The 144,179-nt window shown below is 36.5% G+C and overlaps 9 protein-coding genes and 4 long non-coding RNA genes across 23 annotated transcripts; 5 read left to right on the top strand and 8 right to left on the bottom strand.

The window, feature by feature from the left end:
• The first annotated feature begins 4,635 nt into the window (after positions 1-4,635).
• Positions 4,636-5,945, top strand: LOC110876922. The gene is made up of 4 exons (XM_022125079.1): positions 4,636-5,196; positions 5,303-5,475; positions 5,585-5,782; positions 5,849-5,945. The coding sequence occupies exons 1-4, from the start codon at positions 4,636-4,638 to the stop codon at positions 5,943-5,945; spliced, it is 1,029 nt and encodes a 342-aa protein (XP_021980771.1).
• Positions 5,946-11,079: 5,134 nt separating this feature from the next.
• On the bottom strand, positions 11,080-11,952 carry LOC110875092. The gene is made up of 2 exons (XR_002556505.2): positions 11,803-11,952; positions 11,080-11,239 (listed from the first exon to the last, which is right to left on the bottom strand). It is a non-coding gene; the product is annotated as an uncharacterized LOC110875092 (long non-coding RNA).
• Positions 11,953-16,292: 4,340 nt separating this feature from the next.
• LOC110880007 (AP2-like ethylene-responsive transcription factor At1g16060) lies at positions 16,293-21,360 on the top strand. Its single transcript, XM_022128559.2, has 8 exons — positions 16,293-16,674; positions 16,771-16,853; positions 17,001-17,009; positions 17,166-17,254; positions 17,375-17,448; positions 17,855-17,905; positions 18,014-18,090; positions 20,635-21,360. The coding sequence occupies exons 1-8, from the start codon at positions 16,547-16,549 to the stop codon at positions 21,117-21,119; spliced, it is 996 nt and encodes a 331-aa protein (XP_021984251.1). The 5' UTR covers positions 16,293-16,546; the 3' UTR covers positions 21,120-21,360.
• A 1,213-nt stretch (positions 21,361-22,573) lies between these two features.
• LOC110880008 (tubby-like protein 8) lies at positions 22,574-25,218 on the bottom strand. Its single transcript, XM_022128560.2, has 9 exons — positions 24,699-25,218; positions 24,502-24,616; positions 24,038-24,214; positions 23,894-23,946; positions 23,716-23,812; positions 23,239-23,328; positions 23,062-23,154; positions 22,878-22,945; positions 22,574-22,788 (listed from the first exon to the last, which is right to left on the bottom strand). The coding sequence occupies exons 1-9, from the start codon at positions 25,097-25,099 to the stop codon at positions 22,713-22,715; spliced, it is 1,170 nt and encodes a 389-aa protein (XP_021984252.1). The 5' UTR covers positions 25,100-25,218; the 3' UTR covers positions 22,574-22,712.
• A 1,854-nt stretch (positions 25,219-27,072) lies between these two features.
• Positions 27,073-28,111, bottom strand: LOC110876923. Its single transcript, XM_022125080.1, has 2 exons — positions 28,066-28,111; positions 27,073-27,950 (listed from the first exon to the last, which is right to left on the bottom strand). The coding sequence occupies exons 1-2, from the start codon at positions 28,109-28,111 to the stop codon at positions 27,073-27,075; spliced, it is 924 nt and encodes a 307-aa protein (XP_021980772.1).
• A 4,482-nt stretch (positions 28,112-32,593) lies between these two features.
• Positions 32,594-36,768, bottom strand: LOC110880009. Of its 4 annotated transcripts, none has more exons than XR_002559143.2 (5): positions 36,483-36,768; positions 36,269-36,342; positions 35,922-35,982; positions 34,063-35,842; positions 32,594-32,825 (listed from the first exon to the last, which is right to left on the bottom strand). It is a non-coding gene; the product is annotated as an uncharacterized LOC110880009 (long non-coding RNA). The 4 variants fall into 4 exon arrangements; XR_002559147.2 differs by having other exon boundaries at positions 32,594-35,842; positions 36,483-36,540; positions 36,627-36,766; XR_002559146.2 differs by having other exon boundaries at positions 34,435-35,842; positions 36,483-36,762.
• Positions 36,769-41,968: 5,200 nt separating this feature from the next.
• Positions 41,969-46,237, bottom strand: LOC110880011. 4 transcript variants are annotated; one of them, XR_002559149.2, is made up of 5 exons: positions 45,859-46,237; positions 45,645-45,718; positions 45,298-45,358; positions 43,438-45,218; positions 41,969-42,200 (listed from the first exon to the last, which is right to left on the bottom strand). It is a non-coding gene; the product is annotated as an uncharacterized LOC110880011 (long non-coding RNA). The 4 variants fall into 4 exon arrangements; XR_002559153.2 differs by having other exon boundaries at positions 41,969-45,218; positions 45,859-45,916; positions 46,003-46,233; XR_002559152.2 differs by having other exon boundaries at positions 43,811-45,218; positions 45,859-46,214.
• A 17,437-nt stretch (positions 46,238-63,674) lies between these two features.
• LOC110880013 lies at positions 63,675-65,796 on the top strand. 3 transcript variants are annotated; one of them, XR_004868154.1, is made up of 3 exons: positions 63,675-63,940; positions 64,676-64,708; positions 64,788-65,796. It is a non-coding gene; the product is annotated as an uncharacterized LOC110880013 (long non-coding RNA). The 3 variants fall into 3 exon arrangements; XR_004868155.1 differs by having other exon boundaries at positions 63,675-64,708; positions 64,788-65,080; positions 65,438-65,796; XR_004868153.1 differs by having other exon boundaries at positions 63,675-64,708.
• On the bottom strand, positions 65,727-66,490 carry LOC110880012. Its single transcript, XM_035977963.1, has 2 exons — positions 66,330-66,490; positions 65,727-66,227 (listed from the first exon to the last, which is right to left on the bottom strand). The coding sequence occupies exon 2, from the start codon at positions 66,225-66,227 to the stop codon at positions 65,931-65,933; it is 297 nt and encodes a 98-aa protein (XP_035833856.1). The 5' UTR covers positions 66,330-66,490; the 3' UTR covers positions 65,727-65,930.
• A 2,055-nt stretch (positions 66,491-68,545) lies between these two features.
• On the bottom strand, positions 68,546-73,124 carry LOC110880014 (ubiquitin receptor RAD23b). 3 transcript variants are annotated; one of them, XM_022128562.2, is made up of 13 exons: positions 72,947-73,123; positions 72,512-72,673; positions 72,392-72,430; positions 71,890-71,954; positions 71,725-71,787; positions 71,446-71,623; positions 71,246-71,371; positions 71,094-71,159; positions 70,652-70,699; positions 70,031-70,140; positions 69,858-69,936; positions 69,593-69,736; positions 68,546-68,839 (listed from the first exon to the last, which is right to left on the bottom strand). In XM_022128562.2, exons 1-12 carry the CDS (start codon positions 73,010-73,012, stop codon positions 69,620-69,622), a joined length of 1,119 nt encoding a protein of 372 aa, XP_021984254.1. In that variant the 5' UTR covers positions 73,013-73,123; the 3' UTR covers positions 68,546-68,839; positions 69,593-69,619. The 3 variants fall into 3 exon arrangements, with proteins under 3 accessions (XP_021984254.1, XP_035833855.1, XP_021984255.1); XM_035977962.1 differs by lacking the exon at positions 68,546-68,839 and adding an exon at positions 68,866-68,975 and having other exon boundaries at positions 72,947-73,124; XM_022128563.2 differs by lacking the exon at positions 68,546-68,839 and having other exon boundaries at positions 69,376-69,736; positions 72,947-73,124.
• Positions 73,125-79,369: 6,245 nt separating this feature from the next.
• LOC110876924 (mitogen-activated protein kinase kinase kinase 17) lies at positions 79,370-80,503 on the top strand. Its single transcript, XM_022125081.1, has one exon. It carries the CDS (start codon positions 79,370-79,372, stop codon positions 80,501-80,503), a length of 1,134 nt encoding a protein of 377 aa, XP_021980773.1.
• A 3,722-nt stretch (positions 80,504-84,225) lies between these two features.
• LOC110876925 lies at positions 84,226-85,071 on the top strand. The gene has a single exon (XM_022125083.1). The coding sequence runs from the start codon at positions 84,226-84,228 to the stop codon at positions 85,069-85,071; it is 846 nt and encodes a 281-aa protein (XP_021980775.1).
• Positions 85,072-89,003: 3,932 nt separating this feature from the next.
• LOC110880015 (4-coumarate--CoA ligase 2) lies at positions 89,004-96,100 on the bottom strand. Its single transcript, XM_022128564.2, has 5 exons — positions 95,008-96,100; positions 91,429-91,627; positions 91,092-91,305; positions 89,618-89,720; positions 89,004-89,317 (listed from the first exon to the last, which is right to left on the bottom strand). Exons 1-5 carry the CDS (start codon positions 95,992-95,994, stop codon positions 89,198-89,200), a joined length of 1,623 nt encoding a protein of 540 aa, XP_021984256.1. The 5' UTR covers positions 95,995-96,100; the 3' UTR covers positions 89,004-89,197.
• Between the last annotated feature and the right edge of the window lie 48,079 nt (positions 96,101-144,179).

Raw genomic sequence — 144,179 nt, 5'->3', positions numbered from 1 at the left:
GGACTGGAAGGAATGACCGAATTCGATATACATAACTTAGATAAACCTTTAATTTGTTTAGGGGTTTATCGCCGCAGTCTCAAGGCTTGGATGTATGAATAGTTTACAATACCGCATAGATGTTATTATCAATTGAGCATGCATTTCCGCAGAACATAACGTTGATTTAAACCACGTTTTACTTCAACGGCTTGTTTTGTGCATATGGTTTAAGTTGATACATTTCGCTTACCATACATGATACATTTTGGGGTTACACATTACATGACTTACATTGAACATAAACACGTCGACATTGACATATACATTTGGTGGTTTACACTTGAACATAAACATTTGACATGGTTTACAATAACACTTGACATTTGGTTTACACATGAACAATTTACATGGTGGATTGGTTTGGGTAAATGATTTAAGTAACGTGGCGTATGTAATATGATACAAACATGGTGGATACGCCGCTGGTACTTCCTATATATAAATGTTTGTATAATATTACATATCGTGGCGTTATCTAAGTCATTTCAGATTATACACATTACATTTTACATAGATAACATATTCTTCACAAGACATTATTTTCACAAACAACTTATCTTATTCAACTCATTTTACTTGGTTATTCGTTTAACCTTGCACTTATCTATACATATCGTTTGATGTTATCGTTTTTCAAATGGTTTACAAAGCTAAACAAATTACAAGGTTCATGACTGACTGTTATTAAACATTTCTTTAAACACAAGTCATGGATCCCATTTTCACAAAACCTATGTATCTCACAGGCATTTTTATGCTGACGTACCTACTTTCACATGTGTTTTCAGGAGCTATTCCATAGGACGATGATCATGATTCTAGGGCGGACCTGTGCCTTAGAGCCTAAAAATGAAGTTTGAACTAGCTTAATTATGTTTTGATTTCCGTACTCTCTTTCCAAGACAATGTAACATCTTTGTTTATAAATAAAATACAACTTGTATGCCATGGTTATGAAACAATTTAATTCTGTCCACGACACTCCCCGGCGTTTCCGCCGCGGTTGCATGTTATACGCGGCCGGGGTGTGACACATAACATAAAGTAAACATGCACAAGTAACACATAAGGCACACACACACGTATACTAACACCAGAATTCGCGTAATTCGAGTTTCGAGTTCGATGATGATTCGATTAGCTTGATTATTGATTGATTGACTTTATCGCATTGTTACTTCCTACTATTCACAGGCGTAAAGCGTTTCGCGTCGATAAACATTCGATCACTTTGATTAATAACACTTTCTCCACATAATACAACTAACAGAAATACCAACATAGAATTGACTAACTATAGTCAAAGAATTCAATCTTGATTTTGACTTTGACTTTGACATTCGCTAACACGGGGTGTTACATGACATGACCAGGATCGAGCCACCAATCATATTGAACAACGTAAATAAGTAAATAAAAACCAACCATCATACAATTGGTGACCATAAAACAGTAACCAACTTTAGGTTAACAGCGGAAGCATAAAACGTAAGATCAAACATAAGATCCATAGTTCATAAGTTTAAAGTCTAAAACGTAGGTTTAATAAGTTCATAAGGATTAATGTTTAACACGAGACATAACAACCCATATTCCACAACGACCTCCTCCTCGTGCAAGCTCCTTAAGCATCTAGTGACATGTAAGGCATGTAACAACGAGTCAACAACAAAGTTAAGTGAGTTCACGGTTGGTTGTTTTAGTTTTAAGTTATTTCCGAAAACATGGTTTGTCTTTCGTTGGCGTAATTGCCGTGGGGGTTACCCCATAGTTGAAAGTATGATTAACCAGTTCCTTCTTTATTACCCAAACCATTTCCATGATCAGTGGGGGCTTCCCCATGTGAACTACTAGACCGTTACCATATCGACTACTAATGAAAATAAGTTGTGCCCTACATCAGTGTCTATCATCACTGACAGTTTTCCATAGTCCATTAGTACACTCCCGTCCGACTGGCACGGTGTGAGGTTTGTTAAACCTATAGCGCTATTAACTAATGACCCGCTCGCTATTGGCCTCGGCGATTAAGTCGATATAAAGTGAAGGAGTTAATGATAGAGTTTTGTCTAGTAAGTTTTAAGGTTGTTGTCCTACCCAAGGAGGACGAACGTACGTATTCTACCCAAGGAGAATACGCATGATTAATTTTGGCATCCTACCCAAGGAGGATGGCCGTACATATCCTACCCAAGGAGGATATGCAGATTCCGTTTTTAATTCTTTAACCCATTCCCAATCCACCGGGAATCCCATGCCTTAGAAAGTGTGTGAACTCACCTTGGTTTGCTCGGTTAGATTAACTACTCAAATAATCAAGAAATCAAGCACATCCTAATAAGGTACAGATAACAATCAGTTTCTCATGCATAACACGTATCTACGTACGGTTCATCTACTCATTACTTCTACCATGTACCACATAATTCTAATGTCAGTGTACTTTGTTAAGTTATATTATTTTACCCTAAAATAATATAACTATCTCACAGAATAAACAAGTATCCACACAAGTGTTCTAGTATAAGATATATATATATATATATATATTCTAAATATATATTTACCCATTTTTATTTACAAGAACCAACCTCCGACACTTTGTATTTTGTTACAAAAATTATGGCGAAGTTTATATTCAAAACACATGTTATAAAATATACTTGTAACGCTTGTCTAGAATAATATTTTCTAAGTGTTGAAATTTTTAGAAAATTTCGCCAGAGTTTCCTTTGTAAATGGAGGTGTCCATGCTATTAAGCATATCATTTTCTTTTCCAAAAATTATTCAACAATCACCAATCAACAATATACAATTTTTACTTACCAATCTTGTTAAAACAAGCATAAATTACTATTTCATGAACTTGAAAATTTATAAAAATGTGTAGTAACTTACTAGTGTATTTAGTAAGTCTTGTTACCCCTTAAAGTGTGATTGCTTCTTTAAAAACTCCATTTTTAAAGAATATGATTCTTTACAACTTATGTTCATATTTTCTAAAAATGCTTCTTCATGTATTTTTCTTGTTACACACGTGTTTCTTTACTTTGTTAACCACCCAAAAATGATGTATATTTATGTAAGAACCAAGATTTAGTAAGACTTGTATTTTAACTTGGTTTCTTGGTAAATCATACTTGAAATATTTAGATTTACAAGACTTTCAACTTACTTTGTTCATCATTTTACAAGAAACATTATGTTCATTCAAGTACATGACTTTAGTGAGGATGATCCATAACCTTTAACATGTTCATCCTCTCATCTTGCTAGATTATGTTTTTAATCATGACCTAGCAAGACTACATGATGATCAATATCATTTCCACAAACAAACAAGAATCAACAAGCATATCAACACTAAAACAACATGATTTCTTCGTAACTTTAGCTTAGTGTTCTTTAAGTTTATCATCATGTAACCTACTTTAACCACTTAAATAAGATGAAATATGAAGTGTAGGATGTTCTTACCACTAGCTCAAGGCTAGGGATGTTCAAGAGAAGAAATGAGGTGGTTAATAGCAAATAGAGAAGGTCCTTGCACTTCCGAAAGCTCCTAGCTTCTTTATATGGCCTTCAACACCTTTGTATGCAAGTAAAATGGAAGAAGGAGATTGAATGATGATGATGGTGGGGTGCCTTGGGTTCAGCCGAAAGTTCACAAGGGAGAAGAGAGGAGAGTTTGTGTGAAGTGTGTGTTGAAATGAATGTTATGATCTCATGTGCTCTTTTATAAATCATTTTCTCTAATTAACTCTTGGATATTATGTTTCAAAAGGACCAACAAGATCACATAAACAATTCCAACAAATCACAAGTGGGGCCCTAATGTTGTGACGGTTTTGAGAGGGGGGGTATTGGTTTGGTTTCAATTACTACTTAGTTGATTTGGTTAGAAAGTTAAGTGATTTAGTTAGTGCTTTATATGTTATGTAATAATATAGTGTGTTATGATGTTCGGGACCATAACTAGTTCAGAAAAATAAAAACAATGCTTCTAGCATTATTTTGGTGTTCCGGGTAATGTCCGGTTGTTCGTTTTGACACCGGTTCGTTAAAGTGCTAAGTTATGTCGTAAAGTGTTCTTTATATATCTTTTTGTAACATTTTTAATTCTCAACACTTGGGAAAGCATACAGGGCTATTCAGTAACTTTTCTGCACAAGACTAGTATGTTAACAAGCACATGTAAGTATGACACAGTAATCAGAAAATAGTTAAGTAATTCAACACAGACATCAAGCACTTTAATTAACATTAATGAATCGTACGGATACATGTAATTTTGAGGGTTGTCACAAAGGAGGGATGTGTTTATTCTAAAAAACGAATTGTTAAGGTATAGGGTAGTATGTTTTGGAAGTAATCCACCACTACTTGGTCCTGTAAAAAAGAAGGGGGATGAAGGGCAAAATAGTAAATGCACCAAAGTAGGGCAAAAATACAAACACCTTAAAAGGCATACCAAGCCCACTTGTCCTTTGGCAGTTCACATCTCAAGAAATACAGACAAGGATAAGTAGTGTGTGAAGACCATTCATAATCAACATAATTGTTTGACAACAAGGGTCGTTTCTTTGTACACAATGAGTTCGATTGCCAAAGAGATCCAACCTATGATTGAAAGCAATCCAGACATGCCAATTCATGCAATCCAAAGTCAACTGCTTTGGAAGCATCAACTAGAAATATCACTACATAAGGTCTTCAGAGCCAAGAGGATAACAACTACGAGGATTTATGGTGATTACCAAGAACAGTATGGTCTGCTAAGGTTATACTGTGATGAACTTCTAAAAGCCAACCCAGGTAGTACAATTAAAATTGATGTGGAGCCATGTGGGAACTCAGGTAGTCCTACAAGGCAATTTCGAAGGGTTTATGTTTGTTTTGCCTCTATGATGAGAGGATTTAAGATGATTGGAAGACCATTGTTGGGTGTGGATGGTTGTTTCATGAAAGGTCCATTTCCTGGAAAGATCTTGAGTGTTGTTGGTATAGATGGGAACAATAGCATATATCTAGTTTGTTATGCCCTTGTTAAGGCAGAAACAACCCAAAGCTGGAAATGGTTCTTGCAACTGTTGAGAGTTGACCTAGGGTGTACGGCTAAGTCTTGTTTCACCTTCATCAGTGACAGACAAAAGGTAATGACTTCTTAAGTGTTAATTAGTAACTTGCAAATAACTTTGGTTGCAAAATATTAGGATTAATTGCATTTTGTATCACAGGGTCTGATTCCAGCTATGCTAGCTGTTTTTTCCTAATGGTGAGCACAGATTTTGTTTGAGGCACATCCATGAGAACATGAAATCCAAGTGGCGTGGAGATCTTTACAAGAATTTGCTTTGGTCAGCCGGAAGGAAAACATCTATTCCATATTTTAACAAAGATATGGAAGAAATTAATACAACAGAACGAGCTATGTATGACAGGCTGAATGAGATCCCATACACAGCTTGGTCAAGAGCATATTTTTTCTGGAAGAGCTAAATGTGATATGTTGCTGAACAACATATGTGAGGTTTTTAACAGACAAATCATAGGAGCAAGGGACAAGCCGATTATCACATGCCTAGAATTCATTAGGGAGTACATGACCAAGAGGATAGTGAATGTCAAGAAATTACAAGCAAAGTGTATGGGGCCACTGACACCTCATGCCACTGAGGTCTTCAATGAGATCAAGAAACAGGCTGCTAAAATGTCTGTTTTAATGGTTGATTCAGACAAGTATCAAGTAACAGGTCCAAGATCACAGTGTGTTGTGAATGTTAAACATAAAACTTGTGCATGTAGGAAGTGGGATTTGACAGGGATGCCTTGCAAACATGCAGTTGCAGCCATACGGGATATGTCAAGGAATAGCATTGATGCTGGCATACCAGAAGAGTAGGTTTCTGATGTGTATTGGCTGTCAACATGGAAGAAAGTTTATGACAATGTGATAGAGCCAATCAACGGGCCGGACATGTGGACTCCTTCACAGTGTCCAACAACACTCATCCCACCAAAGCATCATACACAAGTTGGAAGGCCAAATAAGAAACGAAGGAAGGCATTTGGTGAAAAAGAGCTTGAGCAGGAGTTCGACAAAGGAGGTAAAATGACCAGAAAGGGAACCATCATCAAGTGTGGTAAATGTGGGAACATGGGTCACAATGTTAGGAGCTGCAAAGGACAAGGGGTGAACAATCCACTGCTTCATAGGAATCACACACTGCCACTCAAGGTGCACCAGTTTACAATCTTTAGACTATGTTTGTTTGTTTGTCAAGTTTGTTCAAGACAATGTTAGGTTTGTAACTTTAGAGTATGTTTGTTTGTTTGTTCAAGACAATGTTTGGTTTGGAATCTTTATGAGTGACGGATGGTTATGTTGTCATGGCTGCTTTATTTTGGTTTACAATGTTTGGTTTGTATATGGCTACTTTAGTACAAATAATGTGTTCAAACAGAATTTTGGCGGAAAGTGATTCGATTACATTGCAACATTTAGTACAAATAAGAGGTCCAAAATACAAACATACAACCAAACAAATCTAGCCTATTTCCAGTGACAATCATCCAAACAAGACCAATCCGAATCAGAACCATGCTCCCCTTCATAGGGGTCAAAGTACCAATCATCCTCTTCATCCCAATATGTGTAATCCCATGCATGTTCCAGCACTTCAGGCTCATAATCCTTTGTCGGATCTCCGAATATCTTTTCATAATCAGTTTCTTGCTCCATGTAAGGTCTGAGTATCTCAGAGTCTTGATCCTCAAAGTATACATAACTGTCTGGTTCTTCGGCTGCAACGACGTCTTCATCCTTAGCAATATCTTTCTCATTCTCAACTATATCATTCTCTTTGTCAGCAATACCTACACAAATACAAGCAGGCTACCAAAACAAACATATAAGAACTTGAAAAGGACCATTGCATAAACTTGAAAACTCATAACTCAAATACAGATAGAGTCAAAATACACAAACTAATCCAATTTCTCCACACTTAACTACTTAAGCAAAAAAAGTAGAACAATCAAGACCCAAGTAATCCCTAAGTACATCTTCAGTTTGAATACATCGCCATTCTTGTACCGAGCCAACTGGTCTTTGCACTTAGCCAGCTCATCCTTATCTTTAATGTTTTGAATTAAAGCAGGCATTACCTCTCGACAAATCGGACATCCCTGTTCTTCACCAACATCAGCCCATCTGAGGAATCCACATCATTCAACCTATTATCGGACATCATAAGCAAGAGTTTCAAACAAACTTGAGTTTCAATAAGCATAAAATAGAAGAAACTTACACATCGAAGATACCATCGACCAGGATTAGCTTTGGATTCTGATGGTTTCACCACTGTTTTCCCACCACAAGGACAGATGATGTCTGAATCTTGAGTTTTGCCCTTAAATCGAAGCACAGAGGAAGAAGATGAAGACATGTTCAGGGCAGTGAATTGAGGGATTCAAGCTTGAATTGGGGGTCGATTGAAGAAGAACAGCGTTTAGGGCAGTCAATTGAGGGTTCAAGCTTTTAATGGGGAAGATGAAGGGTACTTTGGACATTTCAATACAGACTACCGGTAATATTAACGTTGAAATGGTCCGGGGGTAAAGTTGTGACATAACCCCAAACTGGGGGGGGGGTAAAATTGCATTTATTTCCTTGGGGGGGGGGGAGACATGCCAATTACCCTAAACCCCAGGGGGTAAAACTGCAGTTTACTCTTTATATAAAGTTAATCTATAAGATATTTTATGTTTTGTTAGTTATCTCTTCCCGTTTGTAACTTCGTTGCATGTCGTTTTTGGTCAGTGATGATGACTATAGCGTAATTGCAGACCTTTTTGTTTCTGGTTTTACGTTTTTGTTGTTGTTTGTTACATTATATTTGTATGTTTAGCTTTTGTTTCGGTGATGATAACTGTAGTGTTATTGTAGAAAGTTTGTGGTTTTGTTGCATGAATTTTGGCTAAAATTTTTGTTATTGTTTTTCGGTTGTTTACCTTTTGGGTCGGTGATGATGACTATAACGTCATTAGAGAATGTTTGATTTATAGTTTGTGTTTATGGTCTATGATGATTTTCTTTAGCTTTGTTCTTGGAGGCTTTATTGTTTTGAGTTTATTATCTTTTTTTTGTCTATCATGCTTTGTTTACACAAAAATCAATTCGTTTAAAACTTAAATTTGGTATGTAATTTTTAAAAAACAATTAAAATGAATTACAATAGCATAAATTCATTTAAATACAAATTATTTGCTTTATACTAGTTGTATCAATTTTTAAAAACTTAAATATAATAGTTATAAAGTAAACAAAAATGTATGCTCTAAAAGTTTGGATATTTTATCGGGTATTAAAAGAAACCGACATCGGGTATATGGTATAACTGAGTTCGGGTGGAGGGTACGAACGGTTCTTGGTATTTTTTTAGCATAGATCGGGTACGATTTCGAATATGAATATGGAGCTTAAAATGCACATCCTATTCTGGGTTTTTTCAAGTTCGGTTCCAGATACGGGTCCTTTATTCTTTATGCACCTCTATTCTAAATTTTGAGAGTCAGGAGTTCAACTCACATAAATGACGGGACTTAAAAAATTCATCGTTCATAAAGTTCAAGAAAAATGACACCTGTTTTGTTATGGTCTTTAATAGAAAATTGAAAACATATCATGGGCCAACATTTCGAGACAGCCCATAAGTCCATTTGTCAAAACAAAACTAATTGGGCGTCTCTTTTACTGTAAGTCTTATTAGGGGTGCACACGTCAATTTTTTTTTTCAAAACCTTTTCTAGCCTCCAGGTTTGGAACCGGTTTTAGGTGTTTTCAAGAGGTCCAAAATCGGGTACGGTACTAACTGGTTCGGGTGCTAAACCAGGTTTTATAGAGAAAGTGATCAGGTTTTTTGGTTTCGGTTTCGGGGATTGATTGGTTCAGTTCGGGTATAACTGGTCTGGAACCTATTTCAAAGCATAGGGTATGGAACCGATTAATACCCTACCAGTATGGAACTAGGTATGAGAAACCGGTATCAAGTTTTTTGGTCAGGTACAGGTCCAAACCCGATTCTTTGTGCACCACTACTTAATAGAGGTGCACATTTCGGGAATGGGAGAAACCAGGTTGAGTTCGAGTGTTGCATAAAAAAAACCTAACAATGTGTAACCGGGTAGGGTAAGGTGTGGAACCTGGTTTGATTATAACCGGTTCTTAATACCCAGTAAAAAACACCTTTTTAACTTTAATTTTCACAAACTAAACTTGTATTAATTTACCCATGTATTATTTTATTTATTCTCATAATCCGGGTTAAATTAATCGGAATTCAAATCCAAATCCAAATCAATTTTTTCGTATTCGATATCAATACGATTCAAATTCAGTTTTAAATTGTTAAATTTCAATCAATAAACCACAAACGACCCAATAAACACCCTAATTAACACATAAGACAAATTAAAGTAATAACTTAGTTAACTTTTTATCAACTTTAATAAAATCACTTGCTTCATTAGTTTTATATTAATTTATTACGGTTATTTTGTGCCACCTTCCACTTTCGATCATGCATTTCACATAATTTTCTTTATGACGATCGAGATAAGGCGGATCTGTTGTTACATCGATCCTTTAGGTGTCATTTAACCACTAAAGTAGGAAAGTCTCAGTCACCTAACAGTTTTTTTTCAACTATTATCATGCATATCCCCTCAATTTAGTGTGGACTGATTTTGTAACTTAGGGTTTTTTTTTACAACTAGTGCTAACCAATAAGATATCTGAACCAGTAAGAGATCTGAACTATTAAGAGTCATATTATATTATGTTTAACCGTTCAGGGGCAAATGTCTGACCAATTCAAATTAGAGATTTTAATCATTTAGACTCATTATAATGCTTAACCATTCAGAGGCAAATGTCTGATTCAGACATTTGCTCGCGAAACAATCAGTTTGAACCATTAAGCGCAGAACCAGTAAGAGTTTTGAACCATTAAGAGCCCCATTGAAAGCTGTTTAAACACCCCCTTAGCTTTCTAAATAGAAAATGTTAAAAACCTAGGGTTAACGGTCAAGGGAATTATGAGTTCGAACTTAGAAGTCCAGAACCTAACAAAGTACATGAATGATATTAGGTAAAAAAAACATATCGTTAAGTGTGACTTCACTTCATACAAATTTATCAGATATGGATTAGAATTTTCAACTAAAATGTCATGAAATAACAGGGTTTTTCTATATATATATATATATATATATATATATAGGGTTGGGTTCTTTACAGAACCTCATTTTCTTTGAGAACTTACAGAACTAATGTAGACCATTCATTGTTTTTCTATATTATAAATTTAAAAATAAACAGAAAGGGTATAATAGTAATTTATTAAATAATGTATTTCTTTCAATTAAATTGTTAATTAATTCTATATCCTCAGCATCTTTTCTCTCTCATCTCTATGTATATTAAATTAAATTAAAGATCAAACTAAATTTGAATATGGTCGTTCTTTTCTTCAGACTAATTTTGGATCAAACTAAATAACTATTTTCTATATACGTATGTAAATCGTCAATGTACTACTTACATATAATGTAATTTTTCGAACTTATAGTCAGTTTATGAGATATTATGTTTGTTTGCGTATATGTAATTTTCATGTTAATCATTTTTTAAACCATCATTTATATGCATATATGTAAATAGTCTAGCTAGTCGTCAATTCCTTTATTAACTTATATATAAAAGTTCTACGTATGTGTAAGCATATTATTTACATATATGTAAATATTCATATTGGTTATCAATTTATTGTAACTAATTCTATTTACATATATGTATATCTTCACATTTGATCGTATTCATACTAATTAGCCAATTTTCATTTGATCATCTATATACATATATGTTAATGTTCTATTTATATATATGTAAATCTTCGTACGAATCATCAAGTTTTTTTAACTGAAAGTCTATTTAGATACATGTAAATCTTCTTAAATCAAATAAAGAGGCAAAATTTCTTTCAAAACAAAATTATAAGTGTTGTTTAGATGTATGTAATCAAATACCTATGTGTAAATATACCATTATGTAAATATACTATTTATATATGTAAATCTTCAAGTTCAATAATAAAAATCCAAGTCTTCATTTAAGCAAATCATCAAATATGTGACCTGCAGAAAAAATGTCATTAAAGGCTATTAGTATTATTTGGTAATTTATCCGTGAAATACAAAGCACAAACCAAACAAAAAATGATTCAAGATCTCCAAACATTTGTAGCTTGAGAAACCAGATCCACAACCATATATACATAAGAAATTACACACATAAAATATTTATAAATTTATGCATTGAACAAAAAATGAAAATTAGAAAGTAAAAATTTTCAATTTTTTTCAATCACACTAGGTCAAAAGCCTGAAAGTTCTCTATCACGGTCGATCCAAAAAAAACAGAATCCAAAATTTTCAGTTTACGTCTTTATCAGTTTGGGTGGGGAATGAACTTAGAAAAGCTTTGGGTGGGGAATGAACTTAGAAAAGCTCATGAAACTGGTGTAAAATGCTAACTTTATAGTTAACAAGATCAAATGAAATCATACAATCCATATATATATATATATATATATATATATATATATATATTCATCGTGTATGAATAAAAAACCCATCGTGAAATCATATTTAATTTCCCATGAACTCATACAATCAACTAACAAGGAATTCAAGATTACCTTACTATGAATGACATTAAAAAACTGGAACAAAACCCATAAACTTATTCCCATCATCTCCGATGCAATCCTCGCAAACTCATCTCCGGCGTAATGTGTAGATGCAATCCTGGATGTTATTAATGGCTGAGAGAGATATGTATGGAGATAAATTAGGAACTAATTTCTTTGTTATCCCTAAAATGCCCTTTTCTAATTCTTAAAATATCTCTCAAATGTATCTTTAATTACCATAATGCCATTAATGTTTGGAACCATATGATCTAAGGGTTATTATGAGTTCTGTAAGTTCTGAAAAATATATTAGTTCTGAAATGATCCTCACCCTATATATATATATATATATATATATATATATATATATATATATATATATATATATAGGAAAAGGATCATGTGAGAAGTGATAGGCTAGTTGAGAAACTTGAGAAGCATTCTGGACCACACATTTTTCTAAGCCTTTCGTAATATACACATATGTATAGTTTAAAATTGACTATATACATATGTGTATAACTCAATATACATATATGTATATAGTCAATTTTAAACTATACATATGTGTATATTACGAAAGGCTTAGAAAAATGTGTGGTCCAGAATGCTTCTCAAGTTTCTCATATAGGGTGGACTTCTCTTAGGATCCCTACCCTATATATAAACTTGAGAAGCATTCTGGACCACACATTTTTCTAAGCCTTTCGTAATATACACATATGTATAGTTTAAAATTGACTATATACATATATGTATATTGAGTTATACACATATGTATATAGTCAATTTTAAACTATACATATGTGTATATTACGAAAGGCTTAGAAAAATGTGTGGTCCAGAATGCTTCTCAAGTTTCTCAACTAGCCTATCACTTCTCACATGATCCTTTTCCTATATATATATATATATATATATATATATATATATATATTTCCTTCAACTACTATACAAACGGCAATTTGATTTCAAGCTATAAGAACGGTATCGTTATTAATAGAATAGTCTATTTTCAATCATGCATGTTGACACCTAGATATACATTCTTATCTTAATAATCAACGAATGTTATATAAACCTTTATTGCCACAAATACAATATATTTGTGAAGTTAGTGTATATATAAAGAGTTTGATTAATCTTGTTGTGCATAGAGGGAGCCAAGAGGCATTGCCATGGCCATACACAGAGAATAGTGGACCCGCGGCGATAGATGGTCTTAAAAGGGAGCCGAAAATGCGGTGCACCTAATATATAAGGCAATCAATCCAACGATAACTTGGGCCGTGCATCGAGTATGACATAAACAATAATTGAAGTAGGTCTATTAAATTGTCATATTTTTTTCAATGCATGTAAGAGGAATATATAATCTTTCGTAGGTATTTAACTTTTTATAATGAAGACCTTAATAATATACAAACACTAGTTTGTAGGCCACATCTTAAGGCTCCCATTAGCTAGTGATGTTATGGGACAACTTTTAACAAGAGAAGTTGTCCCAACTTTATAGTGGGTTTGAAAGGCTATGAAAAGAAGGATAAGTGTACAAACATATGATACATACAATCCTTTTTTGCACTCATAAGATACCATGTAGTACAATATCCTAACCGAGGTAAAGGCTCAAGTCAATCTTGTAAATACCAACATCTCACTCAAAAGGAATGTATATATTTGTTTTGTACTTTTGTTACATTATCTAGTCATACATACGATATTCATTTTTTTGTTCTCTTCCCTTGCACTTATACTTAAATAGCATGTATTATGCTTTAACTCATTAGTGAATGCACAATCTGATGAAATCCACTTGGAACAATATCACCCACAGGGCCGTCCCGAGAATGATAAAATACTTTTGGGCCCTGTGCGAAACAAAAAAATTTGGGCCCCTCCCTATAATAACTCACCAATCATATATCGAAAAACCACAATACGACTATATTTTTTATAAAATAAACAAAACAAAAGTAGCGTAGCAAAAAGAACTGAATATATGTAAACACCCAAATTAGTTTGGCAACACGAACCTTTTCATATAAAAAAAAATAGAACTAGATACTAAGTTCTTTTAAGTTTATATTGTAAATGGTTAAATGAGAAATGAAAAACCTACAAGAAAACATGTAAAGTTTGTTACGTAAATGATTAAATGAGAAGAAAAAATGAACTTGCAAATTTGTGGAGGCCCAAATTTAGATGTGAAAAATCAGAAATAAAACTAAAAAATAAGCTTGCAAAGTTACAATTGGTGTGAGCACATGAGACTTTTTCCCCCTAAACAAGCTGAATCAGCCCCTCGAGGCCCAAACCAAAAACAAAACATCAATTAGAAATGAAAAACAAAAAAAATGAAAAAAAAAAAAAAACATCAGTTGGAAATGAAAAACAAAAAATGAAAAAAGCAAGAGGGGGAATCGAACCCGGAAGGGCAGCTTTAGCATTAATTGCTGTATCCACTAAGCCAAAGGAGTTATATGTACAAAACTTCCTACAACAAGTTTATATATAGAATATATATTAACTTCTAAACAATTTTGAGCCCCTAAATATTTTGGGCCCTGTGCGATGACATCTCTTGCACAGGCCCAAAACCGGCCCTAATCACCCATAACCTTAAGCAGTGACTGACTAGGGAGTTGCTGTAGTAGAGATGGTTTTTCTTCGTTTCCGCTTTCACCTTATGGCCGGCATCCCAATTATATCAACGGGAAGATCCCATTGAAGGTTTTGAAACACATCACCATCTAAGTATGCCCACCAAAGAGCTTGTAGCCTAGCGGTATCAAAGAATGCAATAAAAGTATTGTTCCTCAAATAGTTTGAGGTTCTAGTCTTATCGTGGACATATATGTATATTAATGGGTAGAATTAACGGGTGTGTAACTATGTAAGTCCGTTCATAATCATCACTAATAATGAAAATTAAATAAAAGACCCTAAGCACGGGTCTCGATGTTACCATAAAATATTTAAGGAGACAGATAATATTGGTGAGATATATGTTTAAGTTAGCAACTTCACATATTTATATAGTTTTTTTTAAATATTTTGACATGTCTTAATTCAATATTAATATAAATATAATATATTCGTATTAAGATGTGTGGTCTTTAAAACAATTTAAATGCCTAATAATTAAGTGAACAGATACAAATATAATATTAACTTATGTCAGGTGCTTGATTTTTATAAGTTAACAAATTTAATCATGTAAACTGGATTCAACAGAAATGAACAAGTATTTTTTACAATGTCACTTTTGTACATTATATTATATTATTTGCAAAATGCGTCATCTAGATAAGTTCAATGTCAATATCCTTAGAGCAAATCGTTTAGCACAGTCGACATGTTGTCATAATCACGTGAGCACGTGATCTCCAAATGGTGCAAATCAATCCCTACATCTTACTTTAACAGTCACGATTATGTTTTTTTAATCACAAATATTATTTATTTAACAACAATAATATAAGTAACTCTGGAACAGTTATTAATTCTTAAAATTTTGCGACGAACGACAAATGTTTCATTAAGAAACGATGACAATATTTTATCATCAAGTATGATTTAATAATACTGGCCTAGTTTGTTGCCACAAATATGTAAATCATATATATTTTTTTTTCGTTTTAAAAATTGTAGTAACCACCAATTCACCAAATAACTGTTTATATCATATAAAAGGAAATAAATCACTTGATAGTAATTAACTTTTGTTATACCTCTGTTAAAATCACTTTAAAATTTTGAATTTAAAAAAACCAATTAATTTTCAGCATTGTCCAACCAAAGGGCACTGTTTTAGTGGTATCTAGATGACTTTCTTCATGGGAGGTCGCGATTGGAGTGATAAAACGTGATGTACGTGCCAAAGGTTTTATCACAGTGAGTATTCATGCAATGAGTTTCCCCTGGAATTGGTGACAAGTGGGGTCATCAGCGCTAACTACGATCACGAGCGTGGGTAACCTTTTTGCCTATGAATGTACCCGGGTGGCCGAGCTTGTTGTATGTTCAAGTTCTATTTTTTTTTTAATATTGTCCCATCCTATTTTTTTAATATTGTCCCATTGCTGTGAAGTTTGTCTAAATATTAACAACAAATGGCGTAAATGGAACATATATAAAACTTGGTTACTAGTTATTATTGTCTTAAATATTAATATTAATATTAAAATATAAATATTTAATTTTCCAGTTTTCTGAATCATATCATATATCCTATATAAAATATATAAAAAGCTAAAAAGCTTAACTTGCTTTTAGGAGTTGATCCCCAAAGTCCAGGATTAGATTTGATTTGGGCCTAAAAAAACTAAGAAAAGTAAAAATTAGGGCACCAATATCAATTAGTAACCAAATCCAAATGAAGTGAAAACAACACAAAACACAAAACAGATCACCAATCTGAAGACACAAGACAAACTCACTTGAAGCCAGCCGCTTACAGACGGCCATCTTCTCTCCCCTCACCCACCCACCCACCCACCCACCCACCCACACCCCCAACACACACACACACTATAACAATAACGACCCTCATTTCTTTTTCTTTCATCCCTCCATTAATCTCTCTGCCGGCTCCACCCATCTCTCGTTTTATATTTTATTACTTTTTTTTCCATTTGCTTGCTTTATATGTCCACTTTCATGACCCAGTCCCATTTCCTTGTAATCTGACGTCTCTCTTGTTTGTTTAACGGTTGTTGCTCCATTTATTCCATTCATTCCCAGTTTAATGGCGAAGAAGAAGAATGCGTCATTAAGTGAAACTAAACCGGTTATTGTTAAACCTAAGAGAACACGTAAAACGGTTCAGAGAGATTCGCCCCCACAACGCAGCTCCATCTACAGGGGCGTCACCAGGTACGCTTTTTTTTTTTTTTTAATCTGGACGTAATTTGAATTTGAATGCTTAATTTACTGATTTGTGAGAGAGTGTTGATTTGGTTAAATGTGAAGGCATCGATGGACCGGTCGATATGAAGCTCATTTATGGGATAAGAATTGCTGGAATGAATCACAAAACAAAAAAGGACGACAAGGTTTTTGATTTTTCTTCACTTTGGTTTGAGATTAATGGTTAACTTTTACTTATTTTATTTATTTGATTTTGTTGATTACTAATTTGAATTTTGTTTTTATTGCTTGCTTATGGAAATGAAATGGTGGTGATTTATTGATGCATACAGTATATTTAGGTAAGCTGGATGTATATCCAATTATCCATTTTATTTAATGAATAATAATAATAATAAATTAATTAATAATATGTAAATATATATTCTTATATAAAGTGGGAAAAAGTAGTTTGAATTCAAAGTGGAGATGAACTTATCCAAATTGGTGATATTCAGGGGCTTACGACGATGAGAAAGCCGCTGCACATGCATATGACTTGGCAGCATTGAAGTATTGGGGACAAGACACCATACTCAATTTTCCTGTAATTTTTTTTATTTAATTTACAAGAAAATATGTATAAAGTATATATCTTGAATTTAAACTCCTAGTTATTATTATGATTTAATATTTTTTTTTATATTTATTTTGCGATACATTGCAGCTTGGAACATACAAAGACAAGCTTCAAGAAATGGAAAGTTTGTCAAAAGAGGAGTATATCGGATCTCTAAGAAGGTAAAGATCGTTAGGCAATATTTTGAAAACGAACCATTTTGTCATTTAATAGTTTGTAATGTAATGTTCCTTTATTTTCTACAAATCACCCCTCTGTCTATATTTTTAGGTGTATGCATAAGTCATTGTCCATGTCAACATTCTTTTATCTCTTTAGCTATAAAATACGTTAACAAATTTCGTGTTCTGTTTTATATTTGTAACTCGACAAACTCTCTTAAAAATTTCGTGTCCATGTCAACACACGGCCCACTTTTTCCCTCAGCATGTTATTAACTATTTGTCAAGAACTTGATTTTTAAGAAATATAAAGCGCGCTTTCAGAACATTTCTTATTATTCATGAATATAACACATTTAAGATTTTTGTTTCGTACCTAATTATCTTAAACGAATTGTGATGATAGAAAAAGTAGCGGATTTTCGCGAGGAGTTTCGAAATATAGAGGTGTAGCAAGGTATTCGATGGTGGTACTTGTATATTTGTCTTTTGATTTTTGGGAGGACGATAACGATAGTTTTGTGCTATAATTGATAGTGGTTTATTGTTGCTATTTATTGTGCAGGCATCATCATAATGGTAGGTGGGAGGCTCGTATAGGACGTGTTTTCGGCAATAAATATCTTTATCTTGGAACATTCGGTAAATTCTCATTTTACTTTACTTGTGTTTTATTTCGTACTAGTTTTATTGCCGTGTGCGTTGCGGGGCGTTAGGTCAAATATTTCTCAACTAGTAAAAAAAACACAATCATAGTTTTGCTAGAAAAAAAAAACTAAAACGATAGCAAGACTGTAATTTTAAGCTGAGGGTAAAACTGGGTTTGTCAGGACCAATGAGCGAGTGCTAGGTAGCCGCTGACACGAATAAAAATTACATCAACTCAACCACTTAAAACAAAACACTTCCATAGTTTTGCTAAAACACAAACGATGGCAAGATTGTAATTTGAATTGGGGGCGAAAACGTAATTTTGAACTGTGGGTAAAATCGTAACTGGTCAAAAGCTAAAATGATGGCAATATTGTAACTTTAAACAAGATGGCAAATTCGTAATTTTAAAGTAGAGGTAAAATCGTGTTTTGTCGGGGCTAATAGGGAAGTGCCAGGAAGCTGGCACTATTCCCTGGCATGAAAATTGTATTGTATTATATATAAATATAAATATAAATATAAATAGATTTGTTATTTAAATCCAATCAAATCAAATGTTGGTTACCTACAAATGAAAAATACAAAACCCAAAAGAATACGATACTATTTATAATTTAAAAGTATGCCGTAAGACGTCTATATTTGTTACAAGACTTTAAACATCTCTTTCAAAAGAGATGGACTTATTGAATAAACAATCAACTAAAGAAATCGATCAAATAAACGGGACAAAGAGGTTTGGTTAGTTTTTTTATACGTCATGCAACTATAAGTTATAACTCATTCATCAAGAAACCGATTGATTTGAGTGGTTCATTTAGTGTTTTAAAACCTTATAAAAATCTTTGCCCCTACTAAATAAGTAAGTGGTAGTATCACATGTCACAAATATATGAGCTCAAGGGTTTTTTTTGTTTCTCTTAGTTTTTAAACAACTAATTAAAAAACAATAGTAATGAAGCATAATATTTCCTAAATCTTCGTTACTGACTACTTGATATTTTCTTATACGTAATTTCGATAATACTTATCAAAAGCGCACGCTTTTGGAGCCTAGGCGATTTTTTTGAGCGATGCACTAAAAGTGCGCTCCTACTTCCCAGGTAATTATAGAGCACAAGTAATACTAATTAATTTTTTTAATTCGTAAGTTCCTCATATTCTGCAGTATTTATAGGGATGTTTCAGTCTCACTAATAGTCCAGATTTCAATTCGAATTTTTTAAAATCCAGATTAGTATATTTGTCATTTAATTCTACATATTATTTCTGATAAATAGGGATATTATTATTTTTTTAAATTGGTAAATTCCTCTGCATTATATTTCTTATTTAATTTTGTTCCTATTCTCTACTAGCTTATTATTTCTGATTTAGTTCTGCTTTTGCATACACAATGTAGTGTTTTTATTCTTTGATTTAATTTTGCATTTAAAGTATTTCTGATCGAACTTGGTATTTCTCTATTAATTTCCTTACATGAGATAACTATGTTGATCTTTAGTTCTTTGTTTTACCAACTTTATAAAGTTTGGGTTTTTGATTGATTGAAATCTGAATTCTCTCATACATTCGATTTGGTACTTTATGTTATGTTGAAGATTATGGTATTGGAATATTTTGGTATTTGAAGAAAGTGTTATTTTCCATTACATAATATATATTCCACTTTTTTTATGTAACTGTGTTTATTTTTCCTCAGGCCCACACTTTTTTTTGTGCCTTTTGCTAGGCCCTAGGCGTCTTGAGGGCGCCTCGCGCCTTTAGTAACTATGATTATATATGTATATCAAAATATCAATTATAATACCTAAAATTTCATTGCTAACTGTTTAATAAATTTTTTCTTTTTTATTGAACACATATCAAAACATCAAAAATAGTTAAAAGAAATAAATGAAGATGTAGTTGGTATTATAGATTACCAACCTTCAACTGCTAACTCCTTAGTGACGTTATGAAAATTAAAATCTGGTTTTGACATGAATTTGTCAACACCATGGTCCCAACCTTCTACCAAATATTTCATGCACGTAATAATTCAATTATTTTTACTTCAAAAGTAAAATGCATTAAAATCCAAAGTTAAAACTGAACTAAATTTCTTTTAGGCTCTCACTATTCTCACATTCCTAAAATCTTATTTTCACACCCCTACAACTATAAAGCCCGTATGGCCGTATAGAGTTATACAAGCCCGTATAATTTGTACGACCTGTATACAATGTTATACTACCCATATAATGTTATACAACCCAAACCTCATATAATGTTATACGACTCGTATAATGTCATACAACTCATATAGAATGTTATACGACCTAATATTTTCTTCATCTATGCGAGTCGTATAACATTATACAACCCAATATTTGTCATATCAGATTATTCTATACGGGCCGTATAACTCTATACGACTTGTATATAGGGTGTAAAAATAAGATTTTGGGGGTAGCTTTATTAAAACACTTTTTTATTGATGTTTAACTTTTACTTAATACACCCCTCAACTTTTATCATATTCTCACTCAGCTACTCAAGAAGAAGCTGCCACAGCATATGACCTGGCAGCAATACAGTACCGAGGAATTAACGCCGTTACAAACTTTGACCTCAGCCGTTATATCAACAACCACAAAACAGATTCCAACAACAATTCAAATTCAAACGGTATTCAAACCAACTTTGGCGCCAACGTTAGTCAAGATCCAGAATTAAGCTCCTGTTACAACAACGAAAGTTCAAGCTCCGGCGAAACAACCACCAGCGTACTACGCGGTTCTTCCGCCTTAGGGTTACTATTGCAGTCAACAAAATATAAGGAAATGCTTGAGAGGAACTCGCCGAATGATTCATCGTCGCCAACGATGGAGTCAGATCTGCCGCGGCGGAGCTTTCCTGATGACATACAGACGTATTTCGACTGTCATGAATCGAGTAGCTATGCGGAGGGCGAAGATAGTATTTTTGCTGATTTAACGGCGCCTATGTTGTTCCAGTCTGAGCTTGATGCTTAAGAGTGATAACCGTTTTTTGAATAGTGGCCGGAGTAGCTTCGATGACTATTACTATTAGAGTTGGATGGTATGACATCTTTACTAGATTAGAGTTTTGTTATTCATTTTTCTTCTCATATTAAGAGTTATTAGTAATTGTAGATATACTCTTATGGCATAGACATTCATTTATTTCTATATTTGTTTCCTTCTTTTTCTTGAAAAGGAGTATTAATAAAAATGTTAGAAAGATTACTGATTATGAGTGGATTGTAATTTCTTTTTCATAACTTTAATTTCATGCAACTCTTAAAATGAGAAAAGATGGTAAAACAGCTCAGTTGTCTCTAAACATTAATTTCTGACTAGCAGTTTCAATACTGTAAATAATGAAAACTTGCAAGAAGTAGGGGTGCAAATGAGCCGAGCTGAGTCCAAGCTTGACTAGGCTCGAGCTCGAGCACAATTAACTTATGAGAGCTCGGCTTGATTCGAGCTTTGTTTTGCTCGTTTGTATTTTGTCAAGCTCGAGCTCGGCTCGTTTATTATCTATTAATTAATATATTAAATAAAAATAACATAAATAATAGACTTTTTAGGTGCAAGCTCGATAAGTGAAGCTTGGGCTCGGTTACTAAATAAGCATATTTTTAGGTACGAGGTCGGCTTGTAAACAAGTTTGAATAAACTCGGCTCGACTCGGCTCGTTTACCCTAAGGCTCGGTGAGCCTAACGAGCTTCACATGCGAGGCTCGGGCTCGATAAACAAACGAGCTTTATTTTAGGGTCAAACTTAGCTTGGGCTCAATAAGGCTCGGCTCGTTTCGAGTTTTTTCTCGAGCCGATCTCGAGTAGCTCGCGAGCCGCTCGGCTCGTTTGCACCCCTACTTGCAAGTGTTCTTTATATTTGAGGAACACTATTCATCTGTATATTTGAGTGACACTGTTCAACCTCTATAATTTTCTTAATATATTTTGGAAGTGTTATGAGTGGAGAAGAGAGCAAGGTAATAATGATAAAAGTATAAAAAATATATAATTAAAAGGAGAGAAAAGATGTAGTGTTTTTTAGTGTAATTATAGAGTATGTGGAGAAGACCAGGTTTAATTACAAAAGAAATATCATTAGATCATATACAAGTATGTGGAGATAGTTACATTTTATCTAATAAAACCTTCCAAAATGTTAACCAGAATCTTATTGGGGTCGCGTTTTAAAAGCCACATTTGGTAGCCTGTTAGTAGCTAGCGGTTGGACACGGCGGACAGTTTGTTGTTGATTAGAGCTTCATTAACTGATTTATTTGAACCGAACTTTGACTTAAAACAGCTCAGCTGTCTATACATTAATGCCAATTGGAGCACCTAAATTTATTTGACTCTTTTTTATTCAAAAAATGTGTTCTCTTTCTAGTTCCAATTGTCATAACAAGAAATTAGATACAACCGATATTAATAAATGCATTGCACAGATAGAAAGCAAATAGTTAATTATAGCTTCTTAGAACTTTTAATAAAAATGGAGATACCATATCATAAGGAATGATAGAGAATTCAAAGATAAATTTCACAAAAAAAAAAAAAAAAAAAAAACACTTTAATTTCAATTTTTGGTCACATTGTGCAGCAAAGCTTTGAATCCATTGAAGCCAGACATATGCTGAAGGCTTGATAACCAGTTAGCGGATATCTGAAAAGCATTAACAATTTATAGAAACAAGTTATAATTTCTTAACAATTTATAGAAACAAGTTTTATATAATCTTGTTGTTCTTTTACCTGTAGTCCATCACATATTTTGCTTTCGCCACCCTCCCAAGTTGCAAAATTGTTTGTCTTCCATCTTTCTGAACAAACAATAAAACATGAACTTATTATATAGAAGTTTCATCCATTCTACATATTAGAGGCAACTTTTGACCGATTTACTTATGAATGACCGATTTACAAAGTCATTTTTTACCTCCATGGTCAACTGGAAATTCTTGACCGAACTCTGGATTTTAAGTCCGGCTTTTCCCCTATTTCTGAAATCCAACTCATATTGCTTTGTAATCTGGACAGAAGAGAGTATTTATTTAGATAAAAAAAAATATCATTTTTATTAAATTATTTAGATGTTGATAAATTTGAAGTTTACATTGTTGTAGTGTGGAACTTTTGAGAACAGCTGATGTACTCTGTCCATTCTCTCCTCCCAGTTTTTAGGTAGCCCATTTATATGTTGTGCCTGAACAAAAGTATCTAGTATTAGACATATATTTTCTATTTAACAGGTAATTTTTTTATTAATACTTTTTGTCATTAAATATTTCAGTATCCAAGTGGAAATTACATCGAAATAGAAGGTAAAACATAAAAAAAACCCAACCCAATAGTATGACAAAACATAAAATCCGCTAAATTAATTTATTAAAAAGATAGGATTATTGTTGGATAATTTAGTTTTAGCAATCATTATTGGCAGACTAAGTATTTATAGAAACTAGAAAGAATTTGGACCCAACACAGTCTGAAGCGGGCCCGTTTTACCCGTGCCCATTCGGCCCAAATCATAAAAAGATCAGATTATTGTTGCGATAAAACAAGTAGGCCAGCTCGGCCCACCCATATTAACCTGAGTTGTATTCTTCAATTGCATAGATTGGTGTTTGGGAAGCCATGCCTTCATGCTCCTATAACTTCCGGTCCATGTTGCTATTGTGGGCACAAACCTATAAAAAAGAGGTTTAACATCACTAAATAAGTTTCGAAGAGCATCATAATTTTGGCATGTAAAGAGATATCGGGCTTACGAAACCAATGCTAAAAGTTTGGACTGTTTGGTGACTGAATTAAGTCGCCTTCCCTGCAAACACAGCCCAAAATTAACTCATTATTATTAATCAAACAAGTTGAGATTGAAGAACAATGATTGCAAAGAAGTTGAGAAAATGTACCTGATCCCATATTTGGTATTTGGAACCCATGAGATTGGCAGTGACACTCCCTACATAACTGTCATCTGCACAACATAATATGCCTTTTGTATTCTGAGCAATTATGAATTCTGATCTTCCGTTGTGCCTTCTATGATAAGCTACAGCAAGTTTCCTATTTTGTCTTCCTTGACCCTCCTACAACCCAATTCATTTAAATTTAAATTTAAATACTATAAATTAGCAACTTATTCGTGCTTCTACCTAATGCTCTTATGATTGGTGAGTTTTTCAAAAAAAAAAAAAAAATTACTTTCAACTTTGGTGCCCTGTACTATGTCTTACGTTGTTTCATGTTTCAGTCTAATTTCTTCACATTAACACGGCGCAACCTCAACACGTGGTCACTGGCAGTGGTGTGGCATTGTTAAAAGCTCAAAAGATCAACACTATAAAAATAAATACAGCATACTTTAGAAGCTTACATTGGTGTAGAGTGTGTAAAGACTTCCACCACTAAGCCCATCAACCGATTTCTCCTTCACAATAATGCAACTACATCGTCCGATGTCAACCGGCAAAGGTCTACACAACAAAGACCTAAAAACAAACAAACAAACACACACACTTCATTTACTATTTTCTTAAAATAAAATGATAAGAAGTTTTGAATAACTAAAACCTGTTGGGAATTGTAGACCATGAGGAAGCAGGAGCAGATTCCGAATCCGAATAATCCCAAATATTCCCAGAATTATTTTTACTTGAATCAAGTGGCTCATAGAACTGTGAACCAAAGTTGGGATTATCATTCAACTGCATACACAGCTGCAACGAAGATGGTTTCCATGCCTTGTCTTTCACCCGAGACTTGGCGATAGGCGGCGTTTGTTTGTTGATATTGGAATCCACATTCTCCTTGTCTATTACAGGGTCTGAGCTCTTTTTCACCTTGTTGGGTTCCGAGTTCTCTTTATCCTTCACGGTGTTTTGGCCGTTATTGACCGCCAAAACACCGTTAGCAGCACTACGATTGCGCTTGAGCTCTGAAAGAGGGGTGGTGTCATTTTCGGATTTTGACATTTTGGGATAAATAGGAAGATTGATTGAAGTGTTTAAGTAGTGTTAGTTTGATGAAGTTTGAATTTGAAAAATGTTGGGAAGTGGGTTGGAGTTATGTGTGTGTAGTTTGGTTGCAAATAACGGTAACCATGAGGATTTGTAAATTGGGAATGTGTGCGGACAGAAGCGGGAATAACATTTGAACAGGTAAATGGGGTTGGTGTGTGTGTAATTAGTGCTAGTGGGGTCACAACTTATTATATCTATTAAAGGAATTTAATTATTGATCTCATTTTGACTCAAGTTGTATTACAACACTCTATTTGTGGGTCTTTTTTAAACTTAAAATGTATAAGTTTTTTTTTTTTTTTTTTTTTTTGAGTAAATTACAGTTTTGTTCTTTATGTATGTCTCAAATTGCAGGTGTTGTCTTTTGTCTTTAAAATTGATGCGCTTTGTCCTTAATGTTTGCAAATCTTGCACGTTATGTTCTTTAGGCCAAACCCAGTTAGATTTTTTGGTTAAATCTGGTCACCCAGGGGTATTTAGTCTTTTTACCCTATTTACTTAGTATTATTAAAAAATAAAACAAAATAATTTTATTATTATTATTATTATTATTATTATTATTATTATTATTATTATTATAAGTGGACTGATGAAGAACATAACCCTTCACCGCCATCTCCACCACCCTTCACCGCCATATCCACCACCACCCTTCACCGCCATATCCACCACCACCCTCAATCGCCACCGGCACTACAGCCACCATCACCACCACCCTCCACCCTTCACCGACATCATCACCACCCTCCACCAAACACCCTTGTCAAAACCCCTCAGTCAATAACGGCCGCCACCTGCCACCACCACCACCACCATCCCGCATCGATTCTCTCTCTCTTCTTCACCCACCACCGTCTCCACCATCACCACCCCCACTAGAACCCTAACCCCAACCTGCAACAACCTAAACCAGTAACAAACACCATTAAACCCACAACCATTCGCTTACCACCATCCACAACCATTCGCCGACCACCGCCTGCGTGAACCTACCACCAAATCGAACCCCACCACTTGCCGACCACCATCCATAGCCATCCACAACCATTCACTGACCACCATCCACAACCATTCGCCGACCACCACCAGCATGAACCCAACCCCAAATGGAAATCCACACCCAAATCGAATGATAGACAAATACCCAAACCTAGATCGAAACACAAACCCAGATCGAAAAACAGACAAACACAACCCTAAATCGAAACCCGCCTCTAGTGAAACCCTACCACCGGAGAAGCTAGTGAAACCCTACCACCGGAGAAGACGGATGAACCTACCACCGGAGAAGACGGATGAGCACAGCGACGGTGATGAGCCGGAGAAGACGGATGAGATTATTATATAGATACATCTCCTGCATCTCCGGCGGCCTGCATCTCCGTCACATGCATCTCCGGCGGCCAGCATCTCCGTTGCCTGCATCTCCGTCACATGCATCTCCGTCACCAGCATCTCCGTCAGCTGCATCTCAGGTGGTCGGCGATGTCGATGTTCAGTAGGTTAGAGAGAGAGACAAGGGTTAGAGAGAGAGAGAGAAGGCAGAGTTTTATGTTGTTTTTATATATATTTTTTATTTTAAATATCTTTTTTATACTTACCCAATAGTCCCTAAAGATAAGTTCTTTTACACAATAGTCCCTATAATGGTGAAAAGACAAATGTACCCTCACATGCCTTGCACATGACCAATTTTAACAAAAAAAAAAATTAACTGGGTTTGGCCTAAAGGACATAACGTGCAAGATTTGCAAACATTAAGGACAAAACTCATCAATTTTAAAGACAAAGGACAGCGCCTGCAATTTGGGATATACATAAAGGACAAAACTTGTAATTTACTCTCTTTTTTTTTTTGAAAGGAGAAATTCATTAACAACAAAACAGCACACCTCAAACCAAGGCGGCCACCCAAAACATCCCTGTTACATAATTACAAATTTACACCAATCCTGCCACGAAATCGAAAAGCCTTTTAGCCTACTGTTACTCCACAAGAAACCTAAAGCTTTAACATTACTGATAATGTCTTCAATCTTAATCTCCTTGTTATTAAAAGTAGCTTCGTTTCTAGCCTTCCAAATGCACCAACAGCCGATTCTGATAAGACCCCTTAGAATATCCTTTTTGAGACCAGAAAAGCCGACGTGTTCGTGGACATACAGCAGGTCCTTGAACTCGAAAAAAAACAATGGAGCTATCTTACACCAGCGACTGAGGTGATTCCAAACCAGGTTTGCCACAAAACAGTTCGTGAAGATGTGTTCCACAGTTTCAAGGCCTTCGCTGCATAACTTACAATTCTCATCGTCGAGCGAAATGTTCTGTATCTTTAACGCTTCTGCTGTGGCAATACTATTTAGGCTGGCCCGCCACATAAAAATGTTGCATTTGGCAGGTAGCCATTTGCAGCTATAATCGTCAACAATCATGTCACTAATCCGGTTACAATCCAGCAATCGTTTAACCGCCCCCGTGCTGAAATTCCCACCACTGCCATCAGACCAAATCCAAGAATCTTGAGTGGATGAAGGCACAAAGTTGTACAAAAGACTGCACAGACCCACTAATTCATCAACTTCACGTCCGCATTGAATCGGTCTCCTCCAAGCCCACACATAATTACTCCCACTTCCATCAACAATTAACCGATCAGCAATCTTGCATTTTTTATCAGTTTCCAACTTGAAAATTTCAGGGAATTTATCTTTTAACGGCTCATTACTAAGCCATGGGTCCAACCAAAAGGTGGTTTTCTCCCCATTTCCGACCTTACTATTGAAAAAATTCCTTAACGGAGTACCTTCGATTTTTGTTTTAGAGAGCACATTGACAATATTATTCCAAACACCTCACATAGACTTTCTATTCGGAATAAAATCCCAGCACAACCTTGTATTATAAATAGCTTCAATGACTTTCTTCCAGAGCGACTCTGAACCCGATTTGAATCTCCAACCCCATTTCGCAAGGAGAGCGACATTTTTCTTGATAACATGTTTTCGTGTGTAGATTATAAATATAGGGTGAGGATATACTAGGAAGTTTATTTTGCTAGGAAGGCTAGGAAGTAATCTTGACCATCAATTTAATTAATCAATGGCTGAGATTAAAATGGGTGAAAGTGAACAAAAAAAAGAGGTGCGTGAGTTAGTTTGAGGGTATTCTAGTCCATTCAAGTCAATAGTTTCTCTCTCCTCCAATTCCCCATCGTTTTTAAAACGTTAATAACTTTTTCATACGACAATATTTTTTTATAAAAATTACACCATAAAAACGAGCGTTTTTTTATCTTTAAAACGAGCACACTATTGCTATACTTTTGAAAAAAAATTTGAAAACCCAGATGCGTAAAATGCAATGGATAGAACAACACACTATAACCCAGGTTCTAAAACGCAATAGGTTTTAACATGGTCATGTTTATGTTTTAACATGGTCATGTCTTTGTTCCAGCATGATCATGCTTCCCTTTTAACATGATCATGTTCTTTGATATTATTTTACACTCCAGTTCTAAAACGCAATGAAACCCAAAATCAAGATTTTGCACTACATATTCTAAAAAGCAATGAAGCTTTAACATGGCCATGTTCATGTTTTAACATGTTAATGCTTTTGTTCCAACATGACCATGCTTCTATTGGCATGATCATGTTCTTTGCACCCCAGGTTGTAAAACGCAATGAAACCAAAAACCAATATTTTGCACAATGGAGTTTTAACATAGCCATGTTTAAGTTTTAACATGGTCATACTTTTGTTCCAACATGACCATGCTTCTATTCTAGCATGATCATGTTCTTTGCTTGTAAAACGCAATGAAACCAAAAATCAATATTTTGCACTGTAGTTCTAAAAAGCAATGAAGTTTTAACATGGCCATGTTTATGTTTTAACATGGTCATGCTTTTGTTCCAACATGACCATGCTTCTGTTTTGGCATGATCATGTTTTATGCACCTTAGGTTGTAAAACGCAATGAAAACAAAAATCAATATTTTGCGCTGTAGGTTCTAAAAAGTAATAGAGTTTTAACATGGCCATGTTTATGCTTTAACATGGTCATGCTTTTGTTCCAACATGACCATGTTTCTATTTTAGCATGATCATGTTATTTGCTTGTAAAACGCAATAAAACTAAAAATCAATATCAATGAAGTTTTAACATGGTCATGCTTTTGTTCCAACATGACCATGTTTCTACATGTTCTTTACACTCCAGGTTGTAAGACACAATGAAACAAAAATCAATATTTTGCACTACAGGTTCTAAAAAGTAATGGAGTTTTAACATAGGTTCTAAAAAGCAATGTAGTTTTAACATGGGTATGCCTTAGTTCCATCATGATCATGCCTCTGTCCAACCATGATCATGTTCTTTGCACTGCAGGTTCTAAAACGCAATGAGTTTTAACGTGGTCGTACATTTGTTCCAACATGATCATGCTTCTATTTTAGCATGGCCATGTCTCTGTTTTAACATCCAGAAGAACAAAAATGAAAAGAACTCTAACTAAAACATAATGAGGTGAAAAACGCAATTGAGGTTTGATAACTAAAACGCAATGAAAATAAAATATAACATAACTTACAAAAGAACTCTGATTAACGACGGTGGACGGAAAAAGGACTCTAATACATCGTGGGGAAACTGGTGGCGGTGGAGCGGTGGCGGTGGATGGTGGAATGATGGTGTCAGATCTGAAAAACCCAACAGGTGGTTGAAGGTGGTGGTTTCAGGTCTAGTTTCCGGCAAGATGGTGGCGATCATAGGTCGTGGTGGTGGTGGTTGAGGTGGAGGTGGTGGTGTTGGTTGGGATGTGGTAGTTTATAGTTTTGAAAATGGTGGATTTGAGTATGCGGGTAAGAGAAATGAATTGCAGATGCTGGTTTTTTTTTTTAAGATGGTGAGTTTTGACCAAAATACCCCTCCTTATGTCTTTCATCTTTGCCACATGTCATCCTCTTATTGCTTCCGATCCTTCCTAGCGAAATTAATCTTCCTATTTGATCTTTTCCCAGTAATATAAGTTTCTTGATACCATGTTTTTGTTTTTTTTTAACGGCAAAACTTCTATAGATATAGAGCCCAACAAGAAATAGAAATAAAAAGTTTAAAAACCAGAACAAAAAACAAAACAGAAAACGAAATTACAACGAATAAAAAACATCGAAATCCATCCATTTATCCACGAAGGAGAGAGAATCTTCGCTCAATGGCATATCCAAACGAAAACATCCTCTTTTATTTACATCCACTGTTTTCTGTACTGAAATGAAATTGTCCTCGAACACCTTTTTATTTCGAGCAAACATATTCTCCATATTGTAGCAAGAACAATGGTGTCCCCGAACACCTTTTTATTTCGAGCAAACGAAATTAATGTTTTTTTAAAAATATTTTGTTTCTCGTAAAAAGTAGTTACATGTTTCACGTTTGTTTGTATATGTTTACGTGTGTTTATGCGTATGTGTTTGCGATCTTGTAGTTATGCTTTTATTAGTTGGTTTTTTTATGATACTTAACAATTATTATGTTGAAATGGAATATAAATTTATGTTTATTGTTCTGAAAACAATTTATTTTATATATTAAATAAGATATATGATTTGAACTCAGGTTTTGGTTTTAATTCGTAATTGTTTCATTGTAAGACCATGTGTAGTGGGTAACACCTCACCCTTGGGTGTTTTGCGTCATGTGGCAGCCAAGTAACTAATGGGGCGTTATGAGACGTTTTCTAAAATGGGTGTAGTTGGGATGTGGGCATTGTGGGACATTATGTATGTAATAAAATTAAATAAAAAAAATCAAAAAAATCTGATTGGTTTTTCAAAAAGGAAAATGAAGGTGATTGGACACAAGAAAAGGGGCAAGGCGTGGAAAATACAACACCAAATGCCAATTTAGGTTGAAAAACGCCCTTAGGGGCCGAGCTTGGGCGTGGATTGGGCGTTTTAGGGGTTAAAAACGCCTCATTTCAAATGATTACGCACGGTCTAAGTTTGTTTTTAGATGGGGTATCTTATTTATGGATCCATATTTTGTAAGTTCAAGATTCCCAAATCTAAATCTCACAAAATGAATTTGGTTTTATAATTTTGGAAATGAGTGTGTAAGTTATTTTTTCAAATTTAAGAAAAAATGAGTGAAGTGTTTGTGTTCCTGTCTTTTACCAAATCAAAACTTTCACTGTTTTTAAGGTCTAAATAAAATATTATGTTTATTAATTTTTTTATACAATTTGTATGCTGCTCAACGGCGAACAAAGTTTATTATACTCAGATTGATGATCTCTAGGTCACAGTATAAGATCAAAATTGCTTGAACCAATGATTTGAAATGATACATCTCTTTTTACATTTAAATATACTAGTAGGGTGCCCGCGCGATGCGGCGGGGACAACATCTTACACAGTTTTAATTTCCATCTCGTTTAAACGTCATAAAACCCTACAATATCATCGTTTTTAAATTACATTATCATTGTGTTTCGACCTTGTTTGTTTCTTAACCAATTTCCTCAATGGTAATTCTAACCAATCGGACACCATAATTTGATCTTAAAACTGAAAAATCACACTTGTGCTTAGAAAACCAATTTAAAAGAACACTCTTATTTTGATTTCTTAAAACAAAAAAGTTTGGTTGACGATTTTGAGCATATATATTAACTTTTGTTTTTGTAACTTGAAAACATTTCTACGTATAACAATATTAACTTAGTATCCCTAAATAATTTATCTTTAACCAACATTAAAATAAAGAATTTGACCCATTTACCTAAAAACAAGACAATTAAAGTTTTTTTTAATCTCAAACGGGTTGACCCGTTATAAATTAAAAACCTATTTAAAAATAACACAGGTCAAAAGGGCTTAGCAATCCACCTGATACTTAAAAATATTAGTTATTCAAATAAGCAAACGTATCAAGTAAAATATCACTCATAATTAAAATTAAGGCAACAAAAGTGTTGGCGTATAGGCTAACTAACTGTTAAGATCTGTATTTAAATATCACCAATTACACAACATGCACGATCTGACCCGCTTTGACGAAAAAAATTTAATTGTTTCAGGGAAACCCATCTTCAACTTACCTACTGACTCGCTTAGCGGCACGAACATTATAGATAAACTGACAATTTGTATCCAATTAGCAAATTTCAACAATATAACCATACTTGCATAAAGAACAATCAGGCAAAGCAAGAATTTTTCTACAAATACATAATTTCAACATTTTATATCAAAAGAATGCCTTGAACACCTATGTGAACTACCTCTAAACACTATCAGTTATTATATAAACCCCCCAAAAAAGTAAAATATATGATTCATAGCATTCAAGTATATTATTTTCCTCTAAAAATAATAACGAAATCAGTAACAAATATGAGGAGTTATGAAATGCAAATCCAATGAGAGAAAATTGTCTTAAAAAGCAAATCCAAGGAGAGAAAATTGTCATAAAAACCAAATCAACCCGCTGTGAAACTCATTCAGGCCACAAAACCCAATAAACATACAACAATCAAAATCAAATTAACAATAAAAGGGATATGATGATTACAAAGTTTTTGTAAGAATAGGAAAAGTAACAAGTCACATACATGCTTCTGTAAAGTTGCTATCCTTTTAGACTGCACCACCAGGAACATCCCCATCAAGCCTTTAAAAATCATGAAAAAACCACAAATTACAAACATTCCATATGATACTTATACAATTGCTACTAAAAATTTGTGCAGTAAATGATAATCATTTTACTCCCATAAACCTAAGTTGTTAAAGGTTCAAGGTGCACTTAAGGCGCAAAGGGCGTACCGCGCGCCTAATGCTTTAGCGCAAAGAAAAAAACGCATGCCCGGAACTTGCGAGGCGCGCATCCGTCCAGAATGGTGCAACCCTGCTTTAGTCCGGTCCATGCCATTTTTGGTTGGTTTAGATTGGTTTTTTGCTGGGTTGGATCATTTGAAACAAGATTCGGATATATTAGCTGAAACTCGATTTTCTTCTCTTTATCTTATTCATGTTAGATCCGAAGAAAAAGGCATATTGTATTAACAAAAATAATTGACAATAAATATAGAAATAATCTGTTGACAAAAAAATATGAACTGCCATGGTAATGGACTGCTAGAAGAAAGATGGAGACGAAGTTTGCTGGAATTTTCAGTGTTCCCTCACTCCATCACACGGCTAAAGAACATATCAAGTGGTCAGTATACAAACTATGTTGGGGCAGGTCAGGCTCAAGGAGACCTGCGACACTTGGAGTTGGAAAACCAACTGGGGCAAAGAGCTGACCTGGAGAGCACGTTGGAAACTAATGAGGATCCGAACAGGTTTGTTTGGAGAAAAACTGTGGTTCCGAAAGTTAATTGTTTTGGGAGGAGGGCGGTTAAAGTAAGGATTCCGGCGGCTGTGGCTTTAGCTGCTAGAAACGTGTCGTTTGGCAATGGCTTATGCCCGGCATGTGGAACCCATAATGAAACAGCAGACCATTTGCTAGTCAAATGCACCTTTGATAAGTCGGTGTAACGATTAGTGTGTGGATGGATGCAGGTGTCAGTCCCGAGTATTTTTGGCTCGGTGCAACACATGCTTGATCACTGGAGTGGAGCTGGGAAGTAGGAAGAAAACAGGTCGTCTACGTGATATTCCTGCTAACGCTTTGGATAATCTAGTCCAACCGCAACAAAAAAGTTTTTAACAAGAAACACAACTCGGCTCACTCGCTTTTGGAGGATATTAAAGTCACGTCCTTTTGGTGGATGGTGAAGAGACGCCGCAGAAGCAGCCTCACACCGGAGGACTGGAACATTTTTTCTAGTATGAATTTTGGCTAAGTGCATTCTGGTTGTTTGGTGTCTTGTTTGAGTTAGTCTCTTTGAGTTCTAATGTACCTGCTCCTCTTAGCTGCTTGCTAGGAGTGAAGCTTTGTGTTTGAATAAAAGTGTTTCCTTTGTCGGCTAAAAAATGCAACAAGATAGGATATATGAACTTTAACATGAGATCCAGCGCACAACAAACGATATAATAACACGATCTGAGAAAACATTGATGATCAGTCATAAAATTGGTCTAATTAAGAAAAAAACATAGCCACTAACAGGCAAGAAATATAGCGGAAAGTGTAAACAGATCTTGCAGAGTGAAATGAACCGATATCATAACAACTTTTACAATCACAACATATATTCAAACTAACACGACAAAAATGAAAATGAAACATTAATTGTATACGGATAAATTAGGGTTTAGAACCGAAAACTTACCTCAAGCAAAAGTATATTCATCGTTAGCAGCGCTAGCCTGCTTAGCTTGACACTCGATGCCAAATTGGATCAAAAGTTAAAACACATAAGGCTAATTGGATCAAAAGTCAAAACACATAAGGCTACATTCAACGACAAAATCAATATTTAGTTAAACATATCAATAGGAGAAAGTTTTGCACTTCCATATTACATTGTTCACATTCAACTTTCTTAGCATTAAAAAGTTTCACAAGCATATTATCAATATACAAGTAACCAGAAGCATTCAAATTTGTGCAGATCTTTCAATTTATTCCTTCTAAAACTAAGGCCACAAAATGAATTTACTGCATACATACACATGAATTTGCAGTAAGATAATAACGGGGAACCACTATGATTTGAAGGCAAGAATTATAAACATTTTGCAGCCATTGCCACAAATATAGCAAAGGTAACGAAATCTTTCATTTACCATCTTAAAATGATGATAAGTTATAGATATCCGTTTTGCGAGCATGATCTTAAGTGCCGTCTTCTAGAACTAAGTATAGATCAAGAAGCATCTTTTTTTTGAAAGTAAACTTTTATAAACAACACTACCCTAACACATGGGCAGCAACAAAACACAACAGCAGCACAGGCCTTTAAAACATTTGAAAAGAGCACCAGTTAGCCCAAGACAATTCTCTATTTTTAGATCTACTCCTATACCAAAAAAAACCAAGCACCATAACATCTTGAAAGATTTTACCAATATAGACGCTAATGCCAGAAAACCTGATGTTGTTCCTCCTTTTCCATAAGATCCAGCAGCCGACCATAATAATACCATGCATGATATCTTCCTCATGCTTCTTCAAACCTGCGTACTTGTAAATTTCCAGAAAGTCTTTAACCAAAAAAGCGTAGATGGGACTTATCTTGCACCAGAGACTGACCCGATTCCATAACACAGCAGCCACGTAACAGCTACAGAAGAGATGATCAGCTGTCTTCACATAAAACACACATGTCTTCTCCGTTGTAGCAGTTTCGTTTTAAAAGCACGTCAACTGTCGGGATCCTCCCCATCTCAGCACACCACACCAATATACTGCATTTCTTTGGCACCTGTTTCGACCACTTGAGAACAAAGTTGTTACTGCAATCTCTCTCACTTCTCAAGAACCTTTTGACCACTCCAACTGAAAAATCGCTATCTTTTCCGCCAATCCAGACCCATTGATCTTTATCACCGTAGAGGTTTATAGAATCCAGCTTTTTAACTCGATTCCCGTACTCAGAACACGGAACCACTACCATAAACCCAACTATCTAGAGGTATACATAGAGATCAAAACCAACTATCCAGAGGTATACATAGAGATCAAAACCTTGATAGAACTCTTCTTTGTATCATCACACTATCACAGAACTCTTCTATCTGCAGGGTATTATAAAGTTCCGATGAATGCAAATATATAAATATTTGATTTTGCAGTCTTTTAGTTCGAAAATTATACCTGCGTATCGAGTGCATACATTGGTAGGGTGCTATAACTACATAAGAACTGTCCCACAAACCTATATGATGGAAATCAAGCATAACAACATTGAATGAGATTAATCCCTATTAGGGTATTTATCGCTAAGTTTTGCAGCCGCTCTGAACTAAACAGAAAACACAACTCACAAAATGAATGAGATTAATATCAAAGCGCATCATTCCCTTGCATTGGTGCAAAGAAAGTGTTTCGTTAATATAAAGTTATAATCGTAAATCGATAATACCCAATAAACAAACCAAAGATACTCTGTAACCAATATTAAATTAACTCAAAATCCAAATTAGAAAGAAACAGTGGAATACCATTTCAGATCGCTTAAGAAGAAGACTGTGCAAGAGATTTCGACCCAACCCAGATGCCAACGAACCTTCTCCACCTGAAATTAAATGATAAATTACATCAATATATGATAAGAACATACAACTTATGGAAAAGTGATAACACATATACATGGAATCCAAATTTAGGGTTTTAGTAGGTTGAGGATGAATCGAATTGAAAAAGGTCGGAACTCACCAACAAAGGCGTTCAATTGCCGAGTAATAAGGGGGTGGGTCTGGAAACGAAGGGGTTGCTTCAATTCAAGTTTAAAATCAGTTTCAATTGATCAATTCACCAGTAAACATGATGATTTCATTGATTGTTGATGAGAAAACGAACCGGTGGTGATGAAGAGCGCATTCAATTGGCATTCAATTACTATGGCAATTAAAGTGAAAGGAGTTTGAATTGTCAATTGTGCCCTTCCAGCGTCTTAAAATACCAAATACTTTCCAATTTTCTTTGCTTACACAATGTTGTATATGCTGCTTTCAATGTTGTACTTGTAGTAAAATTACAATTTGGTACATCACTTCTCCTTTTTAAAACTACATTGCTTTTTAGAACCTATGTTAAAACTCCATTACTTTTTAGAACCTGTAGTGCAAAATATTGATTTTTGTTTCATTGTGTCTTACAACCTGGAGTGTAAAGAACATGTAGAAACATGGTCATGTTGGAACAAAAGCATGACCATGTTAAAACTTCATTGATATTGATTTTTAGTTTTATTGCGTTTTACAAGCAAATAACATGATCATGCTAAAATAGAAACATGGTCATGTTGGAACAAAAGCATGACCATGTTAAAGCATAAACATGGCCATGTTAAAACTCTATTACTTTTTAGAACCTACAGCGCAAAATATTGATTTTTGTTTTCATTGCGTTTTACAACCTAAGGTGCATAAAACATGATCATGCCAAAACAGAAGCATGGTCATGTTGGAACAAAAGCATGACCATGTTAAAACATAAACATGGCCATGTTAAAACTTCATTGCTTTTTAGAACTACAGTGCAAAATATTGATTTTTGGTTTCATTGCGTTTTACAAGCAAAGAACATGATCATGCTAGAATAGAAGCATGGTCATGTTGGAACAAAAGTATGACCATGTTAAAACTTAAACATGGCTATGTTAAAACTCCATTGTGCAAAATATTGGTTTTTGGTTTCATTGCGTTTTACAACCTGGGGTGCAAAGAACATGATCATGCCAATAGAAGCATGGTCATGTTGGAACAAAAGCATTAACATGTTAAAACATGAACATGGCCATGTTAAAGCTTCATTGCTTTTTAGAATATGTAGTGCAAAATCTTGATTTTGGGTTTCATTGCGTTTTAGAACTGGAGTGTAAAATAATATCAAAGAACATGATCATGTTAAAAGGGAAGCATGATCATGCTGGAACAAAGACATGACCATGTTAAAACATAAACATGACCATGTTAAAACCTATTGCGTTTTAGAACCTGGGTTATAGTGTGTTGTTCTATCCATTGCATTTTACGCATCTGGGTTTTCAAATTTTTTTTCAAAAGTATAGCAATAGTGTGCTCGTTTTAAAGATAAAAAAACGCTCGTTTTTATGGTGTAATTTTTATAAAAAAATATTGTCGTATGAAAAAGTTATTAACGTTTTAAAAACGATGGGGAATTGGAGGAGAGAGAAACTATTGACTTGAATGGACTAGAATACCCTCAAACTAACTCACGCACCTCTTTTTTTTGTTCACTTTCACCCATTTTAATCTCAGCCATTGATTAATTAAATTGATGGTCAAGATTACTTCCTAGCCTTCCTAGCAAAATAAACTTCCTAGTATATCCTCACCCTATATTTATAATCTACACACGAAAACATGTTATCAAGAAAAATGTCGCTCTCCTTGCGAAATGGGGTTGGAGATTCAAATCGGGTTCAGAGTCGCTCTGGAAGAAAGTCATTGAAGCTATTTATAATACAAGGTTGTGCTGGGATTTTATTCCGAATAGAAAGTCTATGTGAGGTGTTTGGAATAATATTGTCAATGTGCTCTCTAAAACAAAAATCGAAGGTACTCCGTTAAGGAATTTTTTCAATAGTAAGGTCGGAAATGGGGAGAAAACCACCTTTTGGTTGGACCCATGGCTTAGTAATGAGCCGTTAAAAGATAAATTCCCTGAAATTTTCAAGTTGGAAACTGATAAAAAATGCAAGATTGCTGATCGGTTAATTGTTGATGGAAGTGGGAGTAATTATGTGTGGGCTTGGAGGAGACCGATTCAATGCGGACGTGAAGTTGATGAATTAGTGGGTCTGTGCAGTCTTTTGTACAACTTTGTGCCTTCATCCACTCAAGATTCTTGGATTTGGTCTGATGGCAGTGGTGGGAATTTCAGCACGGGGGCGGTTAAACGATTGCTGGATTGTAACCGGATTAGTGACATGATTGTTGACGATTATAGCTGCAAATGGCTACCTGCCAAATGCAACATTTTTATGTGGCGGGCCACATTGAAAGCAGCATATACAACATTGTGTAAGCAAAGAAAATTGGAATGTAGTTTTAACATGGGTATGCCTTAGTTCCATCATGATCATGCCTCTGTCCAACCATGATCATGTTCTTTGCACTGCAGGTTCTAAAACGCAATGAGTTTTAACGTGGTCGTACATTTGTTCCAACATGATCATGCTTCTATTTTAGCATGGCCATGTCTCTGTTTTAACATCCAGAAGAACAAAAATGAAAAGAACTCTAACTAAAACATAATGAGGTGAAAAACGCAATTGAGGTTTGATAACTAAAACGCAATGAAAATAAAATATAACATAACTTACAAAAGAACTCTGATTAACGACGGTGGACGGAAAAAGGACTCTAATACATCGTGGGGAAACTGGTGGCGGTGGAGCGGTGGCGGTGGATGGTGGAATGATGGTGTCAGATCTGAAAAACCCAACAGGTGGTTGAAGGTGGTGGTTTCAGGTCTAGTTTCCGGCAAGATGGTGGCGATCATAGGTCGTGGTGGTGGTGGTTGAGGTGGAGGTGGTGGTGTTGGTTGGGATGTGGTAGTTTATAGTTTTGAAAATGGTGGATTTGAGTATGCGGGTAAGAGAAATGAATTGCAGATGCTGGTTTTTTTTTTTAAGATGGTGAGTTTTGACCAAAATACCCCTCCTTATGTCTTTCATCTTTGCCACATGTCATCCTCTTATTGCTTCCGATCCTTCCTAGCGAAATTAATCTTCCTATTTGATCTTTTCCCAGTAATATAAGTTTCTTGATACCATGTTTTTGTTTTTTTTTAACGGCAAAACTTCTATAGATATAGAGCCCAACAAGAAATAGAAATAAAAAGTTTAAAAACCAGAACAAAAAACAAAACAGAAAACGAAATTACAACGAATAAAAAACATCGAAATCCATCCATTTATCCACGAAGGAGAGAGAATCTTCGCTCAATGGCATATCCAAACGAAAACATCCTCTTTTATTTACATCCACTGTTTTCTGTACTGAAATGAAATTGTCCTCGAACACCTTTTTATTTCGAGCAAACATATTCTCCATATTGTAGCAAGAACAATGGTGTCCCCGAACACCTTTTTATTTCGAGCAAACGAAATTAATGTTTTTTTAAAAATATTTTGTTTCTCGTAAAAAGTAGTTACATGTTTCACGTTTGTTTGTATATGTTTACGTGTGTTTATGCGTATGTGTTTGCGATCTTGTAGTTATGCTTTTATTAGTTGGTTTTTTTATGATACTTAACAATTATTATGTTGAAATGGAATATAAATTTATGTTTATTGTTCTGAAAACAATTTATTTTATATATTAAATAAGATATATGATTTGAACTCAGGTTTTGGTTTTAATTCGTAATTGTTTCATTGTAAGACCATGTGTAGTGGGTAACACCTCACCCTTGGGTGTTTTGCGTCATGTGGCAGCCAAGTAACTAATGGGGCGTTATGAGACGTTTTCTAAAATGGGTGTAGTTGGGATGTGGGCATTGTGGGACATTATGTATGTAATAAAATTAAATAAAAAAAATCAAAAAAATCTGATTGGTTTTTCAAAAAGGAAAATGAAGGTGATTGGACACAAGAAAAGGGGCAAGGCGTGGAAAATACAACACCAAATGCCAATTTAGGTTGAAAAACGCCCTTAGGGGCCGAGCTTGGGCGTGGATTGGGCGTTTTAGGGGTTAAAAACGCCTCATTTCAAATGATTACGCACGGTCTAAGTTTGTTTTTAGATGGGGTATCTTATTTATGGATCCATATTTTGTAAGTTCAAGATTCCCAAATCTAAATCTCACAAAATGAATTTGGTTTTATAATTTTGGAAATGAGTGTGTAAGTTATTTTTTCAAATTTAAGAAAAAATGAGTGAAGTGTTTGTGTTCCTGTCTTTTACCAAATCAAAACTTTCACTGTTTTTAAGGTCTAAATAAAATATTATGTTTATTAATTTTTTTATACAATTTGTATGCTGCTCAACGGCGAACAAAGTTTATTATACTCAGATTGATGATCTCTAGGTCACAGTATAAGATCAAAATTGCTTGAACCAATGATTTGAAATGATACATCTCTTTTTACATTTAAATATACTAGTAGGGTGCCCGCGCGATGCGGCGGGGACAACATCTTACACAGTTTTAATTTCCATCTCGTTTAAACGTCATAAAACCCTACAATATCATCGTTTTTAAATTACATTATCATTGTGTTTCGACCTTGTTTGTTTCTTAACCAATTTCCTCAATGGTAATTCTAACCAATCGGACACCATAATTTGATCTTAAAACTGAAAAATCACACTTGTGCTTAGAAAACCAATTTAAAAGAACACTCTTATTTTGATTTCTTAAAACAAAAAAGTTTGGTTGACGATTTTGAGCATATATATTAACTTTTGTTTTTGTAACTTGAAAACATTTCTACGTATAACAATATTAACTTAGTATCCCTAAATAATTTATCTTTAACCAACATTAAAATAAAGAATTTGACCCATTTACCTAAAAACAAGACAATTAAAGTTTTTTTTAATCTCAAACGGGTTGACCCGTTATAAATTAAAAACCTATTTAAAAATAACACAGGTCAAAAGGGCTTAGCAATCCACCTGATACTTAAAAATATTAGTTATTCAAATAAGCAAACGTATCAAGTAAAATATCACTCATAATTAAAATTAAGGCAACAAAAGTGTTGGCGTATAGGCTAACTAACTGTTAAGATCTGTATTTAAATATCACCAATTACACAACATGCACGATCTGACCCGCTTTGACGAAAAAAATTTAATTGTTTCAGGGAAACCCATCTTCAACTTACCTACTGACTCGCTTAGCGGCACGAACATTATAGATAAACTGACAATTTGTATCCAATTAGCAAATTTCAACAATATAACCATACTTGCATAAAGAACAATCAGGCAAAGCAAGAATTTTTCTACAAATACATAATTTCAACATTTTATATCAAAAGAATGCCTTGAACACCTATGTGAACTACCTCTAAACACTATCAGTTATTATATAAACCCCCCAAAAAAGTAAAATATATGATTCATAGCATTCAAGTATATTATTTTCCTCTAAAAATAATAACGAAATCAGTAACAAATATGAGGAGTTATGAAATGCAAATCCAATGAGAGAAAATTGTCTTAAAAAGCAAATCCAAGGAGAGAAAATTGTCATAAAAACCAAATCAACCCGCTGTGAAACTCATTCAGGCCACAAAACCCAATAAACATACAACAATCAAAATCAAATTAACAATAAAAGGGATATGATGATTACAAAGTTTTTGTAAGAATAGGAAAAGTAACAAGTCACATACATGCTTCTGTAAAGTTGCTATCCTTTTAGACTGCACCACCAGGAACATCCCCATCAAGCCTTTAAAAATCATGAAAAAACCACAAATTACAAACATTCCATATGATACTTATACAATTGCTACTAAAAATTTGTGCAGTAAATGATAATCATTTTACTCCCATAAACCTAAGTTGTTAAAGGTTCAAGGTGCACTTAAGGCGCAAAGGGCGTACCGCGCGCCTAATGCTTTAGCGCAAAGAAAAAAACGCATGCCCGGAACTTGCGAGGCGCGCATCCGTCCAGAATGGTGCAACCCTGCTTTAGTCCGGTCCATGCCATTTTTGGTTGGTTTAGATTGGTTTTTTGCTGGGTTGGATCATTTGAAACAAGATTCGGATATATTAGCTGAAACTCGATTTTCTTCTCTTTATCTTATTCATGTTAGATCCGAAGAAAAAGGCATATTGTATTAACAAAAATAATTGACAATAAATATAGAAATAATCTGTTGACAAAAAAATATGAACTGCCATGGTAATGGACTGCTAGAAGAAAGATGGAGACGAAGTTTGCTGGAATTTTCAGTGTTCCCTCACTCCATCACACGGCTAAAGAACATATCAAGTGGTCAGTATACAAACTATGTTGGGGCAGGTCAGGCTCAAGGAGACCTGCGACACTTGGAGTTGGAAAACCAACTGGGGCAAAGAGCTGACCTGGAGAGCACGTTGGAAACTAATGAGGATCCGAACAGGTTTGTTTGGAGAAAAACTGTGGTTCCGAAAGTTAATTGTTTTGGGAGGAGGGCGGTTAAAGTAAGGATTCCGGCGGCTGTGGCTTTAGCTGCTAGAAACGTGTCGTTTGGCAATGGCTTATGCCCGGCATGTGGAACCCATAATGAAACAGCAGACCATTTGCTAGTCAAATGCACCTTTGATAAGTCGGTGTAACGATTAGTGTGTGGATGGATGCAGGTGTCAGTCCCGAGTATTTTTGGCTCGGTGCAACACATGCTTGATCACTGGAGTGGAGCTGGGAAGTAGGAAGAAAACAGGTCGTCTACGTGATATTCCTGCTAACGCTTTGGATAATCTAGTCCAACCGCAACAAAAAAGTTTTTAACAAGAAACACAACTCGGCTCACTCGCTTTTGGAGGATATTAAAGTCACGTCCTTTTGGTGGATGGTGAAGAGACGCCGCAGAAGCAGCCTCACACCGGAGGACTGGAACATTTTTTCTAGTATGAATTTTGGCTAAGTGCATTCTGGTTGTTTGGTGTCTTGTTTGAGTTAGTCTCTTTGAGTTCTAATGTACCTGCTCCTCTTAGCTGCTTGCTAGGAGTGAAGCTTTGTGTTTGAATAAAAGTGTTTCCTTTGTCGGCTAAAAAATGCAACAAGATAGGATATATGAACTTTAACATGAGATCCAGCGCACAACAAACGATATAATAACACGATCTGAGAAAACATTGATGATCAGTCATAAAATTGGTCTAATTAAGAAAAAAAACATAGCCACTAACAGGCAAGAAATATAGCGGAAAGTGTAAACAGATCTTGCAGAGTGAAATGAACCGATATCATAACAACTTTTACAATCACAACATATATTCAAACTAACACGACAAAAATGAAAATGAAACATTAATTGTATACGGATAAATTAGGGTTTAGAACCGAAAACTTACCTCAAGCAAAAGTATATTCATCGTTAGCAGCGCTAGCCTGCTTAGCTTGACACTCGATGCCAAATTGGATCAAAAGTTAAAACACATAAGGCTAATTGGATCAAAAGTCAAAACACATAAGGCTACATTCAACGACAAAATCAATATTTAGTTAAACATATCAATAGGAGAAAGTTTTGCACTTCCATATTACATTGTTCACATTCAACTTTCTTAGCATTAAAAAGTTTCACAAGCATATTATCAATATACAAGTAACCAGAAGCATTCAAATTTGTGCAGATCTTTCAATTTATTCCTTCTAAAACTAAGGCCACAAAATGAATTTACTGCATACATACACATGAATTTGCAGTAAGATAATAACGGGGAACCACTATGATTTGAAGGCAAGAATTATAAACATTTTGCAGCCATTGCCACAAATATAGCAAAGGTAACGAAATCTTTCATTTACCATCTTAAAATGATGATAAGTTATAGATATCCGTTTTGCGAGCATGATCTTAAGTGCCGTCTTCTAGAACTAAGTATAGATCAAGAAGCATCTTTTTTTTGAAAGTAAACTTTTATAAACAACACTACCCTAACACATGGGCAGCAACAAAACACAACAGCAGCACAGGCCTTTAAAACATTTGAAAAGAGCACCAGTTAGCCCAAGACAATTCTCTATTTTTAGATCTACTCCTATACCAAAAAAAACCAAGCACCATAACATCTTGAAAGATTTTACCAATATAGACGCTAATGCCAGAAAACCTGATGTTGTTCCTCCTTTTCCATAAGATCCAGCAGCCGACCATAATAATACCATGCATGATATCTTCCTCATGCTTCTTCAAACCTGCGTACTTGTAAATTTCCAGAAAGTCTTTAACCAAAAAAGCGTAGATGGGACTTATCTTGCACCAGAGACTGACCCGATTCCATAACACAGCAGCCACGTAACAGCTACAGAAGAGATGATCAGCTGTCTTCACATAAAACACACATGTCTTCTCCGTTGTAGCAGTTTCGTTTTAAAAGCACGTCAACTGTCGGGATCCTCCCCATCTCAGCACACCACACCAATATACTGCATTTCTTTGGCACCTGTTTCGACCACTTGAGAACAAAGTTGTTACTGCAATCTCTCTCACTTCTCAAGAACCTTTTGACCACTCCAACTGAAAAATCGCTATCTTTTCCGCCAATCCAGACCCATTGATCTTTATCACCGTAGAGGTTTATAGAATCCAGCTTTTTAACTCGATTCCCGTACTCAGAACACGGAACCACTACCATAAACCCAACTATCTAGAGGTATACATAGAGATCAAAACCAACTATCCAGAGGTATACATAGAGATCAAAACCTTGATAGAACTCTTCTTTGTATCATCACACTATCACAGAACTCTTCTATCTGCAGGGTATTATAAAGTTCCGATGAATGCAAATATATAAATATTTGATTTTGCAGTCTTTTAGTTCGAAAATTATACCTGCGTATCGAGTGCATACATTGGTAGGGTGCTATAACTACATAAGAACTGTCCCACAAACCTATATGATGGAAATCAAGCATAACAACATTGAATGAGATTAATCCCTATTAGGGTATTTATCGCTAAGTTTTGCAGCCGCTCTGAACTAAACAGAAAACACAACTCACAAAATGAATGAGATTAATATCAAAGCGCATCATTCCCTTGCATTGGTGCAAAGAAAGTGTTTCGTTAATATAAAGTTATAATCGTAAATCGATAATACCCAATAAACAAACCAAAGATACTCTGTAACCAATATTAAATTAACTCAAAATCCAAATTAGAAAGAAACAGTGGAATACCATTTCAGATCGCTTAAGAAGAAGACTGTGCAAGAGATTTCGACCCAACCCAGATGCCAACGAACCTTCTCCACCTGAAATTAAATGATAAATTACATCAATATATGATAAGAACATACAACTTATGGAAAAGTGATAACACATATACATGGAATCCAAATTTAGGGTTTTAGTAGGTTGAGGATGAATCGAATTGAAAAAGGTCGGAACTCACCAACAAAGGCGTTCAATTGCCGAGTAATAAGGGGGTGGGTCTGGAAACGAAGGGGTTGCTTCAATTCAAGTTTAAAATCAGTTTCAATTGATCAATTCACCAGTAAACATGATGATTTCATTGATTGTTGATGAGAAAACGAACCGGTGGTGATGAAGAGCGCATTCAATTGGCATTCAATTACTATGGCAATTAAAGTGAAAGGAGTTTGAATTGTCAATTGTGCCCTTCCAGCGTCTTAAAATACCAAATACTTTCCAATTTTCTTTGCTTACACAATGTTGTATATGCTGCTTTCAATGTTGTACTTGTAGTAAAATTACAATTTGGTACATCACTTCTCCTTTTTAATATATTATAGATAATAATCAACTCTATGATCCAACAAGAGACCAGGTGGTACATACCAAGTCATTAACCCATTTATAAAGCATTTCATCCTCCACTTTATTAGAATGAAGTTGAATCACAAAGAAGATCATAAGCTATATTAACTTCACCAATCACAAACTAATAAGGTGGATTGAACAACAGGAGTGTATCAAAAAGTTCTTAACCTCTGAGCTCGGCCTTTTCTTCTCTTCATCAAGTTCTACACCCCTTTTCTGCAACTCTTGTAGTTATGATACGAATCAACTAATATCACTCTGAAACAAATAATCCAAACAAGATTATAAGCATCTGCACCATCTTTTGACCGAGATCAAGGTGATAGAAACATAAAAATGAAATTCTGAACAATTTTGCATATTGTTAACAAAACAAAATAACATATTCATAATCAATCAAGAAGAAACCTCAGAGGTTCCGCTTCCACCAGATGATTTTTTGATCCCTAAAACTTTTGATTCAGATAAAGAAAGCATGGATCCAATAAATGTGTGTACTTTATGCAAACAGATCATGGTGGCTGAACAAAAAGACAAAAGGTTGAGAAAATACCTGAAACTTGTGCCTAAAACCATCAACATGGAAGAAAATCGTGATTATAGATGACAGAGTTGTATTATTTGTGATTCCAGATTAAGAAGGGAGGATGAGAGAGAAAGGTTACAAAGAGAAAATCAAAACTCACAGAGAAATTGATTCTTGTATGTGGTTGATTATGTGTTCCCGGATCTTAGAATTGAGTTTCAGGTAGAGAGAAAAGAGAGGTTGAGAGAGAAAGGTTTCTAGGTTTGAAATTTGAATGAATATGTAGTCTGGTGCTATGGTTGTCAAAAGAAGGGTGTGCAGTTTATGAGTTGTAACTCATGCATTATAATGTGTATTTTTTTTAAACTCCCATAAATATAGATAATTTTGTTGAGAAGGGAAAATGTAACTAACATGTGTATTTTTTTTTTAAAACTCCCATCAATATAGTTTTAAGATTCCATAAATATAGATAATTTTGTTGAGGAGGAAAAATGTAAATAATAACTAATTATTCATAAATTTAATTAAATATTTATGATAAAATGTAATTTGTATCATTTCTGGGTCCAATGGAATTCATAGTGTAGGAAGAACCCCTATCAAATAGTGATTGAAAGACTAATTTACCCTCAATTTAGATTGTACCTTATGTATTAATGCAAAAAAAAATTCTTATTTTTTGGGTATCTTAAAATGCTAATCTCTATAACAAATTAGCTATTAAACATTTTGTGGCAGTATTCAATCATTTGACATTTGGTAGCTATTAAACATTATGTTATAATGACCAACTACGTTGGACTTTAATAACTTGTACACTAAGACATCATCTACTTGTACCTTTTAATCTGTACATTAAAACTGACCAAGACAACTATCGAAACGTCGAAAAAAATGAGTAGGTCGTCATGCTATCTTTGGATTTTTTTTAAACATAATAGTTTATAAGATATGTTAAGAATAAGTAAAAAAAAAATATAAGTTTGTTATGGAGGGGTGAATTCTAACTAATTATCTACAATTTTGTTAAAACCTTAGGGATTTAAGTGTAATAAGTTTAGGGGCTAAAAAATAAATAGTGTTTAAAAGACCAAACTACCCTCATTTTTGGGGTCTTTCTATAAATAAAAGGGGGGAAAAGTTCTTATTTTTTGGGTATCTTAAAATGCCCTTGCCTCATGCATTATAATATAGTATAGATTAACGTTAACCTGTTTATTATTATTATATTTTCCAATGATTAAAAGAACTTGTTTGATATCTTTTACACTTTGCATGATTATATGTACTTCATGTTGGAGCACGATGATCTTCATTTGGGTCACGCCCTACTCACTTTAAGGGTGAAGGGGGTGCTCACCTAATAGGTGAGTCCCCTCTCTTACGCCAAACCAATTCCCGTGTGCCACGTCAACTCCCCTCTTAAACTCCCCTAACACCCCAATTTGATGGCGCCACACCCCTCTTAGGTGAATTGGTTTTTTTTTTTTTTTAAAAAAAAAAAAGAAAAAGAAACTCATTGATTGGTGAGTCCCTCTCTCTCTCCTCCCTCTCTCTTCGGTGAGCCGCCACCGGTGCCCCTCCATCTCTCCTCCCCGTTTTCCTTTACCGAGTTGTTGGCGTCGCCCCCCTAATCGGTGAAACCCTTCCCCGAAACCCTCCCCGAATTACGCCCCTTACACCCTAACAATCTTTAAAAACTAATCTATGTCCTTTATTTTAATTGCAAATTAACCTTGTATTTGAACGAACTTTTGCAAACTTAACATTTCTACTTTCATATACATTGTTAAGTGATCTCGAATTCTTTAATGCACTTTTTTATATTGAAAGATACATGTGATAATAATACTATGTGTAGTGGGGCATTATGGGAAATTATAGGGAAAAAAAACGCCCCCTTCTCCATTACATAAGGCATTATAGGGCAAAGAAAAATGGCTTTGGCGTTTTAATGAAAACGCCTAAACGAATTGTGGAAGGTTTGAATGGGTTTGACTAGCCAATGAGAAAATAGTTTTTTTTTTTGTTTAATGATTGGTAGAGCATTATTCCCACTACACCACTTTTGTTATAATGCCCAAGTGTGACTAGGATGCCACATGTCATATAATGCCCCATGGTGGGGGCATTATAAATTGCTACCACTACACATGGTCTAAGAAGCAGGGGAAAGATCCATTACAAAGTGGATTTTACCTTTTTGTTTTCCCTCCATACAACACAAAAATATCTAGCACAAAAACATCTAGTATAAAAAATAAAATACAAAAAATTTAGCATAAAAATCTAGCACAAAAATGTTACAACCTATAAATATAACACAACTTTTTGGATTTTTTAGTTGTCAGATTTTATGTAGCAATTTGGTACTAAAATAAAAAAAAAATAACGTCGTATAAAAAATTATGAATGTTTAAAAAATGAGAAAAAATATGCATATGCCTAGTAGCATATGAAGAGAAAAAGTCAACAAATACCATATTTCAAAACACCCCTCTATTTTCTACATTTTCATCTTAGTGATTGATTTAAATAATAAAAGGTTAAAATGTCTACTTCTAACTTGTCTACTTCTAACTTTTTACTTGGTCACGTCCATAAGAAGTAGTGTTTGTGTGACATATTATAGTTTTTACTAAGCGCCTTTTGTTAATGGATAGGGTTGATGATAAGATGGGTTTGGAACAATTATTGTCAAACTCAGTTAGGGCCGGCCCTGAGAATTCGTATACCCTGTTCGAACTCGAAAAAATGTGTCCTTAGGCCTTAACAAAATTGGGTATTTGGCTTATTAAAGGTCTAAACCTAATGCTAAAGGGGTTAATAACTAATCTAAACCATAAGAATAGTTTTGTAAGGGGGCCAGTGTTGGTGTTTGTATGGATGTACCCGATTAAAAAAATATTTTACATATACATATTAGGTTTTTTTTCATAAAAGACGTGGCTCTCGAAATATTGGGCCCTGACCGGTGGTCCTCCCCGCCTACCCCAGGGCCGGCCAAAAGTCTTATAATAGCTTGTAAAACCATATCTCATACCCGTCGATACAGGTGTACTCATTTACTACCTTAGTTTATTAGAAGTTATCTAGTGACATACTCTATTGCACAAGGACAAGAAAAAGATAAATATTGTTTTGGTCACTGAATGTGTCTATTTCAGATAATCTAATGAGCTATTACCTATGAGCAGAATGTTTGTGCCAACTGCAGGTTCTTCATCCTTGGCCACCACTCAAACCACCATGCACTTGAATTCGAAACTAGGAGCTCATTGCTGGTTTTTAAAACCTCTTGCGACACTTGGAGTGATCTCTGGAGCTCCCTAAACACTTGGCTTGATCCAAGATGATCCCACTTCACTATAAATAGAGGTGTTCATCCACCATTTTCCTTTTTACCTCTCAAAATCACTTCTATTCACTTCTTCTTGCTTTCTTGGAGATTCCTGCTGATAGGAGACTCCACCTCAGTCAAGTTTCCGAGCTAGGACCCTTTGTAAGTGTCCCTAGCCTCTGCTTTTCGTTTTATAGGCTTTTAAAAGCCGAAAGTCAAAGTTTTTCGATAAACACTTTGACTTTCGGCTTAGACCATTATGGTCCAGCCATTGTTCGAGGCGAACATGGCTACGTGATCTCTTGCGACACTTGGAGTGATCTCTGGAGCTCCCTAAACACTTGGCTTGATCCAAGATGATCCCACTTCACTATAAATAGAGGTGTTCATCCACCATTTTCCTTTCCACCTCTCAAAATCATTTCTATTCACTTCTTCTTGCTTTCTTGGAGATTCCTGCTGATAGGAGACTCCACCTCAGTCAAGTTTTCGAGCTAGGACCCTTTGTAAGTGTCCCTAGCCTCTGCTTTTCATTTTATAGGCTTTTAAAAGCCGAAAGTCCCAAAGTATTTCGATAAACACTTTGACTTTCGGCTTAGACCATTATGGTCCATCCATTGTTCAAGGCGAACATGGCTACGTGATCATAATTAGGTAGGTGTTAATCCTCAAAAGAGCACCTCCTAATAATCACGTTTGCTTGGTCAATTGTCGGGTCAAAGTTATTAAAATTAAAAGTCAAACGGGTCAGTTTTTAAGATAATTCAAATCTGATAATGTAGGTGTTATAAACCATGTTTTATCACTTTAATAACTTGGTAATAATTATTAGAACATGTGTAAACATGTTCAGCCCGTCAATTCCAGGTTTAGGGTCGGTTCGCAACCGAAAGTCGCGAAATTTGACTTCTGCTTTGACTTTCAGCTCTGACCCGAATTAGATTAGTTTCATTATGTTTTAAGGTTATATTATGACCATATTATATTGTAGTATAACCCTCTGAGGTTATATTACATGGTCATATAGTAATCTGAGTTTATATTGCAAGTTCCGTTATTATGTTCAATGTTGACTAAAATGCCCTTTTATTTAAAAATGAGTTATGTAATCTGAGCATGCAAATGAGTTATGTAATGATAAGTAAACATATTTAGCATATTTTGATGTTAACATTCTGGTCATAAACTGAGTTTACTTATATAATCGTAAATCATGCTTTTAAAAGGACTAAAATGCCCTTTTACATGTAAAATGAGTTTTAAACATAATTTCTTGGCAAGACTCATTACATACTGATATAATATCATATTTAGGATTATTTGGGATGTTAAGTCAGTTTATATTCTGAGTTTAACTTCTAGTTGTTGTTCTTAAATGACGACAATACCCTTATGGCACTTAATATGGGTTTTAAACATGATATGCATACAAAAACTTTTACTTGCTGATATATTAAGACAAATAACATATTTTAACTATTCAAAGCTGGTCATAACATCATATTTACTAAAACATCGTAATTTATCATCATTTAACGACTTTTACGTCGTTTAGGCGCATAGTATGGTTTTAAACCATACTTATCACCCAAGACTTGTTACCTACTGATTTTATAAATCATTTTAAATATTTTTACAGTAGGTATAAGTCATGAACTTAGAATCCCAAATTAAGTTCTCGAAACTATGTGTGAAATGACCAAAATGCCCATACGGTGCATAGTTTGGTCTTAAAACATAAACCACACATATATTTGATATCTTAATGATATTATATCTAAAAAATTACCTATTTTTCCAGAATGTTTATGACCATTTAAACATAAACCACACATATATTTGATATCTTAATGATATTATATCATAAATTAACTATTTTTCCAGAATGTTTATGACCATAACATCAGTTTACTTGCAAACTTCTTTTATAAGTTGCAAAATTACCAAAAACACCCTTATGAGGCTTAATTTGATTTTAAAACCTTAAAGGGCATATATGTTGATATCTTACTGAAATTATAACATGTTTTAAGTATAATAACATATGGAACTTGTATATGACTCATCCGGTTACCCGTTAATGCCTATACGCGTTCGGTTCGACTTATGTAACTAGTTTACATAAGTTTACCGAAACGGGCTTAATCTTGTCATTATAATTTCAAAATCCAGAATGTAATTAGTTTACCCATATTATACAAGTCTTCATACTTGTTGGGTTTAAACTAAATTCTATTCCGGTCATCACTTAATCTAGCACATTGTACCGTATTTCATTCTTTAAGCTAGTCGGTCTAAGTCTATGACTTAAATAGGACCCGTTAGCATTCTAATTGATTAATATTACCATCATTCCAGACTAGATCCTTCCAGTAAAAGCTATCTACACTTGTCTAGTGAATTATACGACTGAGTTATTTAAATCTTGCATTGAAACGAGTTATAGCTCAGGTAAATACTTTTAACTTATTTTCCCTATACGGGCTTAGGATACGGTAAATTATTACCGCTTGGTCGGCTATGGGATCACTTAACCGGATTGTGGCTATTAAATCTGCATAACCCATTTTAACCTATTTTGTTTGATAACTTAAACATTGGTGGTTAACGCGACCGTGTCCTGGATATCCTCGGCTCATTTAAGTTACTAATGGCCACGACCTAAGCACGGGGTGTAGGCATACACCTGACAGATGCAAATGCTAAAATATATTTTTTACCCACAAGTTGGGGATAACTCCTTCGTGGGTTTTATAAGTGGCGTGTCGGTTAATCATGTCTCGGTTTCTATACTGGGCCCCATATGTATTGACAAACATGTAAAACTGTGTACAAGATTAAAATTCTTAATTGTCCCAAGTTATAAAAGATTTTCATGTGCCTTGTGCACTTAAATCAATTTTGGAAATGTTTTCAAAATGTGTCGGTTAATTGTATTTACTAGTGTAAACTGACGTATCTTCAAAAGACTAAGTGACATGTACTATACGAAATAGACTGGATGTTGCTCGGTATTGATAAAAGGATCTTGCAATTCCTTAGAATGCCTAAAGTTTGTTAAGCATCATTTTGTACATTTATATGATCCGCCTGTGGATCTATTACAACCGTCTGTAATTATTACTTCGGATTTTGAACACTTGGTTTGTAATAGTAATTTTATTTCAAGACTTCCGTTGTGCTATTCTGTGTTTAATTGTCTATGATGATATCAACTATGTCACAATACTCCCCACCGGGCCCATCGGGTTATCTTGGAAATACCGGGGTGTGACAATTGTAACATTTTATTTGCTAATATGAAAACACAGAGATGTGTTCGAATGGACAGTCAACATTATAAATAATACATAGGTATTTTGAGAGTCAACATTGTGATAAGTGAGATTGAGTCTATTTTTCATAGAAGGAAAATGAGGAAAAAGATATGTTTAAAGAGGATTTGGAATTGGAGTTAGTTATCGAAGATAGAGATCTAACGGAGGAGGAGGAGGAGTGGGTTTGAATGGAGTGCAAGCATAGTATTCGAGAGTTCGAGTATCTTAGAGCTAAGGACAACAGGCAAAGGTCTAGGGTTAGGTGGGCTTTTGCAGGATGATGACAATACGTGATAATTTCATGTAATCATTAATATTAGGAGGTTTAGGAATTCGATATCGGGTTTGATGGTTGATCGGTCATGGTGTGACAAACCGAAATTGGTTAAGAAGGAGTATTAAGGTGGCGGATTAAGGTATTTCACTTCTTAGGTATTTCTCTTTTCCTGAAGCGGCTTCGCTGGTTGTTCCATTTTCGAAAGAAGAGATCAAGGTGGTGGTTTTTGGGTGTGGTGGGGATCGCACTCTAGGCCCTGATGGCTTCAACTTCAGGTTTGTGAAGTATTTTTGGGACATATTTGAGCCTGATTTCTTTAATGTTATGTCATACTTTCATAAGTCGGGTGTCTTAAATAGAGGTAGTAGTTCCTCATTCATTAAAGTTATCCCGAAGGTGACAAACTCGTTATGTCTTAATGGTTACCACTCAATCAATTTGGTTAGGATGATCAACAAAGGCATTTCAAGAATCTTAGCCAACTAGTTAAAAAAGGTGATTGCTTTATTTATGAAACATAATCTACTTTTCTTCAAGATAGGTTGATTCTTGATGGTCCTTTGATGGTGAACGAGATTTTGTCATGTATTAAGAAGACTAAAGAAAAGGCCTTTTTCCTAAAATTAGATTTTGAGAAGACGTGTGATAATGTTAATTGGAACTTCATTATTTCCATGTTGTCTCAAATGGGGTTTTCGGAGTTATGGGGCAAATGGGATTTGGGGCATTCTTAAGTCAGCTAGATCTTCGGTGTTAGTGAATGGCTCGCCTAAGTTTAAACTTCAACGTGATAATGGTATGAGGCAATGTGACCTTTATTTTCCTTATTTTTATGGAATTTGTTTCTAGTATCATCGATAAAGCGTGTGAGGTGGGTGCCTTCATTGGTCTCTGATTGCCAAACGGAGGGCCCTCCTTCTCTTACTTATTGTACGCAGATGATGCATGTTTTTTTGTGAATGGTTGCAAGTTAATCTTTTGAACATGGCTAGAATTTTAAGATGTTTCCATTTACGCTCGAGCCTAAAAATTAACGTCCATAAATCCAATCTTTTTGGGTGTGGGGTGGAGATGAGTAAAGTGAATGCCTTGGCATTGGTTTTGGGATGTAAGGCAGGAATCGTTCCTTTCAATTATCTTGGTCTTTTGGTTGGGGAAAATATGAATAGATTCAACAATTGGAGGCATGTTATTGATATCCTTGAGGCTCGATTATCCCTATGGAAAGCCTCTACTTTGTCCATAGGAGGGAGAGTCACTCTTAATAGATTGGTGCTTGAAAGCCTACCAACTTATTATTTCTCTTTATATAAAACGTCAGTCAAAGTAGTGGAGGTGTTGGATGGAATTATGAAGAGATTTTTATAGGGATGTTCTAATAATGGGGAAAGATAGCTTGGGATCATGTGTCGTGTGGCTCTTCCTAAGCATATGGGAAGGTTAGGCATCAATAGGCTTAAAATCTCAAACCAAGAACAAGAAATTCAATCGTTAGAAGAGACTTGTAAATGCTTTGTATCTTAAGAGAGCGACTTGCTCTATGTTTCAGGTTAATAACAGTGTTTGGGGTGTGCAAAAACAATATGGGCATGATGAACAAATTGAGAGCGTCTGGGACTAAACCTTTAACATGTTTAAAGGTGTGGTCACTGATGGCTTCGACATTAGTTTGTGGACCGATGTTTGGTCCGGGGATGATGCTTTCTTTATGGTGTTCAAAATTTGTTAAGAATAGAAGTCAAGAAGCAGTGTGAAGTCAAAGATCATGTCTATTGGCAAGATAACAGTATTGTTTGGAAGTGGGATTGGTATCAACACCCGTCTTCAGATGAAGAGATGACGGGGTGGGAGTCATGTTTTAGAGCGATTATCAAGACAGGTTAGACTGGGAATGCCGACGTTCGGGTTTGGCTGGGGGATTCAGGTGGGGAGTTCTTGGTGAAATCTGTTAAAAGGTGGCTGTTGTCTAGTTTGGATGTTAGTCACTTCTATGTTGTAAGTTGATGTAAGTGGGTTCCTAGCAAGTGTGATATCTTTGCTTGGAAAGCTGGTTTGAATAGGCTCTCTACTCGTGAGGCTCTTAGTAAATGGGGTGTGAGTGTTAATTCTCTTTGCTGTGTTTTGCGTGGGGAGGGCGTTGAGTCTTCGGATATTAGATGACGAATTGTACAACCCATTGTTAACACTTTGTTGGTTTATGTTCAACTTTTACATCTCCCCGTAGCAAATGGAAGAACTACTAGTGACCATATAGACATTCGGGTGAGAAAGTAGATACTTTATTATTAGCTATCATAAAGTAGGTCCACCTATGTAAGAAGAGAGATACTTCACTTAATCATTTTCAATGCTTTTATTAACTAAAACATCTACAACCAATTAGAGGTAATTGTTGAATCCACCAGAAGATAAAGTATGATGTAACATTTAGTGGGTTCAGGATATATTAAAAGATTATATTATGTTATAGGTAGAGGATCATGTAAAAAAGGCTTAAAGTGTGAAAAGGGTAAGAAAAAATCTCGGCCATTAGATCTTTTGATCTAATGGTTTAGATCAATAGGGACCAAATTGTAAAATATTTTCATTAATTTGGACTGATTTGAAATATTTAAGGGCAATATAGTCTTTTAAACCCACTAGAAATTAGTTAATGCACATGTAACTTCCCCCCGTCTTTTTTAAACGTCAATAACTTTTTATACGTAACTTTTTTTTAAAAAAAATTACACCATAATAACGAGCGTTTTTTTATCTTTAATATGAATACCATATTGCTATACTTATATAGAGAAAAAAAATATGTTTCGATCAGATGTTTAGTCAATGAATGGTGTTATATATTTGTTGAATGGTGTTATATACTTGTTGAATGGTTTATATGCTTACTAAATGGTGTTATATACTTGCTGAATGGTGTTATATATACTTACTGAATGGTGTTATATACTTGCTGAATGCTGAATGGTATTATATACTTGCTGAATGATTTATATACTTGCTGAATGGTGTTATATACTTACTAAATGGTGTTATATACTTGCTGAATGCTGAATGGTGTTATATACTTGCTGAATGGTGTTATATACTTATTAAATGGTGTTATATACTTGCTGAATGGTGTTATATACTTCCTATGGTGGCGGTTATGGGAAGTTTTTAATTAATTGAATTAATGATAAAATTACATGTTTACCCTTTTCAATTAATTTAGATCTAATGACTGAGATTTTTTCTTACCTTTCTCACACTTTTGGTCTTTTTTACAATAACCTTACCCGTATGTTATATTAATAATTAATATACATATAATATAATTTAAATGAAGATGGATTTGTGGACAACGAAATTGAATAGATAGGTAGGGTAATGGATTTGTGGCATCTAAGTGGTTATCAGATTATGTGATAATCCACTATCTCAAAGTTGGATGGATATACATGTAAATATATATTTTGTAATCATATACAATCACATGGAAATATATTGTTGGTGATAAGCGGTTGTTGATTTATCTTTATGGTCGTTATTGGATAATTGCCCGTTTAACAATAGTAGAATATAAATTAATGAAAGAACAAACATTTTATATATTCAGAAAACATTCTCTACATATACATTTACAATTCTCTACATATACATTTACAATTCTCTACATACACATTTACAAGTGAAAAGGAATAGTGCCAGGCAGCTTTCCTGGTACTTTTCTATTGGACCAACCTATTTTTAATTTAATTTTATTCCCAGTTTAAAATTACGCTTTCGTCCTTCGTTTAAAATTACGATTTTGCCCAAGCTAAAAAATAAACTTATAATTTTGCCCCTAGCTAAAATTACGTTTTCGCCCCCAGCTCAAAATAAAATTATAATTTTGCCCCTTGGCTCAAAATTACGCTTTTACCCTCGATTCAAAAAAACTAATTTTTAATTTTGTTCCCAGTTTAAAAATACGGTTTCGCCCTCCGTTTAAAATTACGCTTTTGCCCCCCAGTTCAAAATAAAATGTTGTTTTTCCCTCTAGCTCAAAATTACGATTCTGCCCTCAGCTCAAAATTATGTTTTTGCCTCCATTTCAAAATAAAATTATGTTTTCCCCTAGCTCAAAATTATTAGCTGTGTGTCACTTCCCTATTGGACCAACTCTTTTTTTTTAATTTTATTCCCAGTTTAAAATTACGCTTTCGTCTTTCGTTTAAAATTACGTTTTTACCCCCAGCTCAAAATAAAATTATAATTTTGCCCTAGCTCAAAATACGCTTTTGCCCTCGGTTTAAAAACTCTTTTTTAATTTTGTTCCCAGTTTAAAATTACGGTTTCGCCCTCCATTTAAAATTACGTTTTTGCCTCCAGTTAACAATAAAATGTTGTTTTTTTCCTCTAGTTCAAAATTACGATTCTGCCCTCAGCTCAAAATTACGTTTTTTTCCACAGTTAAAAATAAAATTATGTTTTCCTCCTTGCTCAATATTATATTTTGCTCTCACTTTAAAATCATGATTTCGCCTCCTGTTCAAAATATAATTCCGATTTTGCCCTCTGTACACACATACATGTTATGAGAGAGAAATATTTGCCTTATTGCCCCGCAACACGGGCGGAGCAAAAACTAGTTTTGCTACATATGTGCAATAAAATATCAAATAAAACTTGGTTTCTTCTTAAAAAACCAAGTTATATTAAAAGTAGTAATGATTTTCTTTATAAACCATGTTATATTAATCGTAAAAACTATGATATATTAGTTTATTATGTAAGGGACTCGATTACAATCCTAGTTGTACATAACCTATCTAATCGGACTCATGGAAATATAATTCAGTTAGCATAAAAACCACCTACAAAGTACAAACACACAATTATTCTTCCATATATTAATAAGCAACTTATATGTGTATCATTAATTGTACCTTGTGCTTAGGGAGTGTTTCAAAAAAAATTTAATTTTTTTACTTTTAACCAAAACCTTTCATATTTTACATTTTAACCCCTTTTCATTTTTTTACTTTTAACCCAAAGTTTTTCATCTTTTATAATTTAACACAACACTTTATTATTTACAACTTGCGTATCCCATGCTTTTTATCTTTCGCAAGTTTTTCGTTTTACGTTTCATTCTAAATTTTGCGAGTTAACATATCGTAGCGTTCATGTGAGGTTCAACGTTTTTAGTAAGCAACTTATATGTGCATCATTAGTTGTACCTTGTGCTTAGGGAGTGTTTCAAAAAAAAATTTGATTTTTTTACTTTTAACCCAAACCTTTCATATTTTACATTTTAACCCCTTTTCATTTTTTTACTTTTAACCCAAAGTTTTCCATCTTTTATAATTTAACACAATACTTTATTATTTACACCTTGCGTATCCCATGCTTTTTATCTTTCGCAAGTTTTTCGTTTTACGTTTCATTCTAAATTTTGCGAGTTAACATATCGTAGCGTTCATGTGAGGTTCAACGTTTTTGCTCTATTTTTCATATTTGACAGACCCGTCGCAACGCGTCCATTTTTCCCATTTTGAAAAGTTCGACGCAACAGGCGAGTCGTAGATCGACTAAGTTATTATTTTCTACGTTTTACGTTTCTGGTTATTAAGACACTGTAACGGGTGTGTGTGGTTCAACGATTTTAGTCTGCTTTTCGTTCAGTCTAATTTTTACCATTTTATCTATTTTGTTTTTACGATGTTGAGAGTCGATGTGGTTGTGCCATTGGTGCTACTTGGCACGGTTTTACGAACGTTTTTAATCTATTAAATTTTTTACTAATTTTTTGTTTCGGTTTACCCCTATACTTCCTTTCTTTAAAAACTATTTTTTTACGTGCATATTTTATGTACGGGTATGTGTAAATATGATTTCTTCTACATTCCGACGTAAACTTTTTTATAGACGAGTCAGGTCAAATATAATACGTTTTCGTTTAAAGAAACCATTTTTACGTGCATATTTCTATGTACGTTTTCGTATAAGTTCAAGTTGTTCTACGTTTCGACGTAAACGTTTTTGGGAAATGATTCAGGTCAAATATAATATGTTTTCGTATTTATTTTATGTACGTTTCGTAAAATTTGTTTCGAACCGAGTGGAGTCAAATTATAGTTTCTTTTTCTCTTTTTTTTTTCGAAAGCTCTAATTAATCCCTTTCGATTACATGTGCATATTTTCCTTCATACCCGTTACATTTTCTTTGTACAAGTTGGGTCACATATAATACGTTATGATTGTTCGATTTGAATTCCATTTACTTTACGTTTGATCCAATCACAATGCTTATACAGGTTACACTGAGTTCAACTGGACACGTCGAAATGTGTGTTTTCATATGGTTAATGCATCATATAACGTTTGAACTAATCCATTCAATGTTTACGATGTACCCGTGCCGCAACGCAACGCGGACGGGTCTTAACCTAGTTAATAATAATTAACACAAGTTTTTTTATGCTTAAAACCAGAACTATTAAGCTAAAATTCCATGAATATTTGGGCTAACAGAGGCTTCCTTAATTACTTACCCGAGTCAAACATGATATAAATTGTGTCTTTGCTAAGAATTCCAGTAATACGTGTTAGTGCCAATGAGCTAGTGGTGGAGTGGTAAGGAGGAGACCTGGTGTTCCAAGTGACTCAGGTTCAATTTCTGACCCCAGCATTTAGTTTCTGTGGCACCTGGTGATGATGGGAGACTAGGCGAGTAAGTAGGCGACGATCGCTAGTTCGATCCTTGAACTGAGCGGGTAGTACCTCACTGCATTGTCGTATCTTAGGGCGAGTGTTCACGGGCTTTGGTCCTAGGTGAGGGTTTTCCCCGGTTCAGAAGGCGAGTGTACCCCGATGTGGTGAATTTTGCCAGTAGCCCATTTGAAAGATTCGTTGGCCGTTCAAAAAAAAAATATATGGGTTAGTACTTCTAAAACACGTTTAGAGCTTGATGAAATCTTTTGAGTGATTTATGAACTTAGCTTAGTTTCGAAGAGAAGAAAGAAATTATTTAAAAACTAGTGGGATTCCTCCGCGCTACGCGACGGAAATTTGGTCGGTATCAGTTCAGTTCATTACGGTACCGGCACTCGTTATAACAACAAATAGAGAAAACTAAAAAATAAAGTCATGAACACGTGTTTTGATTATATAGATATAGATGTTGTTGTGTTCGTCATGAAACCAGCACTCGCATAACCTACTCTACCAAGAAGAACAACTCTATTTCAAAAAGAAAAAAAACGTTGCTCGTTCTACATCATGAATCGAACCAAACAATTTGCTACAATTAGTTTTATAATCATCTTTGACATATTTTAACAGAATCTATTCACTTAATAGAAGTGAATTGTGGAGTGAATAATGTAAGTTAAAAATAAAAGTTTGTTGAAAATTAATATACAGGAAGAATAAAAAAAGAAGTACTTTTTAGTTGAAGGGAGCGCAAATCTATAGTATACACTTAGGACTGAAAATGTTACAAAGAAAAAGTGAAAAAACTTAGTGGGTAAAATGTAAAACTCAAAATTAACACTATTGGTCGTCATGTTGGAAATTAATATATAGGAAGAATATGTGTATATATATGATTTTAAGTAACATGTCACAACTTTTAGACCATTCAAAGTTTCAAACCAAATTTTGCACCCTTCATGTGCCTAGAAGTTGGGAGTAAAAAACACTACCAAAGAAGTTTACCAAGCTCACGGTGTTTTGTATATAAACCAGGAAATTCATGAAAATTGACATGTTAACCGACTTTTTTTAAACTTTCATTAAGCATTAGCTGCCGGTCAATGTCTATTTTAATAATTTGTATGATAACATATCTATTTTAATAATTTTCCCATATAAAATAGGAAGGGTGGAGATCAAATAGAAAGTTTATTTTGACTAAAAAGTGTAGGAAACAATAGGATTATGACATGTGCCAACATTTAAAATAAAGAGAAATGGTATTTTAGTCAATCCAACCCCTTCTTCTTCATTTTCTCCACAGTAACTTCAAAACCCACTATTTTCAAAACCCACCATCTTCAACTATTTCTTCACTTACTATCTCAATAATCATTACATTATAGTGCGATTTTCGTCACCAATCAATGATTCAAACACCCGGTCAACGTGTTCTTCAGCTTTTTTTTTTTTTTTGAAGAAAACCCAGTTTAATTTCATTCAAAATCTCGTTTTTCCTGTGATTTTGAAGATAATCACTTGATCCGTTCGATTCGATCGCTGATAAGTGTTTCTATCATTCAAATTTCGTCAATCGTTGAAGAAATCGGCTTCGATCCATGTAAGAAGTTCTTTAATTTCATTTTAACAATCTGGGTTTTTGATTTAGTCATTGCGTTTTACGATCTTGACGAGGGTCCGGGGGCAGCGCCCCTGGTAGCAGGGTCCCAGGGGCGGCAGCCCCTGGCGGGGTCCAAGGGGCAGAGCCCCTGGCTGGGGTTGAGCTGCATTCGTAAACTGCATTGGTTCAGACAGTTCACAGCACAGACAATTCACAGCACAGACAAAACTATTGTCCTGGTTCAATGCGTTTTAGAGAGAACACTTTCTTTGGTGTTTTTAGGCAATTGCGTTTTAGAACTAAGCAATTTTTATGTGTTTTCTGGCCATTGCGTTTTAGAAAAACACATTCTTGAAGTGTTTTTAGTCATTGCGTTTTAGGTAAAACACATTTTTAGGTGTTTTCAGTCCATTGCGTTTTAGAGAGAACATATTCTTTTGTTTTTTTAGGCCATTGCGTTTTGGAAAGGAGACATTTTAAGTGTTTTCTAGCCATTGCGTTTTATAAATAAGACATTTCTTTGTGTTTTTGGTGCATTGCGTTTTAGGTAAAACATGTTTTTATGTGTTTTCAGTCCATTGCGTTTTAGAAAATAGACATTTTAAGTGTTTTCTGGCTATTGCGTTTTAGAAATAAGACATTTCTCTGTGTTTTTGGTGCGTTGCGTTTTAGGTAAAACACATTTTTATGTGTTTTCAGTCCATTGCGTTTTAGAAAGTACACTTTTTTTGTGTTTTTAGGCTTTTGCGTTTTATAAATAACACATTTCTTTGTGTTTTCTGTCCATTGCGTTTTACAAATAAGACATTTCTTTGTGTTTTTGGTGCATTGCGTTTTAGAAAAATGTCATTTTTTAGGTTCTTTTTTCCATTGCGTTTTACGCAACTGCGTTTTTTCCATTGCGTTTTACGCAACTGGGTTTTCAAAAAAAATTTTTGAAAATATAGTAATAGTATATTCGTTTTAAAGATAAAAAACGCTCGTTTTTTTGGTGCAATTTTTGTAAAAAAATAATGTCGTATGAAAGAGTTATTAACGTTTAAAAAATGAGGGGAAATTGGAGGAGAGAGAAACTATTGGCTTTGATTGACTAGAATACCCTAAACAAACTCACGCGCCTCTTTTCTTCCCTTTAATTTCCATCATTTAATCTTAGCCCTTGATTAACTAAATGGATAGTTAAGATCACTTTCTAGCCTTCTTAACCAAATAAATTTCCTATCATATCTCCACCCCGCAAACATATACATTATAATTTCTTAATGCACTTTCATTTCTAATAAATCATTTTGAACTCCTTTTTACTTGCATTCTATCTCCTTTAAAGCCTCTTTTCAAGAAGATAACAAAATGTAACATGTCAAATGTTCGAAAGTCACAATGTTATGGGTTGTGCTTGAACGTTTGAGTTACTGGCAAGTTCTGAACTTTATCGAGGGGGACGGAGTCGGTGTCAATGAAGAGGTGTACGTGGCTAGTCGTGTCTACGACAAACGCACCACTGGTCGAGAGCTGACGAAACCAGTGACCCACAAAAAAAGCGAGATGGATTAGCTTATTCTGAGGACGCCACACGGGATCAAAAGAATGAAAGATAACCCACTGACAAAAAGTAATAAAATATAATTAATTTTTCCATAAATAGCTTGTATTTTCTTTTGTAACATCGTGGTCATCTATCTATATGAAGGAAGGACAATAATAATAAAAGTTGAGTGGATGGCAGATGCGTCACAAATAATTTCGTAGGTGGTGGATGCGTCAGGAAAGCCTTACAAGAAACTGTCGCCGGCGGTGATTTGCTCATTTGCTCTTCTGATTGATTTCTTTTAGGGCTTTTCCGACACCTCCACCACCGGACCACCATCATATAAGCAGCAGCAGCAGCAGATATTCATAAGCCTTTTGCTTCTATCCACTGAGCAATAATCAGATGAGCTTATGAATTGGTAACAGTTTTGCTACACCTTCACACTACATGATTACATGCAACATGAAAACTCAATAATCAGATTATCATTTTCTAAACTTGATTTGAAGGTTATGTGCTAGTTTTTTCCTTTAAAATTGTCATAAGTTTTTAACCCATGTTTAGATTCTGATATCGTGTTCGTTTGTTAAGAAATATATGTGGTCACAAACAAACAGTTCATGAACACTTATCGAACGAGATTTTATGTTCGTGTTTGTGTTCGTTTGTTAATTTTAGGCAACGCACGTTGATGAATACAAACTAATGTTCATAAACACAGATGGAAACAAACGAACCAAAACAAGCACTCACGAACAGGATATATAATAGACTCATACTTATTAAATATTTTATTTGTCGGAATTTTGAAGCATTTAATTAAAAAATAAAAACTAAAAACACTAATGAGCTATTGAACACAATCCAACATAAACGAACATGTTACCGAACGTTCACGGGCATAAATAAACTGACACCGCCTCTGTTCATGTTCGTTTGTTTAATAAACGAACGAACACAAACAAACTTCCCTTCAAACGGTTCACGAACTGTTCATTGAACGTTTGATTCGTTTGCAGCCGGTCACATTTGTACATCTTATGATGGATCATAACAATCTATCGGATTTGGTTCCAAGTTTTCTCATATTTTTCGGTTTTCAAGCACCTTGTGAATGGTATAACTGATACTAATCTTGAGGGAATAATTACAGCTTTTGGCACATGATGGAGGTCTTTCTTACAAGGTAATTCATGTGTAACTTTAATTGTGTATGATTTGATTTGAATTGATTCAAGAGTTAGTTTTGAAAACTATGGAATCAGGACTTGGGAAAGAACCGTCTTAGAAGCAAATGCTAAAGAAAAGCTTATATGGATGTTAGCATTCATGCTTGTTGGGGCATGGAATTCTGGAGCCAGTGTAGGCAGTGGCAGACCCAGAATTATTTTCTGGGGGTGCGAACGAGGGGTTCAAACAAATTTTCAAAGGGTGCGATCGAGATTTTTGTCTATAAATAAATACAATAATTGTTTTCTAAGGGGGTGCCCGTCCACCTACCCTTCGCTCGGGTTTGCCCTTGAGTGTGGGAGTTGTTGAGAAGGATTTCCATTAAGAGGTGAGATTGCCTTCATCGACACAATAGCTCAACAAAGTTCTAATATTTCTATCATGTAATTTGTTTTATCTTGAATCTAGCATCATGCCGAAGACATATATTCCATACACTCGTCTTAAGTACACAAGAATGAAACGATACCAAGTTAAAACAGGTTGAATGTCATTGAAAGTGTATGTTTTAATGTTCTTGTAACAATAAAGTTTCGTAATCATTTTCAATACAATGGACAAGCAAGTGATTACATCGCAACCCAACTCTACATAAAAATCACACTATTCAACCCAAACCCGTGACCCGTTCATGGTCCATCCATAAATAACAATCTATATATTTGACAAATCATTTACACTTCAGGTGAGTAGCCTCGTCGATGAGCTAGCAGCAGCAGAGAAAGGGATCGTTGTTTTATGAAGAGGTCAAGGGTATATTATGTTCTTATGCATGCTCGAGCGGTTTCCTATTTCCCAACAGCAGTGAAGGAGGTATGCTTTCTTTTGACCAGCCATTTATTTTGTTACCAAGTGGTAACGAATCTCGCCGTTCAAATGGAGAACCGGTCTGTTTTGTTCCCTCAAAAAGCAACCACCCGACGGAAACAAGATCTATTTCCTCTGGCACACAGCTCGACTTAAAGAACTAGAGATTGATCATTAAATCATATGTACACAAGTATTTCAAACAACTATTTATACAACATAATCGTTCATTCAACATTGTTGTTCACATATTCATATATCTCTTATAAATTTTAACAGATAATTACACTATAACAAGTTCAACAAACTAGTGCATCATCATCATCATCATCATCACACGTAAAGAATAAGAATTTGCATACTGCTGCAGATCATAACTTTAGTTTCCGTTTGGCAATTGATTCTGTGGAAACTTGAACACGACAAAGCGCCTTTTGCGTGGGGTTCAAGCCAGAACAAACATCCCCTAAAGTAACAGCAAAGTAAAGATAAACCGTGCATAAAATAGCAAGGAGTACAAGAGCGGTTAACAGGTAACGGTGTCGTCTAACGACCGTCGAAAAGCTTCCGAGTTCATCCTCCTTTGAGTATTGTTTTTTAATCGAAGATGAAGAGAATGCAGTCTGTGATCTCCGGTGTGGTGAAGTTATTATGCCGTCTAAAACCATCTGGACACAAAACAAAACCAATTATTATTATTATTATTAAAATTAAACACTGAGAATGTGAGAATAAAAGCAGTTACAGCCAAACAAGATTGGATCGTTTACCGGAACGGTGATCTGCAAAGATGCAATGGATGGGTGACAAGTGACGATATTTGAGTGACAACGAACGCGGTTGCAGGCAGGCTGAGATTAAAAGTAAAGATTGGGTGGGTCACCACGTTGTTTCGGGTCAAGCGTCGCTTGGAGGCCTGTGGGGGTCATTTCATCCGAAAGGACCAAAAAAAACAACAAAACGTATTATATGCACACTTGTTGAATAGTCCTTGTAGTTAAGGGAGGGTATTGGTTTGATCCTTTTAAGTATTTGATATTACAGTAATTATCCTAATTTTAAAATTTTACACTTATAGCCCTAAAATTGAATTGATTGAAAGTATGTTATTAACAAACTACTAGCCACTATAAAAGTATTGCGGGTGAGCTTATTTTGACTTAATTTTTTTTTTTCTAATTAATTACTACTTTCAACCCACCAAATTGATTATTTTTTAAAAGGCCCATTTTAACACTCCTCACAATACATTCACATTTACATTTACATTTACAATACATACAAATTAAAGTGGCCAACAGAAACAATGAAGTCATGTGGTTCGCCAAAAGTGGCGGCCACTTTGGTTTTTTTTTTTCATATAATAGTTATTTATAGGTCCTGTCAAATTACAATTTTATTCTAAGTTTAAAATTATGATTTTGTCCCTAGTTCAAAATAAAATTTTGGTTTTGCCCCTGCTTAAATTTACGATTTTGCCCTCAGTTAAAAGATACGATTTTACCCCAAGTTCAAATAGCTAGAGTCCTGCCAAATTATGATTTGGTTCCTAGTTTAAAATTACGATTTGACCCCCAGTTCAAAAAAAACTTTTGGGTTTGCCCTAGCTAAAAATTACGATTTTGCCCGCAGTTAAAAAATTACGATTTTGGCCCCAATTCAAAATAAAAAATGGTTTTGCCCTCGGTTAAAAATATAATTTTACCTCCATTATAAAATTACGATTTTACCTTAGCTAAAAATTGCAATCTTGCCATCGTTTTTTTGGCAAAACTATGGTAGTGTTTTATTTTAGTTGGTTGACTCAATTTTGTTTTTATTTGTGCCAAACAGCTGCCTAACACTTGCTAATTGGTCTGACAAATTACTCTTTTGCCCCCAACTCTAAATTACACGCTTTCCATCGTTTTAGTTATTTTTTATCATAACTATGGTAGTGTTTTTCTTTAATTGGTTAACTTGATGTATCTTTTTTGATATCGGGTTATAAGTAGCATGTATAACTAACCGACATAAAGGCGTACATGTTATTAAACTAAGAAATATTCGGTTTAGCGGTTGCGAGCGACGCATAACTCTAGTTTTGAGCCAACCGCTAGTCTCCACCCTACAAACATCCATCTCCGTCCAACTAAACAAATGTTCAACATCAAGAACGAAAACTAACTTAATCTTGACAAAAAAAGAGTGTGGCTAAAACCTTAAGGGGGCGTTTGGTTCGCAGGAATTCAATACAATTTAAGGGAATTGGAATTTGAATTCCATCTTTTAAAATATTTGGTTCACAGAATTTAATGGAATTAGAATCACAATTCCAATCTTCATGTGTAATGGAATTGGAATTGGAATTAGAATTAGGCAGGAATTCCTTCAAATTTCTTTAACTAAAGGAATTCAAAATCATTACTATATGTGAAGAAATTTAAGTAAATTCATTGGAATCTTCAACCGTTTCGACCCGTACCGTTTCGAAGCGAACCGTTTCGACGCGAACCGTTTCGACGCGTGCCGTTTCGACACGTACCGTTTGGACGCGAACCGTTTCGATCCGAACCGTTTCGACGCATACTGTTTCGAATCGAACCGTTTCGACCCGTACCGTTTCGACCCGAACCGGTGGTTGTGGGTGCCAGGGTGATGGATTCCAATTCATTTGACAACCAAACACAATAAAAATGGAATTGAGATTGCAATTCTAACAATTTCTAATTCCAATTGAAATGTTTAAATTCCAAATCCAATTCCAGCAAATTCTAATTCCTAACTTTCTTTTAGAGTTGTGATTTTTTTAATCATGTCACTTTTGGGACTTGACCTTCAAACCTTAGGTGTTCTTAGAGGCTTTGTCTTTAGCCACCAGATCTAATAACAAAATAGTGTTTTATTTCATTTAAATTAGTTACAAATTACTAAAAAAAAAAGACAATTAAATGCTTTGGAGACGTTTAAAGACTGATCAACGATGACCAAATCCTTTTAGTCAATAAAATGAAAATAAAAATGGACCACTATAAAAAATGGAAGTTGGGACATTTGCAGTATCAAACTGGTCAGACCACACACAATTCACCTCGTGCACAAACAAAATCCTCTTCATCCCTTCATATTTGGGATAAGCACAAAATAGAAAGAAAAAAAAAGTACACAAGGAAAAAAAAAAAACAGTTCCATGGACAATAGAATAAACGTCCAGCCTGTATTAATCACCAACCTAAATCCGGCTCTGCTGTTAAAAAAAAACTAACTCCAAATTACCATATTCATCTTCAAGTCAAATCACCTGAAATTATAGAATAAAGCATCTATGAGCTAAGTTTGCCAAGATGAGAGGGCCGAACGGGCTGGGTCCGAGAAGAAAAAAGGCCAGTCATTTTCAGTACGTGTGGAAACGAGCTGATCATTTTTATAGCTTGATCCTACAAACAATTAATTTATTCCTTATATAATAATTCTTTAAATAATTAGCATTTTAATTATGACTACACTCTATTATTGCAATAATAATTTAATCCATTAAAAATTGGCTTAAATTAAAGTTTTTGAATGTACTAATATAATCAATAGAGAAACGGGGAGCAGCCTATGTTATGCGAACTGCCAATAACTTTTGAACCGCAATTTTAACATATATTATGTATTGAAAAATAGAGAATGTACTAAAGTTTTTGAATGTACTAACATAATCAATAGAGAAACAGGGAGCAGCCTAGGGTACGCGAACTGCCAATAACTTTTGAACCGCAGTTTTAACATATATTATGTGTTGGAAAATGAAAAGTAATACTATTTTTCAAATATAATAAACATAAGCTATTATATAACATTTAACATCATCTAATTAGTACCAAAAGTTCTAAATAGTCAAGATTCAAATGTAATTCCAAAACTCGAATGACAGTGTTCAAAGTAAAGTATGTTACTAAATGTTTTTATACAACTGATGTATTACCAACGCGTGAATGACTCTTTGCCTCTTTTAATACTACTTTAAAAATATTTAAACTATTTAATGACTAACATATTCATATTCTACCTTTCAGGAGACACCGATGCCTGCTGTTTAGTCTTCATAGTCACCAGCATTCTCCAACAAAAAATTGGCAGCCAATTCCTCATTACGATCACATGCTAAAAACGCCTCAATAACAAGGGTTCTATCAAAGCCCATTGCCTCAAGCTGGGAGTAAAAGAAACAACTAGTCAGTTACTTGAATCCATTTCTACAAAAAAAAAAAAAAAAAAAAAAAAAAAAAAAAAAAAAAAAAAAAAAAAACTGGAAATGATCAATAATTTGATACCCGTTCAATGGCCTCCTGTTCTTCTGGAGTAACACTAATCGCATGAGGCATCTCCTGATCTCCTTGATCAAACAGATCCCTAAATGATTTCACAGTTATTGAAATAAAATGTCAGAAAGTAACAATAATAATATCATTACATGACACAGGAAATAAGAAAATGACCGTATTACCCTTCTGAAGCATCAACAGGTTCGTTGATTAGTTGAAGAAACTCGGTATGGTTTTCTTGGATTAGTCCTAAAAGCTGAGGGTTTTGCTTTCCCAGCTCCTGAAGCATGGGCTGTAACCATATACGACCGCTCTTAGACATTGTAACAAGAAAAGCATAATTTAAAGAGTAAAATGCCACTTTCGTCCGAGGTTTGGCCAGTTTTGCGACTTTCGTCCAAAGGTTTGTTTTTCCACATCTAGATCCAAAAGGTTTGAAATGTTGCCATTTTCATCCGGCTCATTAACTCCATCCATTTTTTCTCCGTTAAGTTGGGTATTTCCGTCTTTTTTGTCAACTTAAAGAGCAATTCACTATTTTTCACACGACCAAATACCCCTGAAAAAGACTGAATTGCCCTTTAAGTTACCAAAAAAGACGGAAATACCCCTGACTTAACGGAGAAAAATGGATGGAGTTAACGAGTCGGATAAAAATGGCAAAATTTCAAACCTTTTGGATCCAGGTGGGGAAAAACAAACCTTTGGACGAAAGTCACAAAACTGGCCAAACCTCAGGGATGAAAATGGCATTTTACTCTAATTTAAAATATACATACATATGTGTGCATGAAAAAATGTACCTGTAATATTTGTGGATTTGATTGTACCATAGATCGCAATGCTTGAAACTGAAATGAAGATTGTAATTTACAAAATTAACAAAAGCTGTCAAAAAACCAAAGCTTCTCGACGATCAAGAATCTATATATTTTCTTTTTTATATAAAGATTCTGTCAACCCTGCAGTATGTTAACCCAATATTATAATGACAGAAATCTGGACATTTGAGTACATGCATGCAGGGGCGGTTCTTAGAAGAGCCGTGGCAGGGCCACAGCCCGGGCAAGTTTTTCGGCCGTAGTGCTAATTTTCCACATTTCAATCGAAATTTTTTATATATACTATGTTTGGCCCGGGCTTGTCTGGGCTTTTTTTAGTGCCCGTGTCTTTCGGCCCTGGCATGTTCAACGGGCAAGATCCGCCACTGCATGCATGTATGCAACAAACCAAACAGAATACTACCTGTTGGCTGTTTCTAAGAAAATCAAGGGATCCAAGATTGCCACCTGCAGCGCCTGAAGGTATTTCCTGCAAAATTTCCAAAAAAAAAAAAAAAGATGTTTGCATCAAATACAAAAGTGAAGTGAATAAACTCCTTTTAATTGATTATTAACCTGAGGAAATAAGTTCAATGGAGAAGCATTAGGCCCTCCAGATAGAGGTGCAGCACTTGCGGTAGCAGTTTGCGTTGCAGGTAGTTGAGTCAACGGGACTGCAACTTCTACTGTATCTGGAATACCCTGAAAAAAAATGGATTAAAATTAGAACAGTAGTTTATAAGTTTCGTAAAGAAAAAACTAACTTCGAAACATACAGAGTACAAATAATCGATTGCGCGTTCCGGATTGTTGTAAGCAGCTTGAAGGGCACGGGTAACGGTTTCCTTGTCCCAACTGCCACCACCTATATCCAATATGTGTTGAACATTTTGTTCGATGCTATTATTGGTGACCACGTTTGAAGCAGCTTGACCATATGTATCAGAAATAACACTGCATTTATAAGTAAATGCATTAAGATAGCCATCTCTAGTTTATACAAATCCAATTAAAAGAAAAGGAATGAAAAAAAAGTTGGAACAAAGAGCTCATACGGTCCAGTTACAGGTGCGGGTGCCGTTGCTGGGCCAGAACTAGACGTGCTGGTTTTAGAAGCCCTTCAATAATAAAAAAAAAGCATAGGTATAAATTATAAAATCTCAAAAACACTAGATCTTTTTATGATTAACGATTGAGATGCACAAGTCACGAGAACTCACGGAGGTTGGGAAGAAGCATCAGCCGTGCTTGTGGGATTAGAAGCCGGTGCAGTTGTTGATGAAGGCTGCGTATAACAGCTAGACTGAGACTCCTTTATTCATATATAAATATAAATAAACATCATAGACATAGTTGTCAATAGCGATCGTAGCGATCGCTATAGCGCACTACGTAGCGTATAGGTCTAGTGTCGCTATTATGGTTGTAGCGATGGATAGCAAGAATAGCGACACTTAATTATTTTTTAATTAAATAGCAATTAAATATAGCTAAAAATAGCTGGATTTTGGGTTTTTGTTAAATATACATGTAAACTAGCATATATACCAGGGTATTTTGAAACATGTAAAATACATATAAAAATTTTAAGAATTTTTTTTTCGTGTATCGCTACTTATAAAATAGCGCCGGCTATTTATCGCTATTCGCTATATAGCATACAGGTACCTTATCGCTATTCGCCATTAACAACTATGATCATATACGACATGAAAACTATACCTGAGCAGATGAAACTCCACCCAAGCCAGAACTTTTACTCTGTCGAGAATAGTGGAATACAACTGATCAATAACAAAGATGTCAGCGTGCGTATGTGTGGTGATTAGGAGTGAGAGATACCTTGCTAAGCATGACGACAAGAAAACCTTCCTCGGAGACTTTGTTATCAACCAATGTAGTTTCATCTTTCAAAACCTTACCATTGTGAATCAACAACTGCTGCCCACACGGGTAATTATCTTTTCCTTGTACCTCTTCAATATTTTTCTTTACAGCCATAATCTAGCAACATAATAATATTTTTTGAAAACAACTTAGATATGCATTCAAGCCATACAGTTAACACAATACAACATCAAATTATTTACAATCTTTTTTTCAAATAATTTCCAACTAAAAAACCTACAAATATCATGAAGCTTTCTGTTTCCAAAGAACAACAACAATAGCAGGGGGAAATCATGTAAATACACATATAAACATCTAATTTGGTTCGTGAATTTAGCGTAATTTTGAGTTTAAACAGAAATGAAACATGGAAATGAAGATACTGACAGTGTCGGAAGGTTGAACCCTAATTTGAAAGTGGCTCCCTTTGAGAGTTTTAACGGTGAGCTTCATGTTGAAGAAGATGAGTGATTCCAGAAAGATTCGGGGGAGTGTACGGAGGTTTTAGTAACTTGAAAGTTGAAACCCTAACTAACGATACAGAAACGGATCCACAACTGCTGTCTTTTTGCCAACGGAAAAGCTAAAATCCAGGGCTTTACTTCACGCGCTTTGCACGTGACCACTCTTTTCTTTTAGGATGATTTGATCATCTCGTACCGTTACCGAAAATACCTGATATAGTTCGTTATTCGTACAAATCGGTATTTAAAGGTAAAAATTGATAGCGAAAACGTAAGTTGTCGGTATCAAAAATCAAGTTGGTTTAGAAAATTCGATACCGGTTTCAAACGGGTATCCGATACCATTTGCTCAACGAGTTACTTCCTACTAAAGATGACTAAGATTATATTAACTAAGTCATTTTTAACGGCAAGGAAGGACGTGTCAACCACAATGACACCGGGCGATGTGACTAAGGTCGACTAGTTGACCGCCGCCAGCCCCTTGGCTCTCACCAGATGCGCGGAAACCCGATATCCACCCGCTCGAAGGCACGACAATGGAATAATCAGTAAAACCTCGCCTCCCATCCAAGTTGAACCGGCGCCACCCGTATTCGTTCTTCACCTAGATGCAGCAAAAAATAATTAGGATAGTGGGAATTGAACCTGGGTCACAAGGAACACCACCACTACCACCCATCGTCCACGTCCACCACCCACCACCGTTGTCCACCACCACCACCCACCGTCCACGTCCACCACCGTCCACCACTACCCACAACCATCGTCCGTACGCCATCACCAGTTTATTTTAGAAGTCAATATACGTTAAAAAGCAATCAACCTTTTTTTTTTTGTAGACTACGGAGGTTTGGTCCACCTTTTCTTCTACAGATGTCTGCAGATGTGGTCCGTAGACTGCAAACATTTTAGCTCTTAAAAAAACAAACAACACCTTTCATTCACAAACAAAAAATAGTAAGCATGTTTGACGCCATCACCATTTTGGTAGGGTGGTAGAGGCTTTGTGCTTTTTAGCGAGAGATCATAATTCAATTCATGACATAGTGTAAAACTGATATAATTTAGGAGTGTCTATCTAATTTTTTCGTTCAAAAGAAAAGCAAGCATATTTGACATCATTTAATTTACATTTTTTTTCGAATGTTAGTCAAACATTTTTATTATTCTTTATTCAAACTAGTGTTTTTCAGCATCGCGCGTTGCGTGAGTGGCACGGCATATTCAACATGTGCCAATTGCATACTAAAACGGGGTCTTCGTTCTGCTATCCATATTCGAAAGGTGCCAATTGCGTACTAAACGGGGTCTTCGCAAATAGGTAAGACTTGCAACACTAACCACAAGTTGAGACCTGCAATGTAGAAGCAAGCATCTCATTTAGATATTTAATGTTGATAAAATATAACTAAAAAGTTGAAGGATCCAATTTGTTGTCAAACACCAGCACTATTATGTTTATGATATTGCTAGTTTTTTTTTTTTTTTTTTTGTTTAAGACCACATCATGACATCCATTTAACACTCAAGATCCAGATTCATGAAAAAATTATAAGTTATACCCAATATATTGATGATGGGTGATATGCGCAAAATGCAACATATAAATTATATCAATTGTGGCATAAAACTAACCCTTTTTTAGTACTAATGTTGGAAAAAGTGTGCTTTTGTCTTCCTTTTGTATTTTCAGGATTAAATGAGCTCAAATTAACAAAAGAAGCAAAAAGACAGCAAAATCTAACATAAATACAAGAAAAAGAACAAAAGTGGAATGCCCGACCCCTCGACAGCATCTTCCCAAGCAAAACTAAGAAAACATAAGACTGAACACGCTCCGTGCTCAGCGAGCACGGGGCCGTGCCCAAGTAGCAGCAGAAAAGACAAACCTTTAGAAGTTTCTACTGCCCACCACGGGGTTGTGCCCAGCGGACACGGGGGCGTGGTCAACTTCCTGCAGGCGCATTTATTGTAATTGCGAATTACAATTAATGAAGAGAGAGACAAGGATGGACATGGGGTCGTGCCCAGCGGACACGGGGCCGTGCCCGAGCTTCTGTTCAGCCTATAAATAGGAGTGATTGGAGCCATTTCAACTCATCCCTTGGCACACCACCTCTCTCACACTTCACCCACCACCCACCACCACCATAAAACCATCATCCACCACCATCATCCATTGTTCATCATAGAGTGTGTGAGTCGTCTCGGGATCCAAGATTGATCGTAAAAGTTCTTGACAATCAAAGGCCATGTTTGCCTAAGTCTCTTACATCACTTGGTGAAGACAAGTGTTTAGTGTAATACTTTTTATTTTTAATCTTTTGCACTTTTTAATTGGTTTTGTATTAATGACTTTAATTACTAGTTTCTTATGTTGAAGGTGATTCTTCCTTATCGTTTGTCCGTGGTGTCTTGGCATTATTTTATTGTCTATATAAAATAAAAGATTTTCACCATTCATATCTCCACGGTCTATATGGAGGTATGTTGGCTACCTGGTCGAGGGTTAAGGGAACGGTTTGGTAAGAGTCTTGCCATTATTCAGTGTATAGATCTTGCAAAGGACCTGGGTCAAATTTAGTAGGACCTCCTTCAATACCCAAAGGTATTGGATGGCGGGGGTCCAAACTCTTTGATCCCCTCATAAGTTAAACTACTATTAAAACTTTAACCAAGCTACTTAGGACCATATCCCTACTGACTCAGACTACTTAGCTGAGGGTAACGTCGCCTTCAAAAGAGGGGCCTGCCACATTATGCATTAATAACTTAATTAATTGTCTTTCAATAATCCAACCCTTTAGGATTGTATCCTTGCTGACTCAAACTACTGGGTTGAGGGTAACGTCGCCTTCAAAAGAGGGGCCTACTACAATAACTAAGATAATCTCTTAAACAAATGCAAAAGTGCGAAAATAATCAAAGGTTACACTAACACACGAGTCGGATCCAAGTGATTCATCTTGCCTGTCTGTTTTTATTTTTATTTTATTTTCAGCATTTTAGTTAGTTTTATTTTCTTAGTTTAAAAATCTTTTTCTAACATTTTGATTTGATTAGACGTTGAGGATAAACCGGTACTAAAAGCTCTTGTGTCCTTGGACGACCTCGGTATCGTACCAACACTATACTACGTCCACGATGGGTGCACTTGCCCATATGTGTGTTTAGTGTTAGTAAATATCGTGTTTTATAAATTTAAAACTTGGCTAAAAAGTATAAAAGGGCTTAAAATACATACCTAAAACATATACACACTAACACGCATCAATGGGTAATCTACAGTTATAACATACAATTTTCACTATTTATTTCGGTAAAAAGGAAAGAAATGTGAAGATCGAAATCCACATAATTCAAGGTTACAACTTACAAGTAAGTAATAAAGCATGTATATAACCCTTAAAAAAACTCACCTTCAAATGAAGAGGAGCACATTTGTAACCAGACCCTATATAGTTTTGATAATCCAGTGATTGTTGGTGATTCCTAAATAAGCCTGTGATGCAGATGGTTTTACTTTCTACACCTCTTTCCATGTAGTACTTTTTGCCCACCCTAGCAAGAGCTCCACATTAACCGCATTCATTAAATCCAGCTATATTCACTACAACAAATCCATAATCAACAAACTATACACAATAAACTTTAAATAATCAAAAGTTTAATTATTTCGAGCGTTTGTGTTTATACCTCTCTGAATCCTCTGTTTCTATTGTTGAACAAATCTAACTCGTCTCGTCACCGTTGACCATAGTTAACTGAGTTAACTAAGGGAAAGAGACCCGTTTAAGACTCCTAGCTTTCGGTCACCACCCGTTTATTATCCAAACCACCACCCTTGTCCACCGACTTATGGCGGTTCTGTCACCGGAAACATCACCCGTACTCGTCATCAAACATGACCACTCCAGCCATCATGTAAATCTCCAAAACATATTGTGCATTTATATATCCAAATCTTATTCGACCATAATATTTGATTTTGCATATCTTATCCCTAGAAACTAACACTGCTATGTGCACCGGCACAACTACCGCTACACCCAAAGCCTAACTTGTTAGTTATAAAAACATGGAAGAGCCGATCTGACTAAAAAGGGTACTGTAAACGGAAATCGTCCTCTATAAACATAAAAACCCAATTTTGGCAACCAAAATATATCAATTTGTTGATAAAAACCTTAACTGATTAAGAACTAAACCTGAAAATGGAGAAAGTATACTCAGGGAAATTGAAAGCTACAGGAAAGATGCACATAGATAGACCTGTTGAGTAGCCGACACCACTGGAAGGTGTTGCTTGGCTATCCTCGTCTTACCCTTCCTCAATCGCAATCTCGACAACCTGAATCAATCACCCCTTCACCTTCAAAAGAGCACCTCACCGAAGGCAGCGATGGCTAGGGTTGCTAACCACTATCGTCGTCGTGATATGTCGCCGGAACCACCACCACCGCCATGACACCGCTGCAACCACCGATCGTTAACAGAATCTAGTTCAACGGGAAAAGAACTAAGGTTCGGGTTCTTACCATCTTTGCCGGAAACAGACGGAGACCACCGGAAAACCGTTGAGCCGGCACCGTCTTTACTCTCTCCGTCTTCGTCTCTGTTTCAACTTCAGATCACCGCCATGATCTAAGTCTTAGATTGGTACCACTCACACGCCGGAGTACTCACCGGATCTTCGCCGGATGCCCTTCATTCTCTCGTCGGCGCTCTCTCTCTGCCTCCCAACACTCTCTTTGTTACTGAGGTGTGGATGTGTGTGGGGGACCTGAGTTGTTATCAAGTGTCCAAAAGCAAAAGGTAAAAACTAATGTGGTAAAAGAGAAAAATCCGAAAACTATCCTGGCGCATTCATACAATGTAAATTGATATATATAATAATTTCAATTCCTTAGATAGATTTAGTTCCTATAAAAATACTTGTAAACTAAGCCCCTACAATAATAAAATTAAAAAGTTTATTTTCAAAAGAATTTTAATAAGTTTGCTTACACCATCTGTAATGGTTAATGCCTTATAGTGGGCATTTTCTGTCACATAAGCATCATAACGTTCCTTTAAAAAATGTGTAATGATTAACGTCCTTAATGCTCTTTCAATCATTACTTTCCAATTTTTTTCTTATCATTTGGCATTATAATAGAAACGACCCTCCCTGTTTATGTGCCTATAATGCCCAGGGGCGATATTGAGAGTGTTATCAAGCTACTTCACGACCCTATAATACTCATTACGTATGATCTTATCTGAAATGTAAATAAAAAAAACTAAACAAATAGAGGCTTTATTTATTTATTTTAACATTACAAATATTGTAATTTACTCTCAATTATAGACATTGTTTTTTATATCCTATACATGAAACAAAACAAGAGGGACCATTTTGTAAGTACTGAAAACAAATATGGAATTATAGCCATGATATGTAAAAGATGCAAGCAAGTAGTTGTGACATGGGCGAAATTCTCGAACACTCAACTATTATTTCTATAATTCTATTCTTGCTACATCAACCACATTAATAGGTAATAAGCGCTCATGATATTATAGCTTATGACATTTTAGGGGTGAGATAAGTGTTAAGAACCATTAGGTTCTGAGTTCGATTCCTATTGGGTTTCCTGAATTGGTGTATATACATTATTACTTAGTGAAGATAGATTTGATCGTGTGGTTCCACTAATAACATACTCCAGTGGCCTGTCAAACATCTTGTATAAATTTTCGCAAGGAAAGAAAGTCGTTAAATACATGCAATGAGTAAGAGAAAAAGAATGTAACACCGGATCATAGACAAAGAAATTTACATCAACCCATGTATGAATTTTGTGTGTTGGTGTGTATGTATGTGGCACGTAACCACCTGACATTACACGTTAAATAAAATAACCAATGACAAACACGCGACAATAACCAAATATACATATTGAATATTGAATACATCATTTATAACCAAAAGTCTAAAAGACATGAGAAAACGCAAGGTACAAGTAAAAAAAAAAAGGAATGATGTCGTGACATAACGAAACTTAACTCCACGTGAAACCCAAGATATCGTCACTTTGGCTTTAGAAACGCAACTGACCGTTATTCCGTTAAATACTTTTGTACCTTATAAACAAACTTCCATATTCATCAACATCAAACAAACCCATCATCCCGGTTTCAAACATCTTCTTCTAAACCCTAACCCTAATTTCACCTTATCCATCATCCTTCAAATTTCAATTCTGTATCCCCCAACTCACCAATTGCATCCATTCCACACCATTTTCCCCTAATTTCTCTCCAAAACCTCAACTTATACGCATAAATTTGTATCAAAAACATGAAGTCTGAGCAATTGAAGACGAATAAAAGAAGCTTGTTGATTGAAAACATGTATGAAGTGAAGAGAAGTAAGCAAGAAGATTGGAAGAAGAGGTATGGTGATGGGGTTGCTTGGTTGAGAGGTGCAATGATCGGCAGAGGGAATTTCGGGTGTGTTTTCGCTGCGAATTTGAAGAACCCGAAATCGAGATACAGCTCGTATCCGCCGGTTATGGCTGTGAAGTCTGCAGAGGTCTCTGCTTCGGGTTCTATTCAGAAGGAGAAAGAGGTTATGGATAATCTTCGCGGGTGTCCGAATGTTATTAAGTGTTTCGGGGAAGAAACGACGGTTGGGGATAACGGTCAGATGGTGTATAATTTGTTGTTGGAGTATGGGTCTGGTGGAACATTAGCTGATCTTGTTAAGAGTTTGAACGGTGAAGGATTGGCGGAAATTGAAGTGAGGCGTTATGCTAGATCGATTGTTTACGGGTTGAGTCATATTCATAAGCGAGGGTATGTTCATTGTGATTTGAAACCCGAGAATGTGTTGCTTGTATCCGGTTGTAGAACGGGAACGGGTGAATTTGTTGCTAAGATTGGGGATTTGGGATTGGCTAAGAGGGTGAATCATGTTAAGAAGAATAGATTAAGTTGTTATTGGAGAGGTACCCCGATGTACTTATCGCCTGAAGCGGTGATTAACGGTGTTCAAGAACCGCCTGCTGATATTTGGGCTGTCGGGTGTATTGTGTTTCAGATGTTGACCGGAAAACCAATTTGGTTTTCTGATCAAGATTTGGGTATAGAGGAGATATTAAGTCGTATATGTGATGAAAACGATATGCCTTTTGTCTCTAGCGGTATGTCTGACGAGGCGGTGAGTTTCTTGAAGGGTTGTTTATGTAGAAAAGTTATGTGTAGATTAACGGCTAATATGCTGTTAAACCATCCCTTCTTAAAAGGTTTAGTCGAGGATAATGTTAATGAGATTGAAGAATCACACGAGGTTTTTGATATATACGCCATCACCTCATCATCATCGTTTTCCGACGATGATGGTGAGGATGCTGATGGTGACGATGACGATGATTTGTGGTCGTCTTCTTGTTCTGACGAATCAAGCTATAATCTATCTTCTTGGTCCGAATGAGACGCGAATGCAATGGGAAATGAAGAAAGTATAGATGCTAGATTACATGAAGTACAAAGATTCTAGTAAACTTAACCATTCACAAGTTGTAGGGATCATTCTTTCTCAATGGTCATAGTTGTATCATGGTACATACAACACATTGTTGTATTTAGTAGAATTGATGTTGAAAGTTTGAAATATAATAAATCCTTTTACGAATCTCTACTTATCGTTTTACATTGTTGATAATCGTTATTAAAAATGATATTAATTGTTAACTTACTAATCATTTCAGATTAAACCCGCGTTTGTTTTATCGTTGAAGCATGATGTAATTGAAAGAGAAATTGTTTCGTGCAAGATAGAACATGACATAAATGTTATGTTGCTTTGTAAGGAGAATTGACAGATATATGCCTTAAAAGCACTTGTACCCAACAATGAAGTTATTTATGGATCTCTAATATTATATTAATTTGCTTCAATCCCAAGCAACCAATAAGATTGCACCCACTTATGATTTTCCATATATATTGTAACCTTTTATAATGATGGTTGATTAGTTGTCACCACTTGCTTCCTAATTAACCCAACCGTCCAAATACTAAATTGGAAGAAGAAGTTTTCTAAGAATCTTAAAAGAAGTATATGTCATAACTTGGTTAAAATGAGATGGAACAGAGGAACAAATAAAAAAGTTGCACATGGGTATACGCTTTTAAAGTGTGTAACAAATAACAAACCAAACTCGTCAAATGGCCACCTTCTTCCAGACCACTGGCCATCGAGCACTTGACCTGCAATGTTCCTTGAAAGCTACGATTTCTAAAAATGAAGTTTTCGTTTGCTCATATTAGCACCACCATCTTTCCAGTTTGGGATTTCAGGTTCAAATTCTCTGGTGGAGCCACCGGCCTATCAACAGCACAAAAATGTCTCAGGTGCGTGCAACCACTGAACCACTGGTCTACATTCCTTCCTTAGCCCAAAAATGTCTGCACCACATGCATATAGCCTAAAATCGGGCCCACCATCTCATGCCTGATCCCACCACCTTCTTCAGGTCCACAAATGACAGCTAGCACCATACGAATCTCGGCCTGGTGCTACTCCTTAGCCTATACATACGCAAGCATGATCGCCGCTGGAGCTAGGGTAGCACCAGCCTGACCACCACATGGATTATCATCTATTTATTTGACTGTCAAACATAACTAAAAACAAAAACAAAAATTCTGTATGGTGTTGTTTTGTGTATGAATTTTGTTATTTTAGGTCTAGTAGTGTGGACATTATTCTTCTTGTCAACTTCCATAGTAGCAAAAATCTTTTTGTTAAACTAGACAAAAACAGCACTTTACGAGGAATCCAACATGATGTCACTTACTATCTATGTGGGTGGTACTAGATAGACTTAGTTAATCAAGTTGGAGTTTTTATTCCCTGTGAAAGCTAATCCCTAAAATAAACATGAATACTCAAAACGGAAATGTTACATTAACCACTCTTATATAATGCTAGCTTTACATTTCAGTCCCTATGTTTACAAACTATCATTTAATCACTTTGACCTATTATTAATACACAAAATCTTTCTACTCATCCTTACCATTTTCATGATAATATTATATACATCACAAATATATGAGTCTTATACTACTAAACATTCAGTTTTCCCTACCAATTTTAGTATGAGTGAGATTATACATTTATACCGTGTACGTTTGTTTGTTATACAAAACATACAGTTTTCACCTTTTTACTTGATCTCTTAGTTTCACACTCTAGCTTAATTGTAACATTTCATCAGGATGGTTGAATGCATCTATTATGACCGTTATAAGGGTAGCATTTCAGCTGGCATAATTTATACTAAAGTTCAATGTATAGCTAAACTCTTGAATTCATCAACATAGTTGACCGTTTTCGTATGTATTCCAAGGAAACATTAGACCTTAAGTTCCAAGGGTATACTGAATGATAAGATAAAACTACAAAGATAAATGAATCTAGTCTAGAATAATCTAGGCTAGGGAGAATAATACTTGATCCATCGTTGTAGGCTGACATATGCTGACAACAATGTGTCGTCGATATAGCCTTTGTCGCCATAGGGTCAAGTTCTTGTAGTGTTATCTTCTAGGCTGCTACTACCTTTTCTCTACCCCCTTCTCATTTCTAATGTATATAATTTTAATCATGGTTGCAAAAGTCGCTAGGCGCTCCCTAGCTAGTCGGTCGAGTGGGGAGTTGAGAATACTCGGCCTATGCGGAGAGTACTCGGTGAGTACTTGGGCATGCTACATAAAAAGAAATTAGTTTTCGAAAATTAAATATATGTCAAATAACATAAATTTACTAATAATTATAACGAAATACGTGAAGATGGTATACATTTTTTTAACATGATAGATATAGAAATTATGTTTTGTTTTCTTTTAACTCAAACTCGGCATGAGTTGACCTACTAGATATGATTTTGGTCGAGGTTAACCACGTTTGATCGATTCCGAGTGATTAGGCGGAGTTGAAGAAAATCGCCTCGACAGCCTACCTTGGAGCGATTACTCGAAAAGTACTCAGACTTGGAAACCTTGTTTTACAACCATGATTTTAATATCTTTGATTGTTGATATTCTTAACATATAATATCAAAAACCAATCGAACACTATCTATAGATTCAAAGGACATTCATATATAGTTTTGTATGTTACTATCTTGTATCCTTGTACGTTTTGAGATTATGTAAGTCTTCTACGGTATAACAGTTCAGTTACCGTATTAACAGAAAACAAGTCATGTCATAAATTATCTTATTATGACTTACAATAGTCCGGTTTCCGGTCGGTATTAATAGAAAACAAGTCATGTCATGAATATAAACCAAACATAAATAGCAAAACAAAAACAAGCAAACTCTACCTTAACCAATCAAACAAGGAGAGAGAGAAACACACACACATCATTCACGGAACAACAGGGGTGCATTTTGCATAAACTTCAAACACCAAGGACCTTCCAGTAATACCCATCAACGTTGCTATACAGACTGATAAACTCAAAAAGAGAGAGAGAAAGTGAGAAGATAGAGTGTGTGTATGTATATCATACAAGCGATCGATCACACTCTCAATTAAACACTCACCGGTTAACATTTCACTCGAACATCATTAATGCAACGGTGCAATTCCTACACACAGGATAACCGAGTTAAACACGACACCGAAGCTATTCCCGTTAGTTCAACAACAACAAACAAACCAGATTCATGAGTTCCAAACTAAACTTTTAGTACCCAAATTCTCAATCTCAATACAGCCGCAATAAGGTTAGACTCCAAGTTTTTGTTCACTGTTAAATTTGAATTTGAAGTTTGTGTAATTAGCTTCATATTTATGTTAGTTGGAGTATGGTGATGATTGGGTTTTTTGTAAGGATATGTGATTGGGATTAGGGTTTGTATGCTGGTTAATTTTGTATATTTTGAATAATATTCGGGATTAAGTTTTTGGAGGGAGAGTTAGTTGAAACTGTACTATGCGATTCGGTTATTTGATCCGTACAGAAAAGCTGATGCGTTAGGGTTACTGGTTTTGTAAATGAAATTAGTAAAACCCTAATTTAGTTGTGGATTTAGTAAAACCCTAATTTTGTTGGTGAAATTAGGGGTGTGTGTTAGACTGTTAGGGTTATTGAGGTAAGAAATTGGTGGTGTTTTATGGAAGTTTTGTGTTGAGAAATGAAACCGCCGCAAAAGCATCCATGGATCAATCTTGCTGGGCTGAAAGATCAGTTGACTAAGAATATCGGACCGGAAAAATCTCATCAGTATTTTGATTGCTTGAGAAGGTTTCTGAGCTTAAAGATAAGTAAGATCGAGTTTAATAAGCGGTGTTTAAGGACGGTCGGGAAAGATAATATTTCGCTGCATAATCAGTTAATTCGTTCGATTTTGAAGTCCGCGGTTGGAAATGGAAATGGAAATGGAAATAAAACGTGTTACCATGAAAATGGGTCGGTTCCAGTTGTACATAGTGTACACCCGGCTGAATCTTTGGGTAAAAAACCGGAAAAAGAAGTGTCTACCAGCCCTTCGTTACGCGCGCCACTCGGGATTCCACATTGGCGGGATAGTGGGTCCCGCAAAGCCTCATCTTTGGGAACTTATAGTGACACGGGTGGCTTGATAGAGACTACAAAGTTAAAGGAACGTATGGACCAGCTAACTGCAACGCAAGGCCTTCGAGTGTCAATAGATTGCGCCAGTGTGGTAAATAACGGATTGGATGCTTATTTAAAAAGGTTAATACGGTCTTTTTCTGAACTTAGCGGGTCAAAGTCAGGGTCAACGTCAGGGACAGAGTCAAAGTCAATGAACAATGGTTCCATCAAGCACCAAGCTCATTTCAGGCCTCTGATCAACGGTTATAGACCTGGTCATCTTCATCAAATGCAAGGACTTGAACGCAAACGGGTTATTTCATTGGTGGACTTGACGAATGCTATGGAGCTCAACCCGCAGCAGCTCGGTGTAGAGTGGCCCATACTGCTGGAGAAAGTCTGTATACATGGTTTTACAGAATAATAAGTTGCGGTTTTAAAATTTTAATTCTTGTGTTGTATGATTAGAATGTCTTGCTGCATATTCTTGTGTTTGTAATTTAGTGAATGAGATGGTATACAACAGTTTTGCAGCAAATAGTTTGTGTAGTGAAAAAATTGAAGCATCTTTGTTGATCAACAGTTTTACGCCCAACCCCCCGAACTTTTTGCTCAGTAGTGTCCGGTATGTAGTTTTCGTATAGAATTTTTTAGATATATACGTTTTCAACACCCCAGTCGGAAATCTCAAGCTACGCCACTGTGCGCAACCATAACACATTAGTCTTTTTTTTAGCTGAATTAAAACATCCGATAACTTTTCATAAAAAGACTACTATATATACAATTTAAAATTTAAACCGAGAAAAATAGTTCGGACATCAATACATCATCTAGGATTGCACAAGGCCACAAGTACACAGAGACCATTATGAACAAGTACATAAAATGTTTTTTTTTTCTTTTCTTTTGTGGATTTGGTCGAATAACACCGTCCTGATTGCCGTTAAAAAAAAGTTTCGTTTGCCATAAAGAAAAACATAAACCATTATGCCGGTATATGTCACATACAATCATCTAAAAACTATATAATCAAGTTATTGATGCTAGTTATGATTTTGAAATGTAGCTATTGACTGAGAAGATAATTTGTGCTAAGGTTGTGTGGTATGGGTTTGTGCCCTATTTATCTCAGCCATAAAACATACAATAGCGCCCCCCCCCCCCTCATTGCAGTGGCGCCAGGGGCGCTATTATTCTTTATTTTTTTTTCATATATAGAGACACACACTTATTTTTGTTACCCAATCTCTACACTCAATTTCTATACTCTCAAAATCTCTAATCTCAAATTTTATACTTTCAAATGGCACGTCGTTGGACCAAGCAAAGAGGATATGGCTTTGGGCATGCGTTGGCCGAGTGAATGTCGTTAAGCTAGGGATGCATTCAGATTCGCGACAATTTTTGAACAGGGTTTTGTCCACATTCCATCAACATGTGGATGCAAACCATCGTAATATGAATGCAATATTAGAAAGGCTTTTGCTCCTACAAACAAAGTGTACAAAATTTGTGATGTGCTATGTCCATGCATTGAACCGTGAGGAGGGTTTTGACGATGAAGTGCTTGCCGCGACCCATAGCGAGTTCCAAGCATGACACCAGATTCAGTTCGCTAACGTTGTGGCTTGGAGAATTTTGAGAAACTGTCTTATGAATTTTTTAGGACAATATGTTGTCGTTTTTTTTTTAATTTCATACCTTTAGTTTTAATATTTTAAATTTTAGTAGTTTATGTTTTATTGCAACCCAGCATGTAAGTTTTATTTGAAACGTTATGTTATTTTTTAGTTGGAATTTTATTTTTTACTTATATTTTATTTAGTTTAATTGTTATATAAAAATATCTTAAATAAATAAATGATTAAATAACAATTGAGAGTTTTATTCCATTACATGTTATTGGAAGAAGGAAACAAAACTCCTTGTTACCGTGACGCTGAGGTGGCGCAATAAAGCCCTAGTGGCTTTATTCATACCAATTAGCCTAACAAAATTTAGTTTATTATCTTTTGTTTGTTTATGTCTAATATTTTAATTTGCTTATTTAAATTATTTTTCATTTAACTTGTATATATACACACACAATACAAATTTAGATAAAATAATATAAACTAAGGGAGGAGGAGGCGTCTCACTGATAAGCAATTAGAGTTATTACCTGTTTCGACTACACCAACGCCACCCTCTCGGGTAAGCAAGGCGATTTGGTTTCAGGGGTAGAGGAACCCAACGATTGTATCTCTATTTTTGCCGTTGAACTGTCAAATGACTGTTGGGGTCATTTAAAAAAAAATCTAAATAATTAATAACCATATAAATATCGAACCCTTTACTATTTTAGTTTACTTAAATTGTCCATCATTCACAAACCTTTATACTCCCACTTACCCAATTTTGTGAACATGACTAATTTCTCAAACGATGACCGTAGGTTATTCATTCCACCCAACGATTCCGATAGTGATACTTTCACAAGCTATAGTAGCTTACAATTTTTCTAGGATCTCATCGACCAACCCGATGACAAAGACACGACAATATTTACAAAAGAATTGTGCCACGCCCTCACGAAAAGGTCATGAAGTTCTTAAGGAAGATTATTTTAAGGAGGACCCAAAATACAATGACGATATTTTTCGTCAGCGATTTCATATGTTGGAACAATTGTTTTCAAAAATTGTTGGTGACGTAGAAGCACAATATGAATGGTTTCAAGATGGCCTAGACGCAAGGTGAAAAAGAGTTTTATGTTACAAAATATCATATCTATCATTAATCAACTCGCGACCGGTAATACTTCTGACGAAAACGATGATTATTTATGTGTGTCACAAAAAAAATAAAAATAACGTAAAATTTCAAAGTTTTAGTTTTATTGTTTGAATAAAAGTTTGAGTTACATCGAACATGAAACGGTTCGGGTTATGAATACAGATAATTGACGAATGCACAGTACCGATACCAAGTTCATCTCTAGTTGAGGGTAGAAATGAAGTGAAGTGTAGGATTGGTGAGTTTTAAGGTACATGAAAGGAGTGCCCCTCCTTCTTCATAACAATTTATTAAGATAAAAGACAATAAATCCATTGGCAAACGCAAAAACTTTAAATACCTGGATTTGGAAGAGGTAGTTTTGGGTTCAAATCTCACAAACGATAAGGATTATAAAAATAATTTGCCATTAAAAAATAAAATAAATAAAGACAACAAAAACCAAAGTAAACAAATAAAAAAACTGTTAAAAAGTCCTGAGAATTTTGTTAAGTGGAAAAAGGCATGCCTTCCCTAGTGGAGACACATGTTCGATTCTTGCTCGGTCATTTTCGACGGACATCTGAGTGAAGGGATGAATCGAGGCTTTAATCCCAGGTTCGAACCTGACGGAGGGCGAGGGTTTATGGATTCCATCTGGTTCTCGTACATCAGGGGGTACGGTCTCATAGCGGTCGAGGAGTCGACCTTGAACATAGCCCTGATCAAGATGGGTATACATGTGAGATTTTTTGCCGTTCAACAAAAACTATTAAAAAAACAATCAGTCTTGAAAATATGAATTTGTGTAGAAAGGTATTTAAAAATGGAGTTAATTTAATAGTTGTTTGATTAAAGATGAGGTAAACAAAAATGTGTGTGTATATATATATTTTAAACGACAAATTTTATTAGAAAAACACGCCTCGCAAGCAAGCAACTAGCCAAGGCCAACAAAAGCAAAACTTATACATCAAACACTTTCCATCTATTCCACAGTAATGACACAAGCTTAGATCTATTCTTGATCCATAAAAGCTAAACGTTTTGATGTCACCTACGATCTTGTCTATCTTGATTGGCACCTTATTAAATATCCAATTGTTCTTCGCCTTCCAAATAACCCTAACACCTCACCAAAAGAATAGACTGAATACACCTTCTTCTTTGCTCCACCAAAACAAAAATGTATATTTCGACTCTTCTTTATTAAAATCTGCCACTTGTGGAGATGGGAGTAGGTCTATGACCGATGCTTGTCGAACCATCTAATTCGAGTTGAGATTTATTATTCAGTTTGTATGTTATATATTCTTTAATATTATAATATAATACTATATAATATATAATTTAATATAGCACATTTTGTTGTTTAGTATACTTATACAACATAGATGAGACAAAAGTAAATATGCAAAATACTAAAATATCAATATGATATCATATCCAAGCTTTTATTGCCCTTTCACTTCTACTAGGATTCTTTTTATTATTATTTTTAGTTTCCGGTGTTTTAAAAAATTGTATCCTAGATAAGTCACGAACATAAATTTGCATTTGGCATGTTACCATCTACCGAACCGGCCGGCCGGCCCACCCTAGCATCAATTAATATTTATTTAAAGCTTCTTAGGGATACAAAATTTTAAGTAAATAACTAAATATTGTCTTTTTTAGAAACAATATCTTCAAAAAAGAGTTAGCATACAAACAACATTCTGATTTTGACTCACCAACAGCAAAAAACACAATCTTTAGCAATTGAACTCTTATGATGATCTACGTAGAGAAATTTAATTTGGGACACCAGCTGCAAGCTTCGCTCTCAACTCTTTGCGAAGAATTTTCCCTGCTGGTGATTTTGGAATCGTGTCGATAAAGAACACACGATTTATTCTCTTATAGAATACCACCTACAATGTAATAATACAAAATCTTGGTAAAATATAAGTTGATATGTAGCATGTGCGACAGAACAACATAATTACTTGTACGTATTACTCGACAGATCCAGTTGAATAGAAAAAAGAAATCATTACAAGGTTACGTAACCGCTTTTTATGTCATAGTTATAGCAATAGCTCCAAGTGTTTATACAACTTTTTTTTACCTAGAATTTGTTGTATATTGGAAAGTCCTCTATATATCTAATATTCTTTTTAAAATTTATTCTTTCAGGGGCATTGTTCAAGTTTTATGTGAAAATTCGTTACCTGTTTGTGTACGAATTGCTTGATATCGTCCTCTGTCACACTTGAGTCTTTAGTTTTCACCACAAAAGCAACCGGAACCTCTCCAGCTGCTTCGTTTACCATACTGAAATAAACATACACGCAACACTCAATTCAAGCTTTTTAATGTTAAATTAAGAGGTCAACGTCATGCTCTAAGATGCAATCGCCTATATAAAAGTCTACACAACTACATCGAATTAGATATTGTGTTCACGTTTGCAATTGATTACGAGTCAAGCCGTAAAAATACATCAAATACAAACAATTAGATTTGGATCTCAGATATGGTGTATACCAGAGTGTAATTTATTGCATATGAAGTAATTTTATTACCTATCACATGATTCTTTCTACCATGGTACCATTTGTGGTGGTGTAACTGTTGGTATAAGTAGATGTACCAAATTTGTTAGAGGTCACATTTAATGGGGATTTCTTGAATAGTTTAGATAGTTGGTGGGGCATAAGGGGATATTTTCGATCTTTTGCAATTATAGATTCTCTTTAATGTTAGTGCCAACTTGCAACAACCAACATGTGCGGATCCGAAGTTGGTGCAGATCCGATCAAGCATAACTAAACTAGTTTTTATTTTGGGAAATGTATTTGACTTTTAGTAGTATCATTCATATGTATTAATTTTAAATTTGTGTTTTAACTAGTAATAATTTTAATATGTATAACCTTTTGATTATTATTATTATTATTATTAAGTTTTTTTTTTCCTACCAAAAGGCATTAACTGAGAGCATTCGGAATTAATTTCTTATCCATATCCATATATTTTCACTAAAAACAACTATTTTTTCTCTCTTTTTTCAATTAAATAATATTTTTTATACTTGTATCATTATCTTTTCTATCTCCTTCATTCACAACCATTTCTAAAAATATTAAAAAATTTATAATGTTTTCTCTTTCCAGATTTTTTCCCATATATTTACACATATATATTTTCTCTCTCCTCACTCAAAAACACTTACAACTATTCTTTATAATATAACTAAACTCTTTCACATATTTTTAAGGTTTTTATTGTGAATGCTCTGACAACCACACAAGTTATCACTTCATTATAATTATAAACTAGTGTAACGTCATAACTTATCACTCTACGAGTTGGAAAAGTTTATATTTATACTTTATATATAAAAATATATAATCACAAAAATGAAGTACTAACCTAACTATGTTGTTGTAGTGTTATTTGATTTAATAACACCTTACTTTTATTTCTATCTTAGTTGCCGTTTTATTAAAAATAGTTTATACCTAATAAATAATTCTACCCTTTGTTGTTCTCTCACTCATTTTTTTTAAATAAATTCTATCTTAGAATATCGTGTAATAATTCTGAAATCTTCATTACTAATTACTTAATATTTTTTATTCAACAAGTGCAATACACATGTTTTTAACCTACTATTAATATATTCGAGTGTCGTGGACTTACGGGACTACTGCAACATCCGAAATTTGAGGATGAGTTAGTAATAACGCTTCAAGCTCAGCAGGTGCTACTTGAAATCCTTTGTATTTAATCAACTCCTTGAGTCGATCCACTATGAAGAGCTCATCATCGTCGTCAATCAACCCTATATCACCTGTGTGTAGCCACCCATCTGAGTCTATTGTTGTCTTTGTCGATTCCGGGTCATTAAGATAACCTATAAAGATTTTTCTAAAAATCAGTTGATATTTTTCAAGATGTAACAATCAATCAATTAATAAAATATCGTCAGCATATAGAAAAAAAAATATAAAAAAATTAATAAACACAAGTAAAATACCTTTCATGATTTGATCGCCACGAATACAAATCTCTCCTCGTTGGTTCCTAGGGAGCGACAAACCTGTCTCGGGGTCAACGATCTTCATCTCGGCGTTGCGCACCACAGTGCCACATGCTCCGGACTTGATCTCATAGGGCTCCTTAGCAAAGGCTAAACACATTGCTAGCACCGGTCCAGCCTCTGTCATACCGTAACCCTGTCATGATCATTCATGTCAACCTCATCACTACTACCTACCTCATGTATTTCATTATTCAACTACTTCAATTATTATATTATTGTGGCAGCCGAAAAAAAAACAAATTATTTTATATTATTATTTTCTGGAATTTCACGTGGCCAAGAATTATATCGCCTTTGAGTATAATTTTAAATTAAATATCAAAACATTAATTAACAACGAGTTATACATGTGATAAACCTATCTTTTATTTTATTTTTTCCTTTATGTTTGGCACTAACATGATTATCTGCCTTCATTATTTCGAACCAAATAATTTGATGTAACCGTTAGGTTGACTGGTTGACAATGCAAAAATTATGTAAACATGATAAATGTTTTTGATAATTTCTAGAATCAAAATGTTTAAGAACGACAATTTAAAGTATGAAAACGAATAAATCTATATCAAAATAGATGATATTTATGGTATGAAGAATAAAAGGTCAGGCGGCCAATGTTTAATATTATGGACTCTAACCATAAAGGTTAAGGCTAGAGGGTATGGTGATGGTCCTCCAAGGGAGGATGATCCGCCACGTAGGCGTCACATCATAGTCCCCCAAGGATGGTCCATCCCATTAAACTAGAGGGTATGGGAGGATGGTGCTAGATGATCCTACCCCACAAAACTATGTACAAGTATTAAAGCCTAATGTACAAATCTCATTAACAAACAAACAAAAAAGGGGGGCCCACCTGTTTTGGATCGTCCTGGACGTCGAGAAAACGACGGAGAGGACGGGGACGGGATGAAGACCGGGGGGGGGGGGAGGGATGGGGTGACGCCGGCGCCGGGATGGAGGACGGGACCATACCGTCTAGCCTAAGCATGACGTTAGATTTTAACTTCAAGCCGCCGGACAACTATACTGACCATTTATATAACAGTATTCATATTGAATTCCGTATATTTTTTTGAGTGTATTCCGTATATTATATGGAATGGTTGTGTGTGATTGTTGTGAGTAGAACAGAGAGAAAATGTTACTATTCATCTGTAAATACGTGGAAAACATGTCACCCTTATAAACACTATTCACCCTTTTTTTTTTAATATTATGTGGTGAAATCTTACCCACTAACGTATTGCCTATTACCCAAAATTCGATCTTAAATCCATATTAAAAATCAATTAAAATATCAAATAGTTAACTACACTTCTAATAATTATGTAGTTATAATTATTACCAACTCCAACTTATATTAACAATAATAATAAAGATTATATAATACTATTTTGATGCAGGTAAACACACGAGTTCATACAATTTTGACGAGCATCACCAAATTCATATCTATCCTAAACTTGTAAAAAAAGCTTTAAAACTAATATCATACTTAGGGACTAGAAGCAAATACAAACCACATTTCGTAGGCCTGTAAACGAACCGAACGAACACGAACATAGGCATGTTCGTGTTCATTCATTTAACTTCAATCGAACACGAACACGAACACGAACATATAATCGAACACATTTTTTTGTTCGTGTTCGTTCATTAAGAACTCGCGCATGTTCGTGTTCGTTTATGTTCGTTTGTTTAAAGCCTAAACGAACAGTTCACGAACATAAAAAAAATTAACTGAACATATTTGAATAAACATAAATTAATATGATTGAAGAAACAAGTCTAATATATTACATTTCATCCGAAAATACATCTAAATAACGGTTCATTGATATACTAATTAGTTATATTTATATAACTAGTTGAAAAACCTAATATTTATTTATATAAATATAACTATTTATGTATTTATTAAAATCTAAATGAACGTAAATAAACGAACGTTCACGAACATAAATGAACGAACATAAGGTGTGTTCATGTTCGTTCATTTAATTAAACGAACACATTTTTTTGTTCGTGTTCGTTCGTTTATTAAATAAACGAACATAAACGAACTTCCCGCCGAACAAGTTCATGAACAGTTCATGAACGTTCGGTTCATTTACAGGCCTAACATTTCGTATATAAACTGTAAGAATATTAAAGAAGTGTCATATTGTTACAGTTTTTAAGATAAATATGATTTGTACCGGAATAACCCCTCATACTTAGCTCATACCCAAAAAAAAACATTTTTTAGAACAACAAATCATACTCTTTCTAAATTTACTACTAAGGGTGAGCGGGGCACTACCCTAAGAGGGGAGTCCCCTCTCTTACGCACACCCAAGCAGGTTATGCCACGTCAACTCCCCTCTTAAACTCCCCTCACACCCCAATTTGATGGCGGCACTCCCCTATTAGGTGACTTGTTCTTTTATTAAAAAAAAAAAAAAGAAAATAATTTGATTGGTTTGAAAAGATGGTGGCCCCACACTCTCCCCCTTCCTTCTTCGGTGAATTCACCCCGACCCACCTCCCCGATTTGGGTCACCGCAGGGATGGCGGCGGTGTTCCCGCTGGGGGAATAGGGTCACCTCGGCCACTCCCCGCTGGTGTCCCGCTCACCCTAAACTACACATTTTTTTAGAACAAACTTGCTTTGTTCATACCCAAGTATCCTAATTACTCGTCACAGATATAACTACCATTCCATTTAATGTACTTGACTCTTCAGTGTTCATAAAGGACCCACAAAATTATACCATTTTGAAAGTATAAATATATCCTCAAGCCATATATTCAAGCCATATCCTTTTTTTTTTTTTTTTTTTTTTTGAAATATCAACAAATTTTATTTATACAGTTCAAGCCATATCCCCTCTATTTGAGAAAATGACAAACGACCACAACTATTTGAAAAATACCCTAAGCACCCTGACATTTTATGTATACAAATTGTATCTACAATAATCCATACGTAATAAATAAAGTATACGTAATAAATAAAGTAATAATCCATACCTACCAAAATAGGTAACTATTGCACCATATGTTATAATTTCCTCAAAACTTTTTATTATTTCACTCATCTATGTTCTGTCTTTTATTTTTATAATTCCACCATATATTATATAATTTCCTCAAAACTTTTTCTTATTTCACTCATCTATGTTTTGTCTTTTATTTTTATAAAACTGTACATCATTTATAATTTTAATTCTTTATTATCAACTATTCTAACATAGCACATGATATATTATACCATATATATATTTAATACAAATAAGATAAAAATAAACTAAAAAAAGAACATAGATCCTAGCTACCAATCCATTTTATCATTTTAAAGAATATCCAAGATTCCTATATACAAATAGAATTATTCATATTTATAGACTTCTATATATTGTACCGATTTATTTTCTTTGCTTTTCAACTGTTATTTACAGGTAAAACACTGATAAATACCGGTACTAATTTTACCTTTTTTTTTTGTTTCTAGTACTTTCGAACACATACCTGTCCAAGTTTCGCATTCGTAAACTTCCTCCTAACCATATCTTCAAGCTCTTTCCCCAACGGTGCCGCACCTGACATCACCGTCCTCATCGACGACAAATCATACTTATCCACCACTTCTTCATTATTCGCAATCGCCAACACGATCGGCGGCACAAACGGCCCGATCGTCACTTTATACTTCTCAATCAACTCCAAAAACGGCACTATATCAAACTTCTGCATGATTAAAATCGCCGCACCGGCCCTCAACCCACACAACAAAATCGAATTCAACGAGTAGATGTGAAACAGTGGCAACACACACATCAACACATCTTCACTGTGTATCCACAAATTCGGATTTTCTCCGTCCACTTGTTGCGCTACGCTCGTCACGAGCCCCTTGTGAGTTAACATAACTCCTTTAGGCAATCCCGTCGTTCCCGATGAGTACGGCAACGCCACGACGTCGTCTGACGAGATCTCAACTTCTGGTAACTTCGTTTCGTCTCCAGAAACTAGTTCCGTGAAGTGCAAGCAACCTTCTGGAGCGGAATCTATGCATACGATTTTGATTGAGTTTTCAGCTGCGTACTCTTTTATTTTCGGTACGTGTGACGCTTGCGTCACGATGATTTTAGCGTTAGAAGCTTTTGCTTGTTTAATGATTTCAGCAGAGGTGAAGAACGGATTTGCCATGGTGGAAACCGCACCGAGGTACGATGCACCAAAAAACGAGTACACGAATTCTGGTGAATTCGGAAGTAGTATCATGATGACATCACCTTTGTTGATGCCGTGCTGGTGAAAAGCGGAAGCAACTTTTCGTGACGTGAGCTCGACGTCAGCGTAGGTGTGTACCACACCGGTGGCTCCGTCGATTAAACAGGGGCGGTTATTGAAGGTAGAAATGTTTTCGAAACAGTATGAGTGTAACGGTAGGTGTTTTGGTATGTATATATCTGGGAGTTTTGAACGGAAAATTATCTCCTTCTCCGGCGCCATTGATGAGTATTACGTTAGAGAGAGAAAAAATGGAATTTTTTTATGGGATAAAAAGATTGTAGAAAGGCAAATTCTTTATACCTGTGGTCAAGGTTTGGTGGCAAAATGGTGGGTTCGGTATTATGGGTTGGTTTTAAGGGTGATAATGGAATTTCAAAAATATGATGAGGGTGGTGTGGTTTTTTTTTCTTTTTTCTTTTTCTGTAAATCACAAAATCTTCCCCGTGCTTAAAATATTTAGAGTTAAACATTTTGACAGTTTAGTCCAAAGTTTTTATTTTTCGTTTTTGAGTCCAAATTGTTTCATCGTTGCCATTTTAGTCTACTGTGTTAACTTCATCTATTAATTCTATTAATGAGAAAGGCAATTCGGTCATTTTATATGACCGAATTGCCCTTGTAGCTCACATATTACAAGTTTTGTCCTTTATCTTTATACCATTTTTCAGGCGGTGTCCTTTTTAACGAATGTTGACAGGCGGTGTCCGTTACTAGGTATTTTGTTTCAAGTTTAGTCCTTTACACCCAACCCAGTTAAAAACCCCTGTTAATTGTTGGGTGTAAAGGACTAAACTTGCAACAAAATACCTAGGTAAAGGAGTAAACTTGCAACAAAATACCTAGGAAAGAACACCGTCTGTCAATAATTAACATGGTTTTTTAACTGGGTTGGATGTAAAGGACTAAACTTGCAACAAAATACCTAGTAAAGGACATCGCCTGTCAACATTCGTTAAAAAGGACACCGCCTGAAAAGTGATATAAAGATAAAGGACAGAAGTTGTAATTTTTCCTTACATATAAAATGACCGAATTGCCCTTCTCGTTAACAGAAAAAATAGATGAAGTTAACCCAATGGACTAAAATGACAATAATGAAACCTTTTTGAACCCATAGTCGAAAAATGAAGTGATCCAAACCACATAGACTAAAATGACATTTAACTCAAATATTTATGTAGATAAATCGCGTACCACGTTTGAGTAGTTTATATGATTTTGATTATGAAGAAGTAAGGAATAGATTTTTGAAAGATTGTATCTTTTTTATTGTGATTATTATAGTATTGTTTGAGAAGAGTAGCAAGTATAAGAATTGGTAAAATACTATATAAATTGGGGAGATATGTAATTGATTGATGATATTAGATATAAGAAATATGTAAATATTCATTTAATAGTTTGTTAAGGGTAAAATAGTCATTTTATAAAAGTTTTTAATGAAAAGAGAAAATATGTAATATACTGTAATTATTTTTTTTTATTTGGGAAAATACGTAATAAGTCAGTTTAAAATAGGAAAATATATAAAAATCCTTATATAAAATTAGGCAGATTGCTTTTTTTAGACCACCCGTAGTGGGGCATTATGTGGGCATTATGCTCAAAAAAAACGCCCCCCACTCCCATTACATAGGGCATTATGGGGCATTATGCTCAAAAAAAATTTACATTGGCGTGATATATAAAACGCCCAAAGGGGAATGTGGGAGAGTTGATGACCAATGAGATTTTTTAGAGGTTTTTTCTTTATTTTATTTAATGCCCCAATAATGCCCAATAATGCCCAATAATGCCCCATCCCCATTACACCCCATTTTAGAAAACGCCCAATAATGCCCCTTTGCTGACTGGACCGCCACATGGCGTAAAATGCCCTAGGGTGGGGGCATTATATTCTCCTTCCACTACACATGGTCTTATAAACCCTATATAAAGTTAGGCAGATTGTTTTTTGTTTTTTTTTTTTTTTTTTTTATTTGGAAGGCAATTAGGTGTTGTGAAATGTTAGGTGGTCATGTTTTAAGTTGATGTCTGGGACGGCTCCAGGTTGGCTTACCTTTTATACCCTTTGTATATGTCTACCTACCACACTTACTCGCCGGCCGGAGCACATCTGCTCACATTCCGATGATCGTTTCATTTTTTATATTATGTTGAATTATTGTAATACATCACTACATGTATAAATTATTTTGCTCCCCCGTCACTTATGGTTATACTATTGAGTTAATTACATCGTTACTTCATGTGGTTTATAAGAAATAACATTAGATGCTAACATGTTTGTAAAAGTCCGTAATAGTATTCGATTAATCGCCGATTAATCACTAATCGGAGGTTCACCGATTAGTGGCCGATTAATCATTAGGCAGTCAATGACGGTCCTATTCTGGGCAAATTTTGGTCAGACGTCGGCCAAATTTCGACCAAACCATATAATTTCTTCCAATTACTTACAAAAATGGATCAATAAGGGATTAAAACATGTGTACTTTAAAAAACTACATATAAAAATGTGTGTGTATATATACAACTAAAAATTACATATGAAAAACTCAATCCAATTAATTCCGAGTAATCCCTATTAATCTCGATTAATCGCTAGTCGGTACCCCACCGCCCGATTAGCGCCTAGCGATTCTTACAACATTGGATGCTAAAAGTTTAAAATCACACTTTGGGGTACCAATTTTCACTACATGTGGTTTATAAGGAGTAACAACGTCACATACTAATAGTTTAAAATCATATTTTTTGGTACCAATTTTCAGTTTTGTAACAAACTATGGTACTAAGGCTAACATATGTTAGTTTTTTTTTTTGTTTGGTTCTTGGGTATTTAAGTTATTCAACCTGACAACTGGTTTGTTAAAGGGAATATTTCACAAAATGGTAATTAAGTTTTAGGAGTGTTTCAATCAAATCACTCAATAAAAAATGTGTTCTAATTAACTCACTGAAATTTATTTTATGTGCTAATTCGATGTAATTAACCTGAATAGCAGGTAAACTATCCTAAATGGCATTTTTTATTAATCATGTTTACATAATTTAATTAATAAAAGGGATAAATCAAATCAAAACGCACATATTAATCAAAGAGAATCAAATCCAAAAACAAATACACATCGTTTGATTCATTCATATTTACTATATTGTTTGGTGATCACCATCAAAGTAAACTTTATATTTGTTAATGATGTTGAGCTTTTTTTCTTCCCAGATAAACATTAAATTTAGTTCTTCATAGATATAAAATTTAATTTTTTATTAATAAAATTGGATTATGTTTAAGCAGGTTTAGATCTAAATATGACTAATTCCATGGTTTAGGATTTTAATAAATTTTCACAATTTTAATAGTTTTTTTGTAATATTAATTATTTTTTTTGCAATTTTCTAATCCATGTTAGCATTTCTAAGTCCTGTCAAAATACTTTTTTTTTATAAAAAAAAAAAACTAAATACATGTCATGTAGATAGACATGTAGGATGAATGACCTTTAATTTAGGTAAACTATCTAGAATTGGAACATCAAACTAAACTTTAATGACCTAATTGGAACAAAAAAAATTATGAGTGACCTGATTGAAACACTCCTGAAACTTGATTACTATTTAGCAAACTTATCCCTTTATTAAAGACATTTTTTATTAATAAATAAATAACGTTAATTTATTCAACCCGTGTAAGGGTAAAATTATCATAAAAAAGTCTCCTAAATATAGGAAGAGTACAAACACAAAAATGATCACAAAAAATATAACACAATAGATCTCAAAATATAATACAATGTCACGAAATATAATACAATGCTGAGGAAAAAAGACATAGTAACTCCCAAAAAATACACAATGTCAAACAAAAAGACACAATAATCTAAACAAAAAATTCTAAACCTACAAATTCAAAAGCAAAAACCTAAAATCTAAGATCATAGAGTTCAACGAGACGGTTCAATGCCGTTAAAATAAGTTCAATCGGAATCCGTTTGATACCCTTCCTATGACTTCCTATTTTTACGAGACTATGTATTTGAACATCCCCTGCAATGCACATGAGTTTAACTCATTATAAATAGTATAAAATTCAAAACAAATATTGATTTTTAACAATTTAACAAATATATCATAGTTTAAAATCTTTTTTTTTTTTTTCGATTTGGGATCACTGGTGATATATTTTCACTAGGCAAATTTATACCTAATAAATAAGTAATATGTTGCGTCACATATCACAATCATGTGATCTTCGTGACTTTTTTTCACTTATCTTATTTTTGTCTTTCGTATTGTATTTCTTAACTTAAAAAAAAATTATTTAAGAAAATACTCCTATATCTTTATCACTAACTTATTTAATATTTAAATTTAACGATTTTTAACGACTATTTTTCCCCTTAAATACTTATATTTCATTATTTCCTAAGGATTAAACATTGGTCTTTGCACAAGAGATAATTCCTTTTGATCACTAGACTATAGCCTAAGTAGAGCCTAAGTAGCAGGTTTTAACATGATTAAGTATACTAAATGGATCTTCATCTTCTAAGGGTGTACGGGGCACCCTTCGGGGACCCCTTCGGGGACACCATATCCCGATCGGCAAAGCACCGCCAACCCTTCGGGGACCAAGAGAGAAGGAGGGAAGCCGGTGGCGGCTCACCGAAGAGAGAGGGAGGAGAGAGAGAGGGAGTGACCAATCACAGCTTTTCTTTTTTCTTTTTTTTTTTTTTAAAAAAAACCCAATTCACCTAAGAGGGGAGTGACGCCATCAAATTGGGGTGTTAGGGGAGTTTAAGAGGGGAGTTGACGTGACACACGGGGATTGGTTTGGCGTAAGAGAGGGGACTCACCTATTAGGTGAGCACCCCCTTCACCCTAACAAATTAGGTGTTTTGTATTAAATATTGGTCTGATTTTTTCCCTTTTTTGGGGCGTTTTGATATCGTGAGATGCAAAAATATATCTGATTTGTTATGGAATTGGAAGGACCACACCAGCATTAATATCATCGGCATCACATGGTGACTGTGGTGCTACAAGGACGAAATTCATGTACTCTATGATATTAAAAGTACAAGCACAAAACATTAAGTTGAAACATTAGCTTTATTTCTAGAGGGCTTCTCCGGTTTTGTTCGTATTTGGGGCATGTTTAATGCCGTTGTATTCGAAAAGCAAGAAAATATATCACATGTAAATCAACTTTTGTTGAGTTCTCCGGTGTAACTACTTCAAATGGCACCATACTCAACTTTTTTTTAATATACATCTAAATTAATTGTTTTGGTTGAACTGTGAAGACTACTTGCCGCTTTTTGTATCATAACAATTAAATTCTCTTTTTTTTTTACTTTGCATGTGAACAGGGTGTAGGTACATCGAAGGGTACTAGTTTGGTCGAACCCGTAACAAAGAAAAGTAGCGATATACGTGTAATTCGACATTGTGCCCATAGAAATTTTGACATCGAACCTATAGAAACTTTTATACATAGCCTTTAGAAACCTTGACACCAAACCTTTAGAAAACTTGACACTGAACCTCAGAAAACTTGAACAGTGCATCTAGTCTTGTGCAATTGATGGTTGAAACAAACAAACACATCAATTTTACGTTGGTGTACCGAATATTGAAGTTAGCACGCATTTAACCCATCACATCTGCAACTGTTAAGAGATGCTTTTCAGTAATAAAGTACGTGAAGTCCGATTTACGTAATCGGATTGGTGGTAAACATTTAAATGATCGTTATCGATTTGTTTTATTGAAAAAGATTTGCTTGTAAAGGTTTCGATAGTTGATGTAATGGATAGGTTTCAAAAAATGAAACCTCGTAGAGAGCAACTTTAACAAATTTCTATTGTTTACTTTTAATATCGATTGGCGTATTTTTTTAATTATTTGCATTTTAGTTTGAGTTTTGCTAATTTTATCATTAGTTTGATTTTGGTTATGAAGTTATTAATTTTAGAATGTGTTATCTAAATGGAAAAAATGATCACCCTTAAGGCCTTAATAGAAAAGCTAAAACTAGAAACTATAGTGATTCAAAAGTTAGAATAGGTTGCAATCACGATAGGTAATTAGAGATATGTCATCTATAATTATTATATATATTTATATTAATTCATTTCGGTTCGGTTAATGTTTGATTATGGGACATCCTAAACTGTATCCATAACCGATTTACTCGGTTAACCAGTTAACCGAAACCATAATCGTCAATTAATCTTGGTTATTGGTTAATTTGGTTTGGTGATGGTTCAGTTATCAGTTAATTTCGGTTAACGATGAAGGTTCGCTCACCCCTACTTGTATACGTGTCACACGTACATGATCCCCAAACTACTCAAATTGATTTATGTAATGTCTCCATAAAGTACTTAGGGGGCATTTGATTTGCGGAATGATTTGGAATTGAAATTGGAATTTGTATAGGAACGAGTTGACGCTACCCCGCGCGTTGCGGCGGGATGCTAATTATGAATGTTTCTCATTAAAACTCAAAAGACTTCAAAACACATAATGAATTATTCTAAGCAAAAGATATTAGGATTTTGAAACATGAAGATGTTGTAGCATTCAACAAACAAATCAAGGGCCGCCAATGGAAACGTTTAATATTGTAGGTTGCAAAAGAGAAAAGAAACATGTTTCCTAAGTGTCCGAACCAAAAAAATTTAAGCGCAGTAGGTCAAAATAGACATGTACCACATTCATTAGTGTACATCAGTTAGTTATCTTTACCAATTAACTATGTAATTTTACTCAAATAGTCATTAATTGGTTAGAGGACACTAACTTCCTTTTGTATAGTAGTCAAATAACCATTAAACGTTTACGTAACACCGAGTCACAACAATTTCATATTTATACAATTCAGTTTCCTCTCGACTTCTATTATTATTATTGTTTGTTTAACAGAGTTGACGATATGTTGATCTTTGTTTGAGTTTTTATAGTTATACTAAAATAATAATGTTTATAAATAAATAAATTACCGCATCATAACCTGATCAAATAAACAGAATTAAAAACATTCGTACGCAAATGTTAATTCAATTAATAATTATTGATAGAAACAAAAAGAAAACTAAAAGCGAAAAGAAAAAAAGTTACCATCTCAATTCTCAAGAAGGTAAACATGTATAAATGTATTCTGTATGTGCAGTGCACACTTGAGGAGAGATTTTAATTTTTAGAGATGGACTTTTCTTGAACAAAGAAAAGTTTTTATAATAGGCAAACCACGATTTTTTTTTTTTTATTTTCAACTCATGATTCATGAACCTGGAACTACATAAACAAAACATGAATTAAAACGTTAAGACTCACTAATTATTTAATTACTAAGTTACCCTCATCCACATCTTCTTGATTACTGAGAAGATCTAAGATATTCGTCATAAACGCTCTCAAACATACTGTCTTTCTATAAAATAATCAAACATCCTTCTTCAACTTATATTCTTACACATGATAATAAAGGGATCAAGTGTAAGAAACTTTTTGGATGAGTACTTTACTAAACCAGAAACATCGCCGGAGGGTTAGCGGACCCCCTGACCGCGCCTGTTTTTCTTTACCAAAATTGAGTATACAGATCAGATCAGTGGTTTAAATTAGAAACCCTTTACAAAATCAAGAACACGCGTTGACCCGACTCCTATTATCTGATTTAGATGACGGTGGTGATAATTGGTAAAGGTGGGTGATATTATCAAAGAAAATTGAGGAATCAGAAAAAAAATGATAAACCTATGAAGATCAGATGGAGGATTTAAACAAAGGATTATACCAATTTCTGGGTTATATCAAATTTCTAGCAATGTTGGTATATCAATTAAACTCATGTTTTACAAATATATAGAAAACATATGTTGTTCTTACAATCAAACACATAAAACATATGTACATACACATGCAGATAACAATCATGCAAATAACATATTATTCATTGTTTTAATAAAATAATATGATAAAAATTATGGTTATGGTAACTGTTGGGTTGTGTTGGTTTAATGAATGGAATCTGAGGGATGAAGAAAGGGGCGATTCAGAATTCGTTTATAACACAATTTTTATAACAGAAAATAGAAAGGAAAAAAGACAGAAAAAGAAAAGGAAAAAAATGAGAAAGAAACTTTGCGAAAAGGAGTCGAATCGAAGTCAAACGTATGGTGGGCATGTGTAATAACCAACTGAACCGTTGCATTTAGTAATTGAAGTCGTTTCACTTTTTATGTGAAAGACGCGTTGTGCTAACATAGAAAGAACGAAAAAAAATAGAGAAGAAAGGCTACAGAATGGATTCGAACCGCTGTCAAACGATTAATGAAAAGGCGTGTTTACCAACGAAACAGTTTGCACTTTATGATGTGGGATTGTTTCATTTATCATATAAAGAAGCGTTGTGCTGAGTTATTTAATTAAAAAATATAATTTTCTAACCAACGCAACTTTTAAACGAAAAGGTATGACTCAAGTTACTTTTTGTAGTTATATATAATTAGAATTTGAAGGAATTGGATTTGGAATTTAAACATTCCAATTGGAATTGGAAATTGTTGGAATTGGAATCTCAATTCCATTTTTGTTGTGTTTGGTTGTCAAATGAATTGGAATTCATCACTCTGGTACCCACAACCACCAGTTCGGGTCGAAAAGGTACGGGTGGAAACGGTTCGAATTGAAACGGTTCGCATCGAAATGGCACAGGTCGAAACGGTACGGGTCGAAACGGTTCGCGTTGAAACAGTTCACGTCAAAACGGTTCGATTCGAAACGGTTCGGGACGAAACGGCACGGGTCGAAACAGTTCGCGTCGAAACGGTTCGATTCAAAACAGTATGGGTCGAAACGGTTCCCGTCGAAGTAGTACACGTCGAAACGGTTCGCGTCGAAACGGTTCGCGTCGAAACGGTTCGATTCGAAATGGTACGGGTCGAAAGGGTTCGATTCGAAATTGTACGGGTTGAAACCGTTCGCGTAAAACGTTACAGGTCGAAACCGTTCGCGTCGTAACGGTATGGGTCGAAACTGTTCGCGTCGGAACGGTTCGGGTCGAAACCAGTGTGGGTCGAAACGGTACGGTTTGAAACGGTGCGGGTCGAAACGGTCGAAGATTCCAATGAATTTAATTTAATTCCTTCACATATAGTAAGGATTTTGAATTCCTTTAGTTAAGAATTTGAAGGAATTCATGCCTAATTCCAATTCTAATTCCATTGTCAACCAAACACATAAAGATTGGAATTGAGATTCCAATTCCATCAAATTCTTTGAATCAAACATCTTAAGAGATGGAATATAAATTCCAATTCCTTTAAATTCCATTGAATTTCTGCGAACCAAACGCCCCCTTAATGTTGGCATAGGATAGTTTCCACCTAACTATACCATGATATAATGGTTAGCTTTAATAAGAACACATCAAATGGCTTGATGGTGTAAATGATTTTCTGGAGATAACCATAACGATTTTTTTTTTGAACTGCCCTCTCTGTGTAAAAAGTAAACAATCACACCAAAACTGCTAGCAATCTTTTGCAGCATAATCATCCATGTTCTCTCTGAGCATTTCCAATTCCTGCCATTGTAACACCTCGTAAAATCACGTCCAATGATGTATTGACACGTGTAATAAACCCTAATGAAGTCAAATATTGAATTTAAGGGACTAATTTTTCGAAAAATCGTAAACTTTCATTATGAAAGGATTGGAAGTGTTAGCATACCTAAAATAAGTTTCTAAATAACCTCTCACGATGATTATATTTACAAATGAGCCACTTGTCGATCAAGTGTAGCCGTTTACGGAATAAATTGAAAGTTTGCACAATAAAGGGTTAAAAGCGTCAACATGTTAATTCTTACCTCTGAGTGACCTTTTAACAAATCGGGAGCTTCATGATATTTATTTATACTCTCGGGAATGCCAATTATTGGCCAACTAAGGTTTTTATGCCTATAAGTAAAGTTACGCGCAACTTTGCAAATTAGAGGGGCTAAAAGTGTCAATATGTTTAATTATACCTCTGAATGACCTTTTAGCGAACCCGAAGCATCATGATGTTTAATAATACTTTCAAGAATGCCTAATATGGATTAGATGAGGCTTCAACGCTATTAAATGTTGAGACGCGCAAGTTTGCGCAATAAAGGGACCTAAAGCGTCAACTTTTGAATATACGCCCTTCGGTGACTATCTGAGCAAACGAGAGCGTAGAATTATTTAAGTATATGCTTGGGAATGACCAATATGGGCCATGGAAGGCTTGGTTATCATTAAACGGCATTTCGCGCTACTTTGCGCAATTAAAGGACTATTTGCGTCAAACTGCTAAAGTATGCCGAATCGTATGGTAACGGACCTTCCGGAATATGACCATGAGTTAATCATACCCTAATTATCCTTTATATAGCATAGATATAGGCTTAGAGATGTTTGGTGCGCAAAAATAAACTTTTATATCATGCAGGGACTAAAAGTGTCAAAAAGTGCACAAGTTTGCATTTTCGCGCATATCTCACATTCTGAATATCTTCGAACACCCAAAAATTTATGTAAGCACTAAAATATTTTATTTTAGTGTTTGGGATGATAAAATTCCATTCGTCGCGTAATTTGGTTTGTTTTTCGCGTCCGTCCGTGTTTCGTCGTAATTAGCTGAACAACGTGACCGTACGACCAAACGAACCGACATCCGGCATGTTTTTGAGCATGTTTTATGTTCCCTATGCTTAGGCATCATTGTAGAGCCTTGAAAATGGCTTAACGGGCTTTAAACATGTCAAATATGGGCTTAAACACATACAGGGACCAAAACTTCTGAAAGATGTTTGATCTGTACAGGCCGTAGCCTACGCCCCCTGCAGCGTAGCCTAAGCCCAGGTCTGTGCAGATTCTTATTTTCAGCATTTTGGTCGTTTTTCAAGGGCTTTTATGTAAATTTCTCAATACCATGAGCTGGTTTTCAACCCCCATTGTATTTAGAAACCATCGGCACACATGGAGGGCCAAGATTGAAGCACGGGTTACGAGAAACGATCCTAACGGTTCTCAAAATCCTATAAATACCCCCTTTGATTTTGGGTTTCACTTGCACCATTCATTCATTTTTGATTCTCTGAATTCTTTGAGGGTCTTGAGCTTCTTGAGAACCTCTTTCAGTCCTTTGGACTCTTGTAAGTAATCCCTTCATGCTTAGTTTAATTATTTAGCGTTTCAAACCGAAAAGTCAAGCGTTTTCTATAAACGCTTTGACTTTTAAACGGTTGAGCCATGGTTCGCAACGAACATGGCTACGTGACCGTAATTAGGTAGGTGTTTAACCCTCAAAAGGGCACCTCCTAATTACCACGTTTACTTAGTTAAATTGTCGGGTCAAATGAAAGTTAAACGGGTTAGTTTTAAATAAATTCATAACTATTAATATAAGAAACCATAAAATCAGTTTTCTCACTTTAATAACTTGGTAAATATTAGCTGAACATGTCTAAGCATGTTCAACCCGACAATTCTAAGTATAGGCTCGGTTCGGAACCGAAAGTCGCAAAAGTTGACTTTTGCTTTGACTTTCAGTTCTGGCCCGATTTAGCTTAGTTTAGATATGCCTTAGGATTCCATTAGGACCATATTATAGGTTAGTATAACCCTCCGAGGTTATACAACTTGGTTCCATAGAAATCCTAGTTCATGCATGTTTCCGTTAAATGCCTAAATGTTGACCGTTATGCCTTTTGACCCTAAAACGAGAAATTTGAAAATGTGAGAGGACAATAATCTTTATTACTGATTTATAAACTTGTCCCTAAAATTTGACATCAGTTTGAGGTCTAGATTAGGAGTTATGCTCAATAGCGTAATTAGAAAGCTTTTTATTAATTAAACGGCATAATTAGCGTATATCCTATCTAAACCCAATCTTTGATACCAAACTTTTTACCTACTGATATAAAATAATATTTTGGGATTTTTGAAGATTTTTATTTATTTTTAGGCTGAGCATAACATAGGGTTATAGCTTTGATTCGGTAATTGTCGGTTTTGCCCTTTTGGCTTATAAATTGAGTTTTACAAAACATTTTGACCCCAAACCTTTTGCTACTGATTTTATATGATAAATAAAATAATTTAAGATTTCTGGAATGATAAAAATATCAGCTTTTCTTTAAAAACCCGGAAATCGCTTAAAATCGCCTTTTTACGCGTTTAAAGCGCATAGTATGTATAAAAACTATTTTAAATATATAAGACTTGATACCTACTGATGTTTTAAGTAAATTTATAGAATTTAACAGTAAAGAAAAGTTTTAAACTCAGATTCTCTAATTTTGGCATTTTAAGCTTATGTGAAATTACCAAAATGCCCATACGGTGCATAATTTGGTTATAAATAGTAAATTTCACATATATGCTATACCCTACTGTTATAACTTATTAAACTAAGTATTTTTACTGATTATATCAGACCTAGAACTCAAAATGATATTTAATCTCTCTTATAACCCTTAAAATGACCAAAATACCCATGCAGGGCATAAATTGGTCTTAAACTCGTTTTGGGCATAATGGAAGGTATCCTACTGATATCACAACATGTTTAAGGCATATTAACTTAGGAAACCTGTTCATGACTCTTGTGGTTACCCGTTACGCCCTTTTCGCGTTCGGATCGGCTTATGTAACTAGTTTGCATAAATTAGCCGAAACGGGTCAAACCTTATCATTTTTATATCAAAATCCAGAATGTATTTAGTTTACCCATATTAAACAAGTATACAAGCTTGTCGGGTCTAAACCACATTCTAATCCGGTCTTCGTATAATCATGCGTTCTGAACCATATCCTCCTATAAACTAACCGGTCTAAGCTTAGGCTTAATTAAAGACCCGTTAGGAATCTAATAGGTTATCAAAAACCTTCGTTCCAGATTTAGGAGCCCAGTAAAAGCTATCTGTACTTGCTGATTTGATACGGCTGGGATTGAATTTATATTTAGCTCAGGTAAATACTTTTAACTTATTTTCCCTTATAGGGGCTTGGTACGGTATATAAAATACCGCTTGGTCGGGCATTTGACCTTAATCGTTTGGTGGTTAAGTATTATCAAGATGACCCGTTTAAAAATTTGGTTTTGTTTGCTTAACGCCTTTGGGAGTTTAATGACCATGTCCCGGATATCCTTGGCATCATTCATAGAATGGCCACGACCTTAGCACACGGGTGTAGGCGTACACCCGTCAGTGCATTTATAATTAATAAAGTATAACCGCCGGTTACGAGAATAACTCGCCGCGGGATTATACCATGTGGTGTGTCTATTAATCTTTAACCCGGCATGAACCGGGCAACTGAACGCATAACAAACATGTAATTCTTTTACAAGTATTATATATATGTAATTATTCCAAGTTATAAAAAGTTTTGTGCCATGTGCATTCAAATCAATTTTCTAAAACATTTTCAAAATGAGTCAGTTAAATTGTATTTACCAGTGTAAACTGACGTATTTTCCCAAAAAGGCTAAGTGCAGGTACTAATCGGAATAGGCTGGCCACTCCTAGCATCAATAAAGAGTCTCGCAAGCTTAGATGTTAAAATCTGTTGAACAATTATCTTTTAATTGATCCGCCTGTGGATCCTTTACATTCCGTTTGTAATACTTTGATATTACTTTATATCGGATTGTAATATATTTATCTTTTGCTTCCGCTGTGCATTTAAATTGTGTTGTTTGACTATGATGATATCAATTACGTCACGATACTCCCCACCGGGCCCACCGGTAATACGTGGAAATATCGGGGTATGACAGCCATGCTATGGAATAGCGTATGTCGTTAAATACTCCTATGAAAACATTTATGTATGTACATTGCTTTGTTTTGGTTTATCTCATCTAGAAGTTCAGCCTAGATGTTGTGCATTCTTTTTCATGATACCCTAAAGCCAAAACAGTAGCCGGAAACCACATTTACCATCAAGAGCGATATCAGGATTTGACATCTTGCATTGTATCAAATAAATGTCGTACATAACAAGGAATCCTTTGTTATGTCAAACAAATGACACGCATATCGAGGAATTTAGTCTCAAGTCAACTGGATTCGCGTGCATACCAAGGAATCTAGAGTCGTGTCAAAATCTTCATGTATTTCAAGAAACAATTTTGGCCATCTTGACACTCTATATGAGTCATATAGGTTCATACAAGCTGTATCGGTTATCTCTTATAAGCACATACGAGACTTTATACGACTGGTATACAGGACATGATTAGACTGATATAACCATGATAACTTTTGTTGGTTGAATAAGGACTATACGATTGGTATACAGGACATGATTAGACTGATATACGATTTGTACAGAGGATGTCAAAATATTGGATTAGGCGTAAGTTTTCCAATACCATACTTAAGGATTTGTTTGGTATAGGGTAATGGAATGGATGAGGTAATGGAATGGACAAAGAAATGTTATGGATTATTATCATTGGATGTCTTGTTTGGTTATCATGTGGAAATGGAATTAATCATTACCATATATTGTTTGGTAGGCAAAAAAGATGAAGAAATAAAATCGGCGGTGAGTGGCGATTGTGGTATGTGGTGATCGGTGGTGGTGATTGTGGGTGGTGACAGGTGGCGGCGATGGGTGGTGGTAGCGACAACGAGTGGCGGTGGTGGCGATGACGATGGGTGGCGGTGAAGGGTGGGTTGTGGTGGAGACGACGAGTAGCGGTGATGGCGACGATAATTGTGGTTGGTGGCGGCGGTGGTCGTCGGGTGGCGGGTTACGGGTGGTGATGGCTGTCACACCCCCAAAATCCAGATGCAAAGTACCACCGCATGGAGGCGTGACAAGACCAGGATCAAGGCACCACTCATATTGAACAATATGTATTAAATGAAATTCAATTCATCAATATAAAAGGTGTTCAAAACCAAACATAGTTTACGTATTCAGCGGAAGCATAATTGTAATATTCAACATAAGTATCTAGTTAAAAAAATGTAAATGTTTGACATGGAACTCCACAGTCCATGTGCCCATGTCACACCCCTAATTTCCACGTGTCACCGGTGGGCCCGGTGGGGGATTAACGTGACGTAATTGGTATCATCATAGTCAAACCACACAAATTATAATGCACAGCGGAAGCAAAGATAGATTCATTTCAACTTGAATTATTGTAATATTCAAATATCATAAAATGTCGAAATAGAATCCACAGGCAGAATCAAACGAAAAAGGAACTTCATTTCAACAGACTTCATGCATCCTAAGCTTGCGAGACTTCTATGGATGCTTAAGGAGTGACCAGCCTATTACGCGTAGTACCTGCACTTAGTCTTTTTGGAAAATACGTCAGCTTACACTGGTAAATACAATTTAACTGACTCATTTTGAAAAGGTTTTAAAATTGATTTAAATGCACGTGGCACAAAACTTTTTATAACTTGGGATAATTATTTTGCTTAATAATCTTGTAAAAGAATTACATGTTCGTTCTGCGTTCGGTAGCCCGGGTTCGTTCTGGGTTAAAGATTAATAGACACACCACTTAATATAATTCCGCCGCGAGACTTCTCTCGTACCGACGATTATACATGTTGTACAGCGCTACGGGTGTACGCCTACACCCGAGTGCTAAGGTCGTGGCCATTCTTTGAATGATGCCAAGGATATCTGGGACATGGTCATTAAGCCCCCAAAGGCGTTAAACAAACAAAACAGCATTTTCAAACGGGTTCATTTGACTGCACATAACCAAGACCGGTTATGGTCAATTTCCCGACCAAGCGGTATTTTATATACCGTACCCCAAGCCCGTATAGGGAAAATAAGTTAAACGTATTTACCTGAGCAAGTATAAACCAATTATAACGAGTGCAAGTAGCTTTTACTGGGCTCCTAGATCTGGAAATTAAGGTTTTAATAACCTATTAGAATCCTAACGAGTCTTAAGCTTAGACCGGTTAGTTTTATATAAAGATTACGGTTTTAAACGCACCATAAGGCGAAAACCGTTTTAGGATGTGGTTTTGTCCCAACAAGCTTGCACACTTGTTTTATATGGGTAACATAATCACATTCTGGATTTTGAGACCGAAAAGATATGGTTTGACCCGTTTCGGCTAAAATGGCCAAACTAATCACTTAAGCCGATCCGAACGCGTATGATGCGTAACGAGTAACCATAAGAGTCAAATACAAGTTCCTAAAGTCAATATGCTTAAAATATGTTGTGATATCAGAATGATACCTTTCATTATGCCCCAAATGATTTTAAACCAAAACTATGCCTCATAAGGGCGTTTTGGTCATTTTATAAGGTAAAAAAGGGTTAAAAAGATAACCTGAGTTACAGGTCTGATTAAATTAGTAAATATATTTAATTTACTAAGTTATAACAGTAGGGTATCAAATTTATGTGAAATTTATTATCTTTAACCTTACTATGCACCGTAGGGGCATTTTGGTAATTTCACATGTGCCTAAAAGGTCAAAATTCTGGAATTCTGAGTTCAAAACATTTGCCTACAGTTTAAAATATAAAAATTTACTAATTACATCAGTAGGTTCAATCCCTTAAGCTTAATAAGGTTCTAGTGCACACTTATGCGCTAAAAATGCCTAAAAAGGCGATTTGGGGCCATTTCCGGGTTTTCTGTAAAAAGCTGATATTTTTAATATTCTAGAAGGCTCAAAATAATTTATTTATCATAACAAATCAGTAGAAATTGGTTTGAGGTCAAAAGGATTTGTAAAACTCATTTTATGGCTAAAAAGGGTAAAACCGGCATAAACCGAATTAATCCTAGAATACTAAGTTATGCTCAGCCTAAAAATAAATAAAAATCTCCAAAAATCCCAAAATATTATTTTATAACAGTGGGTGAAAAGTTTGGTATAAAAATTTGGGTTTTGATAGGCTAAACATAATTTACGCCATTTAATTAGTAAAGAAGCTCTTAATTACGCTATTGAGCATAACTCTTAATCTAGACCTCAAACTGACTTCAAATTTCGGGTGCAAGTTTATAAATCAGTAGCTAAGGTGCCTACCCTTTTACATTTTCAAAAATCCCGTTTTAAGGTCAAATGGGCATAATGGTCAACATATAAGCGATTAACGGAAACATGCATGTGAAAAGGATATCTAATGAACCAAGTTGTATAATATCAGAGAGTTATACTAACATGTAAATAGGTTCAAAAGAAGCTCTAAGGCAATTCTAATCTTGGCTTAAACGGGTCAGAACTGAAAGTCAAAGCAGAAGTCAAACTTTGCGACTTTCGGTCACAAACCGAACCTAAACTGAAAATTGTCGAGTTGAACATGTTGGAACATGTTCTTACATTAATTACCAAGTTGTTTTAATGATTAAACAGGTTGCATGTAACCTACATTGCTAATTATGCATTAATTCGCAATTAGTCATTTCTGTTGACTTTTTATAATGTACTTTGACTCGACAATTAGCATAGTTAGAGTGGGATTCTGGAATTACCCTTTTAAGGGTTTGTTACCCACATAATTACCTATTTAAAGGTATTTTTAATTCGGGATATTAGTGAGTAATTATGGACTAATCCCGAAGTCAAACCTTAATTACGATGGTTTGACTTTTAGCTAATTAACTAAGCTAAAAGTAATTAGAGGGGAATAAGGACACTTACAAGAGTCCTAAGAATGCTTATGAGGCCTAAGAAAGATTTGTTGTAGTCCAGGAGCTCCAGAGAAGTCTTGAACCAAAGTTGCAAATGAGCATACCAAGTGTTCACAACATCAAGTTCTTATATAGTGAACCTTGAGGTCCAAGATGATGCCAAGGTAGTCTAGAGTGGTTACAAGATCACCCCAGGTGTCTCTATGATGCTATAAACTGCCTAGCAAGCCCCTGGTTTCGAAAACCATTCATTTAAGTCGGTTTAACAGGTTGAACAGGCAGCTGTCCATTTCCTGCTGCCAGCGACTGCCTTACAGACCGTAAGCTTAAGGCCTTGCGGTCCGTAAGCATCTCTTGCGGACCGTATGCTGAAACAGTTACGGTCCGTAACCGACCATTGCTGAAATCGCCCAGGTACCCTCCTTACGGACCGTAAGACTAGGGCCTTGCGGTCCGTAACCGTTGGTCAGAAACAAAATTTTCACAAACTTCAAGTCTTGACCATGCAATCTCGTGGATTCCGAACTTCATGCTACTTTCTCAGTTGTGGGACCTATTGGCTCAGCCATTGCATGCTTGTATATCCCTTACATGTTTCTACACTTTGGCATCTTGTAATTTCTTAAAGTGACGGACATTTCCAAGGATTTTAAATCTTGGATTCTCACAAGAGTTGGTTATGCTAGTTGACCATTATTAATTTTCTTTTTCACAAGAATTCTATTCAGCATTTTAGTAGCAGCATTCCCAATAATTCAAATTCCATATAAAAGACGGACTTTAGAAACGACCGGTTAATATATATATATATATATATATATATATATATATATATATATATATATATATATAAGATGTTTGTCAAACGATTTAAGGATCTTGGGATTTATATATTTGGGTCGCTTAGAGGTATTTGAATAACATGTCGCCCTTGGGGTCATTCAGAGGTATTTTAATAACATGACGCCCTTTTTAAATCCTACCCTACATCTTTTTATTTGATCCGGTTTTCCTGACACATCTGTCTCTCATGACACGTGTCTTTATTTTATTGGACAGGAATTTCCGAGGTGTTACATTATGAATACCATCGAGCTAGACATTTCTTCAGATTGCAGACGTGGAATACATTATGAATACCATCGAGCTCCTCCAGTAAGTTTAACTTGTAAGCCACTGATCCTACACATTCGATAATCTCGAATGGTCCTATGTACCTTGGGCCTAACTTACCTTTCTTGCCAAATCGCATCACCCCTTTCCACGGGGATACTTTGAGCAAAACTTTATCGCCAACTTCAAACTTGAGAGGCTTTCGCCTTTCATCCGCATAGCTCTTTTGCCTGTCTCGAGCAGCTTTCAGGCGGTCGCGAATTTGGACAATCTTGTCTGTTGTCTCGAAGACCAAGTCAAGGCCTGACAATTGCGTATCTCCCACTTCCGCCCAGCAAATGGGCGTTCTGCACTTTCTACCATATAGTGCCTCAAAAGGCGCAGCCTTAATGCTAGTATGGTAGCTATTATTGTAGGAGAACTCAACCAACGGTAAATGCCTGTCCCAACTACCTCCTAGATCAATTACACATGCACGCAGCATGTCTTCCAACGTCTGAATAGTACGCTCACTCTGCCCATCCGTCTGAGGATGGTAAGCCGTACTGAAATTCAATTGAGTGCCCAGAGACTGTTGGAAACTCTTCCAGAAGTGGGATGTGTATCTAGTATCCCGATCCGAGATAATAGATACTGGCACACCATGCAAGGCCACGATCTTATCCACATTTAGTTGGGCTAGCATGTAAGAGCTGAAGGTTTCTCTAATGGGCAGGAAATGTGCTGACTTAGTCAGTCTATCAACTATGACCCATATAGTATCATTTCCTTTCGGCGTCTTAGGCAATTTGGTGATGAAGTCCATTGTCACCATTTCCCATTTCCAGGTGGGAATCTCAGGCTGTTGTAACAAACCTGACGGTTTCTGATGTTCAGCTTTGACTTTAGCACACGTCAAGCATTTAGCTACATAAGCAGCTATAGACTTCTTCAAGCCTATCCACCAATAATTTGCCTTTAAATCCTGGTACATCTTATCAGCTCCAGGATGGACGGAATATTTGGAACTGTGGGCTTCCTTGAGGATAACATCACGAAGTCCTCCATATACAGGAACCCATATTCGTCCATTTAATCTCAACATTCCGTCTTTATCGTAGGACAACTGTTCTTCAGTTACTCCTAATTTCTCCTCAGGATAGTTAGCTTCCAACACAGCTTCCTTTTGTGCGGCTAATAACCTTTCATTCAAACTACTCTTGATTTCAATGCTCTTGGCATTGATCCTTATCGGCTTCACTCTTTCCTTCCTGCTCAAAGCATCTGCGACTACATTGGCCTTGCCTGGATGGTACCTTATTTCACAATCATAATCGTTCAAGGTTTCCATCCATCGTCGCTGCCTCATGTTCAAATCCTTCTGATTGAACAGGTGTTGATGGCTCTTATGGTCGGAATAGATTACACACTTCGTCCCATACAAATAATGCCTCCAAAGCTTTAGTGCAAATACAACAGCACCCAACTCCAAGTCATGGGTGGTGTAATTCTTTTCGTGCACCTTTAATTGACGTGAAGCGTAGGCTATGACCTTCCATTTTTGCATTAACACACAACCCATTCCGGTGTGTGACGCATCACAATACACCACAAATTCTTCAATGCCTTCAGGTAGAGTCAGCACTGGTGCGTTACTCAACTTCTGTTTCAAGATATCAAAAGATTCTTGCTGTTTAGGCCCCCAATTAAACTTAATGTTCTTACGTGTTAACGACGTTAAGGGTGCAGCAATCCTTGAGAAGTTTTCAATAAAACGCCTATAGTATCCAGCCAAACCTAGGAAGCTACGGATCTCTGAGGGTGTCTTTGGCTCTTGCCAGTTCATGATAGCTTCTATCTTTGCGGGATCTACTTGAATTCCACGTTCGCTCACAACGTGACCAAGGAACTGGACTTCGCGAAGCCAAAATTCACATTTTGAAAACTTGGCATAGAGCTTCTCTTGATGGAGTAGCTTAAGAATGCACCGAAGATGCCTCTCATGGTCAGCTTGGTTCTTTGAATAGATGAGGATGTCGTCAATGAAGACGATGACAAATTTATCCAGATAAGGCTTGCATACGCGATTCATGAGATCCATGAATGCGGCAGGTGCGTTAGTGAGCCCAAAAGGCATCACTAGGAACTCGTAGTGACCATAACGAGTCCTAAACGCGGTCTTATGAACATCCTCCTCCTGAACCTTCAATTGATGATAGCCTGACCTGAGATCTATCTTAGAAAAGTAACTCGCTCCCTGAAGCTGGTCGAATAGATCATCGATTCTAGGCAAAGGATATCTGTTCTTGATAGTAACCTTGTTTAGCTCACGGTAATCAATGCATAGACGCATTGATCCATCCTTCTTTTTAACAAACAGAATTGGCGCTCCCCATGGAGATGAACTAGGTCTAATAAAGCCTTTAGCTAGCAAATCATCTAGCTGTGTCCTTAATTCCTTCATCTCCGTTGGTGCTAATCTATACGGTGCTCTGGCCACTGGTGCAGCTCCGGGGATGATGTCAATCCTAAATTCCACCTGCCTATCTGGCGGCAAGCCAGGTAGTTCCTCCGGAAAAACTTCGGGATAGTCAGAAATGACCGGTATGTCTTCGATCCTGGGCTTCTTCTCGTCAATGGTTACTCTTGCCATATAAATGACACAACCCCTACTCGTGCATCCGGATGCCTTAAGCATGGCCACCCGCTCTGGCATTCCGTGTTGAGTATCTCCCTGAATAGTGAGTGGCTCACCAGATGGGGTCTTGATTACTACCTGCTTCTTGTTGCACACTATCTGGGCTTGGTTACGCAATAACCAATCCATTCCTATCACTACATCAAAGCCTGCTAGCTTAAAGGGTAACAAGGACAAAGGAAAAGAATGGTTCCTAATGGATAAGACACATCCATCTAACACAGTCGAAACTGTTTCTATTGTTCCATCAGCTACTTCCACTTCATATTTCATACTTAGAATTTTAACAGGTAATTTCAACAGTTCACAGAACTTATTATCTACAAAGGACCTATCCGCCCCAGAGTCAAATAATACCCTTGCGTAGACATCATTTATGAGGAAAGTACCTGTTATGACATTATCGTCCTGAATAGCTTCCTTTGCATCCATGCGGAAGACCCTTGCATTTGTCTTCTTTCCCTCTTCTGCTTTCTTGGCAAGCTTTGGGCAGTTGGGCCTAATATGTCCCTTCTCATTACAATTGTAGCAGGTGGCATCCTTAAGCTTCTTGCAGTCTAATGCCTTATGATCCGGGGACTTGCAAATCCCACATAATTTCTGCTGAGATTGGGACCTAGACTCCTGCCTGCATTTCCCATAATGGTGCTTCCTACAAACTTTGCACCTGGGTTTTTCACCTGTCTGATGATCTCCTTTCTTGGATCCCGACCCTTTCTTGTGGTCGTCATTGCCCTTACGCTTCTTTTCTGAGCGTCGCGAACCATCATCTTCGCGTTTTCGCTTCTCGGCATCTGCGGCTCTCAGTGATCTCTGTCTAACTGCGTCCTTTGTAAGGGACAGAGATATGTCGGCCACTGATCGAAAAGTAGTGGGCCGAGAGGCCTTGACGCTTGCTTTAATTTCTGGGGCTAGACCCCCAATGAAACGGGCTATTCTTTTTGGTTCAGGTGTTACAAGGTAGGGAACTAGTCTTGACAAGGAATTGAAGGTTGTGAGGTAAGCCTGGCAGTCCAGGTTCTTCATCACCAGAGACAGAAAATCAGACTCTATTCCTTCGACCTCGTGCTGGGGACAGTAATTCTCCTTGATTAGGGCAACAAATTGTTCCCAAGACATGTTGTATAGCGGTATCTTTCCGGTGGCTTGAATCAGCGACTTCCACCATTGCAGTGCATCACCTTTAAAGGATTGTGTCACGAACTTCACAATATCTCTTTCAGCACAGCCACTTATATCCACTACTGTCTCCATCTCATCAAGCCAAGTCATACAGTCCACTGCCCCCTTTTCCCCAGTGAAATCCCGGGGTTTACAAGACACAAAGTATTTATACGTGCAACCCTTGGCACGTGGGGCATCATAAAGCACAATCTTCTTGGAATGATTATCATTTTCATTCGAAGATAGTCTATTATCCTCCTTCTTGGATTCCTCTTTCTTGGATTCCTCCTTTTTAGACTTGGGTTTGACAGAAGGTGGCTTGCTGTGAGCCTCTGAATGAGTCTTAGATTTATTATGCGGTGTAGACAAGGTTTTACTATGGGTCCCGCTGTACTCACTGTACTGTCTTTCTAAAGCCTTAGTAACCGCATCATCTACCAGTGCTTTCAACTCCGCACCAGTTAACTGTATCTTGGTGTTATCGTGGTTTTCCACCGGACGACTATTTACCTCGTCCGACCTAGCCATGTAGCTCCACTGCTACATATAAACAATAATGGGCAAGGTTTTATTTAACAGCTAATACAGTATTTTATGTAATTTATTAACCATGGTTTTAAATAGCCATTGCAGGTTAATTTATTAGTCAAATATTAATTCAGGACCTGTATTGTAATCCTATATTATAGTTGAGAATTAACATATAACTTAGTCACAAGGACAGTGTTAGTCAATAACCCGGATTCTTACAGAATCAAGGTATTAGGGTTTGAATCACAGTTCATCACCCTATTCTAGACAGTGAGTTGCAGACTCTAACTGTCCCTTAGTCCCTAGGACATTAATTATTACCCGTAGGCACTTCATTCCCAAGGAATGGACATTTACTTACAGGGAATTTCAAATTAACCCAATTTTCAATGATGGCCTATGTGACTTTTACTGTGTCACAATTTACCCATTATGTTAACATACTTACAGATGTTAACAGAATTTGGAATCTTCTAGACAGGTTCTACCATCTTGGCCATGTCTGCGACGACACGTGGCTAGGTCTTACCCCTTAGATTCTCTTTATAACGCAGATCAATCCTAAGTTGAGACGTTAATTATGGACCTGAATCTAATTATGGAGATACCATCTTGGCCTTGTCTTAAAATGACATGTGGCTAGGTCTTGCCCCTTTTTAGATTTTGCCATTTTATATTAATGGTAGGTCTTCTTTAATTTATGAAATGTTATTTTCATTTTTATCTTTTTAATTTAAGTTTATTCATATACTTATTTATAGCAATAATCATGAAAAATTAAATGCAACATTTCATTAAATAAAGATTTAACAATAAAATACTTGCCCTAAACGGGACTTCTACAAATAACATGCCCACGCAGGGGCGAAACACAACTAACAATAACAAAACAACAAACAAACCCACGCAGGGGTTAACTGGAAGACATGCCCACGCAGGGGCAGAATACAAAAAGACAAGCTCGTGCAGGAGCTGAATACAGAAACAACAAGTCCACGCAGGGACTGACTATAACTAAGCAACAAACAACAAGGTCTTCAGTGACCCCTCCTCTTGGACTTCCCCTTTAGCAGGTCTGACAGACCCTTGAAGAAGCCTTGCCGCTCTCTGCGGTCTTCTCGAACTTCTTGTTCGACCTGGTTCAACCTATCAAGAACCTCCCGCTGACGCTCCGGCGGGATAAGGTGTGGCTGCGGTGGCTGGTACAACGGCTGAGGAGGTGGTGGATGCTGGTACCCATAAGTCGGGTAACCAGTGGTCCATGGTCCTCCGTATGGTCCTTCAGGGTGAAGAGCGTTGTAGTCCCGAGCTACTTGATATGGATCGACCTCCGCATAGTCGAAGTTGTAATGAGTATGCACTGGCTGCTCAAAGGGGTTATACGCCGCGGAACCAGTGTATGCAGGGATTGGGTTGTCAAAACCCAACGGAGGTGCCATAGGCACTGAGTTGATTTCTGGAATGGGGCTTGATGGACCCCCTATTTGTGGTTCTTCGTCTTCCTCCTGAAGTGGCGGATAATGGCTGCCACTTGATGGTTGGGGTGTGCTGATACGGACACCCCCTCGCACGGAATTTCCGAGGTGTTACAGCCCACAACGATCGCGCCTCCCATGCAAGCTCCATGAGTACCTATGGTCCTGCAAGGCATGTAACAGAAAGTCAACAACTAGTTAAGCGAGTTCACAGTAAGAAAGTTTGTTGCATGACTAGGCGTTATTAACTAAGTCGTTCGTATGTTCTATTAGTGGGGGCTTCCCATGTTTGTATGTACTAGACTAGTTGTAACCATAAGTGTTCTTCTTAACCCGAGAACAGTAGTACGTACGAGGTTTACGTAGGTTTTACGTAAGTGCCCTTTATAACCCGAGGACAGTGGTACGCGGGAGGTTTACGTAGGTTTTACGTAAGTGCCCTTCATAACCCGAGGCAGTAGTGAGTATAAGTTTACGTAGGTTTTACGTAAGTGTTCTTCGCAACCCGAGGACATTGATAAGTACAAGTATACGTAGGTTTTACGTATGGGTCCTTCGCATCCGAGGATGATGGGAGATAGTCTAGTAGTAGTGTAAGTACGAATAATTGTTCAATCCCATTCCCTACCCACCGGGAATCCCATGCCTTGGTAAGAGTGTGAACTCACCTTGGTTTGCTCGGCAGAACACAAAAAAGGTTACTTGAGCTAAGAGGGGTCAACTACGTCCTAACATGGTTACCATACGAGTCAGGTTTTTGGTTCAAGTATTGCACACAAGTTTACACATAGCCTAACAGGTTCTCAACACGTATTGATCATGGTAAACAGTTAACAGTCAAGTACATAACATATCCGAGTTGTGCGATTCAAAAGAATGGGCTCGCACAAGCCTAGCAGCCTTGTGCGTTTCACTCGTTGTAGCCCAAAAATACCCGGCCCAAATAACATAGTAGCCCAACATGTAAACGGCCCAAACATACAAACAAACAACCAACTTGTGCGATTCATGCAATTCATATAATCTTGTGCGGTCAGTGTCATTTGTGTGATTGGTCTTTGGGCTGTGTAATAGGTATGTGCGGCCCAATCATAACACTCGGCCCTGACAGGTTTGGCCCAATAGCGTGATCCACCAATAGTGAGCCTTGTGCGACCAGGCTGCACTTGTGCGACTGAAACTGATTTGTGCGATTGTACTTCTTTGTGCGATTACACTTGTGCGATTGAGCTCTTGTGCGTTCAGATCAGATCTTGTATGATCTAATCTTGTGCGATTGGAGCTTGTGCGATTGGTTATTTAAAATCCGAAATCATGCATATCAGTTACACAATTATCTTGCAAATCAACAGTTTCCTATTTTTGTGGTTATCAATCAACAACTAACAGTTTCAAATCATGCCAATTTTCGATCAAATAAGAGTTTTATCATCTTAATTTACATGAACCCTCATAAATCATAATCATGAATAACTTATCAAACCCTCAATCGTATTATCAAATCAATGATTCCTATTTCTAGCATACACGCAACATGCTATCTTAACAAATCATTCGAACATAAATTTTTAACAGCCGATTACTTGCATCCAATCGGTTCTTAGATTAACATTATGACATCCGATTCACATAAACATCGTCATATGGTACATCATTGTTCATCATACATACAACCCTAATCGTTTAATCAAAACATGGAATCATAACATCATTTACAAACACACATCATGAAACATTAACCGATCAAGAGAGTGTGATGAGAATGATCCGAACAAAGCTTCGATGGAGAGGGGATGTTTGCCGCCGACTTCAAGAGAGAGGAAGAGAGTAGGGTTTTGTATGTGTTCTTGATTTTGCAAGTTATGAGAAACAAACCCCAATAATGGGTGTTTGTTTTCGTTTAGGAGTAGTGGGCCGAACCCTTCTCTTGGTATAACAACCCTCGGTAAAACCGACACCCTCATAATAATTCTGATACCCTAATATATCTTGAAATATATCTATGTGTCTTTATATGTACCCCGTATGTGAAAACCGAGCCCCAAAATAGATTATATTATATAAAACAAATAAAAAACAATAAAAGTTAAGTTGAGGCGGGCCGCATGGGCTTCACCTCAAAACTTAATGCGGGCCGCGCGAGTAGGTAACCAGAATTCACCAAAACCTTAAGCCCAAGCGGGCCGCGTACATGGTGGGTTAAGTCAATACGGGCCGCGAGTGTCCGGATTTGTGGCGTGACCCGGAGCGGCCACGTGTCCAAGTCGTGTCGAACCTATAGGTGACCCGGATCAGCTAAGCCTAGGCCCCTAGGCCAGGCGGGCCGCGTAGAACCAGGCCCAATCTTCACGCGGGCCGCGTGGGGACGCGATTTCACAACTATAAATAGAGGGCATCGGGCCTTCAGTCTGATCGCTCAAATCTTTTCTTTCTTTCTTAATTTCTGAGTAGTGTACACTATACCCGGGTATTATACCCCCTAAAATAGCGAGGTTCTGCTACGATGTAAGTATTATAACCCCTGGAGACGTATTAGATACGCTGCCCGATTGATCTAGGGTTCCGTAACGGCTGTCGTGGTTCTGCCCGACGTAGTCGTTGGAATGCCGTCTCGGGGAGAGTATTACTAATGTTAAATTGGGTTATTATACTAACACACGTGCATTGTGTAAATTATAGATATTCACCAGGAAATCATAAAGGAAAACCCTAAAATAGCAATGTGAGTTGATCCACTTTTTATTAACTGTTTTTACAAAACCTGGCATACTTGTCTATGCAAATAACAGTTATTGAGTATTTGTAAGAATACAATTATCACGGGTATGTTGGGGTTTTGTATACAAAATTGTTACAACCTGGATAGGAAACCTGGATATGGAGTAACATTACCACAAGTCGGGTATCGACAGTACCACGGGTGATAATTGATATAACTTGGAAACAAATGTAATTGCGGGATCGCCCTCAATACTGTTCACTGTGACTTTTTATTTAAACTTGATTAAACTGGGATTCACTCACCAGTATTTTCCACTGACAAAACCTTTTTAAAACGCGTTTCAGGTAACGAAATGTGAAAGCCAAATAGAAGCCAGCTGGACAGCACTGGAGGCTTGGAAAAGTGGCAATAAAAGTTACCTAAATAAAAGAAAGCGTTTTATTTCAATAAAGTGGGATTTATCCCTGTAATTCAATTTGTAATAAAAACTTGGGTTTTACCCATGTGTTTAATATTATAAAATATGGTGGTTTACTCTGATTTAAATATTTCCTAACTACGATCCTGATGAGAATTTTCGCTGCCAAATTGAATAAATTAATAAATGTGATACCACCGAAACTGGCTCACGGCCGCCCGTTCCCGGGAGATAGGAATCAGGGGCTGTGACAGGAGGTGGTATCAGAGCTATGCCACTGATTCAGCCACAGGAGTGTTCTGCTGACATCAAAATTCAAATTGTTAGGAAATAAATTACGAAAATACGTGCATAATTGTATCTACTTGTTATGTGTTATCTGACTATTTGTTAGTTTACAGTATGAGCGACCAAGGACCCTCTGACGCGTATCGTCAATTGTCTGGTTCGCCTAGGAGCGAAGGCACCTCTTCTCAGCCTGCCCTCTCAGGGTATTCTGCTGACACAGAAGAAGGGATCTTTGTGTTTAAGGCTCAGTCTGAAGAGCCATTTCCTCAGAAAAAGAGAGGATGGTTCAGTAGGGGAGCGCACGAGCGTAGGAAAAGAATGAAAAAGTTGCAGGAACAGCGAGTGTTAGCCGCAGCAAAAAGAGAAACTGATGCTTATAATCAGGATATGCTCAATAGGGGTATCGCTAATATCCATATTTTAGCAACCACTGCTGCCGACCCAAACCTGGAACAAATGCTAGCACCCCAACCACAAAATCCTGATCAACCCATGGAAGTAGAAGACCAGATAGAAATGCCTGATCTCAACCCGGAGGAAATACCTAGGGTACCTGCACCTGATCCTCTAGACCCAAACAACTACGACCCCTGGTGGGACGATGTTAGGGACTACGTGCAACAAAACCCAATACAGGAAAATGTGCCAATGCCCAACTTAGGAGCTTACCCAGGGTTAGATCCTCGAGATCCCTACAACATTAGTGATGCATATGTTAGGGAAATTTTAGAGAATCCATACCCATACCAGGCCCCTATGCCTCCGTATCAGGAACCCATACCTCAGTTTCCAAACCCAATCCTAGAACCTGCACCCCCAATGAGTGCAGAAAATGTCCAGGAACTTAGGACTTTTGGGGAGGAAATTTTAGAAAGCAGTGATCGTATGCGACAGGTGGGAGAACGCCTCGTATGGAAATACGATGAGCGTAATATGGATTTTTGGATGAATCCATATCAGTGAAGGTGATGGTAGAAACAGTAATAATAATAATAATAATAAAATAATATATGTGTGTATGTGTTAGAAAAAAAAAAAACTACGGATGCATACTATTAGTATTGTAGCTTTACATTTCAGTCGGTACTGTAATTTTTATTTCTGTACTGGTGTGTATTGATGCATACTATATAAATATAGTAAAAGTCGCAATGCTCGACGTTTTTGGGTAAACGTGCGTGTTATGTGATTGGATATATTCAAATATTAATTGTGATATTAATATTTGGTAAATGTCTAAAATTCAGATGGCCGACGCGGGAAATCAAGAAAATCTGAATAACGATAACCAGAGTAACATTAACGTGGTTAATGAGAATTCGGACAATAATAACAACGGAAACCAAATGGATAATAGTGCCGTTCAGCATATTGTGGCACAGGGAATTATAGATGCAATGCCATTTATTATTCAAACAGTTCAGGAAGCGAATAATAAAAGTAAGCATAGCAGTAAGCGACCAACTGAACCTGAAAACAGCGTGAACAATGAACTTATACTTCAAGCGCCCATTCCTAAAAGAAGAAGAACCATTCCACATGGTTGTTCTTACAAAGAATTCTGGTCTTGCAAACCAATAGAATTCTCGGGCAATGAAGGACCCATTGCAGCTTTACGCTGGATAGAGAAAACTGAGGCAGTTCTGAAAATAAGCAAGTGTGCGGAAGAAGATAAAATAATGTTTGCCTCAAATCTGTTTAAAAATGCAGCTCTAGAATGGTGGAACACTATTCTCCAAACCAAAGGAAGTGATAGGATTTATAACATGGAATGGGAGGAATTTAAGAACACGGTAGAAAGGAAATTCTGCCCTCCCAATGAAAAAGAGCAAATAGCAAATAAATTTCTAAATCTTAGAATGACCGGGGTAGACAGTAAAGGTTACACTACCACATTCTTTGAATATGCTAGGATAGTACCAAGCCTTGCATCACCTGAACCGGTATTAATTTCCCGTTACATTTGGGGATTGATTGGAGAAATTAGACATGTAGTCAAGGCAGCTAGACCTCAAACCATAGAAGAAGCTGTAGAACTAGCTAATACCTTGACAGATGAACTAATCCGTACTAGAGAAGAAGATCAGAGGAGAAATTTAACCCAAAGGCTTACTCAAGAATTTCGTTCTGGAAATTCTAACCGTAGGAATATAGGTTCTACCTCTGCACCATACTGCAGGAACTGCAGGAAGAAGCATTCTGGGAGATGCTCTAATTACTGCAATTTCTGTAAGTTGCCAGGTCACAAGGAAGAAAATTGCAGAAGAAAATCTAGTAATGGAATGTGTTACAATTGTGGAGAAAAAGGTCATATTAGGACCAACTGCCCAAAGTTGACCCCAGCTACAAACAACAAGAATCCTAAAAATGCTAGAGCATTCGTTTTGACTGCAGAAGAAGCCAAGATGATTCCTGACGTCATTGCTGGTACGTTTTTAGTTAATGATATTTTCGCTAAAGTATTATTTGACTCTGGTGCAAACCAAAGTTTTATTAATACTTCGTTTTGCAAATTCCTAAGTAAATCATTAACTAAACTACCACAAGAATGTCTAGTAGAAACCGCAAATGGAGAAACTGTTAGGATTTCTGAAATCTTGCAAGGGGCAAGAATAGAAATTTTAAATCAAAAATTTATGGCAAACCTTTACCCAATGAATCTGGCTGGATTTGATGTTGTGTTAGGAATGGATTGGTTAATAGCCAATAAAGCCAGTATTTTATGTGACCAAAAGACAATTCAATTAAAGTCACCAAGAGGTGAAAAGATTTCAATTAAAGGAGATAAACCCTTTAGGTCCACAAAATTCATCTCTGTGATGAAAACTGCAAGTTATATAAGAAAAGGATCTATAGTGTATATGATTTCTATAATCACTAAGACTAAAGGAAAAGAATTAAAAGATATTCCAGTAGTATCCCAGTTTTCAGATGTCTTTCCAGAAGAATTGCCAGGATTACCGCCGGACAGGGAAGTTGAATTTAGAATCCATATTCTACCTGGAACAGCACCAATTGCAAAAGCACCTTACCGTTTGGCACCCGCCGAAATGCAAGAACTGAAGAAACAATTGGATGAATTGTTGGAAAAGGATTCATACAGCCAAGTTCATCGCCATGGGGAGCACCGATATTATTTGTCAAAAAGAAGGACGGATCAATGCGTATGTGCATTGACTACCGTGAACTGAACAAAGTCACGATTAAAAATCGGTACCCATTACCGAGGATCGATGATTTGTTTGATCAACTTCAAGGAGCTCGATTTTTCTCTAAGATCGATTTAAGATCAGGATATCATCAATTAAAGGTACAGGAAGAGGATATTCCTAAAACCGCATTCAGAACAAGGTACGGTCATTATGAATTTACTGTCATGCCATTTGGTTTAACCAATGCCCCAGCCGCATTTATGGACATGATGAACCGAATATGTAAGCCATATTTGGATAAATTCATAATTGTCTTTATAGATGATATTCTCATTTATTCTAAAAGTAAAGAAGAGCATGCTAAGCACTTGCACTTACTTTTAAGCCTGTTAAGAAAAGAAAAGCTTTATGCTAAGTTTTCAAAGTGTGAGTTTTGGTTAGAACAGGTACAATTTCTCGGACATTTAGTAAATCATGAAGGAATTCATGTAGACCCAGCAAAGATTGAAGCAATCACTAAATGGAAAACCCCTGAATCACCAACTGAGGTTAGAAGTTTCTTAGGATTGGCCGGTTATTATAGAAGATTTATTCGAGATTTTTCTAGGATAGCCATTCCTTTGACTAAGTTAACCTGTAAATCTGTTAAGTTTGAATGGGGACCAAAACAAGAAGAAGCTTTTAGAATCCTTAAGCAAAGATTAACCCATGCACCTATATTAGCATTACCAGAAGGAAATGAAGATTTTGTAATTTACTGTGATGCTTCTAAATTAGGTTATGGATGTGTATTGATGCAACGTCAAAAGGTTATGGCTTACGCCTCTAGACAACTTAAGAGTCATGAAGGAAATTATTCAACCCATGATTTGGAATTAGGAGCTATAATTTTTGCCCTTAAGATTTGGAGACATTATCTTTATGGTAGTAAGTTTACCATATTCACAGATCATAAAAGTTTAAGATATGTTTTCGGGCAAAAAGAGTTGAATATGAGACAAAGGCGTTGGATGGAATTGCTTAGCGATTACGACTGTGATATCCAGTATCATGCAGGAAAAGCCAATGTGGTGGCTGATGCTTTGAGTCGAAAATATTACGAAAAACAAAAAAAGGGTACGTTCTCTTAAATTAAATCTACAAGTAGATTTAAACAATCAGATTAGAAAAGCACAAGAATCAGTAATCAAGGAAGATACTGAAAAATTAAAAGGAATGATTAAAGAATTAGAACAAGGAACGGATGGAATTTGGAGGTTCCATAAAAAGAGAATGTGGATACCTAAATTAGGAAATTTACGTCACCGTATATTAGAAGAAGCCCATAAATCTAAATACACGATGCATCCAGGAAGTGATAAAATGTACCAGGACTTAAGGAAAAATTTCTGGTGGATAAGGATGAAAAAGGATGTAGCAGCTTATGTTTCTAAATGTTTAACTTGCTTACAAGTTAAAGCTGAACATCAGAAACCCTCAGGTTTGTTACAACAATTAGAAATGCCAGTCTGGAAATGGGAATTGATAACAATGGATTTTGTTACTAAATTACCCAAAACCAGAAAAGGTAATGATACAATCTGGGTGATTGTAGATAGGTTGACTAAATCAGCTCATTTCTTACCAATGAAAGAAACTTTTAGTATGGAACAATTAGCCAAATTATATGTAAATGAAATCGTTTCTTTACATGGCATTCCCTTATCAATTGTTTCTGATAGAGATAGTCGTTTTACTTCTCACTTTTGGTCAAGTTTTCAAAAAGCAATGGGGACCAGGCTAAACCTAAGCACCGCTTATCATCCTCAAACAGACGGACAAAGTGAAAGAACAATTCAGACGATGGAAGATATGCTTAGAGCTTGTGTAATTGACTTTGGAGGTAATTGGGACGAACACTTACCTTTGATAGAATTTTCTTATAATAACAGTTATCACACGAGTATCAATGCTGCACCATTCGAAGCACTTTATGGAAGAAAGTGCAGAACCCCAGTCTGTTGGGCGGAAATTGGAGAAAAACAACTATCTGGACCCGAGATAGTACAAGAAACAACCGACAAAATTATTCAAGTCAAGGAACGACTGAAAACCGCGCGTGATCGCCAGAAAAGCTACGCTGACAACAGGCGTAAACCCTTAGAATTTCAAGTGGGAGATAAAGTATTATTGAAAGTCTCTCCCTGGAAAGGAGTGGTAAGATTCATCAAAAGAGGAAAGCTAAGTCCCAGGTATATTGGACCTTTTGAAATTATCAGAAGAATAGGACCTGTAGCCTATCAGCTACGACTGCCAGAGGAAATGGCAGGAATACATGATGTGTTTCATGTATCTAATCTTAAAAAGTGTCTAACTGACGAATCACTCGTAGTACCTCTTAAGGATATAGAGGTTAATGAACAACTCAAGTTTGTAGAAAAGCCACTGCAAATTGAAGATAGGAAAGTTAAGAATCTTAAGCATAAAAGACTAGTGTTGGTCAAAGTGAAATGGGACTCCAAAAGAGGACCCGAGTATACGTGGGAGCTTGAATCAGAAATGAAAAAGAAATATCCACACTTGTTCCAGTAGATCTCGAGGACGAGCTCTAAAACAAGGTGGGGAGGATATAACAACCCTCGGTAAAACCGACACCCTCATAATAATTCTGATACCCTAATATATCTTGAAATATATCTATGTGTCTTTATATGTACCCCGTATGTGAAAACCGAGCCCCAAAATAGATTATATTATATAAAACAAATAAAAAACAATAAAAGTTAAGTTGAGGCGGGCCGCATGGGCTTCACCTCAAAACTTAATGCGGGCCGCGCGAGTAGGTAACCAGAATTCACCAAAACCTTAAGCCCAAGCGGGCCGCGTACATGGTGGGTTAAGTCAATACGGGCCGCGAGTGTCCGGATTTGTGGCGTGACCCGGAGCGGCCACGTGTCCAAGTCGTGTCGAACCTATAGGTGACCCGGATCAGCTAAGCCTAGGCCCCTAGGCCAGGCGGGCCGCGTAGAACCAGGCCCAATCTTCACGCGGGCCGCGTGGGGACGCGATTTCACAACTATAAATAGAGGGCATCGGGCCTTCAGTCTGATCGCTCAAATCTTTTCTTTCTTTCTTAATTTCTGAGTAGTGTACACTATACCCGGGTATTATACCCCCTAAAATAGCGAGGTTCTGCTACGATGTAAGTATTATAACCCCTGGAGACGTATTAGATACGCTGCCCGATTGATCTAGGGTTCCGTAACGGCTGTCGTGGTTCTGCCCGACGTAGTCGTTGGAATGCCGTCTCGGGGAGAGTATTACTAATGTTAAATTGGGTTATTATACTAACACACGTGCATTGTGTAAATTATAGATATTCACCAGGAAATCATAAAGGAAAACCCTAAAATAGCAATGTGAGTTGATCCACTTTTTATTAACTGTTTTTACAAAACCTGGCATACTTGTCTATGCAAATAACAGTTATTGAGTATTTGTAAGAATACAATTATCACGGGTATGTTGGGGTTTTGTATACAAAATTGTTACAACCTGGATAGGAAACCTGGATATGGAGTAACATTACCACAAGTCGGGTATCGACAGTACCACGGGTGATAATTGATATAACTTGGAAACAAATGTAATTGCGGGATCGCCCTCAATACTGTTCACTGTGACTTTTTATTTAAACTTGATTAAACTGGGATTCACTCACCAGTATTTTCCACTGACAAAACCTTTTTAAAACGCGTTTCAGGTAACGAAATGTGAAAGCCAAATAGAAGCCAGCTGGACAGCACTGGAGGCTTGGAAAAGTGGCAATAAAAGTTACCTAAATAAAAGAAAGCGTTTTATTTCAATAAAGTGGGATTTATCCCTGTAATTCAATTTGTAATAAAAACTTGGGTTTTACCCATGTGTTTAATATTATAAAATATGGTGGTTTACTCTGATTTAAATATTTCCTAACTACGATCCTGATGAGAATTTCCGCTGCCAAATTGAATAAATTAATAAATGTGATACCACCGAAACTGGCTCACGGCCGCCCGTTCCCGGGAGATAGGAATCAGGGGCTGTGACACTTGGGTTGCCCTGGGTTCGGGTTTCGAGTACACAAAAGGGTGGAGCCCAAAAGGACTTGTGCGATCGAGTTGAGTGTTGTGCGATCGGTTCAAATAATACACATAATATAACATAACAATATAACCTTCAATTAACCATTTAAGTTCACACAATCACATAAGGTTCAAACAAGTTACACTAAGTACAAAAAGAAGTTTGAAATACGAGTTGTCACATTATCCCCAACTTGAAAGAAATTTCATCCCGAAATTTGGTACGTACTCACTGAGGAAGCTAGTTATGTTGCATGGTTTTCCTGGGGTGTCACATCCTCCCCCTGTTGATCTGGAATTTCGTCCCGAAATTCCGTAGTAGCTTCAGCCTCAGTAGTGGTTGTACTGTTCTCGAACAATTGGGGATACTTTTCTTTCATTTGGTCTTCGCGTTCCCAGGTGAACTCTGGGCCATGGCGGGAGTTCCAACGAACTCGAACAAGAGGTATTCTGGTGTTCTTGAGGACCTTAACATCCCGGTCCGTGATTTCGACTGGTTCCTCGACGAATCGCAATTGTTCGTCGATAGTGAGCTCCTTCAAAGGAACTATGAGGGTCTTATCTGACAGACACTTCTTCAGATTCGACACATGGAACACGTTGTGAACTTCACCGAGTTCTGCTGGGAGGTTCAGTCTGTAGGCCAGTTTGCCTATTCTTTCTATGATTTCGAACGGTCCGACATACCGCGGATTGAGTTTGCCTCGTTTACCAAAACGAACTACACCCTTCCAGGGTGAGACTTTGAGTAGCACTCGATCCCCAACCTGGAACTCAAGTGGTTTCCTACGCTTATCATTGTAGCTTTTCTGACGGTCACGAGCTGCCGCCATGCGTTGCCGTATCTGAGCAATTCTTTCCGTTGCGTCTACTACCATTTCTGGACCTGTGATCTGACTATCACCCACCTCTGCCCAATAAAGAGGTGATCGACATTTACGCCCGTACAATGCCTCGAATGGAGCGGCTTGAATGCTGGTGTGGTAACTGTTATTATACGAAAACTCCACCAAAGGGAGATGTTTTTCCCAGCTGTTGCCAAAATCGATAACACATGCCCGAAGCATGTCTTCTAGGGTTTGAATCGTGCGCTCAGACTACCCATCCGTCTGAGGGTGATAAGCTGTGCTCATGTATAACCACGAGCCAAAAGATTTGTGCATCGCTTGCCACAGTTCTGAAGTAAATCGTGCATCACGATCAGAGATAATAGAAGTCGGCACTCCATGCCTCGAAACAACTTCTTTCAAGTAGACGTCTTCTAAGGTAGAGAACTTATCTGTTTCTTTGATAGCCAAAAAGTGAGCAGACTTAGTGAGTCGATCCACGATTACCCAAACGGTATCGTTACCACGCTGAGATCTAGGTAGGCCAGTAACAAAATCCATGGAAATTTCCTCCCATTTCCATTGTGGTATCTTGGGTTGCTGAAGTAGGCCTGATGGTTTCTGGTATTCCGACTTGACTCTCGCACAAGTCATGCACTTGCTAACGTATGTTGCTATGTGAGCTTTCATGCTAGGCCACCAATACGAAGTTCTGAGATCATGGTACATCTTATCCGAACCTGGATGTACCGAGTAGCGAGACTTATGTGCTTCATCCATTACAAGCTCGCGTAAGTTGCCATATATGGGGACCCAAATACGCCCCGTTACATAATAGGCGCCGTCTTCCTTCTGTTCTAATCGTTGCCTTGAGCCACGTAAGGCTTCAGCCCCGACGTTTTCTGGTTTAAATGCTTCTACCTGAGCATCTCGTATCTGAGCAGGAAGACCAGACTGAATAGTAAGTTGTAGTGCTCGTACGCGCCTAGGCGTAGTATCCTTCCGACTGAGAACGTCAGCCACAACATTGGCTTTGCCCGGATGGTACTTGATGGCACATTCGTAATCGTTAAGTAGCTCAACCCATCAACGTTAACGCATGTTCAATTCCTTCTGCTTGAAGATATGCTCGAGACTCCTGTGATCGGTGTAGATAGTGCACTTGGTACCGTACAGGTAGTGTCACCATATCTCAAGCGCGAAAACAACAGCTCCCAACTCTAAATCGTGCGTAGTATAGTTCCGCTCGTGGACCTTAAGTTGGCGCGAAACGTAAGCAATGACCTATTCGCGCTGCATTAACACACATCCAAGACCCTGAATGGATGCATCACAATAAACCACAAAATCGTCCATGCCCTCTGGCAATGAAAGAATAGGTGCGCTGCATAGTCTATCCTTTAAGTACTGAAAAGCTGTTTCCTGCGTATTGCCCCAGCGATAAGTGACACCTTTCTGTGTCAGTAGTGTAAGCGGCTGCGCAATCTTTGAGAAGTCTTTGATGAACCGTCTGTAATAACCCGCCAAACCCAAGAATTGGCGTATCTCCGTTGGTGTACGTGGTGCAGGCCAGTTCCTGATCGAGTCTACCTTGGATGGATCCACATGAATCCCGTCCTTGTTTACCACGTGGCCTAGAAAGTGGACTTCACGAAGCCAGAAGTCGCATTTCGAAAACTTGGCGTATAACTGTTCTGTTCGAAGGAGCTTCAAAATAAGTCGCAAATGCTGCTCGTGTTCCTCCTGATTCTTGGAGTATATCGGGATGTCGTTGATGAAGACAATCACAAACTTGTCTAAATAAGGCTTGCACACTCTGTTCATAAGATCCATGAAGACTGCAGGCGCGTTCATTAGCCCGAATGGCATGACTAGGAACTCGTAGTGGCCGTAGCGAGTTCTAAATGCTGTTTTGGAGACGTCCTCATCCCGGAATCTCAGCTGATGGTAGCCTGACCTCAGATCTATCTTTGAGTAGTAGCTCGATCCTTGCAACTGATCGAACAAATCATCAATACGTGGAAGAGGATAGCGATTCTTCACTGTCACCTTGTTGAGCTCGCGATAATCAATGCACATCCTGAAGGTACCGTCCTTCTTTTTCACGAACAATACTAGAGCTCCCCAAGGCGAAGAGCTAGGACGAATAAAACCCTTATCCAAGAGTTCTTGCAGTTGCTTAGACAGTTCTTCCAGTTCAGTTGGAGCTAAACGATACGGTGCGCGAGCTATTGGTGCTGCTCCTGGAGCTAGTTGGATCTGGAATTCGACCTGGAGATGAGGCGGTAGACCAGGTAAGTCTTCAGGAAACACTTGAGGAAAATCACGTACAACTGGGATATCCTCTAATCTCTTCCCTTTCGTTGCTGCGTCTGTAACAAGTGCCAAAATGGCAGTGTGACCCTTTTGCAAACACTTCTGGGCCTTCAGGAAGGAGATGATGCCAACCACGGCACCACTCTTGTTGCCTTGAACTTCGAGAGGTTCTTTACCAGAACGGGGAATACGAATATCTTCTCCTTGCATACGATCTCTGCTTGTTGTTGGGATAACCAATCCATACCAATGACGATGTCGAAACTACCCAGAGCTATAGGGATGAGATCGATCGAAAAGGTCTGACCAACGAGGATAAGATTACAACCCTGAATTATGTGTGTGGCCTCTAGACTTTTACCGTTAGCTAACTCTACGACATGTTTAGTGCTCAGAAGTGTGGGCGTGCGCTTGAGCATTTGACTAACTTTCAAAGACATATAACTGGTATCCGCACCCGAATCAAATAATACAGTAACATAAAAGTCATCGAGAAGAAACTTACCCATAACCACGTTAGGATCATTCCTTGCGTCACCCTGCCCCAACACAAATGCACGACCCCTAGCGCCGTTGTTCCCATCATTGTTATTTCCCCCGTTGTTGTTCCCATTGCCTTGATTATTGTTGTTATTGATGTTGTTCTGGTTTCGGTTTAGCTGGGGGCAGTGTCTCTTGAAGTGACCTTCAGCGCCACAATGAAAACATCCCTTGTTGCCCTGTTGCTGATTCTGCGGCGTTTGCTGCTGCTGCTGGCGATCCTGAGTTACAGGCCGTGGGCTCCTACAATCCTTGGCCTCATGACCCATCTTGAGACACCTCTGACAACGACCCTTGTTGCACTGGCCACTGTGGTGTCTGTTACAATTGTTGCACCTTGGGTGATTTCCTCGATACACACCCCTTCCCTGATTGCCCGAAGATTGCTGACCAGGGCTCTGATAGTTGTCAGTCTTTCGCTGCTGCACCTGAGACTGAACTGTAGCTGAACCCTTGCTGGAATCCCCCTCCCATTTTCTCTTGTTGTCACTGGGAGTAGCAGGAGTAGCAGAAGTGGTAGCGGTAGTAATAGCACCGATGCGCTTAGGCAGCCTGTTCTGTTCCACTGCCTGATCCGTGAGGCGATGAGCAAGACGTTGAATATCCTGGATATTACCAAGGTTGGCCGATGTCACATGGCTTTGAATTTCTGGTGCTAGCCCCTTGAGATACAACTCAATACGCTTGATTGGAGGGTCCACTATAGTTGGACACAAGATGGCCAGTTCGTTTGACTGCTTCGTATAAGCTTCAATTTCCGACCCTGTCATTTTCAGATGAAAGAGCTCCACTTCCAACTTGTAGATGTCATCACGTGTGCAGTATTCCCGTTTGATGAGTTCCTTAAAATCATTCCAAGGGGTGGCGTTAGCAGCTGCCAACCCTAAGATCTGAACTTGCGCATTCCACCAAGTCAGCGCAATGCCTTCTAGGGTACCAGTGGCATACTTTACCCTGCGATCCACAGGGCATTCACACATCTCAAATACTGACTCGAGCTTCAGACCAATGGAGGAGTCCAACTGCTCCTTCAGTGCCACTGAACGTGCTTGGACAACAGTCCATGAAATTCTTGAAAGTGCAAACAGGTGGCTGAGCGTGTTGACCTATTGTGTATAAGAATAGGACAAGGTTAAACACAAGAGTTGATTTAGGAGTGTAGGATCTAGAGATCCTAGTGTGAGTTACGACTGCAGGATATACCTCCTGCTTGTGCGGCTGCAAGTGCCGCAACAACTTGTTCGTTAATGAGAGCCGTCAACTGGGCTTGAGTCATGTTAATACGTCCAGCCATGATCTTCATAGCAAAGGTAATCATAAGTGAGAGAGGTTCGCGAAAAGTGCGATGACTGAAGAGGGTAAGCACACAAGTGTTCTCAGGTAGTATTGGTTATGTATATCTAAGCATACCATGAGCAAAGTTCTATGTAATCTAACAAGTAGGCAATAAAACATATACCATATTACCTAATATATTGAGTCTTGCATGTGGAGCGAGGCATCGTTGTGGATCGTCGAGCACTGTACAGGTTATAGTCTGGTTTTAATAAAAACGTTTTCCCCTTATTAAAACCGAGTTCTCTATAACCAATGGCTCTGATACCAAATCTGTCACACCCCCAAAATCCACACACAAAGTACCACCGCATGGAGGCGTGACATGACCAGGATCAAGCCACCAATCATATTGAACAATATGTATTAAATGAAATTCAACCCATCAATATAAAAGGTGTTCAAAACCAAACATAGTTTACGTATTCAGCGGAAGCATAATTGTAATAGTCAACACAAGTATCTAGTTAAAAAAATGTAAATGTTTGACATGGAACTCCACAGTCCATGTGCCCACAACGATCGCGCCTCCCGTGCAAGCTCCATGAGTACCTATGGTCCTGCAAGGCATGTAACAGAAAGTCAACAACTAGTTGAGCGAGTTCACAGTAAGAAAGTTTGTTGCATGACTAGGCGTTATTAACTAAGTCGTTCGTATGTTCTATTAGTGGGGGCTTCCCATGTTTGTATGTACTAGACTAGTTGTAACCATAAGTGTTCTTCTTAACCCGAGAACAGTAGTACGGACGAGGTTTTCATAGGTTTTACGTAAGTGCCCTTCATAACCCGAGGACAGTGGTATGCGGGAGGTTTAAGTAGATTTTACGTAAGTGCCCTTCATAACCCGAGGCAGTAGTGAGTATAAGTTTACGTAGGTTTTACGTAAGTGTTCTTCGCAACCCAAGGACAGTGATAAGTACAAGTATACGTAGGTTTTACGTATGGGTCCTTCGCATCCGAGGACGATGGTAGATAGTCTAGTAGTAGTGTAAGTACGAATAATTGTTCAATCCCATTCCCTACCCACAGGGAATCCCATGCCTTGGTAAGAGTGTGAACTCACCTTGGTTTGCTCGGCAGAACACAAAAAAGGTTACTTGAGCTAAGAGGGGTCAACCACGTCCTAACATGGTTACCATACGAGTCAGGTTTTTGGTTCAAGTATTGCACAAAAGTTTACACATAGCCTAACAGGTTCTCAACACGTATTGATCATGGTAAACAGTTAACAGTCAAGTACATAACATATCCGACTTGTGCGATTCAAAAGAATGGGCTCGCACAAGCCTAGCAGCCTTGTACGATTCACTCGTTGTAGCCCAAAAATACCCGACCCAAATAACATAGTAGCCCAACATGTAAACGGCCCAAACATACAAACAAACAACCAACTTGTGCGATTCATGCAATTCATATAATCTTGTGCGGTCAGTGTCATTTGTGCGATTGGTCTTTGGGTTGTGTAATAGGTATGTGCGGCCCAATCATAACACTCGGCCCAGACAGGTTTGGCCCAATAGCGTGATCCACCAGTAGTGAGCCTTGTGCGACCAGGCTGCACTTGTGCGACTGAAACTGATTTGTGCGATTGTACTTCTTTGTGCGATTACACTTGTGCGATTGAGCTCTTGTGCGTTCAGATCAGATCTTGTATGATCTGATCTTGTGCGATTGGAGCTTGTGCGATTGGTTATTTAAAATCCGAAATCATGCATATCAGTTACACAATTATCTTGCAAATCAACAGTTTCCTATTTTTGTGGTTATCAATCAACAACTAACAGTTTCAAATCATGCCAATTTTCGATCAAATAAGAGTTTTATCATCTTAATTTACATGAACCCTAATAAATCATAATCATGAATAACTTATCAAACCCTCAATCGTATTTTCAAATCAATGATTCCTATTTCTAGCATACACGCAACATGCTATCTTAACAAATCATTCGAACATAAATTTTTAACAGCCGATTACTTGCATCCAATCGGTTCTAAGATTAACATTATGACATCCGATTCACATAAACATCATCATATGGTACATCATTGTTCATCATACATACAACCCTAATCGTTTAATCAAAACATGGAATCATAACATCATTTACAAACACACATCATGAAACACTAACCGATCAGGAGAGTGTGATGAGAATGATCCGAACAAAGCTTCGATGGAGAGGGGATGTTTGCCGCCGACTTCAAGAGAGAGGAAGAGAGTAGGGTTTTGTGTGTGTTCTTGATTTTGCAAGTTACGAGAAACAAACCCCAATAATGGGTGTTTGTTTTCGTTTAGGGGTAGTGGGCCGAACCCTTCTCTTGGGTTGCCCTTGGTTCGGGTTTCGAGTATACAAAAGGGTGGAGCCCAAAAGGACTTGTGCGATCGGTTCAAATAATACACATAATATAACATAATAATATAACCTTCAATTAACCATTTAAGTTCACACAATCACATAAGGTTCAAACAAGTTACACTAAGTACAAAAAGAAGTTTGAAATACGAGTTGTCACAATGGCGGCGACGGGTGGTGGTGGTGGGTGGTGGCGACAGTGGTGGGTTCTAGTGTTGTTAAGGAAGGGTGCAAGTAGGGGAGTTCAAAAAACTCGTGACTCGCAGCTCGCTCTAAACTCGCTTGAAAAAATTCGAAAAAAGCTCGGCTCCAAATTGGCTCGGTTGTAAATGAGCCAGCTCGGCTCGGCTCGGTTTGTAAACGAGCCGAGCTCGAGCTTGGCCTGGCTCGGCTCGTGAGTCGGGTCGATAAGGTCTACATCCTTCATTTTTTTGTCCCACATCGCTCAGAAGACAAAAACTAAGGTAGTATCTCCGTTATAAAAGAAGGTAAAGAAAATGTACAAAGTGAGTTAACTGTTTGTACTTGCATATTTAGCCATTTAGTTAAATTAAATTGTAATTATGCCCCTTAGTCTATGAAAAGATTCATTCTTTTATGGCTTTTTAAGTTGTAAATTGCGGTTCTTTGTTAGTTCGAGCTAGCTTGAATTTTAATCGAGTCGAGCTCGAGCCTCAAATCTCAGCTCGATTTGAAATTCGAGCTCGAGCCGAGTCAGCTCGAATTGAGTTCGAGCCAAGCTCGAGCTGGGTCGAGCTCGGCTCGACTCGACTTGTTTACAGCCCTAGGTGCAAGAGGGGATGGAATGAAAAAAAACATGGGGAGATGGAATGATTTTGAGGGAATGGAATGCTGATGTATTGCAAAATGCATCTATTTCCAGTGTATAGTTTGCACAATTATCGAGTCATTTAGTGTCATTTTCATTTGGTTTTTGTATACTACTGAGTCGGTTGTGTTTTGCAAGGTTTCGGAGAAAAAGGGAGCGGAAAAGAGTTAATATGAAAAAAACCGTACCCCGGAATGAGTCGTGAAGCACCGAGAAGTGAAACGAAACGAAAAAGCTAGACATAAGGCATGTCGTGTCACGCGACAGGTGGAAGCATAACCCCTCGCGTAACGCGAGGGGCAAAAGTGTCATTATTGTGTTTTATCCATCTCGCGTCGCACGAGAAGAAGTAATAACACCCGTTGCATCACGCGACGAGCCTGATTTCGCAGAAAACGTGGATCAAGTCCATAAGTGCAGGTTTTAAACCTAATGATGTATCATAATTAACAAGAACTCATACGGGATGAATTAGAATTTTTGGAGATGATTGGAGCTGCTGTTGGAGGTGATTTTGAGCACAAGGAATGATTAAGTTGAAGACTTTCAAGCATAGTGAGCGTGAAGCATCGGTTTTGACTGTTCGATTTCTCCGTTCTTCATTTGTTTTGAATTCAACATGTTTTGTGAACTTCTTATGCTACTTGTTACTGATTTTACAACCATGCTAGGCTAAACTTATTGTCACTGCCTAGGTTAAGATGATTACACGTATTGTTTGATTTGTTTCTTTCGATTTTGGACTTATTTGTGAATTTAATAGTAAAGTAAATACTTGGTTTTTATGGTTTGATGTGTATGCATACTTAGTCTTGTTCATTGGTTGATTTTCGATTTTGGACTTATTTGTGAATTTAATAGTAAAGTAAATACTTGGTTTTTATGTGTCACACCCCTATTTCCACGTGTATCACCGGTGGGCCCGGTGGGGGATTACCGTGACGTAGTTGGCAACAATATAGTCAAACCACACGATTATATAAATGCACAGCGGAAGCTTAAAGATAAATATATACTTCAACCTCTGGTTGTAATATCAAATGTATTACAGAAGTCGAATGTATCCACAGCGGATCAAAATAATAAAATATTGTTCATTCAGATTCGGCATCGAGTTTGCGAGACTATTCGTGATGCTTAGGAAGCTAATTACCAGCCAATTCCGTATAGTACCTGCACTTAATCTTTTGGGGAAAGTACGTCAGTTTACACTGGTAAATACGTTCAACTGACACATTTGAAAATGTTTATTAAAATTGATTTGAATGCACAAGGCACAAACTCTTTTATAACTTGGGAAAATTATTAAAATCTCGTGAACGTATTACATGTTCTTTTATGCGTTCAGTAGCCCGGGTCGTGCCGGGTTAAAGATTAATAGACACACCACATTGCGTAAAACCGTAGTATAGAAACCAACGGCTACGTCTTTTAATTAAATGTCGACAATATATACCGGGTGTACGCCTACACCGGGATGTCGATGGTCGTGGCCATTTCGTAAAATGATGCCAAGGATATCCGGGACAACGGTCATTAACCCCCCAAAGGCTTTTAAGAAACAAAACTGTTTAAATGAGCCGATCATAATATTTAGTTAACCACCTAAGCTATGGAAGGTATGATGCTCAATCAAGCGGTAAATATTATACCGTATCCCAAGCCCGTATAGGGGAAATAAGTTAAAAGTATTTACCTTTGCAAGTATATTTCCTTAATTTGATTAAATCACCGATAGCTTTTACTAGGCTCCTAATCTGGAACGAAGGTTTTAATTAACCTCTTAGAATCCTAACGAGTCTTTATAATGGCCGTAGCCTAGACCGGTTGGTTCCGACATGTGAATACGGTTTAATCGCGCGAAAAGGCGAAAACCGAGAATGGAGTGTGATTCTGACCCAACAAGTTCAGAGACTTGTTTTATATAGGTCTAAGGTTCACACTCTGGATTTTGGGGTCCAAATAATATAATTTGACCCGTATCGGCTAATTTATGAAAACTAGTTTCATAAGCCGAACCGTGCGCGCAATAGGCGAAACGGTTAACCATGAGAGTCCTACGCTTATTTCCTAGGTCAATATGCCTTAAAGAGGTTGTGGTATCAGTAGGATACCTTCCGTGATGCCCGTAACGAGTTTAAGTTAATACTACGCCCCGTAGGGGCTTTTCGGTCATTTTAAAGACTTTAAAAGGGCTTTTCGAGTTCTACAGGAAATCTGAGTTTCCCGAACAGTTTATAAAGTCTAAAATACTTTATTTATTATTTAAAATCAGTAGCAACTGGAATCGGGTCAAAAGACCATGTAGAACTCAAGTTTTAGCCGAAAAGGGCATATTCGGTATTTACCGAACCGTAGCCATAACCGCAGGTTATGAGCAAGGTAAAAATTACTAAAAATCTTTAAAATTCCCAAAATATTATTTTACAACAGTGGGTAAAAGTTTTGGTGACGAAATCTTGGTTTAGATATGCGTTATGCTAATTGCGCCGTTTATTACAAAAGTTTCTTATAAGTGCGCTATTTAGCATAACTCTCATTCTAGACCTCGGATTGACGTGAAACTTTAAGGACATGCTTATAATTTAGTAAGCAAGGTTCTGGTCCGTTCACGTATCCGAAATACTCGTTTTATTTTCAAAAGGCCGTTACGGTCAACTTTTAGGCGATTAACGAAAAATGCGTAAAAGACTCGGACAATTCATGAACCGATCACAGAGGTCTATACCATCATGTAACCTGGTCCTAAGAGAGTCCTAAGGCATATCTATACCTCACTAAAACGGGTCAGAACTGAAGTCAAAGCCAAAGTCAAACTTTTGCGACATTCGGCTCCGAACCGGGTCAATATAGCAAATGGTCGATTCAAACGAGCGTAAACAAGTTTATATACTTAATATCATGTTTTATGAGTGCCAAAACAGGTTTCATAGCATATACATTACAGATTATGTATAAAACGGCAAAATAGCTTTCTGTTGACTTTTTAAGTGCATGTTTGACTCGACATTTGACATAGTTAGAGTGATGATCAGAGGGAACCCTTTTAGGGGTTTATTACCCACATAAACACCAACTCAAAACTACTTTTGATCCGACAATTCACTGGACCATTTGTGAATTATCGTTAAGACAACCATTAGTTACGACGGTTGAGTTTTTAAGCTAAATCTATGGAAATATAAGACCAAAATGGATTTGAACGACTTACAGAAGTTGTATCTTGCTTAGAGAGCAGAGAAGAAATTCTTGAGAGCTTTAGAATGATCAGTAGTTGAGTTGTTTGAGTTGTGATGAAGTTATGAGCATAATGTGGCTATTTATAGTGCAACAAAGCCCTCAAGATCATCACACAACACCCTACACTGATCATGGATGATGGGCAGGTGTCCCATAGAGCTATGGGTCGAGTAGGGGGCGCCCATGCCTCTCTTATTGCATGTTTGATCGTTCATGAGCTCAAAAGGCAAGAAAATACAAACTTTCTGCATCTGGGCGTCCCACGCGGCCCGCATGGAGAATCCATGCTGCTTTTACGCGGGTCGCCTGAGATTCAAATTTCAGGCGAGTAAAAGAGGTGGCTCGCGGCCCGCCTCAACTTAAGCCTAATCCTTACGCGGGTCGCGAGAGGTTAAAATTTCAGGTTTTTAAAATCTTTTGTAATGATTACGAAATCCTGATAATTAATAACGAAATCTTTCGTAATGATTTACCTGACCTTTCGGGTTTGAAGGGGTAACTTTGCGGTTTGCCCCTCGGTTAATTACAACTAAGGACCTCGTGTTATTTACCCGCGTTATTAAATCCCCGGTTTGTTTATTAATTATTCAGAAAGCCTTAACTTTCATTATTGACGCTTTTAACCCTTCTCCTACGAATTCGATCGTAACTTTCTTGTTTCATAACGAAACTTCGCGAAATTTAGATATTACATTCTAGTGAGTGTATAATACCGTTACAAAGCCTTGGGAACGTTAAAGGGCCACTCAGAGGTATAATTAAACATGTTGACACAGTTAACCCCTGTAGCTTGTAATCTCTCACTTTCTTCCGCGTTTCGCTTCCGTACGATCCATCGTTTATTCGTTTGAAGGCATAAGCACCATTTAGGGTTACTGTACGGTATATTTACCCTTTGTTGACATTTATAACCCTCGAATTTACATATTTTCAAGGTTTGTCAAAATTAGTCCTTTATTTAATATCAATGCCACGTGTAAACAAATGACACGTGTTAACACATTATTGGACACAAAAATTCGAGGTGTTACATCCTCACCCCCTTAAAATAAATCTCGACCCGAGATTTACTCAAATAAATAGGGGTATTTTTCTTTCATTGTGGCTTCGACTTCCCACGTATATTCGGGACCTCTACGAGCATCCCATTTGACCTTTACAATCGGTACGTGCTTTCTTCGAAGCTTCTTCACCTGTCGATCTTCAATCGACAAAGGTTTTTCTACAAACTTTAAGCTCTCATCTATATGCACATCCGTGTGTGGAATCACCAATGATTCATCGGCGAAGCACTTTTTGAGATTGCAGATGTGGAACACATTGTGAATTCCATTGAGCTCTTCAGGCAAGTTCAGCTTATAGGCGACTGACCCGACACGTTCAATGACCTCAAAAGGTCCTATGTATCTCGGACTCAGTTTGCCTTTCTTGCCGAAACGCATCACCCCCTTCCAGGGTGACACTTTAAGCAATACCTTTTCACCCACTTCGAAGTGAAAATCCTTACGCTTCGGATCAGCGTAACTTTTCTGCCTATCTCTGGCAGCCTTGAGACGTTCCCGGATCTGGACAATCTTGTCCGTTGTCTGGAAAACAATCTCTGGTCCTGTTAATTGGACCTCTCCT

This window comes from Helianthus annuus, chromosome 9 (genome assembly GCF_002127325.2).
Source record: "Helianthus annuus cultivar XRQ/B chromosome 9, HanXRQr2.0-SUNRISE, whole genome shotgun sequence".
Taxonomy (NCBI): domain Eukaryota; kingdom Viridiplantae; phylum Streptophyta; class Magnoliopsida; order Asterales; family Asteraceae; genus Helianthus; species Helianthus annuus.
This window is presented reverse-complemented; position numbering and strand designations above follow the sequence as displayed.

Coding starts and splice junctions, on each gene's coding strand:
- LOC110880012 (XM_035977963.1), bottom strand. CDS start 66,227: ATGGTTTTAGACGGCATAATAACTTCACCACACCGGAGATCACAGACT.
- LOC110876923 (XM_022125080.1), bottom strand. CDS start 28,111: ATGGGGTTGGAGATTCAAATCGGGTTCAGAGTCGCTCTGGAAGAAA. Junction 27,951..28,065: donor CAGAGTCGCTCTGGAAGAAA/GTCATTGAAGCT, acceptor CAAAAATCGAAG/GTACTCCGTTAAGGAATTTT.
- LOC110876925 (XM_022125083.1), top strand. CDS start 84,226: ATGAAACCGCCGCAAAAGCATCCATGGATCAATCTTGCTGGGCTGAAA.
- LOC110876924 (XM_022125081.1), top strand. CDS start 79,370: ATGAAGTCTGAGCAATTGAAGACGAATAAAAGAAGCTTGTTGATTGAA.
- LOC110880008 (XM_022128560.2), bottom strand. CDS start 25,099: ATGTCAAAATCCGAAAATGACACCACCCCTCTTTCAGAGCTCAAGCGC. Junction 24,215..24,501: donor TTTACACACTCTACACCAAT/GTAAGCTTCTAA, acceptor ATTGGGTTGTAG/GAGGGTCAAGGAAGACAAAA. Junction 23,329..23,715: donor AATTGAAGAATACAACTCAG/GTTAATATGGGT, acceptor ACTTTTGTTCAG/GCACAACATATAAATGGGCT.
- LOC110880007 (XM_022128559.2), top strand. CDS start 16,547: ATGGCGAAGAAGAAGAATGCGTCATTAAGTGAAACTAAACCGGTTATT. Junction 17,906..18,013: donor AAATATAGAGGTGTAGCAAG/GTATTCGATGGT, acceptor TTTATTGTGCAG/GCATCATCATAATGGTAGGT. Junction 18,091..20,634: donor TCTTTATCTTGGAACATTCG/GTAAATTCTCAT, acceptor ATTCTCACTCAG/CTACTCAAGAAGAAGCTGCC.
- LOC110876922 (XM_022125079.1), top strand. CDS start 4,636: ATGAGTTCGATTGCCAAAGAGATCCAACCTATGATTGAAAGCAATCCA. Junction 5,476..5,584: donor AATACAACAGAACGAGCTAT/GTATGACAGGCT, acceptor GGTTTTTAACAG/ACAAATCATAGGAGCAAGGG. Junction 5,783..5,848: donor TTAATGGTTGATTCAGACAA/GTATCAAGTAAC, acceptor TTGTGCATGTAG/GAAGTGGGATTTGACAGGGA.
- LOC110880014 (XM_035977962.1), bottom strand. CDS start 73,012: ATGAAGCTCACCGTTAAAACTCTCAAAGGGAGCCACTTTCAAATTAGG. Junction 71,624..71,724: donor CCCGCACCTGTAACTGGACC/GTATGAGCTCTT, acceptor TTATAAATGCAG/TGTTATTTCTGATACATATG. Junction 71,372..71,445: donor CAATCGATTATTTGTACTCT/GTATGTTTCGAA, acceptor ATTTTTTTTCAG/GGTATTCCAGATACAGTAGA.
- LOC110880015 (XM_022128564.2), bottom strand. CDS start 95,994: ATGGCGCCGGAGAAGGAGATAATTTTCCGTTCAAAACTCCCAGATATA. Junction 91,306..91,428: donor TGGCGATCAAATCATGAAAG/GTATTTTACTTG, acceptor AAATCTTTATAG/GTTATCTTAATGACCCGGAA. Junction 89,721..91,091: donor TCGGATGTTGCAGTAGTCCC/GTAAGTCCACGA, acceptor TGTTTATTTCAG/TATGGTAAACGAAGCAGCTG.